General features: G+C 39.7%; 1 protein-coding gene, 1 long non-coding RNA gene and 1 pseudogene across 5 annotated transcripts; 1 reads left to right on the forward strand and 2 right to left on the reverse strand.

Moving 5' to 3' along the window:
* Positions 1 to 38,765: 38,765 nt before the first annotated feature.
* On the forward strand, positions 38,766 to 45,701 carry LOC118626725 (annotated as a pseudogene).
* A 7,919-nt stretch (positions 45,702 to 53,620) lies between these two features.
* Positions 53,621 to 57,793, reverse strand: LOC118626008. The gene is made up of 3 exons (XR_004958823.1): positions 57,669 to 57,793; positions 56,185 to 56,322; positions 53,621 to 53,744 (listed from the first exon to the last, which is right to left on the reverse strand). It is a non-coding gene; the product is annotated as an uncharacterized LOC118626008 (long non-coding RNA).
* Positions 57,794 to 64,114: 6,321 nt separating this feature from the next.
* Positions 64,115 to 104,556, reverse strand: ZNF326 (zinc finger protein 326). 4 transcript variants are annotated; one of them, XM_036256639.1, is made up of 12 exons: positions 104,409 to 104,556; positions 102,086 to 102,130; positions 93,954 to 93,989; positions 93,747 to 93,858; positions 91,225 to 91,630; positions 88,701 to 88,899; positions 81,272 to 81,383; positions 76,297 to 76,444; positions 75,079 to 75,178; positions 72,732 to 72,862; positions 70,912 to 71,007; positions 64,357 to 65,203 (listed from the first exon to the last, which is right to left on the reverse strand). In XM_036256639.1, the coding sequence occupies exons 1-12, from the start codon at positions 104,422 to 104,424 to the stop codon at positions 64,871 to 64,873; spliced, it is 1,734 nt and encodes a 577-aa protein (XP_036112532.1). In that variant the 5' UTR covers positions 104,425 to 104,556; the 3' UTR covers positions 64,357 to 64,870. The 4 variants fall into 4 exon arrangements, with proteins under 4 accessions (XP_036112534.1, XP_036112535.1, XP_036112532.1 ...); XM_036256640.1 differs by lacking the exons at positions 91,225 to 91,630; positions 93,747 to 93,858 and having other exon boundaries at positions 93,900 to 93,989; positions 104,409 to 104,555; XM_036256641.1 differs by lacking the exons at positions 93,954 to 93,989; positions 102,086 to 102,130; positions 104,409 to 104,556 and having other exon boundaries at positions 64,115 to 65,203; positions 91,225 to 91,341; positions 93,747 to 93,806.
* Positions 104,557 to 106,999: the final 2,443 nt, after the last annotated feature.

Below are 106,999 nucleotides of genomic sequence, written 5' to 3' on the forward strand. Positions count from 1 at the left end.
CTTCTACAAACCTGCTCTAATACCTATCTAAAAACAATTCATATTTATTAGTGGAATAAATCCCTAAAATTCCTTTCTAAAGGCTTATCAAACCAGATTGGGTCCCAGCCCAACAAATCGAATTAGAAATCCAAGTAAAGCTGCTAACTGAGTTATTAAAGCGATCTGCATGGATATTCCCGGTTCGCCAGGAAACCTATTTGGACACTTAGTCAAATGCTGCCCTCTAGTGAGAAAACTCTTTAAAAGGTTCCGGTGGGCCCTGCAATGAGAAAGCATCATGAAAAAAGGAGAAACATCTGTAACAAAAATAAATTAAGAAAAAAATAAAATTAAGAAAAAAAAGTATCATGAGCTTCCATGAAAGAGACCTGAATAAGATAATCAAATAGAATCCTCAATGACAAACTACAGTTATTTTGGATTAAAATATTAATTTCATGTTTACTTTGTTGCCAATGCCTAAATTTTCTTTCTAACACTATGTTATAAATAGTAAAATTACAGTGGTAGGGAACCTTTATAAACATGACATTTGGATATTTTAGACTCTAACATGTGATAATTTAATAATAGTCATTGATATTAAGGTTTGATATGTTTATTTCCTTTAGCGGGTACTACAACTAAAGAATTTCTATGAAATTAGATGGGTTATGATGTGGCATCCCACTCTGTCAAAAAAATAAAAATGGAAGTAGTGATTCCACAGCATGTTTGTGTTATAAGCATTTCTTTGCTTCTAGGTATTCATTTTGCCATAAAAGTCAAGAATTACAATGTTCTTTTTAAAAAATTATAGTATTCTTAAACAATACAGGAGTATGGCTATATGCTAGACCAGAAAGTCCAACTAGTCACTTCTAATTTAGTAGTGGTTGGGGAGGAAAATCTTTTCTTTCAAACTTCTTCACAGAATTTTAATACATTTTATTCATTTAGTAGTAACAGGCATTTAGCATTTTTTTAATTATATGCTAAACTATGTAAATCCTGACCATGCAAATTTCCTCCTATGACACAATCTTCTTACTAGAGCATGCATTGATTCACTCATTCATTCATTCACTCATTCATTCATCTTTTATGTCTGTTAGGGAACCTTTATAACTGCCTGCTCTGCACCCACACCCTCTGCCTGCTCTGCACCCACACCCTCTGCCTGATCTGCACCCACACCCTCTGCCTGCTCTGCACCCACACCCTCTGCCTGCTCTGCACCCACACCCTCTGCCTGCTCTGCACCCACACCCTCTGCCTGCTCTGCACCCACAAGCACACATGCAAGGTAATGGTGTCCTAGAGCACATGTCTCCTGCAGCCGAGATGGGGAAACAGGCATAATCGGGTCATTATGAAATGTTGTCATAAATGCTTAGGATAGGGACATACACAGGGCTCTCTGGAGCATGTAGGGGGGCCACCTGATTCAATACTGGGGAGACAGGAGCGTTTTGCTCCCCAAGGAAGTAAGACTTGAGCGTTGACAGTGTTCTACCACCACCGAAAGCCCTCTGAAGGTAGTGCCAACCACGCAGGGCTAATTTCGTTCTGAAGAAGCAACTCCCCCAAGACTGTGATGCTGTGACAGTTTTGTGCTTTTGCCAATGTATCATTCTCAATTAGATATGCAGGGACGGTTCCACGACTCAGCGCCCACCACATGTGGATATTTGAATCAAATCTCTCCATAAATGTAAGAGAAATAGTACTATTTCAGTAGATTTACTTAGACAACATCATTCTCCTTTCTTAATTTTGGACCCATCTAGAGAACATTGTCTTTTTCTAGAAAAATAAGAAAACTAAAATAAAATGATTTCATAATTATATGATCCTCATGTGCTCTGGTATAGCTGTTAGCTCTCTATGAAATTTGAACAAGTTATAACCTACGGTCTCTGATCCTTTCCATGCAAATACTCTGTAAGTCCATGAGCACTGTATACAAAGATCGCTCTTCTTTTTAAAGTGTTATGCTCATTGTGGACAGTTGTTGGCTTTCAACTCCTCATCCTCCAGTTAACCATGGTCTTGGCATGTAGGAGGAAAACCTTTTGCTTGAGAAAAATTTAATCTTATCCTTTCTCATCCAATGCTTTAGACTTTGAAAAGAAAAAAAAAACAGAAATTAAAGTTATAGGGGGAAAGTTTACTAAAGTCCTAGTCCTGGATAAAATATCAGCAGTGTATCAAGAACACATCTCTGTAAGAAGAATTAAATTCGAGCAACTTGTTATGTTAGATATTTTTAACATTTTCTCTGAACTTAAGTGTGCACGAGGAAAATTTTGCTGGGTTTTTTTTATATCTGTCTAATAAAATATCTGTTTTATGGACAGTAATTTCTTAGTGTCTTAAAACTAATTTGAGAGCAGAAAAAAATGTAAAACAGATCTGTGTATATGAGACATAAACATGTCTCAAGGAAGGAAGTATAGAGCATTCTCAACCCAAACAGTGTGGCTCACTTACAGTTTTTAAACGATACTCCATGCCTTGAAGAATGAAAAGCTGTAGAAGCTGAGGCAAGACCTTGCGAGAAGAACTAGGAACCCTGGTTTCTATCTGAGATGTAACAAGCCTCGGCAAGCCCCTTCCCCTCTCCGGGTTGCGTTTCCTCACTTGTCCTGTCTCACCTGTGTCGCTGGTCTGGGGCAGGATCCCGTGAACTAATATGAATGCATGTCATTAAAGACGACCTAAATATCCACCAATGGAAGAAACGATAAACAAAATGTAGTATACTCATATAGTGAAACATCACACAAAAAAGAAAAAGAATAACCTGGAAATATATTAGATATATTCATGTCAACATGGATAGATCTAAAAAAAAACAACAACAACTATAATGTTCAGTAAAAAATGCAAGCTATAGGCTACTCTCTCCTTAGAGGTAGTCCGGCAGGCTGATTCCCAATAAACCTGCACTTCTGGAGACCCTGCACCGCCTCGTTCCACCTCGTTCTTACAAAAATGCAAGCTATAGAATGATACAGGATATTTTTTAAAAAGCACTCAAAACAGTACTTTGTGTTGTCTGTGGATTGCATATATATGCTAACTTTTTAAAAAATGGACAGTGATTATCCCTCAATAGAGAGGGAAAGAAACAAAACTCAAGGTTAGAAGAGACTTTGGTCAATTACATAACTATTTTAAGAGACCGGAAGCAAATATGAGAAACAGTTAACCATTAGTTCTGAGTGCTGGGAACAGGGCATATTCCCCTTATTCTCTGGTACTCCCTTCTACCTTTTAGATTCCCCTTTTAAAATATTAAAGCTAAAAAAAAAAAAAATGAAATAAAGCAAAAGCAAAGCACTTTGGTTAAAGGTTCAAAATAGAGCAGGTACAATGACCCACAGATCCCTCCAGTCTTTGTTTTATGATCTTCATTGGCAGATCAGTATATAAGTCATCTGACCATAGGGTCAACCTACATTTAATAGGGATGCAGACAAATACCCGCATGAATAGACCCTGGGGTGTAAGGGAAAATATGCATTCTCCTGAAAGAAGCTTTGACTTACTACCAATTAAAGATCCTGTTCTTGATCTCTGTCTTCAAATCTTCAAATAAAATCAAGAATTTAGAATTATTTTTTTAAAGGCGGGGGTCAACCAAATCCCATCATGCTCTACGTGTTTACATCAGCTTGAGATGTTTTTCCAATACTCCATCCAAACATTTAAAAAGTTGACTGGGCTCCTTAATTTCAAATTCCAGATCCCTGACCCTATAGAATCAAGGTAGAAAATATGGGATTTGACTTGTTTAATAGAAGCAAGTTAAAATACTATAAACAGATTGTTCATGTTAAATGAATTACACATAGCCTTAAAACATCTTTTCAAATGCTTACTTCAACTTGTAATAGGAGAAATGTGATTTTAAATTATACTGAAGCATCTTCCTTTTTTACCTATTAGATTGACGAAGATCATTAAGTTTGAGAGGCCACTTAATGCGCAGTCAGCGTGTAGGGAATGAGGCACTTCCATCCAACACTGAAGGGGGTGTAAATCGGTACAAACTCTATGCATGATAGAGAATTTGGCACAATCCATTAAAATCACAAATGTACATTTCCTCTGAGTAGCAATTACATGTCTAGGAATTTGTCCTTCAGATCTTTTCTTGCATATGTGTGATATAGCATATGTACAAGTCTTGTCTTGCTGCAGTGTTTTTAACAGCAAAATATTGACAATATCTTAAATTTTCATTTGTTAAAAACTAGTTAAATCAATTTCAGTACAATTTTAATGGAATAGTGCCGCCCCCTAAAGAAGGAAGCTCTTATGATTTGATATGGAAAACCTCCACGATCAATTATTAAGAGAAAGAACCAAAGTGCAGAACATGTATGAGGAGCACTGTCATTTGTATAAAAGGGAAAGACAAGCTAATCCTAATAGTGGTTGCATCTGTGAAAGAGAACAGAAGTCGAGGGCAGTGCTGAAAGGCAGACTTTTTACTGTATTTTGAATGTCAAATCATGTGAATTGTGCTATATTTTTCTTAAAAAAATAAGTTAAGTGACTACATAATTTCAGCTAGAATAGTGAAAAGATGTCTACATTTTAACAGATGGCTCTAGTCAATGTAGAGAGTGCACCCTACACACACACACACACACACACACACACACACGAAAGGAAGAATTATATTCCAAGGAAAAGCTAAGAAGAAAAATTTCCCAAGAGCATGGGCCTATTTGGTCAGTTCTAGAAAAGTATCTCACCTGAAGCTACCATACAAAAATTAACCCAGATTTTCTTAAGACCACACCCCATTCAAGATTCTAAGCCAACCTCTGCTACATGAAGCCCAGATTCAAATTTGTAGCTTAAAAACCATCTTTTCCTAGCTGGTTTTCAATTTGATTGTGAAACTCAGCAGGTGTGACATAAAATGCAAAAGCTATTTTCTCTTTTGACAAAGCAAAAATTCATCTTCTTAGCTCAGAAATACATCAACATCTGCTATGCAGAACCACCAGCTAAATCTAAACAATGTGAGCTACACGTTTCAAGTAGATGGAATCTCACATGTACAAAGCATAAGCCATATAACTGCTCGCCGTGTAGCGGCGGGGATTGAAATTTTATCATAAGTAGCCCTGAGGGAAGTTGTTCACCTTAGCAGGTAGTTACTGCTAATTTGCATCTGATTATTGGTTTATGCTTTATTTTAGCCCATTAACTGGAAGGCTATTAGGAGGTTAAGAATTTCACAAAAAGCCACGATTATCTCTTTGAACTGGAAACCTCAAAGTGGCTATTTCTGGTTTGTAGTATTATATTTAACTACATGTTTATACAAAGGAATCAATTGTTTTTCAAATGTCTTATTATTCTGCCTTGTTGTTGTTGTTGTTGTTATTTTCAATTTCTTCAGATGCATTGCACTCAGAAATCTATCATCCAGTGCGGGGGATCCCAACACTTTGAGCACTGCCTCTGTTCCACCTGCTGCAAAGGCCGCCGGCCGCATGGGGCGCTCAGCCACGCCTTCGCTCCGGGAAGATGCTTGACCACCTCTTGCTGGATGGAGGCAGTTGAGTTTTTCTTCTGCTCTGATGAGCAGTCAGTTCCCATTTCCCTGATGAAGAAATTTTTTTTTATAAAATTCCAGGCAGAAAACCCTTCCCAGTGTTTCCCTGAGAATCTTGGTACACAATGTCCTCTCAATGAATTAATCAGCATTGAACTGACAGGATGAACAGAGGAAAAGAGAAGAATTTTACCAACTGACCTTGATGTCATAGAATTAAATATGTACACAAGGAAAGCAATCTTTTTTTCAATTTCCAATAGATGACATTTTTCTATAAATGACAAAATATCCTAGAAATACAAGGACAATCTCCCACACAGACTCTCTTTTGAAAGATATAATAAGACCTTTTTTTTAATCTGCCAAATAGACACCCCCATACCCGAGGAGTCAAGCCCAGAGCAGGCTATGCAATGAGCTTTTAGTGTTTATTTAGGATGAAAACACTGCTTCAGCTGGGCTGGTTTCCCTATCCCATAGGACTCAAAAATCAAGTTTCACAACCAGTCTCGCCACGAGCTCCGAGCCCACCTCTTCCTCACGCGTGTGCCGCGCAATGTCCCTGATTGATGCACCTGGCAGCCTGGGGCTGCCTATGATAATAACTGTGACACTCGCTTTTCCTCTTCTGAAGTTGTGGATTCATTAAAAAGCAAGCATTGCATCTTGCTGGAGAATCGAGTTGATCCTACATTGAATGTTTCTATTTCTTAGTTACGAATGACAAACAGAAATTACATACACACATCGACACCTCCTGCAAATTCTACGGATCGGCTCTCTGCCCCTGGGTGGCAACCCCAACCTACAGCCACACCTCGGCGGCTACTCGAGATGTACAGTTAAAGGGTACAATCTGCATTGAAGGAAACAAATCCCTTCATTATGTTTATCGACTGCCTCCGTAGCAGTTTTTTTTTTTTTTTTAATATAAAATTACCCCTACGGGCCAGGTATAGTTTTCTTCTCTTGGTGTTTGCGCTTTAAAACAAGCTGGAACTCTGTCTGCAACATTGTATGCCACACCTGTGCGCCTTCTTTGCCACTGGCCTGGGTTAAAAACAGCCAACCTGACTTTTAATTTGGGTAAATAAAATAAATAAATAAATAAATAAATAAGATGTCCCCAGGTTAAGACCCGGCTTTCCAAGTTTCAGCCCAGAGTGAATGTGTGCGGCCAAGTTATAAACCCCTGAAAATAGGAAACTAATGCCATGAGGATTTAAAATAATAGAAAATGTTTCACATAATATAAATCCATAAGCAGTGCATTATGTTTAAGTCTTAATATCTACATACTTGGATGATCTTCTATCTTGACAATCACACAAAGTAATCTCGCTCCCTCGCCCCCTTCCTTATGACTCTGGGTTTCATTCCTATGTATTAAACAATGCTCTGGGCCATAAAATACTGTATTAATATTAGTTTGTCACAGCAGACTAAATTTAGAACAACTCATTAATATGGGAGAGTTAAAGGCAGTCAGCCAAGAGTACCAGCAACCATAAGCTCTTAAGGCTCTGAGTTATGCAGATACGCCACTTGAACTGGAGAGGCAGCCCTTCTTTTTGTGACTAATAAGAGATTCTATTAGTTCTAAGCTGATTCTAATTCTAATTAAGAAATGTGGGAAAAGGCAATTTTGCCATTGTAGGTATAGTTGATATGCAGTTGGAAAAAAGTCTCATCCTGCTCGGCTTCTGCTGGTCTCGTCGGATTAGTGGCACATGCGTGAGATGGATACCCCACCACCACCCACATAAAAAATCCACTCTGCTGCCCTGTGTGCGAGGGTGTGATCACAACCGATGCTCCTAGAAGTGTAGTAATCAGTGCTCTTTTTTTCAAAGCAAACCTTTTGGCTCGGAAACACCTGAGTTATACAAAAAGTTTTGACTTTTTACAAATTAAAAAAAAAAACCACCTTTCACATAGATACTTTTGGATGTGTTATGCTTTTCTTTGGGCTTGTCAAATATTAATTTTTTTTAAATTTAGTCCCTTGCTAAGCTACAAATATTCATGTTTAACACCAAGTAGCAGTTCAGGGGCTGACAACTTGGTAGGTACCTTTTGAATGATGCATAGAAAGCAGCAGTTAGCACAAAGAAAAAGCCACCAGATTGGTCTCAGGGAAACCCAGTGTCTGAATTTTTCATGACTCCTCTAGCACTTAAAGAATAAAAAAACCTGGCTACTCGTAGTGGAAGACCGACGTCAGGAAGGTCAGAGCCTGGAAATATGTGAGAGATTCCAGTCTTGCCTGGGGAAAGTGAAAGGGGGTTTAAGCTGCTTAGGAGAATTGGGGGGGGGGGGGTTGCTTTGTTTTGGTATTTTATGAACACCAGAATGGCAAAACAAAAGCTATTAAAATGTACGCAGTCCGACTTCTCAGGGGTTCCTTATGTTCATGTCTCTAAGGGCACCAAAAACGTATCTCATCTTTGGGGTTATGAGGCTTATTGCTAAACTTCCCCAAATCATGCATTTCCTGACGTACTTGCTCACTCTTACGGGTTCTCTCTCCCAAGGAAACCGTGAAGAAGGCAGAGGAGAAGCAATTCACTTATTTGTTTCCTTGGATGTACTTGCAGACAACTCCATGGAAGTGAGGGGCAAGTGGGAAGATGGTGTCTTAATTATATCAATGCCCGGTGACTCGAGCGGAAAAATGTTCCCGCTTTGATGAACTTTTCCACCCTTTATGGTTTCTAGAAAATCTAAATTGAGTCCAGGAAAACAAATGAGTGGTCCCTATGAAAGGGGAGAAAAAAGTACAGTGTTTAAGCAACGGATAACTTCACCTGTCCCTGTCTCATTAAGTTCTTAATGAGTTCTTTTCTATTCTTGGTCACATCTGATTTTTTTTTTTTTTCAATATAAGTCCCTTTGAACAGCTGGGAGTAAGAATCGCCTTTGATCACTGAATTCTTCTGAATTTTTAGTCAAAATGAGGCCATTTTCATCCTGACTTGGGGTATTTTTATGAGTTTATTTCCCCCAAGTATATTCCTGGGCATAGCTTTCCAGGCTGAGAAGAGCCTGAACAATTAATGTATACATTTTTACATAAATGTTTATAAATGTAACAAAGGGAGAGAGCTTTGCCACAAGAAGCCTCAGCTCTTTTGAAGGCAGTTTCTAATGATGACCCTTGGCGTGTTGGACCACATGGGATTCCTCTGAGAAGAGTCGGATGAAAATTAGTCTATTCTCATTTCAAACAGAATTTTGCTGAAGTCCTGATCAGAGCATCAGCATGGAGTCCGGGGAGACAACACTCGCTACTTGATTCACTCCGCAGCCTCCCTCTCCTGGTAATTGTTGCAGGAACACATAGTGACAAGCTCTAGGATGTGAGCGGTCTGGATGTACTCCGGCTGTTACGCTCTGTTTAAAGATTTAAACCATCAGGGTATGATAAGGCTTTTTGATGTTCATTGAACACGGAGCTTGGGTACAGAAGAAGGGGAAAGGGCTTCTCCAGAAGGCAATCATCTTTCAGAGCCACAGTAAGACAGAGAGAGGTGGGGAAATCTCAGCCTCGGCATAGACACGGAACAAAGGGAGATGAAAGGGGCAGGGTGAGGAAGGGCCAGCTCTGGCTGGGAGGCAGAACTCGCTCTACGAGAGTTCCATGCCTTAAAATGCAGGGAAAACATTTAGTGTTCCTCTTTCATTAAAACACACTCCCGTATGGGAGGGCTGGGGGACGAGGAGGAGATTGTTCCAGCTGCAAATCTGGGTGGCTTCGGTTGACCCTGGATTTAAAAGAGCCTCCCCGTGGCTCATTTTGAAATTATTTAATGAGTATTTCTTTTGAGTCAGACGAATGTCATTTCCAGCCCTCACCCCCACAAACCTGGAAGAAGACCTTCCTTAAAGTACATTTTTAAGATCCTCACAGTGTTTTCTCCCCCAAAGGTAAAACCTGAATATTTGTCTTAAAGAATATAAAGATCAGGAATGAAAGAGGGAAAAGTGCCCCCTACAGAACCTAACCCAATTTCTTCACATTCTCTTCTTTGGCAAAATACCAGCTTTTTACCTTGTTCACTGCCGTACCATTACATGTTAACCAACCCTTGCACTTTGATTGTGTTAATTAGACAAGAACTGAGACTTGTCTATCTTTGCTTCCCCAGCCTCTAGCACAAGGCGTTTGCTCATAAATGTACAATGAATGAATGAATGAATGAATGAATGGGCCTCGGAAATAACAGGATAGATATCAATTTATTTTCTAGGTCTCCATTTAAATTTTCAGAGAATTGCTGCATAAAGTAAGCAAAAAGCGATGTTTTCCCTCTTGCATTCGGCACCAGCAAGCAGCGTGCCCAGGCACAGTATTTGAGAGCTGGGACTTGGGGGTTACACACACCTATCACTGAAGGCTGCTCGCAGTAGGACTCCAGGAACTTATTTCACTTTCCTAAGCTTTCTTTTCCTCATCTGCAGAATAGGAATATATTTGAGAGCTCCGTCGTTGGAGTGAGAAAAGCCACAGAGTGCCTAGCACAATGGTGTAATAGTAAATCTTTTCAAAAGTATAACTATAATAATTAACACGATTGTTATTACTAGTATTGCTCTCCAAATATTTCACACTTGATGGCATTAGGAGGGGATTTTAGAAATACGTAGTTAGCAACACAATTTAAAGCAAAGAAGTTATATTCACATATGCTATACAGGGGTCATTTCCACGCATGTCTCTATAATGACCAATAAAATGTGTTGGAACCTCCTTATGCCTCTGGTCTGACAACACACTCTGCTGCTACTGCACATATATGTTCTCTAATGAGAGGGAAGACCCTCTTCACTTAGATATCAGCAGTGGACTTGGAAGTGGGTTTGACCAAAAGAATACCAGGAAACCAAAATGGTCCCTGCCTGTTTGAACCTGAAAGCTGATAAACCAAAGCAACATGGACGGTGCTGCCCATTTCTGCAGGTTCCAGTCCGTGACAACAGAGAGATCACTGCTTCTGACGGGCGGGCAGAAAGAAGATGGGGTCCAACACCCAAGTCTGTCCCACCATGGCCACAGCACGCCTCAGCCAAGGGCCCATCCCCAGTGAGCCCTGTCGCAGGACAAGCTACTAGACTCCATCACCTTGCCTGTAAACCAGACCCTCCTAACAACCCTATGAGGAAGGTACCGTTTACAATGAGAAAACCAAGGTGTAGCATGATGGTATCAAGACACAGCACTGCCACTTATATTTGATTGCTTTTAACATTTTTCTTAGCAACCTAGTGGGCTGACTAGGGCACTCGTTTTCTCTGAGACTCTGTATGAACCTCAGTCTCTCTGGATCTCAACGTCCTCCTCTGCATCACTGGGGGTGTGAAGGAGAGTGGCTATGGTGGACTATACTGGCCCCATCCTCTACAATGCGTGCCAGGGCTTGAGCTCCTCTGTTGACACTGGAATCCCCATGAAAACCACAAGCCTTATATCATGATCTTTCTCTCCAGTTTCCCCAGACCTGGCCACCTCCGATGCCAGCAATGGGAGCATGTCGGCCATTGCCATTACGGAAAGAGTCCGCTTTAGCAGAGCTCACATCTAGGGAGCATTATGGCCAAAGAACCTGCTTCACGATTGAAACATAAGAGAACTACTGTTTCCTTTGCTCTGGGCCGCTAACACAGAGAAAGCCAATCCTCTAAAAGCAAACTGATTGATGATATAATTTAATATCTTCATATGATTTCTAGTGGCAGAATCAATCTGCTGTGAGCTCCACAATCCAAGGCAGAGAAAAAGAAAAATCGTACCAGTTGCTTTTCTTTCATTGCACTTCCGGGTGCTCTGAGAAAAAACTCTCTCCAGAAAATCAATAAGGCAGATTGTGCTCAGCAGTCCCCCATTACAGAATTAAATCCATATGCCAACACGAAACAATGAAGAGACCCAACTAGCAAGGGCTCCATTTGCTTTGTTTGACTTTGGCTGTCAGGGAACGAAACCACAAGACTGGCTGTAATTTAATGCAAACCTTGGCCTATCCTGGCCGTGCATATGACTGACCCTCAGGGGCACGACCATCAATTTTCTATTAAAGATCAGAGATTTGACATATCAAAGTCAACATCTAGCTGAATAACTGCAGTAACTTGATAATAATTCTTTTGTGGATTTCACAGTGGCTTTTCAGTAAAGTATCAGAAAGGTAGCCGATTTCAATCCTGACCTGGCAAGATCTGAATATGAAATAAAGGATTTCAGCTTGATCTCCCCATGATGTGAGGATGAATGTGTTGGTAAATGTTAACTTAGTGCTCTGAATAGCTCAGTAATAGATGGGTTTAGGCAGTAATAGGTTTAAAATGTCAACTTATTGAATAATAATTTCATGTTGTACAAATACTATGTGTAAGAAGGGATTTGTTTTGCAAATTTTGAAATAAATGAATGGATTTATAATGTCCTTGACTGTTTCACTGTTCCGGTCAGAATTTTACAGAAGAATCAAAATTAGTTTTTTGCTTTCTCTGGTCTTGTTGTTTTCCTGCGTTTGTCTCTACGCACTTTTCATAATTACTGGGCCTCCCTAAATTCCAGTCATTAATGGAACTCTTCCCTGTTTTGGTCCCCAAAGCCAGGCTGACAGCATTGTTTTCTAGTAAAAATAAAAACTCAATTATCCCTCCCTATAAAATGTTTCATTACACCAATAGCATAAAAACCTTTCACCAACCCAGCTGTAAAATGCTCAACTGTTCAAAACACAACAATCGAATAAAATTCTGTGTCCATAACTGAGCTCAGCCCTTCAGTCCAATTATAATCTGACAGCTCTATAAATCCTTGTGGAACACAAGTGTGGGTAAAACTGAATTGTGATTGGAACACTGAAGACCTGGGACAAATACCTCCACTACAGCCTGTGGAAAATGTCCCTAGATTCTACAATGAACCTCTTCCCCTCCCCAACAATACACACATATACAAACTTCCAATCTCTTTTATGAATTAAATATATCTGCTCAAGGGAATGGGAGATAGTCAAGAAACCATCTAGGTGAGCTCTCTGAATACTTCACGTCTGATTCTTCAGTCCCCTGGCTCACATCAGCTTCCTGGAAGACTTGGGAGCAGAAACTAAAGGAGCCTACTCTTGAAGGCCACCAGCCTGTCACTCCAAGAAGCTTTGTCTTATGGGTAAAGGATGTCTTGATCTCCACAAACCCAAACACCATTTAGTGGCTTATAGATGCTCATACTTGGGTATTGTCTGCATCAAATGATCCGGAACAGATCTGCTCAACTACTAAGTTCAGTGTTTGAACACATCCCTTTCTGTCCCACGACCACCGAGAGACCCTGTCCTAGTCCTAGGTCCCCCAGAAGCTGACCATAAGACAAGGATGTGGATACTAACAGTTCAATTGGAAGGGGAAGAAAACATTCAGAAGGGAGTACGACAGGGAAGCAAAGGCAGGCAATACAGAGTGCATTATCAAGACAGGTACCGCCTTGGATAACTGGAACACTCACTCTGAGATAGTATGGGAACTGAAGTATTATGCACCAACTGCCCTGTCAGTCATTGGTTAAGGCTTCTCCTGAAGTGCGTTCATTCCTTGGCTTTTCTAACCTACTGGGTAGGCAGAGGGTTTCAGAGGCCAGAGAAAGCACTCAGGAAAAAGATGCAGATCCTGAAAGCTTGAAGTTAGGCACTGTGCATTGAAGCAGAAAGGGAGCAGGATGTGGGGGAGGGCACTAATAACCTCTGCTACAGACCCTGGTTTCTATTAATTTTTGAAACTTTTCTAACTTGCTTTATAGCTATGAAAGTAATATGGCTGATGTAAAACAACAACATATTTAGCCCTAGCTGGTGGCTCAGTTGGTTGGAGCATTGTCCCATACACCAAAAGTTTGGGTTCAATCCCTTGTCAGGGCACATACCTAAGTTGTGGGTTGGATCCTCAGTCGGGGTACATAAGGGAGGCAACCAATTGATGCTTCTCTCTCTCTCTCTCTCTCTCTCTCTCTCTCATTCCCTTCCCCTCTCTAAAAAATTAATAAAAACATATCCTCAGGTGAGGATTTAAAAGAAATTTTAATCAGTATAGAAAAGTACAACTATTTTTTAAAGACCTTCTTTTTCCCAGCCACTCAGTCCTAGAAATAGAAATTTGGCTTAAAAATTTTTTCCCAATTGCTACCTAGTTGTCTTTATCAAATATTTCATTAGATTTGAAATATATCTTTTATCAATAATCAATTCCCATATGGATTTAATTCTCCATCAGGAATAGCCATTTTGTTTTAAATGTTATAGATTTGGAATGTAGTTTATTATCCCCCTCTAATCCCTAAAAATTTCCCATGTTTTTTTTTCTAAATAAAATATAGTGTTATTTTGTCAAGATCACAAAAAGTTGGTATTTTTATTAGAATTTCTTGACTATCTAGATTAATTTAGGGAGAATTGTCATGTTTACAATATTCAGTTTCCCTATACAATAATAAAATATATTTTTTTACTTAATAGCTTTCTATGTCCTTCAGCAAAGTTTGTTTTGCTCAGTTGTGATTTTGTACCTCTGAGGCAGAGGGTTAAGAGATAATAATTTTTTTTTTTTTTTTTTTTTTGGTACATGCCCCTAGTGGGAACCAAACCCGGGACTCTCTGGTCCACAGGCCAATGCTCCAACCACTGAGCCAAACTGGCCAGGGCAATATAATTATTTTCTATTGTAGCAGACTATGTTCATGTTCTTCCTCAAGGACACTTTCATATAATTTCTGCACCTTCCTCATTGAATTTATTTCTAAGTAATTAATCATATCCATAGCTTTGGCAAATGAGATGTTTTAGTCCATTATATTTACAAATTTTCTAATTGTTAGCTATTGATTTTTTGTATTAATTAGATACCCAGATACATACTGGATTTTCTTATTGTCTGTAAAGATTTTTTCCCACTTGATTATCTTGGATTTTCCAGCTCTATAATTATATCAAGTAGAAATAATAATTTTTAAAATCTATTTTAATATTTATACATTAATTCTTTTTCTTTTCTAATTGCATTGGCTAGTACTTTCAAAATAATGTTAAGCAATAATGATGATTGTTGGCAATTTGTCTTATTTCTGACTTGAATAGGAATTTTTCTAGGATTTTATCACTAAGAATGATGCTGGGTTTTAAACTAAAATACATATATTTTTTTTATTTATATATTTATCACATTGAGGAAAAAATTCATCTATTTCCACCATAAAAGAGTTTAATCCAAGCAAAACTGTTTAATTTTTCAAATTAAACTATCTATTGAGGAGTTTTTCTCTTTTGACCTGCTTATATGGCAAATCATATTAACAGAATTCCCAATAATAAATTATCCTTGCATTCCTGAATTGATTCAATTTAATTGTATTCTTTACCTGTTGTACTAGATTCAGTTGCTATATTTTATTAATTTAGAAGAGTGCTTCTAATTGATGAGTCAAGTTTATGGATATTTTCCCTCTTTGTGCCATCTTTAACAAATCTTAAGATCAGTGTTATGCTAGCAGAGCTCTCCTGAAAATTAGCACAAGAGATAGTTCTTATTTTAAGAGTTTATTTTAGACCAATGAAGGAGGATTTTCTGGGGGCCACAGGATTTCTCTTGCGTGATTTCGAGTATGAATATGGGCATAGTTTGTTTCAAAAATATGTATTAATGATGGATATGTAGCAAAACTATATAAGTAGATATATGGCTCTTAAAATTAGTATGCAAGGCGAAGAATCTCACATTTTACTGCAGCAAAATGTAGAAAGGGACTTTCCACTTGTCTTGGAATTTAAACTGAAGCCCAAAGGAGAAAATAATAAATATCCTTGCATTTGATACAAAAACAATATACAACCTTAAAGACTTACTACAAGATAGAAAGACTAGTGCTGAGACCCAAATCTAAGTTTACAAGAGAACTCAAGACATTCAAAATGATCATTGAGATGGCCATTGAAGTAAAAAGCTGTCAACTGAGTCGGTAGTACTGTGGAATTTCTTCTCACAGGTGGCCCCTCCTAAGTCAAGTAGGAAGGGAGCTTCAAGAGAGTCTCTTGTAGAAATGAGTATTGTCTTTCAGAAGAGAAGACTAACATGTTTGCCTCCAAAGAGCTGCTGAGCTGCTGGAACTTGCAGTGTCCCTGGATCACAGCTGAGCCTGGGGAAATTCTTGGAGGATGCTGACAATGTCCCCAGGGTGAAGATAAAAACTTCTGTAGACCATAGTGGCAGGAAAAGATAGCAACATCTATGGTTTATCCTTCCAGAATTTGGTACAGCAAGGATGTTGAGTTTTTCTCTGAATGAAGGGTTCATCTCATTAGCTACTATCTTGAAATGTCTCTCTCCACTGAAGGAGGCTACCTGCCAGGGCTAGACAACAGCAGCAGAATGAGGCTGGTCCTCCACCATCCTAAGCAGGAGTTAAGAGAAGAGTTGTAAGTGCTCAGCTAGAGAAAGGATCTCTAACACTGAGAACTAGTGTAGTGCCACAGACACCCACAGGGCTCTCCAAAGAACCCAGAAAATGTCCCAGAGTGAGTAAGCTGACTTTCACCTATCTGCCACCTGTCAAGTACAGCATTGTTGTTTTAACCCTCATCTCATCCTCTTGCCCTAGCACAGGAGGAGCTGGGAGCATTTAAAAAAGGCAAGGAGTAAACAAATAACGCAAAGTAATAATGAAAGAGCAAAACACTCATTTTCCCCTACTGGTCTACTGGTGTACAGATATCTAAGTGGGACAAAAGCCTGATGAGGAGTACAGGAAAGAAGTTTGAAATTCAACAAGAAAGTAAAGTCGTGGTTAAAGCTGGACTAGCCGTTTAGTGTCTTAAAATGAGACAACTCCAAAGCCAAAGGTGACCGAAAAGGCCATGGGATATGCCCAAGACATTGCCAAGGTGTGAGGGAGATCCAGCAGCCCATATCTGAAAGCAGAGGTGAGACACATTGCATAGTCAAAATTTGCCTTGAAAATCTCCCGGGAAGGGTTTCCATCAGAGCCCGACACCCCATCTTTCATTCATTCCAGCAGAACACGTTTTTCTCCCAGCACCGGAGCAGATTGCAACTATTTCAACTGAGCACAGATGAAGTAGTTGGCTTAGGTTAGAACCATGTTGGAGGGAAAATATGTACCTTCAAGCACAACAATCACACTTAGCACAGAATATGCTCACACTAAAGGAGTACGGGGATACTGGGTCTGTGTGAGAGAACGGAAGAGAGAAGATGATGGTCTTGCTCATTCAGGACCACAGACTAATGAAATGCAACAGGGACTGGCATGACTTAGTTGCCCTAATTAAATCTTTTTCCCTCCCTCCTTTCTCTCTCTCTCTTTCTCCCCCCTCCCCCCCGCTCTATCTGAAGATAAATGCAAAAATGTCCTCGAGTGAGGATAAAAAATAAATAAATAAATAAAGTTGGCAGGTTTGGGAACCCAGACTAGGTCTGAGGCTGAGTCTTGAGTCCATGCTTTATCCCTCAGCCTCTCTGACGTAGCTGTTTATACAATTTTTTAAACTTATTACTCTTGTAATGATATTATATTGACAGTAACGATAATCAGGTAGTGACAAAACTATAAACAGTTTTTTAATGAAATTAATAAAAATTCTTGGGTATAAGTGGATATTAATAGAAGCGTAAGTCTGAAGTCAAACACATCTGTATCTATGGGAACTTTAGGGTTTTCTTTCAGCTTTATTGCAGCATAATTGACAAACAGTATAAGGTATTTAAAGCATACATCATGATGACTTGACATACATGTACATTGTGAAAGGATTCCTTCCATCTACACATCCATCACCTCACATATTTATATGTTTTGTTTTTCACACAATACAGTGTTATCAACTCTAGTCCCCATGTTGTACATTAGCTCCTCAGACCCTATTCATGGCTGAAAGTTTGTACCCTCTTCCCAACCTCTTCCTATTGCCCCACCCACCCACTTCCCTGTCCCCCAACTGCCATAACCACTCCAGGTCTTTATTTATAGCCTGAGTCCCAGCTTCATGAACCAAGCTCAGCTATACTATGGCAATTCTTTTGCTCTCTCAGAGTTGTTCCTCCAACCACCCCAGATCCCGCTTCTGCCCTCTAACTTCCTGTATCCCACAGGGTGTGCTCGAAGAATATGATCCTGGCTTGGAAATCTGTGGCCCCTGAGGCTGTGTGGTGTGATAGCGCTCTCGCTTGGAAGGCAGGAAACTGATTCCAGTGCAGGCTCAGCCTTGAGCTAGCCAAGTGATCTGCGTAACTTCTCTGGGCCTCACTGGCACCATCTTTGAAACTGAATTAATAAGCCCAGACTAGGCTTTATCATAAGGTTTCCTGAAATGCAGCCACTCCCTTGTCCCACTGACATCTGCAGGGCCTTTACCTGCTGTGTTCAGGGAGAGAATCAGGAAGCTGACCAGGACTGTGCCAGCTGAGAGCGACATTTCATCACAGGCTCATCCAGCTGTACCATGGCCAGGGACACCCTTTTCCTCCCCGCTGGTCATTTGCAGAAAGAGCACCAGAAACCAGAACTGCTGCCCCACACCACTTGCTCTGCTCAGTGTGCCTCCAAGTTCAAACCCCACAGCAAGTACCCAACTGATTGACCTTGACTGTCTTGTCTGGCTGCCAATCTGCATGATTTTATGTTACACTGTTTTACCTCCCTACCTTGTCTCATTCTCTTTTTACTGCTCATATGCCTTTTCTACCTCACTGCATATGATAGCCTGTGAAACTACTTGTTCTCTATACCTCAACTCAAATGACAGCACCTTAATGAAACCTTTCCTGATAGTCCCGAGGATGCGCCCTCTCTCTTCTGTGGTCCCCTAGCACTTTTTTCTTCTTTTTTTTATCCTCACCCAAGGACATTTTTCCATTTTTTGTTCAGATAGAGTGGGAGGGGGAGAGAGAGAGAGAAATATCGACGTGAAAGGGACACATCGAGTGGTTGCCACCCACACGACCCAACCAGGGCCGGGGACAAACTGCAACCCAGGTACGTGCCCTTAGCAGGAACCGAACCAGGGTCTCCCTGGACCGCAGGCCGATGCTCTGACTACTGAGCCAAACCGGCCAGGCCCCTAGCACTTTTTATGTCTCTCGAAGCACTTACCACATCTTGTTTTGTGTCATAATTGAGTGCCAGTAGATTGTAATCTCTTTTACATTCTGGATCTACCCTCATATCCAGGACAAAGAGAAAAAAAAGCCTTCCACAAACAGTTTTAGTCTCAGGAACACACTGCAACAGTCAGAACAGAGTAGATTATGTGGAATGAAAAAAAAGCCTCAACATTTCAATGGTTTTACACAACACAGGTTTTTTTTGTTTTTTTTCATCCTCACCTGAGGACATTTTTCCATTTTTTGTACAGATAGAGTGGGAGGGAGAGAGAGGAAGAGAGAGAGAGAAACATCGACGTGAAAGGGACACATCGAGTGGCTGCCACCCACACGACCAACCAGGGCCGGGGACAAACTGCAACCGAGGTACATGCCCTTAGCGGGAACCGAACCCGGCTCTCTCCGGACCACAGGCCGACGCTCTAACCGCTGAGCCAAACCGGCCAGGGTGACACACAACACAGGTTTATTAGAATCTCACATTCAATGTTCATTGAAAGAGGGGTCTCTGTCATCATCTCTCAGGAACCAAGGCAGATGGAGGTTCTGTCTCAACAAGAGCTTCTACGTATGATCCCTGCAGCAGGGGACACGAACAGGGGGAGTCAGCTGAGCACTGGCTCTGAAATCTTGCACCCAGAGGTAGCATGCCGTCTCTTCTCACATTCCATTGTCCCAGACAAGTCACATGACCATGCTTGCATTTGGGTCATGATGAAGTGCGATCCCTCGGTGAGTTTTGAAGGAAGAGGAAAATCAGAATGTGGAAAAACAATCTTAATAACCCCACCACACACACCATTCTGAATCACAACCTTGACATTGACCCATCTTGTCTCCTGTGCCTGGGACATTCTGCCTACCTTGTTGTCCTTTCATCTGACTGGTTTCTTCTCTCGCCCAGATGTTTTTACTTAGAGTTCCTCTAAGGACTTTGTTACCTTAACCCTAACTTACAGCCACCAGCAGTACCAAACCTGGAGAGTGTGTCCTCCCAATGTGCCCCCCAAAGCACCCCATAATTTTAAGGGATCATGGTCAGACTGTGTTGTAGTTTGGTTTTTGACTTGACTCTTTCCCACTAGACCACGGAGCAGCAAACTGTAGCCCAAGAGTAAATTCAGCCTGTTACTGTTCTTTTTGTAAATAAAGTTTTGTTGAAACACCATCATGCCATTCATCTACATATTGGTTATGACTGCTTTTTTGTTGGTAAATAGTTTTTATTTATTTGTTTATTTATTTATTATCTTTATTGTTGACTGTATTACAGATGTTCCTCATTTTTCCCCTATTGACTCCCTCCTCTCCACTCCCGTCCCCCTCCTGCCATCATTCCCCACACTATTGTCTGTGTCCATTGGTTATGCATATATGCATATGTTCTTTGGTTTATTTCTTTCCACCCCACAAACCCCCTTCCCTTTGAGGTTTGTCAGTCTAGCAACCAATTTGTACTTCTTTTTTTTTATTTTTTATCCTCACCTGAGGACACTTTTCCATTTTTTGTTCAGACAGAACGAGAGAGAGAAAGAGGAAGAAAGAGAGAGAGAGAAACATCGATGTGAAAGGGACACACCGAGTGGCTGCCACCTGCACGACCCAACCAGGGCTGGGGACAAACTGCAAGCAAGGTACGTGCCCTTAGTGGGAACCGAACCCGGGTCTCTCTGGACCATAGGCCTACATTCCAACCACTGAGTCAAAGCAGCCATGGCCAATTTGTACTTCTTACCCTTCATCTTTTTCACCTATCCCCCAAACCCCCTCCCATCTGGCAATCAACAAAATGTTCTCTGTATCTATGAGAATGTTTCTGTTCTGCTTGTTCATTTTGTGTGTAGATTCAATTGTCGATAGATATGTATTCACTGTCATTTTGTTTGTTCATATTTTTTATTTTTCTTCAAGAAGACCCTTCAACATTTCATATAATAATGGTTTGGTGGTGACGAACTCCTTTAGCTTATTCTTGTCTGGGAAATGCTTCATATGGCCATCGATTCTAAATGATAGCTTTGCAGGATAGAGTAATCTTGGTTGCAGGTTCTTGTTTTTCATCACTGAATATTTCTTGCCACTCCCTTCTGGCCTACAAAGTTTCTTTTGAGAAATCAGCTGACAGCCTTATGGGAACTCTTTTGTAGGTAACTAACTGCTTTTAAGATTCTTTGTCTTGAACCTTTTGCATTTTGATGATGTGTCTTGGTGTGGGCCTCTTGGGGTTCATCTTGTTTGGGACTCTCTGTGCTTCCTGGATTTGTATGTCTGTTTCCTTCACCAAGTTAGGGAAGTTTTCTGCTATTATTGTTTCTAATAGGTTTTCGATTTCTTGTTCTCTCTCTTCTCCTTCTGGCACCCCCAAGATGCAAATGTTGGCACGCTTGAAGTTGTCCCAGAGGCTCCCTACACTATCCTCATTTTTTGGATTCTTTTTTTCTTTTTGCTGTTCTGATTGGGCATTTTTTGCTTCCTTATATTCCAAATCGATGGTTTGCTTCTTGGATTTACGTACTCTACTACTGAATCTGTGTAAATGATTCTTTCAGTTAGTGCCTTCTTCATTTCTGACTGGTCCAATTTTATGCTCTTGAGGCCCTCACTAAGTTCGCCGAGGTTCTCACTAAGTTCATTGAGCATCCTTATAAGCAGTGTTTTGAACTCGGCATCTGTTACGTTGCTTATCTCCATTTTGCTTAGTTCTTTTCCTGGGGTTTTGTTCTGATCTTTCTTTTGGGAACTGTTTCTTTGTCTCCTCATTTTGGCTGCCTCCCTGTGTTTGTTTCTGTGTATTACTTAATGAGAGGTATGGGGCTAGCTGAGACCAGATGCTGCTTGTTTGAAAGAATTTAGGAAAACCTGAAACAGGGTCCGAGAACAACTGGCAACAGCTTGGGTGGGCCTAAAAGTTGGGTGGGGCGGGGCCTCAGGGAATCACCAGGGCGGGGCTACCAGTGTGAGCCAGGTTGCTGGAGTCCTCGATATGGCGGCTGTCTGCCGTCCTAGGGAAGGGCTCACCAAAGGAACAAAGGCCTCTGACATCATGTCTGTCCCAAAGAAAGTCCCCTCTCCAGCCCTCGCTCCAGTGCCAAACAGCTCAGTTCTTCCCTGTATGTCTCTGGTGCCCCTCGAGCTGCCTCCCCTCCGAGCTTAGAGGGAGAGAGTCCGATAAGTCCGTGCGCGGGCCCTTTAAGGAGCTGCCTGGGGCTCCAACCGCTTCAGCGTCCCTGAGCCTCAGTTCCTGCTGGTTTTTCCAGCCAGAAGTTATGGGGACTTTTCTTCCTGGCACTGGAACCCTGAGCGGGTGTCTGGTGTGGGACGGGGACCCCTCAGTATTCAGGGAGGACCTTCCCAGCCGAGGTATCCTCCTGATTTTTATCCGCCACACGTGGGTGTGGGACCAGCCCATCCGCCTCCGCCCCTCCTACCAGTCTCGTGTGGCTGCTGCTTTAATTCCGTAGTTGTAGGACTTCCATTCAGTGTGATTGCAGGCAGTTCTGTATGACGGTTGTTCTGTAGTTTAGTTGTAACTTTGATGTGGTTGTGGGAGGACGCGATACCGCGGTTACCTACCCGCCATCCTGACCGGAAGTGGTCTGGTTATGGCTGCTTTTACCTGACAGAAGAACCTCGCATTGTAACAGAGACTATCAAGCCCCCAAAGCCTGAACTATTTACTGTCTGGCCCTTTAAAAAAAAGTTTGTCAATTCCTGCATAGACCTTAAGCCTCCTGAGAGCAAGGGTTATATTCTTAGCATCTTCTGCATCCCAGCACCTAATAGAGTAATTGGCTCATATTAGGCACTCAATCAATAGATTCTGAATAAATGAAGAGTAGGTACATGAGTATTCTCTGGATTAAAAGCATCTTTAAGAACAAAGGGGTGGGGGTGGGGGAAACATGGATTAGGGAGCATCAGAACTCTAAATTTTTGGCAAAAAAAACTCAGATTCTCTGTCCCAGCTACATATCCTATCACTTTTTTAAAGTTGAGTAAACACTGAGAACCAACATTAATTTTCTAAGCGTCAAGGCAACTGGAATTTGCCAGTCTCATTAGAACAAATTAAGCAACTGTGACACGAAATGCTTTAAAATTACAAAATTACTAAATCCACATCTATTTGCTCTGCAGAATATTTCATTCTCTTTGATTAACAAATCTGACTTAAATGAGGTGCAGACCTTTTCACACAATATTGTACAGCCTTCAAAAGTACCACAACGGGCATGAATTGCCTCCAAGCTGAGCATCTATGTGCTGCTGTCGGTGCCTCTGCTCGGAGCCTCCAGAAGTAAACACACAGTGTCTGGGCCCTGGTGATTTTACAGCCTATGAAAAAAGAAATCTTAAAATACAGGCAAATCTGGAAAGCACAGCATCCCAGCTTGTTTATAACAGCAATTTCATCCAGTACAGATCCACAATTTATTTGCAAACAGATTAATTAATGTTTCAGCAGCTGTTTGCAGCCAGTCTGTGATCTCACTGAGCACACAGATGACACGTTTTTCCTCTTCTATTCCATGGGGGCAATTTCAGCAATGCTTAGATGAGGTTTTGACTGTATCAGCCCACATGATAAAATAAGTTGCGTCCTCAAGCAGCCAAGCTGGCTTTACACGATCCCCAGGCCGCCAAGTCTCTGGTGACTCCCCCGTGCCACCTTTCCTGTGCTTCCTCCTAATTATGGTCCCAAAATGCCAGTTTGCAAACACATCTGCAAGATCAAACCCTGACATTTTAAAAAATTGTTTCTTCCTTCCACTTTTAGGTCCCTCAGGGTTGGTATTCAGCAATGTATACCACTGGGTGTAATAAAAGCAAATGCTTGAATATTTTTCAGGAAGCTGACAGAGAATACATACACAAATGGGAGAACAAATGCCGAAGAGCCTACCAGGAACGCACTGTGTACGCTCGGTAGGTCGCTACCCACAAAGCAGTGCCGCTCTTCTGATTGTATTTCTCTTCTTGAAGGAAAAAGAAATAGAGAAGACGAGACAAAAATCCCCAAAGCCCCACTCGACTAAATTTCCTTACTCTCCTTTGAGCACACTACACAGATTTTGTTGACTAATTGAGATCAATCCCAGTTGTAAATCGCCTAGCTATCTTACAGCTTTAATTAAGCTACCGGTGGGAGCTGTTTATCAATTAACACTTGTTACAAATTATTAGTAATTATATGGACTTTGTGTATATGCCATAGCCTGCAAGACCAAAATTGGTTCCCAGTTGTTAGGGAAGCAAACTGCATGGTTAATGGGCTATTTGGATGAAGGCACCAGTCATCACCATAATTACAGAGCCCCCTTTTTCAGCAGAAAGATCGAAGGTTAGTTCCAGCACAATCAGCAGTAGTTCAATACACGTCATTGTGAGTGTTTCTTTCGCCAGGGCTTTGCCAGATCGTATTAACTGGTGGCTTTCTAATGTGGACTTCAGTTCTGTATTTACTTTTTGAGGAACAAACATATGGAGAAGGGAACAGTAGGTAAAAGTTGATCATGTATTCAAGCATGAAAGCTACCTACTGCGGTATGCACTGCATTCTGTGATAATTTTAATTGGCTTAATTGAGATGCACAAGCCTGATTAATGTTTAATTCCTTTATATTAAAAAAAAGAGTCAAGTAGTTCGACATTTCTTCAATTATGTTAGATCTTTCCAGACTTCAAAGGAATGTTACATTAGACAGCTAGACACGGGGCAAATTGATTAAAGAATAAAGACTGCTCATTATAATCTAAGAGTACAAAATTGGTTTGTGTAGCCTTTGAAAGTCAAAATTATGAGCTAAAACTTGAGCTACAGTAATTAACCCAATTAATAGTCATTCTTGCTTATCTATTTGCTTATGATCAGTAATTTAAAATGATCCATGGGATTGATTTACAGATCCAAAGCCCATTCAGGGACCCCAAATGTTTTGTTCGTGATTCTTAAAAATGGTGGAGGAATGTATTTAGCAGCATTTGGAATCATGTATCAGACAGTGAGAGACACCATGTAAAAAGATTTGATAGTCAACGTTATTATTTTAGACACATAAGATACTAAAATATTTGTAAAATATAATCTGCTTGCAAAAAAATTTAGTTTAACTTGCATTTACTGTGGCTCTCAGGAAAAAAATAAAATCAATGTAAAAAGTGTGGATTCTTAGGGTGATTATATCACCTTCTCTGATAAATAAGTTTTTCACAAAGAGACTAGACATGCAGTGGCATAGTTTATGTGTTTCACTAATACTTCCATGACTGCCACCCCTTTATCTCACACACGCACTCTTCAAAGTGTTCTCAATTCATTTCAGGAGCTGGGATCACAATAGCCTTTGGTAGGGTTGGGGTGAGAACCATCAGGGAATCAGGAGATATTAGAGATGTGTCCCTCAGGAAAAAATACTCAGAGTGACTAACACACTTGCAAAATTTTAAATGCCTCCAGTTCCTCACTGATACAGGAAACAAAAACTCAAGCCTTCCATCTGATCGGGGACACCTAGAAATCTGGGGCAGGGAGAAAATGAAATGCATACATTTTGAGCTTCTTTTCTCTACAAAAAATTCAAACCACTTCATCAGGGTCTCATTCAGGAGAGCCCGAGCACTCAGTGCAAGTCCTGTTTTCTGGGATTTTTGTAATATTATGACTTATTTACTCACTGTATGTGTGAGTATGTGTTTATTTTTTTATTTTTTTTGTTCAGGTAGAGTGGGGCGGGGGAGAGGAACAGAGAGAGAGAGAAACATCGATGTGAAAGGGACACATCGAGTGGCTGCCACCCGCACAACCGACCAGGGCCGGGGACAAACTGCAACCGAGGTATGCGCCCTTAGCGGGAACCGAACCCGGGTCTCTCAGGACCGCAGGCCGACGCTCTAACCGCTGAGCCAAACCGGCCACGGCTGTGAGTATGTGTTTAACAGCAATTCCGGGGGAGGAGAATTGGGGGGCTGGATGAAAAGGGTAAAGGGACTGAGAAGTCCAAATTGGTAGTTGCAAAATAGTCAGCAGAGGGAATATAGTCAATAATCGTGTGCTAACTATGCATGGTGCCAGGTGGGTACTGGAAATATTGGGGGAACACTTTATAAAGTATATGATTGTCCAACCACTATGCTGTACACCTGAAACTAATACAAAATAATGCTAATATAAGTTGTAATTAAACTAAAATTTTAAAAATAAAATACATATAAAGAAAAAAACAGCAATTCCCAAAGTGGATGTCATGAAACACAAATTCATCTAAGTGCACCTTAAGAATAGATTCCATAGACGAGTAATTTTGGGAAATCTTACGCTATAGCCTTCTCTCGAGAAGTCACAATATCCATTAGCATACTAAATACTCTATGTATTTTACCACAAAACATTTTTTGTTAAACACCAATTAATATTAACAAACATTCTCAGACCACAGTAGTATAATAATGTGTATTTAAACAGAATACCTGTGCTTGTATTTCCCAGAGCCACGTTGATCCCATCAGCAATTGTCAACCTTTTCCATCTCATGGCACACATAAACTAATTACTAAAATCCTGTGGCACACCAAAAAAAAACACATTTTTTTTGCTGATCTGACAAAAAAAGTAAGTCTAATTTTGATTCAGTCACACCAGACAGCTATTGTTGTGTTGGCTGTTGTCATTTTTTTTATTTGACAATCTAAGGGAAAAGAGTCAGTGCCCTGACTAAATAGGTACTGCATGTTTTAGAAGTTCTTGCAGCACACCAGCATGCGTGGCACACCGGATGGAAATCGCTGGTCTACATAAATGAATCTTTCCCATCCCACCCACCTCATTGGTGAACTAGCTCACCTGCCAAGGCATAGTCTGCCCCCCTCCCCCAGTATCCTTCTGCAAACAAGCACTCTCCTGCTGTCTCTGGCCACCTACATTGACCTGTGTTTGGGATTCTATGTAGCACATGCGCTAGAGTTCACAAATTTTAAATAGATGTGTGACGTGTATCCAGGAATTGGGGAGGAGAAGGTGAATCATTTTAAAATGGGTGAAAACATGAGTCCTAGAAAAAGTTTTAAGTGCTAACAAAGCACAATATAATTCCTTTCTCATTGCCCTATGAGCTTAATAAGCCAAAACTAAAATCCTGTAGATAAATATAGAAATGATATAGATGGGTGCGTGTGTTCTCTAGCTGGGTCTGCTGAGAGAGACTAGAAGCAATGATATCCCGGGACTGATGAACACACCTCATACCCAGGTCTTGGTTTCTAAATACCATTTCTCACCAAAAAGGAATCAGGGCTTTGTGAAGACATGGCTAGCTCCAGGGCTGAAACTGTATGTGTACAAAATAAGCCTAGAATAACTTGCTTTACCAAAGAGTAGACAAATGGGAAATAATGGGGACATGGCAGAAAGACACAGAAGCCAGCTTCAAAGGGCTACCTGCTGGCTATATCTGGGTCAATTTGAGCATCAGAAGAAATAATTACAGTAACAAATTACAACTCATAAAATATAAGAGTCTCTGAGATCATGCAAATATAAACAAACAAATAAATAAACAAACAAGTTTTCCTTAAAGTGAAATGCCAACTAATAAATGCAGAAGGAATAAGAAAATTGAAAATCATCGTTTGACAGCTACCATATTAATAATTGTTTCATCGAGAATCATTAATGGATGCTAAAATTAGTGGGCTATGACTTGATGAGAAATAAGATATATGCATCATTGCAAAAAATCTTCCTATGAGATACTTGACAATTTCCAAAAGAAAAGTAGTAACTTTAGAGTGGAGAAATCTGGCCAATACCACGCTGACCAAGTGATCAAAGTTGCCATGACCGCTAATGAGACAAATTGACATTATGAACCTCTCAACAAAATGCACTGAGAAAGGCACATCACTTCTGTGATTTTCCTGCCAAAAAGTGTATAATTGGGATCTAATCATGAGGAAATTCCAAACTCAAACTGAAGAACTTTCTAAAATATGTTGAGATTATACTCTTTAAAAATATCAAGGTCATGAAGACAAAGAAAAACTGCTCCAGATAAAAAGAAAACTGAAAAGACGTGACAACTAAATAAAAGAGGAATCCTGGTCTGAACCTTGGACCAGAATTTTTTTTTCTTTCACCATAAAGGACATTAACAGGATAGTTGAAAAAATTTATGTACAGCCCTGACCGGTTTAGCTCAGCAGTTAGAGCGTCGGCCTGTGGTCCAGAGAGACCTGGGTTCGGTTCCCGCTAAGAGCATGTACCTCAGTTGCAGTTTGTCCCCGGCCCTGGTTGGGTTGTATGGGTGGCAGCCACTCGATGTGTCCCTTTCACATCGATGTTTCCCTCTCTCTCTTCCTCCCACTCTATCTGAACAAAGAATGGAAAAATGTCCTTGGGTGAGGATTAAAAAAATATATATGTACAGTTTATAAATTAGATAATAAAACTGTATCCATGTTAATTTCATGATTTTGATCATTATACTTTAGTTAAATAAGATAGTGCCATCATTTTTAGGAAATACACACTGAAATACATAGGAGCAAAGTTGAATGTGACCTACTCTCAAATGATTCAGAAAAAACTGTGTGTGTGTGTGTGTGTGTTTTGCCTGGAGAGAGAGAAGGATAAAATGTATATGGTAAAAATGTCAACATTCGGGGAATCTAGATGAGCATATATAAAATGTACTGTTTTGTAATTTTCTATAAATCTCAAATTATTTCAAAATTTAAAATAAAAGAACAAGCCCTGGCCAGTTTGGCTCAGCGGTTAGAGCGTCGGCCTGCGGTCCGGAGAGACCCGGGTTCGGTTCCCGCTAAGGGCACGTACTTCGGTTGCAGTTTGTCCCCGGCCCTGGTTGGTCGTGCGGGTGGCGGCCACTCGATGTGTCCCTTCACATAGATGTTTCTCTCTCTCTCTCTCCCTTCCTCTCTCTCCCTCCCACTCTATCTGTACAAAAAATGGAAGAATGTCCTCGGGTGAGGATAAAAAAAATAAATAAATAAATAAATAAAAATAAAAGAACAAAAAGCTATGACCTGAGGAGGGCTGTGCTGGGGAAGAAGCCCTGAGACGCGCATGCTCCAGGCATTCCAGTTAGCTCCTCCGGGGACCTGTCGCCTCCACCCAACTGCAGTCCCAGCTGCTTGCCCTCTAAAGCCACTTCTTCTCTGTCCTCTCACCTTTGCCTCTGCCAAAGCCCAGGTCCAGATGACTGTCTGCAGGACCTGAACCCTAAAAATAACCCTTCCCTTCTTCAAAGAATACTTACTTGTGGGGATGTGCACCCAGCACCACGTGGCAAACCCCTGGGAGCTGCTGCCTCTGGGAGAAGGAAAATGAGGGTGAGGATGAAACTCCAAACGCCCTCACTGTGTTCCATAATGGGCCTCATCCCAGCAGCAGCAGGCTGGGGAGGGACCTGCTACAGGGGAAACCAGATGCATGTAGCTCAGCAAGTGGGCACTAAAAAATATGAAGCAATGGAAAAGTTTTGCCACTGTGATCCCTGAGTATTCAGCAAAACAAGCTAATAATATCGAGGGATTAACGATAAAGACATCTGCTAAGAACAAATTATGGAGATAGCTCAGACTTCTGGGATTGAATGATCTTCAGCTCCTTCCCTTCCGCTTGTGTCTTTATAAACTGAGTTCATAAAAAATATATACACTCATTGAGAACACATATTTTTGAAGCATTAAGTCTTCAGATTTAAGTTTTATTATATACTTCCCTGCCAATGAAACCTCTTTCTCCAGTAAGAATGAATAAGGGGCAGGATGCTGCTTACTAAGAAAAGCAGATGTCCCAGAATTGCAAGGAGGGAATAATGGTATGATCTCTAGGACTTGTGCAAAGACCTCAAGGAAAAAATATAGCTGAAATTAGAATAACATTGCTTTGTTGAGAAACTTAAGTATGAATCAGAATCAAATTAAATTTGATCAGGGGAGGTTTGGGGCTATTGAGCAGCTAGAAGAAAATAGTTCCTTCAAAATGGCTTCTTTATTCTGGTTTTGCTCTAAAAACACCATATGGCTTTGAATATGTCACTTAAACATTCTGACCTTCAACTTCTCTGGCCACTGAATGGAGAACAGTGTAAGGAAAGGAAAGAAGAGGGAGAGGGAGACCAGTTAGGGGTCTAACGCTGTAAACCAGGTAATCCAAATGAGGATTAATAGTACCTTGAGCCAGAGTGGTGACAGTATAGTTGGCAGGTGAGGCAATTGAACCAGAGTCCACTCCCTCTCGGAGCCTATGAGTGTGTCTGTAGGATCCTCTTCCTAACTAAAGCCAAGAAGAAAAATCAAGGCTATGTCTTCAGCTCTCCAGGCTGTTAATGTCAACCTGATTCATTCACTCAACATCAGGCAATAACAGTTAGTGCATACCAGGTGCCAAGACCTGTGCTAGCTGGCAGGACTTGTGCAGTGATGAATAAGATAGATTTCACCTCTGCACCCAAGGAGCTTAGCACCTAGTTGAATAGAAAACAGAGACAAGCACCTCAGCAACTACAGTTCAGTGGAGTGAGAGCTATGGTGAGGAGGGTCAAGCGCTAAAGGATCACAAATGAGGTCCAAGCAACTCAGTTTTGACAGAATCAGAGAAGTCTTGCAAAAAAGGTTACATCTAGGCTGAGATCTAAATAATGAAAAGGAATTGCCCCCTTAGGGCAAAGTGGGTAGGGTGGGCAAAGGGAAGATACCTGGGCAGACAGAACAGCAGGTGTGAAGGCTCAGAGATGACAGAGATGACAAACAGGAGGAGCTGAAGATACAGTCCTTCAGTGTAGAGCAGTGTGTAAGGGAGGAGTGAGCAGGCTGGGAGCTTATAATCATGTTAAGAAGTTTGGTCTGGACCCTGAAGGTGATGGGGAGGGTTAGAAGGTTTTAGCAGGAGAGTAACAGCTCTTCATTCATTTAACAAACAATTACTGGGTATCTACTGTGTGCCCAAAAACTGTTCTAAATGCTGGGGAACTAGCAGGGTAACACAGTCAGATCTATGTATAGAAGAATGTCTGTCTACCGAATGGAAAACTGGATAGAAGGGAACGAAGAGAGAGGAGGCCAGATAGGAGTTTATTGCTGTTTATTAGACGAGGACGAATAGTCGCTGTCACCAGGGCAAAGCAGGTGCAGAAAACAAAACCTTCAGGAGGCATGGGCTCCCCTAGCCAAGAGTTTTTACCACGGTCCCTAACAATAGGATAAGAAAGTTGGGTGATGAATAGTATTTAGCATGCTGCACACTTCACCTTTGGGGAGAGCTGACTCTTCAAGCCTCCTAGTGAAGCATTAAATTATTGCTTTGACATTGAGCATTTCATCAAGCACTTTACTAGATTTGTCCATACTCACCCAGACAAACCATTACTGAAAGTACATGAAATCAAAAAGAAAATGAGTCTGCCAGCACACCCGGCCTCCTTCCACATACAAAAGTAAGTACAACTCAAAAAAATGTCTGCTCAACATAACCTTTTTCTAAGTCACCGGAAATATTGTTGGTAGCTGCTGGTGACAACTTATTTCATTACATTCTAATGATGCAAACTGCTCCCTCAGGATGATTTAGCTTGCTGCAGACAAAATGCTTATTGCTTCTTTACTCATGTAGAACACAAATGATGGCTGAGGAACTCAAACCCAGTATTGAGGATTTTGAACTAACATAGCCGACCAGCAGCATTCTGTGGAGGATAAAGGCAGCTTATGAGCTAACGCATTTCACAGCCCAAATGACTGCCGCGTTGCTGTCTACATGTGCGGGCTATTCAGCCAGGCTTCGCTGGGAAGTTTGGGGTTTGGGAAGGTGGGGGCCTTTCTTGGCGTGGCTCCAACCATCCCCAGCCAGAACTGGGCTAACAGTAGATTCTTTTTTTTATTTTTTTTTTTATTCTCACCCGAGGAAATTTTTTCATTTTTTTGTTCAGATAGAGTGGGAGGGAGGGAGGGAGGGAGAGGGAGAAACATTGACGTGAAAGGGACACATCAAGTGGCTGCCACCTGCACGACCAACCAGGGCCGGGGACAAACCGCAACCGAGGTACATGCCCTTAGCGGGAACCGAAACCCGGTCTCTCTGGACCGCAGGCCGATGCTCTAACCGCTGAGCAAACCGGCAGGGCTAACAGCAGATTCTTTAGCTAAGGCGGCCAGGGGAGATTCGTGGGCGTCAACACCGGCATAAGACCCACAGACTACCCCCGACTGGTAGCAGCTTCAAGGCCGCGGCTTCTAAATATCTGCCAGGGGAGCATGTGCTTCAGAATTTTCTGAGGTGATGGTTAAAATCAAGAATTTGTTGGACGTACGGAGGCCTCTTGAGTGTAACCAGCTCCCAGGGGAATGCGCGGTGCAGCCAGGCCTGCCGGCTCCTTGGAGGGAGCGCCTGAGCGGCCGTGTGCATCTAGCCGGTCAGTGTGGCCCGCGGAGACGAGCATCCCGCTCAGGGCTGCTCAGCGAGCACCTTCCAACACCCTTCCTGCTCCGCTCCGACTCCGGCCGCAGCCCCCGTGCTCTTCTGTGGGCTCCCTCTCGGGAGTCACTCAGCCCTTCTGAGACTCAGTTTCCTCAACTGTAAAAAGGGGTAAAGTCACAACCCACAGGGTTGCCATAAGAATGAAATAAGTTAACACACTCAAGTACCTGACACATTCTCAACAATCAATAACTACTCGCTATTTTAAATTTGTTCCTGGCTTTATTCAGGTCTCATTTGTCCTTTCTTGCTGGACAGCCTATCTCTGGGGCCTCCTACTCCTTCCCCAAATGCACACATCTGCAGACTGCGAGCGGGGACTTGCCAGAGGCTCCATTCCCCCGCTGCCTGCAAGCAGGATTCTTCTCCGACAGGGGGGTCTTCCTCTGGGCATCACCAAGCACCAGGCCCAGTGGCCTGGAACTCAAGACCAGACCACACAAGCCAGCTGACCGTGGAAGCTGCCGAGGCGACTCCCTCCCCTTGCCCTGAGAACAGGGATCGCTGAGTCTGCCTTGCTGCCTGCACGGCTGCGTACTGCCTGCTAACACGCCGGTGGTGCTCGTGGTAGTAATAACTACCACTACTAATTACCAAGTCTGGGCCAGGCTCCCTGGGAAGGGCCTGATTTGAAAGCACCTATGACGTAGGTATACCAGGTCCTTGAATAACATGGTTATGTTCAACAACTTTTTGTTATGACATGGATGGAAATGCCAGAGGAACTTTAATCTTGTTTACATCCATTAGCCTGTGGTTCAGTAGGTTTGGTTAAATGTCATTTTGAGTAAGTCATAGAACCTATTGACAATGCTACGTGAGGACTTAGGGTGAAGCTGTTCCCATGTTCACTGAGGGAAATGAGGCTAGGAGAGGTGATAAACTTGCCCAAGCTCCCAAGAAGTAGCAGCCAGGGTTCTAATACAGGTAGCCTGATTCCAACATTCCGTTTCTCTCCCTAAACCGTTACACTAGGAATCTCCTAGAAGGCTTGGACTAATACAGAACCAACATGATTAAAATCAGAGTATCTAGCATTCTACATGGGGTCCTCCTGGTCTCAAGCCAGTATCAGTCCAAGTTAAATCTCCTTCCCTGTGAGATAAATACTGAAAGGTGAGAGTCTTACTCTGCCATTTGTAGGTGGATGATCATGGGTGAAGGCATTTAAACTCGCTAAGCCTCGTTTTCTTCATCAGTAAAATAAAGACAATAATACCTACCTCTCATGGCTGTATATGAAAATTAAAGTAGATAGTACATATAGAAATGCCTTGATGTGGTATCCCAATATTAGCAGTTGTAACTCTTCATTCATTCTACTCATATTTATTCAACTCTCACTATGTTCCAAGCCCTAGAGATGTAACTGTGACATAGACACAGTCCCTGAATATCAACATGGACCAGCAATTTTCAACTGGTATGCTGCAAGAATTTTTAAAACACACAATCCCTGACTATTTAGTCAGGGGCACTTTTCCCTTATATTGTCAAAATTAAAAAATAATGATAGTCAAGCCAACAATAGCTATCCAATATGAATGAATCAAAATTATACCTTTTTGCCCTGGCCTGTTTGGCTCAGCGGTTAGAGCGTCGGCCTGTGGTCCAGAGAGACCCGGGTTCAGTTCCCACTAAGGGCACATATCTCAGTTGCAGTTTGTCCCCGGCCCTGGTTGGGTTGTGCGGGTGGCAGCCACTCGATATGTCCCTTTCACATCGATGTTTTTATTCCTCTCTCTCTCTCCCTCCCACTCTATCTGAACAAAAAATGGAAAAAATGTCCTCAGGTGAAGATAAAAATAAATAAATAAATAAATAATCAAAATTATACCTTTTTCTGGGTCAGATCAGCAAAACAAAATATTTCTGTGTGTTTGTGTCGCAGAATTTTAGTAATTAGTCTATGTTGCCATGAGATGAAAAAGGTTGAAAATCACTGACACAGACTTTAGAGTCTAGTAGAACAGCAGTGACGAGACAAAGTGAGAAGTGCTAAACAGAGGATGTACGCGCCACAAGGAGGACCTGCGGGAGGAACACCCACACCCTCCTGGAGAAAAAGAAATCTAAGTCAGGACCTGGAATTCGGCAGGCCAAGAAACTAGGAAGAGATGACAGGAAGGTGCAGGAGAGGCAGGTGCCTAATAGGATTTTGATCGAATAGTGGTACCTTATCTTCGTACAAATAACATTGAAAAGCAAGCATATGCCCTGGCCGGTTTGGCTCAGCGGTTAGAGCATCGGCCTGCGGTCCCGAGAGACCCGGGTTCGGTTCCCGCTAAGGGCATGTACCTCGGTTGCAGTTTGTCCCCGGCCCTGGTTGGTTGTGCGGGTGGCGACCACTCGATGTGTCCCTTTCACATCGATGTTTCTCTCCCTCTCTGTTCCTCTCTCTCCCTCCCACTCTATCTGAACAAAGAATGGAAAAATGTCCTCGGGTGAGGATGATTTAAAAAAAAAAGAAAAGCAAGCATATTTGGGAGAAATGAAAATAAATTGTTTTAGATGTGATGAGCCACAGGTGCCTGTGTATCAATAGCCAGGAGAGCTGTCCACTAGGCAGTTGCATAAAGAATCTGGAGTTTATCCCAACCTTGTGGCTCAGTGGTTGAGCATCGACCCATGCACTGAGGTCAAGGTTCAATTTCCAGTCAGGGCACATGCCTGGGTTGTGGACCCGATCCCCAGTAGGGAGTGTGCAGGAGGCAGCTGATCAATGGTTCTCTCTCACATTGATGTTTCTATCTCTTTCTCCTTCTCCCTTCCTCTCTCTCTAAAAATCAATTAAAAAAATACATTTTTTAAACAAATCCAGAGTTCCAAGGGTTGATTTTGCAGGAAGCTTTAGATTGCAGGAATCGCTGCCATGAAGATAATACCTGAAAGCGTGGAAGAGTTGCAGAGAGTGAGGAGAAATGAGATGGCCTCGTACAGGAAGAAAAGAGGAGCTTACAAAAGGCTCTGAATTGTTTTCTTTCCTGCTTTCACATGGACCTTATTCCATCAAGTGTCCTATCCTCTTTTACTTGTTTTGTTTTTTTTAAATCCTCACCCAAAGATATGTTTTATTGATTTATTAATTTATTTATTTAATTTATCCTCACCTGAGGACATTTTTACATTCATCTTCAGATAGAGCAAGAGGGAGAAAGAGAGACACATCGATGTGAGAGAGACACACTGACTGGCTACCACCCACAGAACCCCAACCGGGGCCAGGGACAAACTGAAACCAAAGTACATGCCATTTTGTTTGTTCATATTTTTTATTTTTAATCCTCACCCAAGGACATTTTTCCATTTTTTGTTCAGATAGAGTAGGAGGGAGAGAGAGAAAGAAACATCGATGTGAAAGGGACACATCAAGTTGTTGCCACCTGTACGACCAACCAGGGCCGGGGACAAACTGCAACCGAGGTTACATCCCCTTAGCAGGAACCAAACCCGGGTCTCTCTCGACCACAGGCTGACGCTCCAACCGCTGAGCCAAACCGGCCAGGGCTGTTTGTTCATATTTTTTATCTTTTTCTTCAAAAAGACCCTTCAACATTTCATATAATAATGGTTTGGTGGTGATGAACTCCTTTGGCTTTTCTTTGTCTGGAAAACTCTTCATATGGCCATCGATTCTAAATGACAGCTTTGCAGGATAGAATAATCTTGGTTGTAGGTTCTTGCTTTTCATCACTCTGAATATTTCTTGTCACTCCCTTCTGGCCTGCAAAGTTACTTTTGAGAAATCAGCTGACAGTCTTATGGGAACTCCTTTGTAGGTAACTAACTGCTTTTCTCTTGCTGCTTTTAAGATTCTTTGTCTTGAACCTTTTGCATTTTGATGATGTGTCTTGGTGTGGACCTCTTGGGGTTCATCTTGTTTGGGACTCCTGGATTTGTATGTCTGTTTCCTTCACCAAGTTAGGGAAGTTTTCTGCCATTATTGTTTCTAATAAGTTTTCAATTTCTTGTTCTCTCTCTTCTCCTTCTGGCACCCCCAAGATGCAAATGTTGGCACGCTTGAAGTTGTCCCAGAGGCTCCTTACACTATCTCATTTTTTTTGGATTCTTTTTTCTGTTTGCTGTTCGGATTGGGCATTTTTTGCTTTCTTATATTCCAAATCAATGGTTTGCTTCTTGGATTTACGTGCTCTACTATTGAATCTGTGTAAATTATTCTTTATTTCAGTTAGTGCCTCCTTCATTTCTGACTGGTCCTTTTTTATGCTCTTGAGGCCCTCACTAAGTTCACTGAGGTTCTCACTAAGTTCATTGGGCATCCTTATAAGCAGTGTTTTGAACTCAGCATCTGTTAGGTTGCTTATCTCCATTTCGCTTAGTTCTTTTCCTAGGATTTTGTTCTGATCTTTCTTTTGGGAACTGTTTCTTTGTCTCCTCATTTTGGCTGCCTCTCTGTGTTTGTTTCTGTGTATTACTTAACGAGAGGTATGGGGCTAGCTGAAATCAGATGCTGCTTGTTTGAAAGAATTTAGGGAAACCTGAAGCAGGATCCAAGACAGGCCAATCCTATGGTGAAGCAACTGACAATAGCTTGGGTTGGCCTGAAATTTGGGTGGGGCGGGGCCTCAGGGAATCACCAGGGCAGGGCTACCAGTGTGAGCCAGGTTGCTGGAGTCCCAGATATGGCGACTGTCTGCTGCCCCAGGGAAGGGCTCACCAAAGGAACAAAGGCCTCTGACAGCACGTTTGTCCCAGAGAAAGCCCCCTCTCCAGCCCTCGCTCCAGTGCCAAACAGCTCAGTTCTTCCCTGTATGTCTCTGGTGCCCCTCGAGCTGCCTCTCTTCTAAGCTGAGAAGGAGCGAGTTCGATAAGTCTGTGCAAGGGTCTTTAAGGAGCTGCCTGGGGCTCCAGCCGCCTCAGCCTCTCTGAGCCTCACTCAGTTCCCACTGGTTTTACAGCCAGAAGTGATGGGGATTCTCTTCCGGGCACTGGAACACTGAGCCAGGCGTCTGGGAGGACCTTCCCAGCCGAGGTGTCCTCCTGATTTTTATCTGCCACATGTGGGTGTGGGACCAGCCATTGGCCTCCGCCCCTCCTACCAGTCTCAATGCATCTGCTGCTTTAATTCTGTAGTTGTAGGACTTCCATTCAGCTGGATTTCAGGTGGTTTTGAATATTGGTTGTTCTGTAGTTTAGTTGTAACTTTGATGTGGTTGTGGCAGGACGCAATTCCGCGCTTATGTACGCCGCCATCTTGACCGTAAGTCGAGGGGCCCAATTAAAATGTCACTTCTATAAATTCATCATCTCCGCCCTCAGAAGTAATCTATACTCTTTCCCAAGAGCATTTTTATTATTGCACTTATTCCATTGTGTTCTACTTAGCTTGGTCTCTGTTTTTCCTCTACTTGACTGTGAGCCATTCAAGGAGAGGTGTCAGATTATATTCTTCCACCCACCATAGTACACACAGGTCAGTTAGAATACAATGCTGAATGAATGACTGCCTAGTAAAAATTGTTTTATTGTGATCTCATGCCATAGGCCTCTTTCTCTCATTTCTGGCATAGTTCACTGTTATTTATCCATTAATAAAGAGAAGTATTTGGCAACCAACCAAATGGGAGGAGATATTCGTAAATGAGATTTTTGATAAGGGGTTAATATCCAAAAATATTAAAGAGGCATATGTATTTTATTTCTTTTCTGTGCCTCTTTTCAATGATAAAATATTATCTTTTTTTCCTAAAGAAATAATTTTCTAAAGCTTAAGCTATGGAACCATGATTATCATTTTCCCTCTCAAATAATATTCCTTTATCACTTAAGGGTTTGGCTACTATGGAAATTGAATCTTCAGATAGACCCTTCCTTGATATGGAATCATTATTTCATTCCATGAATGATTTATTAGTTGCCTACCATATGTCAGGCAGTCCTGTAACAAGGCTCTAGGGATAGAATGATGAACAAGACAATTTCTTTCTAATACACAGGTGAGAAAGCAGAATGATAGCCCAGCAATGACTGTATCCATCAAGATACTTGCAGTAACCAACAACCCTAAAACTCTCAGTGGCCAAAAGGCAATAAATGTATATATCGCTCACCACAATGTCTACTGTGTGTCTTGGCAACTCTCCATAACAACCGCCCTTCTCCGTACAATGACTCACCATTGCACCTCCATTATCAGCACTTGCTTTGAGAATTGCCGTCACAGAGGAAAAGAGGAAGGGACTTGAACACAGACCAACCTATGTCAATCTGCTCACAAACCATCAGCCAATGCAAACCACATGGTCACACCAACTTCGAGAAGGTGAGAAGGTGCGATTCTCTCCCCTGCTCAGGAGTAAAGAATCAGGTATGGAGCAGCAGAAGCCTGCCACTATGATGATGTGGAACGGAGGCTGTGGGAGGGCATTAGGGTATTATTATAAGAGCACATAGGAGGAGGCTCCCAACTCTTAAGGAAATCAGGCTTCCTGGAGACATAATATTTAAGCTGAGATCTAAGAGATGAAGAGAATTTAATAACTTAAATGGATGGTGAAGGATGACAGTCCCGCCATGCCTAGTCCTACCAGTACTACAGAAGCTACAGCCAACAACAGAGAGGTAAATGGTGAGGTAAGAAGAATCAGGGCTGGAAGAATCAGTAATTAGCTACACACACTTATACACAAGCATATGTAAAAAATGGAGAGGTGGCCCGGCCATTGTGGCTCAGTGGCTGAGCATTGACTCATGCATCAAGAGGTTGCCAGTTTGATTCCCAGTCAGGGCACATGCCCAGGTTGTGGGTCCAATCCCCAGTGGGGGTATGCAGGAGGCGGCCAATCGATGTTCTCTCTCATTGGTGTTTTCTATCTCTCTCTTCCTCTCCCTTCCTCTTTCTCTATAAATCAATAAAAAAATTTTTAATGGAGGGGTGGAGATGGGTGTCACTGTGGTTTTGATGATAGTGCCTCACTACCCTCTAGGGACAAGAACACCCAAGCTCCTTGGAGTCCACTACCAGGGATAAAGCTCCTTCCCTAGCAACTGGGTCCAAAATAGGGAAGTAACAAAATGATTATGTAGTCCAACCAATTTCTTCTAATATCCCCCACCTGCAGAGCATCCTCTGTTGTAGCAAGCTCACATGAGTACTGAGAGGAGCAAGCAGCTTGAAGTGTAGAACACAGTAAGACCTCAATGTAGTCAGGTCTTACTCTGTGGCTCACACTGAATTTGGCACTTTTCTTAAGCTACGTGCTTTTCAACCCCCCCCAGTTAGTAAGACCTATCAGCCCCATTTTACAGATGAGAAAAATGTGAGCAAAGGTAAAAATCCCCAGGGATACACAACTAATAGTGATAGAAGCAGAGAATTAAAGCTAGAACTGTCTTGATGTAAACCCTGCTTAAATGTGTGTTTAAATTACTACCAGCAGAAGATCTGCCAACTTCACCTAGAATGAGTATGATACTATATTTGACTGAAGTGTTCTTCCTGCAGGTACCTGCGTGTTAAACAAGTTCAAACCATGAGCCAATCATAAAGTCTAATCAACACCGTCTGCGATGATGGTGATGCTCTGGCACAGATATCAGAGATATGGCTAAAGACTCCTGTTTAATTTTCCGGGGTCCTTCTCATACTTGCATGACCCCTCCAAATGTTCTTAGCTGGCCAGAAGCAACTTAACTCGGAGCCATGGATCTCTTTCACTCATCTGAACACACTTGTTAGTGCAGATTAGAACTTGTTAAAGATTAATTCTTAAAGCATCCTCAAGCTTTCTTTTGCAACAAAGGAAACATCAATTACAGGCTCACACATAAACTTTGCCCCTTTCTTGAATACTTGCTGCCCTTTATAAATCTTAGATTTCTTCCCCTTGGGTATTCGTTCAAAGGAGAGATTTTATTGCCTCCAGGGGTTGTTAAACTGATTGCAATACTGCCTATTTAGAGCAGTTCAGTGGGAATTACGCTGGTTCAATGCTGTCAGACCTAGAATATAGCTGTCAAACAGCATTACAAGTAAAACACCCTTGATAAGAAATAATGACCAAATGTCAATCTGTTTTTCACTAGCCTTACTCCAGACTTCTCCTGCCACACACAAAAAAGCAATGTTTTCACATTATAGTAATGGCACATTTCAGATATTTCAGTTAAAAGTCTGGCAGTGTTTCAAGGACAAAAAAAAAAAAAATAGTTCTAAATGCATTCTGACCTCAAAAATTGATTAAAGCATGTTTTTTCCCTTTTAACGAAGCATTTGGCTGCTTCAAAACTAACAGACTTTGTTAATACAAGTAAATGCAGGGTTGGCTTAAAATCATGTTTAATTTGTATTATTTGTTCATTTAACTAACTGAGCCTCTGTGAGTTGGGCATTGTGGTAGACTCTAGGGTACAGCCTGTGGTTCCAAGGAGCCACTTGGAGGAGCCCAGACATGACCTACCAGCAACCAAAGTAAACATCAGATTTGATTTGACTGCAGTGTAATTCTCATACTGCTATTCTTTTTCTTCCTAGCACTGATTACAATTCATAATTATATATAGGTGTATACCCATCTTCCTACTAAATTATAAATCCAAGTAAACCAGGGATCATGTTTACTTTGTCCATTATTGTATATCCAGAGCCCAATACAGTGCCTGGTTTAGAAGCCATTTGGTAATTACCTGCAGGATTAAAATATGAATGAACAGCCCTGGCCAGTTTGGCTCAGCAGTTAGAGTGTCAGCCCGCAGACCAAAGAGTCATGGGTTCAATTTCAGTCAAGGACACACACCTCGGTTGCAGTTCGGTCCCTGGCTTTGGTTGGGGTCATGCAGGAGGCAGCCAGTCGATGTATCTCTCTCATGCTGATGTTTCTCTCTCTCTTTCTCTCCCTCTCCCTCCATCCCCCCTCCCACTCTATCTGAAGATAAGTGGAAAAATATTCTCGAGTGAGGATTTTTTAAAAATATATGAAGAACAAATATATTACAGGGGGTTGAGACTGTATTTAAAAAATCAGTAAGACTGCCCTGGCTGGTTTTGCTCAGCAGTAGAGTGCCGGCCCTCGGACCAAAGAATCTTGGGTTCGATTCCGGTCAAGGGCACGTACCTCAGTTGTGGTTCATACCCGGCCCTGATTGGGGTTGTGCAGGAGGCAATCAGTTGATGTGTCGCTCTCACATCAATATTTCTCTCTCTCTCTCTCTCTCTCTCTCTCTCTCTCTTCCTCCCACTCTAACTGAAGATAAATAGAAAAATATCCTCAGGTGAGGATTAAAAAAAAGTCAGTAAGACTGTTGCAGTTTATAGATAGTTCATGGGAACCTAAATAAGCAATGATATTGTGGCAATATAGGCCTTGGTTACATATTTAACGTAGATGGCATAGGAAAGAAAATATCTAGAATAGCTCTTAAGTTTCTCAGCTGACCTAGTGAGTCTTTATACACTCAAATAGGAAAGGAGATATTTCAGGGTATATGACCACTCATCAGCTATACCCTGATGAAATGTTAGTTCTAAATTTTAGGCATTATAGAAGACGCAGAGGATACAAACAACATATAGTATATAACACCATAAAAAGTTGTTATTATATCATTTTGAATTTTTTAAGTACAAAGATTTAATCAGCAATTAAATCCATTCAACCTATTAAGGATCTAATAGCACACTGATAATCAACAATTAATCCTGCTCCCGTTTACCCTCCCCCACCTTCATGCTCTCCATCAAGAAAATTATTTTTAATTTGAAAGGATAGACTATCAGTTCACTAATAAATTATGGCAAAGTAGTTATTACTAAGTTTTTTTGTTTTATTAATTTTAGTCAAAAAGCAAGAGCATTTCTAAATAAAAAATAAATAAATAAAATTTAACTGCAAAATAAGTCAAAATACAGGAGATTTTTCTACATGTTAATGGTACATAATTCCCTTAAAGGAAAAGTATCGTGTGTCAGACTAGTCACATTTCCTGAGCTCTCTCAAACATTCTACATGACTGAGAATAAAAAGAGCAAATACAGAATCGAAATACGGAAAGCATCAGACATAAATAAAATCCCGAAAGTTTTTTTTTAATTAAAAGCTTTTAAACATGATGTAGAAAAAAGATGTTATCATTGATTAAAGCACATCCTTTTCATTTTCACAGGAAATAAAGTGCGTAGCTTTAAGCAAGAAAACTTCCAGGTCAGACTCTTGCTACGTGACCCTGCCTTCCACTCAGTTGCTTCAAGCGGCCTCTTTCTCACCTCGGCTGTGTTGACTTTATTACGACTACATGGTTTCTGACCACTAGATCCCCACCCCCTCCAAGACCATCTTCTCAGCCATTCCCTACCCCCAGAACCAGCCAACACTGTTGTTTTTTCTGTGGTTACCTCCTTATTGCCAACCAATCATAAGCTCTCAAGTTTGACAGAATTATCCCACTGAGGTGAAGGTCCATCACACCCCTTACCCACCCCTCACCCCACCCCCACCCCAACCCACCGAATCAACCACCTGGTCGACCTATGCGGGTCTCCTACACCTACCTCTCTCTGGGCTTCTGTTTCCACTGCAACATTCTCAAGGGCATTGGCCACTTTGTCTGTAAGTTGGTCAAGAAGCGCCAGGGCACACAGTGTCTCTTGAAAATGCAAAACCAGTGCAGCAGCTGTACCTTCTTCTAGGATGTGCAGAAGGCCTCTCAAGGTGAGTGGGGCCAAGCCCCTGGCCCCATGGAAGCTACCATGGTCCTGGAGAAGAACCTGAGCCAGGCCCTCCTTCCCCTCCATGCCCAACTTCTGCCAGCACGACCCCCATCTCCTCCTGGAGAGCCACTGCCTAGAGGAGCAGGTGAAACTTACCAAGGTGGACAACCACCTGACTGACATCTGCGGGCTGGCCTGCCCCCAGGCTGGGTGGGGCAACTCTCTCTTCCAGAGGGTCACCCTGAAGCACAACTAGGGGCCTCTTGAGCCCAGAAGTCTTCGAGGGACCTCTCTGCATGCCCCTGGTGTCAGGGCTCCTGCCTGTCTCTCCCTGCAGCCACTGGGCAGCCATCTCTCCCCGGAGCCATCTCTCCCCGGAGCCATCTCTCAAACCATGGGCCAAATGGAAACAATAAAGCTTTGGCAGCAAAAAAATAAAAGAAAGAATAAACAGCCCTGCTGGTGTGGCTCAGTGGATTGAGCCATGGGCGGAGAGGTTCCGGTTCGATTCCCAGTCAGGGCACATGCCTGGGTTGTGGTTGATCCCCTGTGTGGGGGCGTGCAGGAGGTGGCCTATCAATGTTCCTCTCTGACATTGGTGTTTCTATCTCTCTCTCCCTTCCTCTCTCTTAAAAATCAATAAAAACATATTTTTTAAAAAAGAAAAGAAGGGAGGGAGGGAGGGAGGGAAAAAGAAAGAAAGAAAGAAAGAAAGAAAGAAAGAAAGAAAGAAAGAAAGAAAGAAAGAAAGAAAGAAAGAGGAAGGAGTGGAGACAGGAAGGGAGGGAGGGAAGGAGGGAGAAACCGCCATCTTACACCGTACACAAATATTAACTCAAAATGAATTAAACACTTGAACATAAGACCTGAAATCATAAAACTCCTAGAAGAAAATATAGGTGGCAAGCTCCTTAACATCAGTATTGGTAATGATTTTTTGGATTTGACACCAAAAGCAAAAATAAATAAGTAGGTCTATATCAAACTCAAAATCTTCTGCACAGCAAAGGGAACCATCAACAAAATAAAAAGGCAACCTACTGAATAGGAGAAAATATTTGCAAATCATATATTTGAAAAGGAGTTAATGTCAAAACATGCAAAGAACTCATACAACTCAACAGAAAAAGAAATAAATCCAAATTTTAAAGATGGGCAGAGGACCTGTATAGACATTTCTCCAACAAAGACATAGAGATGGTCAACAGACACATGAAACAGTGCTCAACATCACTAACCATCAGGGAAATGCAAATCAAAACTACCGTGAGATACCACCTCACACCTGTTAGAATGGCTACTATCAAAAAGACAAGAAATAGCCCTGGCCAGTTTGGCTCAGCAGTTAGAGCGTCGGCGTGGGGACCAGAGTCCTGGGTTCGGTTCCCACTGAGGACACGTACCTCGGTTGTAGTTCATCCCCAGCCCCAGTTGGGGTCATGAGGGTTGCAACCAGTCGCTGTGTCTCTCTCACATCGATGTTTCTCTCTCTCTCTCCCTTCAGCTCTATCTGAAGATAAATGCAAAAAATATCCTCGGGTGAGGATAAAAAAAAGACATAACAAATGGTGGTGAGAATGTGGAGAAAAAGGAACTGAGTGTACTCTTGGTGGGAATGTAAATTGGTGCAGCCACAGTGGAAAACAGTATGGAAGTTCCTCAAAAAAAATAAAAATAGAGCTACCAGATGACCCAGCAATTCTACTTGTGAGTACTTACCCAAAGAAAATGAAAACACTAACTTGAAAAGATATCCGCACCCCCATGTTCACTGCATTATTCACAATAGCCAAGATATTGGAAACCACATGTGTCCACTGATGAATGAATAGAAACAGAAAATATGAACGATATATACAATGGAATAGTATCCAGCCATAAAAAGAAGAAAATCCTGCTACTTGCAACAGCCTGGGTGGGCCTCCGGCCATTATACTACGTCAGAAAAAGACGAATGCCATAGGATCTTACTTCTATGTGGGGGGAAACCAAGTCCTTAGATACAGAGAACTGATTGGTGGTTGCCAGAGTTGGGGAGAGGGGGCTGGGAAACATGGATGAAGGGGTCAAAAGGTATAAACTTCCAGCTGTAAAATAAGTAAGTCCTGGGATGTTCCACGTAGCATGGGGTCTATAGTTAACAATGCTGTGTTGTATATTTGAAAGTTGCTAAGAGAGATTTGATGAGCTCCCTCAAGACCTAGGCCTCTTCCCAGGCTGGCGCTCACCAAAGAAAAGACCATGTTCAGTTTGAGCATGAAGACTGTGAGCCCAATGGTGAGAAGCCAGACCAGTTCCAACCTGGCATCTCCCAGACTCTCCTTGAGCTAGAGATGAAATCGGACCTCAAGGCCCAGGTATGGGAGCTGAACAGAACAGCCCCCAAGGAAATTGAAGTTGGTGGTGGTCAGAAAGCTATTACATATAATCTCTGTTCTTGTTCCTCAACTGAAATCTTTCCAGAAAATCCAAGTCTGGCCTGCGTACGACTTGGAGAAAATGTTCAGTGGGAAGCACGGTGTCTGGATCGCTCCGAGATTTCTGCCTACGCCAACTCGGAAAAGCTGCGCAAAGAACAAGCAGAAGCATCCCAGGGGCCTCACTCTGGCACGCATGACGTGATCCTGGAGGGCCTGGTTTGCACAAGTGAAACTGTGGGCAAGAGAATCGCGTGAGACTGGACGGCAGCTGGCTCCTGAGGTTCACGTGGATAAAGCCCAGCAGAACAACCTGCAAAACAAGCTTGAAACTTTTCCGGTGTCTACTCGAAGCTCACCGGCAAGGATGTTAATGGTACATTCTGAGTTTCAGCTGTAAATAAAGTGACTAAATAAAACATTGCTAAGAGAGTAAATCTTTAAAGTTCTTATTATAAGAAAAAAACCTGTAATTCTGCAGTGGTGATAAATGTTAACTAGATTTATTATGGTGATCATTTCAATATTTATATATATAATTGTATTGTACATCTAAGGCTAATACAATGTTATATATTAATTATTTCTGTTTTTTTTTTAATCAAAGAAACAATCTATTCATAGAACCTTCTGCCAAATATTTCTAGTTTCAAGATCTGATACTAACTGACTTATACAAGTTACTTACCCTCTATGCCTTTGTTTCTTTTTCTGTAAACTGGGCTAGTAATTGTGCCCATTTCATAGGATTATTGTGAGAATGAAATGAGTTAATAAATGTAAAGGGCTATTAATACCATCTGGACTATAGAAGTCACTAAATAAATGTTGGGTATTATTAATACATTTCAAATATAATAACTAGAACAGCAAAAGAGCCTGAGGTTAGGAGTCAGAAGAACTGGGTTTGAAATCCAGGTCTGGACTTAACTCACTGTGTGACCTTGCAAGTCACCTCACGTCTCTTTGGCTCAATTTCTTCTTGTATAAAGTGAAATGGCTGGACTGCGATTTCCCTAAGTCCTTTCTAACTGTATGATTTCCGCTGCATCATGTTCTTAATTCTACATTAAAGGGAAGTCAAAATGATAATACATTAAGTGGGATTCAAGTCTTTTGTTCCATAAGCATTTACCAAGGCAGTATGCAAAGATAAATGAGAGACACATTTCACCCTAGGGGAATTCACAAGACAGTAGACAGACTAAGTAGCTCTGGACCTGGAGTTTGCCACAAAAGAATCAAAACTGGGAGCATATTCTGGGAGCTGGAGAAGCTATATCATAAGCTCTGCTTCCAATTTATTTATGATGTATACTGAACCACTCTCAGTGAAATAAGACAAACGTCAATTAGACAATCAGCCTACATTTACTCTAGCCTGAGGCATGAATGGGCATGTAGATACAATGTATAATTGTAACAGAGACAACACCCAATTTCTAAATATGCAGAGGAGGAATCACCGAGGACTTTTGACATGTTCTTAGGGTGAAATAGTCACCCTGCCCTTGGTACCCAACTTCCACAATTAGAGCTTTCTTCCTTTAGCTAGAGCATTAAACTCCCATTAAAATGCAACTGACCCTGAGAAGGGAAGCACTCATTTATGTCTTACTATGAATGTTTTTTGGGTTTTTTTTCCTTAAAAAAAGAAGGGAAGAAAGCATGAGGACAGGATTTCCAGTCTAATTAGATGGAAAAGCAAAGGCCAGTAACTGTAAAAGCGCTCCAATCTTTTCAGTCATACTTCATTTAAATAATAGTTTTATGACACCTGTCAAGAGGAGGAGGTGGGCACACTGGAAAGTAGCCCATGGAGGGGAGCATCCAGCAGCCGCGGGCATCAGGCAGCGTGTGCGTTGGTCAAGGACATCAACTGTACGGCACAGTTTGCTTAGGGTGGGTCCTGTCTACCATGGCCAAACTCCACCTCTGCTGGCTCAGAAATCCATCACACACCCAAGTAAGCAAATGTCATCACATGGCTGAGCCGCATGCCATGGCAGGTACGCTTACTGGGTGCTGCACACTAGGTACAGTCAGGTGCTTGATCTACGTATCATCTTCCATGGTCCTCAGTACAGCACTGTGATGGCATCATTATTCCATTCTACAGCTGAGGAAACTGAGGCACAGACAGGTTAAGCGATGTCCCCAAAGACAAAACAGCTATGAAGAGGTGGAACCAGACTTCAAACCCAGGTCCATTGACTCCAAAAGCCTCAGCTCCTTTTTTAGTGCTTTGTTGACTACTGCGTGTGTTACTGTGGAATATGCCAGCATCTACGTGCCACCGACTAACGAAAACTCCGGAGCTCCCCGGGGGCCCGTGCTGTGCGCGGCCGTGAGCGCTGCGCCCGGGACCGAGTCCGGGAGAGGCCTCCAGCCCAGCTCGCTCCTCCTGCTGTGCGCGGGCCTCGGGGAGCGCAGCCCACGTCCTTCTCCTGCGTGTAAACTCGGACAAGGTTCCTACCACACGGGGTTGTTGGGCAGAATCACGAGATCAATGTACTAACCGTTAGCAGGGCGCCCAGAAAACAGTGCACACTGAGCACCAGCTCACGGGGGGGGGGGGGGGGGGGGGGGGGTTGTCTCTGACGCTGTGAACAAGCAGGACCCCGGAGGAGTCACCCAGCCCTCTGTTCCTTTAGAGTGCAGGCAGAGGGGAAACACCACCCCCGGATCAAACCTCGGACATCACCACCTGCCTAGGTCAGGTCAAGTCTTCCACGTGGAGGGACCTGGAGAGCATTATGCTGAGTGAAATAAGCCAGTCAGAGAAAGACAAGGATCACATGATCGCACTTATCTGTGAAATATAACTTATGAGCAAAATAAGCTGATGAACAGAATAGACCCAGAGACATGAAAGTAGGGAACAGACTGACAAACCTCAGAGGGAGGGGGCGAGGGGAAGAGATAAACCAAAGACCGTATGTGCACGTTTGCGTAACAATGGACACAGACAGCAGTGGGGAAGGTGGGGGAGTGGCAATGGGGGGGAAAGAAGGGACATCTGAAATAAAAATGTGTTAATGAATCAACAATTTTTTAAAAAGAGTCTTCCAAGTACTTGAAGTCAGGAAACTATCTTGATTCAGACGTCCGAATGCCCAGTCCCGTGTGAGAAGTACAACTTCTCGTTCCTGGGAGGGTTCAGAAGGCTGACGGGTTCGGGTTCGTGGGAAGGACAGGGCTCTCCTCTCTCCCTTCCTCACGGTGCCCCCAGCCCCCAGCATTTCTTCTGTCCCCAGCTTGTCACCAGCTTCTCACCCTGCCAGAGGCAAAGAAAGTGGGATGGAAATGAGGTAGAAAGTCCCCATTCTGATTTTGACTAATTCTCTTTGGGGCTAGTTTCTTGCATTTGGGACCTTCTTTGCTTTGGGGTGTTGAAGATGACTCTTTCTAACAATTTCTTCAAAGCCTCCCCCGCCCAGCTTTTCCTAGAACCGTTTGACTACTCCTCTCCTTACAAAGGTGATGTCCTTTCCCTGGCCGACCACCTCGTTTCTCGCGGCTCTCCTGGAGGGGAGCCTCCAGGCGGAAATCTCGGGAAGGATGTCAAATGGCCCCAGTCTGCCTCGGTTTCCCACTCGGCCCACATCGGCTCTAAGAGGGACTCCCGACCTCCCCCCCACACTGTGCTGTCAGAGCTGCTGGCCAGCCAGTCTCCGTCTTTTATAATTTCTAGGCAAGACTCAAAAAGCAGTGTCGTGTGTGTCCCCAACTGCTAGGGACACATATCTCCGTGTAGTCCTATTGGGGCTCCTCTCCAGAGCACACTCCCTGCTCCTCCTGGGGGGTGAGGACTCCCCGCCTGCTCTTTCCAAAGCAATCCTCCCCATCAACCCTCCCACCTCCTCTCTGATCCTTCAACATCCACTGTGGGTGGGTGTTTTCCGAAGAGTAAGGAAACTTCTGTTTTTGGATGGTACTTAACTTTGAAATTTCATGCTTATTGCATCTCGGTGCCTCAATCAAAACTTCCTATTTAATCTTCTGCTACATTATTTTACCATCTTTTATACTGAAATGTAAAGCAACTGTCCCATGGTGCAGGGGGGTGCTGTAATACAAATATAAACAAATGCTATGGTAACATGGAGGACAGATAAACACACTTTATCCAGGATGGAGAGTAGATGTCAGTCATGGGAGGCTTCACGGAGGCGGTGACATGACATTTGAATTGAATCTTCAAGGATCCATGTGTTCATATAACAAATATTTATTGAATAGCTACTGTTCTAAGCAGTACTCTGGGTGGTTGGGACCTGAGTGAACAAACAGAGATCGCTGCTCGCATGGAGCTGACATTCTACCAGGAGACAAGGGACCAGGCCACAGACATAACAGATAAACTGCATCACTTGATGGAAAGTGATAAATGCTATGCAGGAACAAGTAGGGCAGGAAAGAAGAAGTTCATGAACCAGAAAGGAGGAAGGACATCCAAAGGGAGAAAACAGTGTGAGCAAAGGCCTGGAGGCTTAAGGAGACAGCACACTCGAAGGATGGCAACACAGTGTGTGGGACGGGGGCCCAGGGCAGTATCAAAGACACCGTGCCAGTCCCCGCCACAGGCCCATCCTGACTCAGCCACTGGCACCGAGCACCCAGTTATTTACACACTGCCCCCCACCTTCTTCCTGGAACCCACGAGAGATTGCCTTTTGTACTTATCCCCATGGACACATATCTAATAATGAGAAAGAGAAAAAGTTCAAGTAAAAGGACAAAAAAAAATTTTGTTTTTTTTAATATTTAGTCAGAATCCCGTAAGACATCGAGTTGAAAGGCTTTGGTGCCTCTTCAATAATAATCCCCTCAAAACACGATCACGCACCTATTTCATAGCAGGTGCTAGGGACACACTCATGTGCACGGTGGATCAGGCCCCGGTCCGTGGACCAAAGCCTAGAGACGCCAGCCCACGGCTCTGCACGGAGGGCAGTGCCCGGGCCGGGCCCAGCGGCGACCTCCGGGTGGAAGACCGCGCGTCCAGGCACGAGGCCCAGGCGTGGGGAGCCTCTGGTCTGTGCCGCCTGCTTACGGGCAGTCCGGGCGGTAGATGGAGGCCGAGGCGTCAAATGACAGATTGGGAAAGACTAGAGGTGCTGCAGCAGGTTATATGGTGAGTGCGGCCTCGGTGCTCAGCCTTCTCCCAGGTCAACCGGACTTGGGGAAACCCAGCCAATAGCAGCAGAACGACTGTAGCTGTGCTTACCACGGCTAAGCTGTAATACCAAATGTATCTTAAAAGATGGGCCTAATTGCTTCTTTAAATAAAATACATCGTCTTCAGGATGGACTTAATGCTCTGGCTAAAAATCCCCCATTGCAAGTCTAACCCACACCTTCCGTCACCGGTAAACGAGTTCGTAACTCCTCCGGGCGAGAGGTTGACATAATCCGCTTGGAGATGGGTTCCCCCACAGTAAAGCTTCAGATCCTCATGCTGTACCCAAAGATAGAAACTTAGGAAACAAATCGTGTTCTCCAACTTTAAAAGGGGGATACTATTTCATTAACAAAAAAGATGCAGGGAGAGAAACAAAAAACAAAGAAAAAACCTTTCTTTTGAAGTTGCGGCCGGAATCGCCTGTGAAATGTGGGACTCTGCTGCCCTCTTCCGTCCACTGTGAAAACTACTTAGGAGACTTGGAAAGCACTCAATCATTGGAGTCTCTCTCACACACACATGCACACCAAAACTTAGGGGTTCCAAACACAGCCTCTATCATATGAACCCCAATATTGTCTAACCACTAAACCCTGGTTACCGAGATGCAGTGACAAGCACCGTGAGGCCAGGCATCGCGGCAGCATGGATCTGGCTCCGAACTGCCCTTCTGTGCTCTCCCTGGGGTAATCCTCTGGCTGCAGCCATCACTTCCATGCTGATGGAGAATCCCCAACCCTCACCTCCCATGCTTTGCTCATACCTGGACGTCCAGCTCAGAATGACCAAAACCATACAGTAGTCTCCCCGCCAAAATCAGTCAATTTTCACTCAGCTTGATTTCTTTTATTGACACTACTATTCTCTCGCCACTCAAGTTAGAAAACCTTATACCATCTTTGATTTCTTTCTCTCTCATTGGTCCCCTGCATCAGATGAATCACAGGCACTGTCTTCTTCTGGGAACATGTTTCAGATCTGTTGCTTCCTCTCCGCGGTCACGTTGGGTTAGGCCCTTGCTACTTCTATCTGGAATGTCACACTACCTTCTAACTACAGTCTCCACCTCCTACCAGCGTTTCTTTACTCCAATACATATTAAAATTGCTGACAGATTTACCTTCCCTAAGTACAGCCCTGCTCATGTGAGCCTAGTCTCCCTCTCGCCTCGGAATAAAATCCAAATCCCTTACTCTGGCGTTCAGGCCTTGCTTGATCTGCCAAAAGGCGATTCCATAACTTTGTCCAAGCTCCCTGCTAGACAGTCCCTGCTTTTCCTCTGTGCCTGGCTCCTGCTGATGCTTCTTCCCTGAATGCTTTTTCTCCACCCCCTTCACTCTCCTCAGTTCATGTCCAAACCACCTGCCTCTCTCAAGTCCTAGGTCGAATGCCACTGCTTCTCCCACACAACCTTTTCTACACGCTTCAGCGGGAACGCATCTTTCTTCTTCTGAGTTACTGCTGTGTACAGGACTATTACAGCTCTGGGCACACTGGGGCAAACCAAAGCAAACCTGATCTTTATCCTTGCTTATCTGACAGGCTAATATGTATCACTTTCTAGCTTGTATTCTCTTTCTATGCATATTTACTTTTCCGTCTAGACTGAACGTTTCATAAGTCTAGTATCAGTGTTTCAATGTTTCACTCACTGTTTATGCCTCTCTCACACATAGTACCTAGCCGAGTACCTTGTACGTTATTCAATAAGTATTTGAATAATTTAATAAAAGTGGGAAATGTTGTTAGATAGCTGAATTTCAGATTGCTCACTTCCCAAGCTCAAGTAGCTGATTAAGTTAGAAAGTCTAAGAAATTCTATGAGCTCCATGATTTTAAAACTCTTCTTCACTTAAAGTCTACCCATAACAGTTAAGTGCACAAGCTTTGGAATCAGATAGAACTAGGCTGAAGCTTAGCTCTGCTATTTACCAGCTGTGTGAACCAGGGTGTGAGGAGTCTGGGGAAAAGCTAGAAGGACCCATTAAGAAAACCTTCATTTGCCTGGCTGGTGGGGCTCAGTGGTTGAGCACTGACCTATGCACCAAGGGGTCACTGGTTTGATTCCCAGTCAGGGCACATGCCCAGGTTGTGGGCCTAGTCCCTAGTGGGGGGCATGCAGGAGGCAGCCAGTTGATGTTCTCTCTCATTGATGTTTTTGTCTCTCCCTCTCCCTTCCTCTCTCTCTAAAATCAATAAACTAAAAATATAAAAAAAGAAAATCTTAATTGTCAAGGAAGATTTCAGAGTGATTCTCACTCAGATATGTCTCCTGCTCTACCCTCTATTGGTTTTATGTCTAAAAAGAGAACTGAGATTTAAAACTGAAAGATCTGTGTAATTGTTTGGATTACCATTCAGCAAATAAATATGTAATCCCTTCCACCTTCCACTGTAGGTGGTGTATCTCCCTGCCCTTTGACTTTCATCGTGGCCATGTGTCTTGCTTTAGTCATGATACATTTGAGAATATAACAAAAGCAGAAGCTTGAAATAGGCCAGAATGACTGTATTGCCTTTTTGCACATTTTTTTTTCACCATGAACGTGACTCGGATAGCCACTGACCCAAGGAGAAGGCAAGATATTTGAAACAGACCTGGATCCAATCTGCAGCTTGAAGCCAAAAGTAGCTGAGCCCACCAAGATCAACCCAGCCCAGCCAAACTACAGGCACCAGAGAGAGAAAAACAAACATACATATGTATACAGTCGTGTGCCTGAGTTTAGGGTAGATCATGCAGCATTATTATAAAAACAACTGAAACGAACTATATCTCCAAAAAGTTTCTATAAGACACAGATGCACAAGTTTCCCTGCTTTGGATCTTCTGATAGTTTATCAACCAGGGGAGATTTTGCTCCCAGGCAAACATTTGGCAACGTCTGGACTCACTTTTGGTTCTTAAATTGGGGAGGCACGTTACTGACACCTGGTGGACAGAGAACAGGAATGCTGCCCGACATCCTCCAAAGCCCAGGATGCCCCCACCACAAACAATGTATCCGGTCCAAAATGTCATTGGTGCCAAAGTTGAGAAACCTTATTCCAATACAAATCCTAATACAAATGAGGATGAGATATTCTTTCCCATTTGCCCCATCTCTCCGCTCACCCACGAAGATGGCTGCGTTTGTGGTAACATAGTTGTGGCAACACGCGCTGAGTGCCTGCCACCATTCCCAGTGCCAAGGATCCAGTGCTGAATTAAAAGAAAAACTTCCAGTTCTTGGGGGGCTTCCGTCCTGGTGAAGGGGACAGGTGATAAGCAAATAAAAATGATTTTAGATGTAGTGAGTGGAGACAGGGTTAGGGGATAGAGTCCTCTCTAAGGAAGGTTGAACCTCGCTGAGTGACGAAAAGGACCCGTCGTGCAATGGTTCGGGACAAGGGTGTTGCTGCAGAGAAAGCGGCAGCGTGAGAAGCAGGTGGGTGTGTCAGCAGAGCAGGAAGGAGGCAGGTGTACCTGGGGCAGGAGTAAGTCAGGTAGGAGATGAGATCAGAATGTCCTTTGCAGGATCGCAATGGTATTGCTGGCGTGGTACCCAACGTAGATTCAAACGAAGTTTGAGAGATGTCACATACAGAGGGACCTCAGTACCTGGCAATGACTGCGTGTAGTATGAGCAAATATTCATGAACACATGTGGGACACTCCCTGGTGTATGTGGAAAGTCGGAGTGGGGGGGGGGGCGCTTTTCAGGGGGAACTTAGGGAGAAGGTACAGGAATCAGCTATTTTTGTTACCATATCCAGTCAGTACCCACAAACAAGTGATTAATCCTAACGAAACTTGGGGATACATTTGCAACTACAGAAAGGATGCTGTCAGCATCGTTTTTCTCACTCAAAATCTTGAGCTTTCTGAGAATGCCTCCTCCGGGTTCCTGGCAGGCGCTTCGGAGACCAGCTGAGGAGGGAGCGTGGCCTCCTCCTCACTGCCCGGCAGAATCCCACCACTGATCGCATTTCCTCCTTGCTGTTTCGGAGGGTGGGGAAAGCTGGGAGAAAGCAGCAGGCTCTCGGAAAGCAGAGGTTGCCCTGACGTCCACAGGACACGGTGGTAGGTGCCGTGCATCCAGAGGTGGCTCCTTGGCCCTGTGTGACTTTGGTTTGTTTGGAAACCGGCACTGTCACACAGGCCTAAGTAACTGGGTCATTCCTGAGCTGGAACTGCTTGTAAATCATCTGTAAGACTCCTAGGGCTCTGTCCATTTTGTTCATAACTGCATTTTCGGCTCCTAGCATGAGTGTCTGGCCCATAGTAAGCACTCAAGTTATATTAGGTGGATAAATAATGCATCATGAAAATAAAGTCTCACAGGCTTACAAAAATTAAAGAGATAACACAAAGCAAAATAAAATAGCTGGACACATCTGTTTGTTTTTTTTTAAGGTCTGTATTTATAGCCTGGCTGGTGTGGCTCAGTGGTTGAGCATCGACCCATGCACCAGGAGGTCACCAGTTCGATTCCTGGATAGGGCACATGCCCAGGTTGTGGGCTAAATCACCAGTGGCGGACATGCAGGAGGCGGCCAATCAATGTTCTCTCTCATCGATGTTTCTCTCTCTCTCCCTCTCCCTTTCTCTCTCTCTAAAATCAGTAAAGAAATTAAATAAATAAATAAATAAATAAATAAAGGTCTGTATTTATAGACATATGTATTCAAGAGAAAAATAACTGGTAACACTCATTCTTCCAACCAGTTCATATTTTGAGCATCTCCTGCCATGCCCAGTGCTAGCTAGAGGTCGGAGAAAACGGGAAAAAATTCCTTCTGGAAAGCAGAGGCCTACAGCCCAGAGTGAAGAAAGAGAATCTATAGCATGGTTTGTTTATATGTAGAGGAAGAAAGGATCAAGGATACCCAGAAAGACTTTCTAGAAGAGCTGAATCTAAGGTGGCTTTTTTTAAAATCCCAGTACCATCAAGCAGATCATTTAGAGTTCAAATTCCACACCCAACTACTTTTAATGTATGTAGACCAGTGATACTCAACTGGGGCAGCATTTTGCCTCCCAGGGGACATCCGTCGATGATTGTCATGACTGGGGTATGCTACTGGGACATATTAAGCAGAGAACAGAGATGTTGCTAAACATCCTGTAATGCACAGGACAGGCTCCACAACAACTGATCCAGTCCAAAATATAAACAGTGCCAAGACTGAGAATCCCTGATCTAGGCCAAGAGAAGCATTTGGAAGGACCATGCAAATGAAAACACAAATACATCATTTAGTCAGTTTCTCTAATACAATTAATGTGGTAAAAAAAATCATTCAATTAGCTGCCTCAACTGTTAATCAATAAAGTACAAATAATAAATCAATTTGTGATAAATATGAGTAGAGTACTTAAATCTCATGATATATACAGTTCAAATATTTATATTAATCTGTCATAGCACTATCATTGCCTAGCAAACCCAGGGTCTCAGGAAAACATGGCCTGATTAGAATTTCAAATTTGAGAATGTTATACTTAAAAAGAAATCTTGGGTTCTATTATAGCTTTCGGCTTCTAGGATGGAAAAGGCTTAGACGATTCCTTCTGAGTTTAAAATTACATTGCAGTCATATGTTCAGCATCTTTTAGCTGGATACGTTTGTTCCCTATAGGAAGTTTATAACTTGTAAAAGGAGTTTTATGCAGAATACAAATTGGGGGTATTACAGGAATACCTCTTGAGGACACTGAGCTGTGCAAACACCACCACTTTATCTGACGTGGTCGCTTTGGATTGGTCTATCCGTTCACCCTGGAGCTGTCTGGAATTATAGATCAGGGACGTCGCTGTCATACCCCAGCTGCTGCTGAAGCTATGGGAAGAAGAGGAGATTTATGAGTATTTTGGTTATACTGAACCAAGTATACAGGAGCAATACAACAGGGAGCCTAGGGGCTCTCAACTGTAGGCATTATGCAAAAAGAAAATGCATACAGGGGTGTCGAGGGAGTCCTCCAGGAGCAATAGGACATCTTTGTAAACTCTCTAAAGAATAAATTTCACAGTTATTAAAGAACACCACCCTGTTGTTGCCAGCACCGAACTTCCTATCACAGGAAGAGATACAAGGGATTTTCAGAAAAACATCTGTCATTTAACAGTGACAGTGACCTCGGTGCTGACAAGCAATTCAAATCCCATTTGAGGAGAGCTATTTAACTCTTTGTGGGGACTGAGGCTGGAGCTCAAACATTATTGATACCCTTGTCAGTTGAGCGTCTCCAATACCAAAGAGAAAAGTTATTGGGAATAGCTATAATGGTTCTATTAGATGAGACATTTGTAAATTATTTTCTTTCCATTATCAGGTTGTGATGTTCATTTTGACCAAGTCCTGCGCAAACCTTACAGAGAAATGAGTAGCTGTAATGTAATCTACAGAACAAGTTACGAAAGATCAAAAATAGGTTAAAATGAATTTGGAATAAAACCTTAATTTCTGTATTAATTTTACATAATGATTTATCAAGCCAATACTTTCTTTTCTCTTTTATTGCTAATTAAAAATAAATAAATTAGCTCTAGTATTTAGGTGACAGTAGGAAAACTGGAAAATTTTGAGAGTACTCACTTCAGACTGAGCTAGGTGTTCACTTACACTCAATTTTCATAACATAACATGCAAGGAAGATAACATGATCTTCATTGTATAGATGAGAAAACAGGCTTTTCTTTTTTATAAAAAAAAAATGTTTTTATTAGTGTTTTAGAGAGAGAGGAAGGGAAAGATAGAAACAATGATGTGAAAGAGAAACATGGATCGGTGCCACCTGCACGCCCACTACTGGGGATGGACCTGAATCCCAGGCATGTGCCCTGACCGGGAATCGACCGGGACCTCTCAGTCCATGGGACTGATGCTCAATCCACTAGCCACACTGGCCAGGCAAAATAAGCTTTTCTTAAATGTTTTTCCCAAGCTGGAGAAACCTAGAAAGTCCTACAGCTGGGATAGGTGGTTGGGAACAGCAGGGAAACAAGATCTGTTGAATTCCAAGGCTAAAAATCCACACTACACTGAGCTGCCACAAGGAATTACATTTCTATTTGTGTCAGACACATGAATATTCAAATCCACCACTTGAAAGAGAAAGCATTAATACAGTAAGTCAATCACGAGTGCCCCTAAGCCCCTTACCCCCATATCCCATTGCTTACTTGGTGTCACCATCTTCCTGTCCCACAGGCAATACCAACTTAGGGTGGATGCCCCCAGAGGGATGCCCCCATCTTCCCCAAAACTGGCTCCCCTGCTGCTTCTCCTAGCTCAAGGAACAGTATCAACATCTACCTAGTGGCAGAGAAATATGGTCGGGAAGGAAATACACAAAAACTGTTAGTAATGTTAATATCTGGGTGGCTGGATTCTAGGTGTTTGTATTTTATTCTTTGTATTTTCTAGATTCTTTTTAAATATTTACATTATAAACATGGTTATATCTTTGTTTGAAAATTAAAAAACAGAAAGTTTAAGTTTAAAAAGTCATCACTTTCCCAATGCAACTTCCCTCATCACAGGTAAACACTATTCCTTTCACTTATTTTGTATAAATATATGGGTGGGCAAAAGTAGGTTTACAGTTGTATGTGAAACAGCATATTCCTATATTAATTATTGTATTATTTATTTGTATTACAACTGGAAACCTACTTTTGCCCATCCCTGTATTATTTTAACTTATGCATTTCTATACAAATAGTTTGGAATTTATACATTTAAATATATAATTTCCCTAAGTAAAACTCGAATGTGTACATTATACTGCAAGTAGGTTTTCTTCCTCTTCAGGGTAGCTGAGCTATCTCCACGTCAAAGCACACAGACCTCCCTCAATCTTTCTAATGGCTCGAATGTTCAATTGTTATGACTGTACATTATTTAGTTACTCTCCGTATGACTGAATATTTAGGCTGTTTCCAATTTCTCATTATTACACATCATGCTGCAAAGACCACACTTGCAGATGCACCATTTTGGCAATTCTTAGACACGCTTTCCCCACACCTCCAATGTTTTATTATCTCTGGGTTGGAGTGCATCTTAGACTCAATGGCATTTTACCATCATGTCAGCCAGGTGGTATTTGTGATGTACAAATCTTTGACACCTTCTGGTAATAGTGAAAAAGCATTAGCCTCCATACATTTTAGATTAGGTGAAATGTTATCTTTGCATTCATGTGTATGTACTTCAGGGATTTGTGACTTCAGGTAACTGAATAGCTATTTATAGGTGGGATCAAATAGTATGTGCATTTTAAATTTTGCTAGTTACTTCCAAATTGCCTTCCAAATAAGATAAAACCATTTATTCAGCTATTAACCATCTGGTAGAGGGCCTATTTTTCTCACCCAAAGTGGCTATTATAAATCTTTGAATATTTATCAATGTAATCATTGGTATGCGGAAGCTCTTTATTGATGTGATCTTTGGTCTCATGTATACGTACTACAACGTCTTCTCCCTTCTGGTACTCCATTCCCAACTGTGTTCAGGCTCTCTCCCTACCGTCCTTTCATGTACCAAGCTTGTCCATATTTTTCCTTATGTCTGATTCTGTGGTTTATTTCTTGCTTAGAAAAACCTGCACCCCTAAATTATAATTTTTCTACATATTAGCACTTATGTAGTTTGGTGGGTTTTTTTTTTTTAACTGTTGTCTTTATTTTTTAAAGAAATACTGCCCTTTATTTTACTCATTCATTCATTCTTGAATCCTCACCCAAGGACATGATTAGAGAGGGACAGAAAAGAGGGAGGAACATCAATCAGTTGCCTCTGGCCGGGAACTGAATCCACAACCCAGGTATGTGCCCCGACCAGGAATCAAAACCACATTTCGGTGCACAGGACGATGCTCAACCATCTGAGCCACTCTGGCCAGGCTAAACCTTTCTCTTCAATCCACTTGAAATTTATTTTTGTGTACAGTGTGACATAGGCATGTACCCCAGTGTGGCTATTCTGTCTCCAAATCCTTCACAGGCTACCCATGATTAAAACTATCTTTTATCAAGTGCTATATACCTACATATTATGAGTCTGTACCTTCAATATTTCATTGATCTATTTATTTCTTGATACATTGTTGTACTTTTGTTTCTAATAAGAAATGTAGCCAAATTTTCTTCATTGTTTATCATTTTTCTTGGTTACTTTGCGTATGAATTCTGAACCAGCTTGAATGGCATATATGGCTAATAGTACCCTAATGTCCATTTTCCCCTTATCTTTAATAGAACCCTTGCTTTTTAGCTGGAAATACAGGCATATAGAATAAATACAATTCCCAGCCTTGTTGGCAAATGTCTTCGTGTGGCTGTTTTAATTTAAGCAATGGGATTAACATAGATAGTAACATAGATGCAGTTTCTGGGACCTGTTCTTAAAGTGAAGGTGTGTGACTCCATTATCCTCATCCTGGCTTTAGTTTGGAGTACTGTGGACCAACAATCCGAGCCAGGGACTGATTCTGTGATTTAAAATGCAGTTACCACACTCGTCACCCACTCTCATGGCTGCCTCTAAAAATGGAATTCCTTAATTTTCATCAGTTTGGGCCTATGTTCTCTTCATTTGACTAAGATCTGGTTCCTTGTTTTACATCTAGAAATGCCTCACAACACCCGTGTCTTTCCACTGTGGTCACATAACAAATTTACCCCATTGCTGTACTTTGCATCGTGTGTCTTCTGACTGCACAGCGCTTGGGAACCCAGTATGCCAGTTCGACCCCGGGCTTGCCCCAGATTACAACCGAGCTGCTGCCACTCCGGTCCCCACTCCGGTCAGCAGGGAGCTCATCTCCCGTACCATCACCACCACCTCTCCTGCACCAATAATACACAACTTCTTAAAAATTTTAAATAAAAACAAGAAAAATCAGAAGAAAAGGAAATGAAATTGGAAGGAGGCTAGGAAGGGAGTTTCCAAAGAGGCCTCACATGGCAGTGGCTCTGAGAATGTCCTACTGCCAAGAATCTGCCCCCAGCCATGCAGGCCCCCTGATCCCGTTGGCACAGACAGACCCAGGTACCACAGCAGGGCCATAACTCTCCAATAAAGTCAAGTTGTTAGTTTATGACATGAACTGTAACCATCACATGGGCTAAAGCACTTCTGTCAGTTTGACTGCTCCAGTTTCTATCCACCAGCAGAACTACGATGGATGTCAAACTGGAAAATTTTGTCATTAAGGCCTCTGAATGTAGAGCGGTAAATTTCACATACACATAAGTTTGTATTCAAAATAAAATTTGGTAGGCAAAGCAAGTGCTAAATGGAAGTCTGATAATAATAGGATAACCTCATACTATCTACCTCTAGAATAACAATAATCTTGTCAATAAAAACAGAATTCTCAGATATGTTTTAACATGCACTACACCAACATTTACCTTTAGTTTTCTATGTCCATGGCTTTTGGTATATAAATTTCTGCATATATTTTCAGTTATTTCACCTCATTATTAAAAAATATTAGAGGTTTTTTAGATGCTATTGTAAATTACAATACATATTATAAAATATAAATAATATAGTGTGACATTATAAAATATAATATCTAGATGTTATAATATAGTCAGGTTATAGTCAAACCTTGGCAATTCTAGGAACCACTGTCTCCTGAAGCAAGATCTAAATTCCAATGTTCAGGGGACAGGCAGTTAATACAGTAAGACTTATGTCAGGCTGGAGAAGGATCTGGATGTTACACTGGCTGGTACGGAAGGTCAGTGAAGGATTTCAAGTAGGGGTGACACAAGCCAGAGCTTGTTCTATGGTTAAAGTACTATTCCTATTATTCTGACTTCACAATATGGTTGTAAGAATTAAATAAGCTAATGGGGAACAGAATAAAAACAAGAACAAGGCCCAGTTTCTGACTCCCAGAGACCTGTTTACAGGTCATTCCGATGCTTTCGTAAAATACTGTCAAGGACTCTCCTCCGCCTGACCACTAGAGGGCAGGAGCTCCGGCTCTGACGTGGGCGAGTGGCTGGCAGAGAATCTGTGTAAGAGCCCTATACCTGTTCTCAAAAAGCAACCACCGTCTACGGCCATACCACCCTGAGCGCGCCCGATCTCGTCTGATCAAAAAGCAACCACTGACCACTACCATCGGAATCACCTAGGAGGCTTATTAAAAATATACTGTTTCCAAAGAATATGATCTAGTTAATGAGATACAGATGGCCCCAAATTCTCACTTTTACAAAATTTAGTAAGTATTGTGCTTACGTTTCCTCAGAAAAGCTTCTTCTACTATTTAAGGTGACCCGAAGGATCAAGAGTCCACCAAGGAGAGCTGACAAGTATAGGTTAGAGAGTGCAAAGACCTGGAGATGAGGAAGAGCTTCATTAAAAAAAGAACAAGGCCACTATGGCTGGTGAGAAAAACAGTGCAGTATGATATAAAACTGGAAAGCTAGGCCAGGCCTGATTGCCATGATAAGGAGTCTGGCTTGTACAGGTACAAAGAGAAGGTTAGCATAATCGGAATTCCAATTTTAAAAGATTATATACTTCTGTGGGCAAAACTGATTCTATCAGTGTCCGAGTGGAAGTGATATTAGCTAATTAGCTATTTCAATAGTCCAGGAAAGAGGTGACTTGAACTGGGTTGGTAGCAGCAGAGATGAAAGACTGAGCAGATAAATTCTAGAAGTAGAAAACATAGACTTTCTAATAGACCAGGGATAGGAGAGAACAAAAAGGGAAGAATATAGGACAGTTGTAGACATCTGACTTAAACAATTGTGTAGGTTGTAAATAAATGTCTTGTTATTAGAACTAATGTTTAGCTTTTAATAAAGAAAACAAATAACAAACAGAAGTTAAAAAACAAATAACAAACAGAAGTTAAAAATTATTGAAGATGGCCCGGCCGGTGTGGCTCACTGGTATAGCATCGACCCATGCACCAAGAGGTCACCGGTTCATTCTCGGTCAGGGCGTGTGCCCAGGTTATGGACCAAATCCCCAGGGGGAGCATGCAGGAGGTGGCCAATGTTCTCTCTCATCAATGTTTCTCTCTAAAACCAATAAAGAAAAATCTTTTTTATTAAAGATATTATATAAATCCTTATCACAAAAATAATGAAAGCATAAACATGAAGGATCACAAAAATTAATCTGCCTACAAACTAAACTGCCTAAAGCGACTAGATTGCATTCTTATGTAGGCCTCTTGGCTAAGGTGACTACATAACTCCATTTTTATCATCAAAGAACCTTAATATTTTTCCAATAGGTTAATTATCCCTAGAAGTAAAGGAATTTTGCCTCAGATTATAGTTGCCCCATGTGTTGAGAGGGATTTGCAGGTATTCGTGAGCCAGGTGAATAATGCTACTTTTGACATCTGCAATCGCTGTCACACCCACTATTGTACTGGTGGGGGTGGGGGGGCTTGTGTCCTTAAAATTGGACAAGCAAGGAGAATCATGGCTGTTCATCTAAGGGGAGACAATGCCCTCCGCAGTCGGCAAGAATAAAGCTCTCCTTTACAATTTGGCTGTGCACCTCTGGTTATCTCGCTGTCACATTATAACACCTATCTATAAATCATCAAATAGGATTAACTTCTGAATTAAACATAGTAACAAAATGCACTTTATCAATACTATGTAAATAAGCTAGTCTGAATAAAGGATTTTACATGTGTCCCACAAAAATTACTTAGATGTTCTTTCCTATCTCTCATTCTAAAACATTTACTTGGAAGCTGTTAGGCAGGGTTCTTTCTAAAAGTTTCTTTCAAACAAAACAATTAACAAAAAAAAAAACCCTACTTAGAGCCATAAGAACCTACTAATTCTAACCCAAAGTGATCTATTCTGCTTTTACCTTAGTCCTTCCACAAATATTCCTTTAAAAAGGAGAAACAAAATGGTTGGTCAAGTGCTCATAGCCTTAAAATATAATCTTCTGAGCAAAAGACTTTTTCCTGAAGCCTTTTAAGACTCTGAGAAGGCTCCTCCACATTTCCCCAGCCTTCAACCAGCCATACTTGGCTCCAGGCTCCTGCAAGTGAATAAGCACCCACTGTATTTTCCCAGCTGAAAGATAAGCAAATCTAGCCCACAACAACAAACCCATATCGGCCTGAATTTAAAAAAATAAAACAAAAATCTCATTAAAAGCCCTACTGTATGCAAAGACAGAAATTATCTGTGCAATTCTACAAATGCCCATATGGTCATCTATTTAATGTTTTAAAATTACTTAATATACCCATATATTGATCCATTTGGTGCCCCAAATTTTTGAGAAGCTAATTTCACTGAAAGAGAGCCCCTCTCAGGGCCGAAGTAAGGATTCCAAGGGAGAGCGCTGCTCTGCAGTAACACACATGGTTATTTGAAAACAATCATCTATCAATTTCATCTTCTCTGTCACGAGGTATAGCATATGGGGCTTACAAAAGTAAAAGAGGAGAAATATTCAAGAGAGAAATAATTTTTTTGTTTAAGTGATGGCTTGTTTCTTGGTTCTTCAGCTAAAAATTGACATGACAAAATAACTAACACGACTATGAAAAATTATTTGTATTTAAATGTATTTTCAAAAAGATTTCAAGATTTGACACAGGCACCGAGAAATAAAATGAATTAAAACAAGTATAAACAGGTCAGTTATAGCCCGACCTCTATTTGAAATATGTTAAAAATATTTAGTAATACATTTTAAAATATGATTGAGGTAAATTTTTTCTATAATTCAAGTCTTCTCAATCATCTTAAAATACCTGTGAGCTGAACTCATGCATTAAGGCAAATCCTGATTTTAAATACTCTAGTTGCTTAACTATTTCATGTAAAATTGCTAATCCAGGTAGTTTTTGTAAAAAACATTTTATTGCTACAAAGGGAAACATGGTCACAAAAAGCCTTGAAGCGTATCTTAACGCAAATTACTATTCAATGTCCAATGCAGTAAAAAAATACACAGAGCACAAAATACTTGCCCAATTTATCTCTTCCAGGGTAAGTATTCAAAACATTAATGCACACTAGAATATATACTCCCACGAGCAGCATTTAAGTTCAAATGATTAGAATAGATATACTAACAATACATATCTGTTATCCTAATACCAATAAAGTAATAAAAATTAAGCTTAAAAATTATACAAACAATTTATCGAATCTAAGTTTGGTAGCTATAAAAATTAACTAATACCTTCATTTTATTTAAACAAATGCCAAACATTTAGAAATTATATAAAACAAAATTTTAATGTATGGAATGCATGCAACATGGGTAATAACTCTCATATTTTAAACTATTAAAATTCTTACCCTTTTCCACATTAGGACAGAAATTTAAAGCTTCTTTTAAATCTAATACCTTAAGTTTAATTTTCTTCAGGTTGGTCAACAGGGAAGCTGACATGCTCTTCTTTTGCTTCTTCTCCTCCTCCTTCCCCCACTCTCTCTCCCTCCCCCTCCCCCACCCCCTCCATGCCCCCCACTCCCTCTCCTTCACCTTGTCCCCCTTCCTCAGCTTCCTCTGCTTCCTCTACTCCCTCCACTTCCTCTACTCCTTCCACTTCCTCCACTTCCCCCACATCCTCTTCTTCTTCCTCTTCCTCCTCTTCTTCAATAGGTTCATCAATCTTTTCCTCCTCCTCTTCATCTCCTATTTGTTGATCTTGAGAATGATCTTGAATTTCAAAAGGATTCTCACCCTAAAAACATGAGAGATAGCTTTTAAAAATCAGCAGTCACTTTTGTATCAGTGAAATTTTTATATGCTATATCAATATATTTTTTAAAGCTTTTTATTTTAACATATGAAAAATCCACTAAGTATTTGTTGAATACCTATTCATACCAATGTGAGTATATACATTACTGAGGGTGTTACTTTATACTCCATAAAGGGGAGGACTTAAAGGCTCTATTTTCTTAACTGAATTCATTTTTCTTTTTTCTTTACTGCTGAAAGTATTATGTCCCTCCTTTTTCCCCCCATTGGCACCCTCCTCCCTGTTCCTACCCCACCTCCACTTCCACTGCACTGTTTACAGGGTCTGTGTCCATTGGTTATGTGTACATGCATGTAAGTTCTTTAACTTATGGGTTTTTATATAAACTAAGTAGATGAAGCAAAAGATTTATGTTCTATTTAATTATACTAGTCCATATACCACTGTTAAAAACTCAAATTGAAATAACATACCATTTTCTTTAAAAAAGTAGACACCTCTTTAATTCACTAAACATTCATAGACACAATTGTATTTTAATATTTTTATTTAAATATTTGAATTATGTATCCGAATTAAGTCTCAAAAATTGGACTATATCAGAAGGCTATATGAATGTAGCAGGGAATGAAGAGGCAATAAAGGTTATTATGCAGGAAAGTATAAGACTGGTGATACATTTTAAGATAAACCAGGTAGAAATGAGCAGGATAAGCTGGAGCAGCAAGAGAAGAAATACTAGTGCAGAGGCTACTATAACAGCCCAAGAAAGGAGAGTGTAAAAGATGTGGTGATAGCCCTGGCCGGTTTGGCTCAGCAGTTGGAGCATCGGGCCTGTGGACCACAGAGTCCTGGGTTCAGTTCCTGCTAGGGGTATGTACCAAAAAAAAAAAAAAAAAAAGATGTGGTGATGTCATTAACAAAGCAGGTAAAATAGGATGGGGAAGAAGCAGGCATATGCTATATAATTAGTTTCAGGTTTCTAAATGACTAACAGGCAGCTATAAATTTGCAACTAGGAAGAGAGTTCCAAGTAAGACATTTAGATTTGTGAATTGCTTGCATAGAGTGAGTGTTGAAAACAAGATCTTAAATGGGACAACCCAGGGGAGGGGCCTGGAGGCAAAGTAGGGAAAAAGGGCGGAGAATAAAACCCTATGAAAATGCCTACCGACAGGATAGAAAAGGGACACTCAGTGTAGAAGGAAACCCAGGATAGCAAAATATTATCTGTCAAAACAAAGTTTCAAAAATAAGTGATAGCCCTGGCCGGTTTGGCTCAGCAGTAGAGCGTGGGCCCATGGGTTCAGTTCTGGCCAAGGGCTCGTACCCTGGTTGCAGTTTGTCCCCAGCCCTGGTCAGGGTCATGCAGGAAGGCAACCTCTCACATCGATGTTTCTCTCTCCCCCTTTCTCTCCCTCTCTCTCCCTCCCACTCTATCTGAGCATAAATAAAAAAAATATTTCCTCAGGTGAGGATAAAAACAAAAATAAGTGATAGATCATCAGTGTCAAATAGTACCAACAAGTAACAGTAGAACAGAATGGAAAAAGGTCAGTAGAGTTGATAACTATTAAAGCTGCATGAGGATGCTTGAGGAATTCATTGTACTATCCCCTTTATTTCATAAATTTAAATAATAAAGAATAAAACACCAAAATTTTTTATTTGAAAATTAGGTTACTGGTAATCTTAGAACAATTTCAAAGGGATGATATAAGTGAAAGTTAAACAGCAAGAAATAACTATCACAATTTACTGTGAAGTCTCAAAAGACAAAGGCCCAAGTCCCATTCTCTGAGATTTTAATTTAGTCAAGTAGTGGAGTTCTTGCTGATCACAAATTCCTGATTCAATATCAGACCTCCTGAATCAAAATATCCAGGGAAGAAATCTGGTAACTTATATATTTCAGAGATATTCAGAAAACCCTAATTTTCAAGGTCTTAAAAAGGGACTAGGCAGATTTTTATTTGATTTTAGCCTAACAGGTGATTCTAATTACATATTTCCAACTGAGAACTACTAGGTTAAAGAATGAATAATATAAAGGAAACACAGAGCACAATGCAGGGTAAACTACCTTTCCAAGTATAACCAGAGACTAAGAAAAATTAAGTCATTTTTAGTTTAGGGAACTCATAAGCACGTCTGTTTGGGGAAGATAGTAAAATAAAGAGGGAAAAAGTCAGATGCAAGTAAGGAAAGAGATCATCGATAAAACAAGAACACAGATGAAGAGTAAAAAAGGTGACTTTCCCTCACAGATAACAATAAAGGTGAGGGAGAGATACACAAATCTGCTCTAAGGCAGAAAGGAGAGAACTAAAGAGTTCACATCTAATGGTCTCGATCTCCCCAAGAGAAGAAAGAAGTCAGAACATGGGAAGGGAAGGAGGGAGGGAGGCTGACCACTGGATATGTGAAGAGTGGAAAAACTTTGAAACAGTCACTATAGGTATCATATTACATTGACTGGTAACAAGTAAAATTATTGTGAACTGCAGTGAAAATGTGGCAAACACAGTACTGGCACAATTCCATGACATTTTTAGTAAGATACAGTTAATAAAGCTAACAGAGATAGCACAGTGCTGGGAACAGTATGTGGCAGAAGAACAGATAAGTAAGGAATTTTAGAATGTCCAGGCCAGGGAGTGAAGGGAACAAGATGATACAGTTGGAGAATTGAGAAAAACTGATGAACTGATATCTTCACGGGACAAAGATTAAAAAGGGTGTTTTGTCAGACTGAGAACACTTGCAAGTGAGAGTTTTAAGTCATGACCAAAGCTGACCAGGAACAGAGGATATTTGGGGGAATGACAGCAGGGAACAGAGTAGACAGAAATGCTGAACAAAGGGAAATCACTGAGCAATGTGACACCAGTGCTTCTTGAACTGTAATGCAAATTAATCAAATGAAATCTTATTAAAATAAAGATTTTTCTTCAATAGGCATGGACATGTACTAAAAATGAAACTCTGCGTTTCTAATGAGCTCCCAGGTAATGCCAATGCTACTGGTCCATGGATCACATTCAGAGTAACAAGGTTCATGAGTTCTCCTCAGTTTAGGAACTTTCTCCAAAATTGATCCATGAGAAAAACACTCCCACCAGTGATGTCTTTTCTCATGAAGTGATTCTAAAGTATAGTTTGAAAAGCTTATATAGAAATTCTAATTTGTATTCTTCTCCTTAAAAATTATTTCCATACATTAATAGAAACCATTAACTTCTCAAAAGTTTGTGATATAGCAAGGATAAAAATCTACTTTTTCCTACTTTAGCTATCTTTTTGATGCCATATGTCCCCCAAAATTAAATTTAAGTAGTGCTGCACTTGCTTTTTCAAAGTGGTGTCAAGAATGCAGTAAAGCCCTGGCCAGGTAGCTCAGTTGGTTAGAGCACCATCCCCACATGCCAAGGTTGTGGGTTCGATCCCTGGAAAGGGCCATTTTAAAGGAGTTCCTGGGCCCTGGCCAGTTTGGCTCAGCGGTTAGAGCGTCGGCCTGCGGTACAGAGAGACCCAGGTTCGGTTGCCGCTAAGGGCATGTACTTCGGTTGCAGTTTGTCCCCGGCTCTGGTTGGTCGTGCGGGTGGCAGCCACTCGATGTGTCCCTTCACGTCGATGTTTCTCTCTCTCTCTCTCTCTCTCTCTCTCTCTCTCTCTCTTCTCTCTCTCCCTCCCACTCTATCTGTACAAAAGATGGAAAAATATCCTCGGGTGAGGATAAAAAAACAAAAACAAAAAACAAAATACAGGAGTTCCTGGAATCATTTCAACGAATAGGACTGAGGCATTCCCTATCTAAGCAAAGCTGCGCAGCTCAATTCTGACCAATCAGGACAATGCCTTTTGAACCTGTGAGGATTTGGAGTCCTCATTTGCATGAGGACAGATAAATCAGGGACCAAGGACAGGAACTTCTGTCCAAATAAGCTAACTCACCTCTGGCTTTGAAAGCACACTTTCCCGTTCCACCAAAGACTGAATACTTTGTCTCCCTGGCTGAGCTGAGACACAGAAGTTGTCTCATTAGAGCGAAGCAGACCAGTGCAGGTCAGAGCAGAATGACATAGAACAAAGCAGACCAGCAAAGCACAAACAAGAGTAGAGCAGAGCTGTCTAGGTAGAGAAGGGCCTGGCCCAAGAGCCAGCTGGCCCCAGGGCTACCTCACAGCCATGCTCTTTTCACAGCAGTGCTACATCACAGTTCAGCTGTTTTGCACTGAACAGTTTCCTTCCTCACCACACTCCAATTTGGAGATTCCTGTTGGCACTGAAGAGACGTAGTTAACATTTCATATCAGGATTCTACACAGAGCATGAGGTTACTCACCACAACAGATAAAATAAATAAAACTTCTCTAATTTACAAAATAAAGATTTAGTTACTAATGTAAATAAGAGACATTTAAAAAAAAAATCCAAAAAAATGAGCACAGTGTAAGGAACTTCAATGTAGCAACATCTGCTTCATAGGGGTGCCAGAAGGAGAAGAGAGAGAGTGCAAGAAATTGAAAACTTATTTGAAAAAATAATGACAGAAAAATTCCCTAACTTGGTGAAGGAAACAGACATACAAATCCAAGAAGCACAGAGAGTCCCAAACAAGATGAACCCAAAGAGGTCCACACCAAGACACATCATCATCATCAAAATGCAAAAGGTTAAAGACAAGGAAAGAATCTTAAAAGCAGCAAAAGAAAAGCAGTTAGTTACCTACAAAGGAACTCCCGTAAGACTGTCAGCCGATTTCTCAAAAAGAAACTTTGCAGACCAGAAAGGAGCGGCAAGAGATAGTCAAAGTGATGAAAAGTAATGACCTACAACCAAGATTACTCTATCCTGCAAAGCTATCATTTAGAATTGATGGACATGTAAAGAGTTTCCCAGACAAGAAAAAGCTAAAGGGGTTAATCACCACCAAACCTGTATTATATGAAATGTTTAAGGGTCTTCTTGAATGAGAAGAACAAAAATATGAATAAAATGGCAATTAATACATACCTATCAACAACTGAATCTACAAACAAAATGAGCAAGCAAAACAGAAACAGACTCATAGATACAGAGAACTTTTTGTTGCTTGCCATATGGGATGGGGTTGGGGGAATAGGTGAAAACGATGAAGGAATTAAGAAGTACAAACTGGTTGCTAGACTGATGAACCTCAAAGGGAAGGGGGAAGGGAAGGCGGGAAGAGATAAACCAAAGAACTTCTATGCATATATGCATAACCAGTGGACACAAACAATAGTGTGGGGAAGGCAGGAGGTGGGCGGGATTGGGGAGGATAGGGTCAGTGGGGGAAGAAAGGGAGGACATCTGTAATACAGTCAACAATAAAGGTAAGTTAAAAAATAAATAAATAAAACATATTCTTCAAATCTTCCTTTTTCTACAAATCAAGAATAAAGCTAACATTTGGATCTTCTACTAGACTCCTGTACATCTCTCAAATGATTCAGAGCTAGAAAAGGGTTGAGTAAGAAACGGCATTCTGCTCTCCCGCCAACAAATCCCAACAATTAGGAAAAACAGATGTTTTACTTATATGCAAGATATTAAGAAAAATTCTTCCTAATGTTGTACTATATTTAAATACTGCAAAGAGTTACTATGTCACTAATTATTACAATACTACAATATAACCTGGAGTTGATACTCTAACATCTTACCTTAACAAAACGTTCATATCTCGCCTTCACTATTGGATTATTTAAAATGCTTGTAGCAGTCAAGACACTCTCTCTTTTTATTTGTTCCTTATAAGCCTATGAAAAATAAAACACACATAAGTATTTGAAAACCATGTCATAAAAAATATTTCCATAATTAAAATAACATTGTATGCTCAAATCCTTAGATTTAAATTATTTTCTTTCTGGCAAATTAAACTATAAAGCAACAATAGCTACTGTGACCACAATATAAGTCTTCTATGGATTAAAAGAATGAAGCATCGATGAGCAGATGAGCTTCAACAACATATACCCAGTCACCAGACACCCTAAATCTAGGTCTTTTAGACAGCTGCTCTCTCTCTTTTCTATTCTACCTCCACCTAACCCAGGCCCAACTACTCCAACTATTAATTTTCATGCTACCAAAACAGAAAGAATCATTTTTCATACAGTTAGAGTAATTAGCCTACCCCTGGGCTGTAACTATCACAAGACTGTTTTATACAGGGGAGGAAAGGTAATAACATGCAATGTCTAGAAACCAAAAAAGTGCCAAAGGAATATCAAGAGAGAAAGACAAAGATTTTTTTGAGCACGTAAATATTATACGTGCTCAAAGTAACTAAAAAAGTCTATGTTTATTGAAGTTTCCTTCCATACAAAATATGAATTTAAGACGCAGGTATGTTCTATTTAAAATATATCTTTAGCCCTAGCTGGATAGAGCATCATACAATAAACAAGGTTGTAGGTTTGATCCCCAGTCAGAGCACATACAAGAATAAGTCAATAAATACATAAATAAGTGGAACAACAATTAGATGCTGCTCCCTCTCTCCCCCTTCCTTTCTCTCTCTAAAATCAATTTTAAAACATGTAAGTCTTTAATATTTAAAATTTTAATTTTAATTTTGCTTTTCAAACAAAGTTTGTACAATATAAACATTTTAAAAATAAATTTAACTTAACTAAAATCAACCAATAAGAAAGCAGAAATAGCCCAGCTGGTGTGGCTCAGTGGTTGAGCATTGATCCATGCCACCAAGAGATCCCCGGTTCAATTCCCAGTCAGGGCACCTACCCAGGTTGTGGGCCTAATCCCCAGAGGAGGGTATGCAAGAGGCAACCAATCAATGTTCTCTCTCATCGATGTTTCTCTCTCTCTCTCTCAATAAAGAGAAACTATAATAAAAATAAATAAATAAAATATAAGCAGAAATATGCTCACAGAAAGAAAAGAGTAAATTTTGGCAGAATATTTTAGCAAATTCTACTAAAAAATGTTAAGAATAAGGATAGTGATATTCTTATTCTTTTAATTTATTTTTCCTAACCACAGAAAAATGTTATAATCAAATCTTTCTTTTTTGTTCTAAAATGCACACACGCGTGTGACAGACACACACGCAATCATTTTGGACCAATTTTTAAAAATTGTTAATAAAAAGGACAGCTATAGTTTCTTTCCTGAATGCCTACTATGTGCCAGGCACAATTTTAAGTGCCTTTTATATTTTAATCTTTAAATAGTCACATAAAAGTAGAATGATTGTCCATACCCACTTAACAAATAAGAAAACTTAAACTATATTTACATGTTAAGTACTGAACCACAATTCAAATCGAGAAAGTCTTGCTCCAGAGCCCACAATCTAACCACCATGTACATTGCCTCTCTAGCTATCTTTACAGTTATTCCCATGTGAGAATAAAGAATTGTGCACAAGTAGGCAGGTATGAAACAAGGGCCTTTAAAGGACAATAAGGAATTGCTGAATCATTTAAGGACTTCATTAGGATAGATGCAAACTTACCTGCTTCCCTTTGATGTGATCAGGAGACTTTAAGTGTTGCTGAACTGAACTATGTAAAGCAGGGATATACACACTACATGCACTGCAGTGAACGGTCTCTACTTTCATCATGTGATCATCTGCAGTGACACCTACAAAAGAAATCCAATTATTAATGAGAAATAATTCAAATATTTTTATTTCAGACAAATCAAGTATTACTATTTCGTTTCCATAAATATTTATACACCTTTTTCCCAAAAAAGGATTGGAGTATATAGGCTTATGTTGAGCTTTTCTACTATATTTCATAAATATGCATATATAGATGAAAAATATATGGGTAAATGATTAAAATGATACAGTATAACTACATTATATTTCTTAATCATGTTATATAATCATGGTCTGAAGCCTGTAAGTCCAAACTGAAAAGGAAATGAAAGAAAAAAATGTAATTCTATAGTAAAATAAGAATGTGATTATGAATGTGAGTGGCTAGGAATAGGGGAAAAGATATTAAAACTGGATTCGTAAGGAGCAAAATATGTTGGATATTGAAAATGGTAACTGAGGTTTATTACAGGTAAAAGTATAAATATACGCAAGGGATAGGTGTAAGAGAAAATGGCTCTTTTTGGGAAATGAAAGAAATGCAATATGGCTGGGGCACAAAGTACAAAGAAAGAGCAAAAGATGAGAACAGAGAAAAAGAGAAAGGCCTAGACCATGGAGAGCTTCTTGTGCCATGCCTAGGAATCTGAATTTTATCCTGCAGAGAATGGAGGAAGCGTTGAAAATACTTAAAGTAATAATGTAATATAGTAGAATTAGAGGTAAGAAGGACTGGCAGTAAGGACACTAGTTAGTGAAATACAGTAATTATCAAAAGAACATACAAATATTTGATCAGATGCTTTAATTAGAGAGGAGATAAACAGACTCAGTAGATATTTAAAAGATAGAACCTAAAGGACACAATGTTAAAAATATAGTCAAGTAAAAGTAAGTACTTAGGATTAACTTCATACTTCAGGCTTTGATGGTAAGGCCACTTTCCAACATAAATGAAGGAGTATTTGTTGAGTTGTGTGTGTTTGTTTGTTTTCTTTTCTTTTTGTTTTTTTTAAGGGAGGGAGGGAGGGAAGGAGAGAGAGAAAGAAAGGGATGGGGGAGGGGAGAAACATCGATGTGAGAGTGAAACATCAATTGGCTGCATCCTGTATGCCCTCTACCAGGGATCAAGCTGATCAGGAATCAAACTCAGCAATCTTTCGGTGTACAGGACAATGCCGAACGAACTGAGCTACACTGGCCAGGGTTGTTCTGTTTTCTTCAGGGCTGAAGGATGTTCAAAGAAAGGATAAAGTTTTTGGACATGTTGATTTTGTGAAACTGCTGAAGAGAGATGTGAATAGGCAGTTGTATGTATGAGGTAGGAATTTAAAAAGAGATCTGTGCTATAGATGTCTAGTAATTAACAAAAGTATTCATTTAAACTCTGTAAGTAAATGAATTCATCAGGAAGAAATATAAAAAGAGATGGTAATGGGACTAATGACAGAATACTGGGAAAAAATCTTTTAAAAGCCTGATACAGAAAGAAAAGCACACAAAGTAAAAAATGACAAGGGAATACGGAAAATACCAGGGCAGTGAGATACCAGAGAAACCAAGGGATGAAATGGATTCAGAGAGAATAAAGTTATCAGTGAAAAACATTACAGAAATAAGACAATGACTCAAAAGAACCTATAGAGGTTGGCATTGGTAACTTTTGTCAGAGCACTTTCAGTAAACTAATGGTAGCAGAAAAAATGTCTACTCTGGGTAAACTAATAAATGGGAAATGAAGAAACAGAGACCAGTGTGGATTATGCATAAAGAAGCATGGTTGTTTAAAGATAAAGGTGGGTTTTAGGTGAACTAATACCTGTTTTTATTTTCCTTTGTTCCTTTGGGGTTTTTTGTTTGTTATTAAGATAAGAACATAGGCTTGAGGGAGGGAATTAAAAGAGAAGGAAAGACTGAAAAACAGAAAAGCAAAAGTCCCTAAGGAGGTAAGAACTATGAGCAAAAGTCCTTAAGGAAATGAGAAGGGATAAGAAAGACAGGACAGATGGTGGAAGTCATTCCATACAGAGGTAAATTGACTTTTCCTATAAAACTGAAGTGAAAGCTGTAAGAGTAGGAAGTGATAAATTTGTAAGCATGAGAACAGGAAGTCCAAGTTCATTTCTGTAATCCACTCAGGACTACCACATATAACTTTGTACTGTATCACTGTAGTGAGCATCATTTTCATTTAAATCAGTTATGTTATAAAATACACATGTAAATTTCTAAAACAATTTGTTTAAATACTTACCTTCCATAACATCTTTTTCAATTATTTTTACTACTTCTGTTTGATTATTTGTCTGTTGCTTACGAATAGATGTTTTCTTGAATTTATTCACCATACATTCCTAGAAAAAAATATAGGAAGAATACGAAGTTATCAGTGAACACTTAGCATATGCTCAGCATCATGCTCGGCCTATGAAAAATAACAGTATGTGTTATGTAAGAACTAATATCTGTTCCCAAAAAGCTTACAATTTGGTTATCATGAAGTACCAGAAAACTACAAAAAGTATTCACTTTTCATAATGTAGTTTAGGCATATAGAGTAAGAGAATCAAAGAGAACTGGACTAGTCAAGAGGTTTTCTCTGGGCAGGTGAGTACTTAAGTCCTAAATGACAGAAACAGTTAAGAAATGAACTGCATAAAATTGTAATTAAGGGACATAATTCTGCAAGGATATGGAGGAGTGAATGATGATTCTATTTCTAACCTTCAAACAATTCCATCTCTTCTACCCAAATTAACTGTATGCACAATCAGCAGTCCAGGTCTAACACCTTCCTGAAGCATCCGTGACCCCAACTATCCTCCCTTACTCCAAAGCCCTTCTGCTTATACTATCATTCTTGGCCCTTCCACTTAACTGTGTCATCTGTGTGTGCGAGTGTGTTCTAGTTCCACCTGTGGTCTGTTCATTGAGGGTAGTGTCTGGCCTTCAGTGCCTGCACAACACATTTCATAAATATTGAAGAAAAACCGTTGAACTGATGTCACACACTCATAATACGAAGGACACTAAACACACCTTGCTCTGAATTCAGACTCCGCTACGTACTGAGTCACTAAACTGTTCTGAGCACGGTCTTTCATGATAAAAAAGAGTTGTTATTAGGCTCAAATAAAATATCAAAGTACCCAGCACAACACCACATACACAGACTCCCTTCAATGGATGACAGCTAATTCTGCATCAATAAACAGCTGTTAAAGGAATTATTTTCCTGACATCTCTACCAGAAATTACTGTGGTAAATGTAAACTGTTCTCTCAAATAACAAATCTAAATTCTATTATAGAAGAGGAATTCACATCTAATTGTGGGATAATTTTAAAATAACCATTTAAGTAAAGAGTAGATTAAAATTTTAGAAACATAAAATGGGAGACGGAGAACTATAAAAAAATAGGAAATTGAAATGTTAGATAAAGTGCTTTTTATTTCAAAAACAGCTACTTACATGTAAAAACTCCATAACTACTTTATCAAATTTAGTTTGTTTCTGAATATGATCTAATGTTTCCTGGTGAGAAGAACTTTCCAGATGCAGTTCAATATCTTTTTCTTCAAACGTTCGAAATTTACAAAATGAACATGTGAAAGCCATTCTATAAGGGAAAAAAAGTTTTTCTTTAAATATTACCTTACTTATTTACAGAGTTCATATAAAGATAACAATTAAACTAATTTTACTAGCGTAAATGATTTCCTTTCTTCCACTTTATGGTTGATATAAATTTAGCTTAAGTAAAACAAAAACAGTATTTCTTTAAGTAACTATTTGGACAACATTGTCATTATACTACTTCACATTTCTGGCCCACCCTGGAGCTGCTGGCTATGAAAGATGGAGTCAGTGTATCTACCTCATCTAATCCTAAACTCCCCACTTCTAGCCTAGACCAGTTAGAAAGCCAAAGCAAACCTCTAGAAGTATCAATTTCCAAAGTTCCACTACTTGTTTTACACTCTGTTCCATACTTGTTTCCAAACCACTAAAGTAGTATCAACACTTTTCAGCCAGGTGTGACATCAGACAACCATAATTCACTCCCTTGGAGCTCTTGGGTGATCAAGTCTTGTTCCCTGAAGACCGATTCAGGATGACTAACAGTTCTGGTCTGGACAAATGCTGTATTTAGAAGGTTGGAAGCCATTCCAGAACAAATTCCCTCTTTTTCTCCCATATAATTGTTCCTATCTTACATATTCTTATTTCCGTTTCCTAGAATTAGGACAAACCTTCCTAACTGGTTTCTCTGCCTCCAATCCCCATTTCCAACTAATTCCTTAAACTACTATTAGATTTATTTCTCTGGTTAAGAGCATTGGATCTGGAGCCAACCACTGGGTTTAGACGCTAGCCCCCTTCTGTGACTGAGTCTTAGTTTTCTTTTCTTAATGAGATGAGAACTTTAAAAATTAATACATAATAAAGCCCTTAGAACAGCTCCTTGTATATAGTGATTATTCAATTAATTATTGTTACTTCCTAAAGGAGGCAACAGCACATTATTGTTCAAAAGGCTTCACTGGCTCCTTAAGGCTCAAAAAAAAAAAAAAAAGTTAAAATGCTTTCAGCTGCCATTTAGAAAAGCTCTTAATATCTACTACCTCTCTATTTAGCTTCACCCACAAATACCTTTAACAGTATCTGGCATATGGTATGTCTTCATTAAAAGTTTTAATTAGATTATACCTTTCAACCCACTACAGTCATTTTCAAATGAAACATTTCTATTTCTTTGCTTTTTCCCCCCTCAAACCATGACCTCTATTCTAAGCTGCCTAACAACTCCTACTGCCCCTTCATTCTTAAATCTGTTCAAATCCACTGATCCATTTCCATGCACTCCTATGTAGAAGTCTTCGCCTAAACGACTTCGTACTTTCTGTCTACACCTCTCAAAAACCCATCCCTTTCCTTCCATGTTCCCTACCTTTCCGTCCTCTTTATCATATTAAAAAAAATCAAGTATTCAAAAATATGTATCACAGGAATATTTACTGTCACTCTTTTAACCTAACTCAAAGTAAAACTGCTTTGATAAACTAAAATAATTTTAGACTATTTAAAAATATTCTTATCCGCCCTGGCCGATTTGGCTCAGCGGTTAGAGCGTCGGCCTGCGGTCCTGAGAGACCCGGGTTCGGTTCCCGCTAAGGGCGCGTACCTCGGTTGCAGTTTGTCCCCGGCCCTGGTCGGTCGTGCGGGTGGCAGCCACTCGATGTGTTCCTTTCGCATCGATGTTTCTCTCTCTCTCTCTGTTCCTCTCTCTCCCTCCCACTCTACCTGAACAAAAAATGGAAAAATGTCCTCGGGTGAGAATAAAAAATAAAAAAAAATAAAAAAATAATATTCTTATCCTAAAATGACAATTTAATTTAACTGATACTCTTTGGACCATGCCATAGGGTTTATATTAGGAATTATGGGGAAAAGGCTAGGTGAAAGTCCGCTTCTTTTCTTTTCTCCAAATCACAATATATATTACCAAGGATAGGATATATCATATCCAAATCTATAAGTTTTAATGGATAAAGTATTCATAGAGTAAATAAATAGAAAAATTACTCCTATAAAATCACCTTTGAATTCTTACACATTTGATACAAAGCATTCATTTCAATTTATTTCTGCACCCAAAGGAACTACGCCATTACCCTTTAAAAGAAGAAATGATATAAGAGTGGGAGGTACTCCCAAGGACAAGATCACTGCCCCTTAAAATGTCTTTTTATGAGTTAATTCTTAATAAGCTTAATCTTATTGTTTCTCAGGTTCCAACAAATTATAAGTAAAAAACCAGAAAGAACATAGTTAAAGATTATTAAAGCAGAACACAAAGATTACACAAGTAATACCTAGCAGATTAATATCAACTCTAATCAAACAAAAAAATCTGAGAATCGAATGCAACTGAATTTTCTTTTACATTTTACATAAGGAAAACCAATGTATATATTAAAACCAAGAAATAACAGAGTATCATGTTTAATATGGAAGAAAATTCATACATTTTAAAATACTCCTTAAAAAGGTTTGCAGATTCTTAAAATGTTATCTTTTGAACTAAGAAAAAGTTTTAGATATCTAGAAAATTCACTTAAGTGAAACATTTAATTCTCTTCATGCTGCATAAGTCTTTCATAGAGCAAAACTATATTTAAATGGGGAAAACATTGAATTTACTTTTTAAATTTTATATTCTTTGTTTCTCTGGCATAATTAGTACCTGGGCAGATTTCAGAGGAAAAAAGATAAATATCAATATTGTCTTTTTTAAAAACTTTCCTAGTAGTCTCTCTTTTTTTCTATGCATAACTTTAGATCTTGCATATATACAGGGTACAGCAAAAGTAGGTTTACAGTTGTGAGTATGTGAAACAACTTATTCTCGTTTTTTTTTTTTTACTTTAGAGAGGAAGGGAGAGGGAGGGATAGAAACATCAGTGAGAGAGAACACTGATTGGCCGCCTCCTGCATGCCTCCCACTGGGGATTTGGCCCACAACCTGAGCATGTGCACTGACTAGAAATTGAACTGGTGACCTCCTAGTGCATGGGTCAATGCTCAACCACTGAGCCATGTCGGCCAGGCCTCATATGATTTATTGTATTATTTTCCATTCATACAACTGTAAACCTACTTTTGCCCCACCCTGTATTCTTCTGTTTTGCCAGCATTTTCTGTATGTTTCAGGCTTTATAACCAATAGCCTAAGAACCATGAAGAAATGTGTCTAATCCCACATATACTTGGTCACACCCTAATGCTGGTATTTGGAGCTGTTATAAATAATGCTGTAATGAGCACCTTTTTAGATTAAACTCTTCTCCATTTTTAGTTTATTTTCTTGGAGAGATTAAAAGTATAAAAAATTTTAAGACATTTTTAAAAAACTGCTAAGTTGCTTCCCAGTAGTTTTAACTACATTACATCGTCACCAGAAAATTATAAGTGTCTTTTGACTGTATCCCAATTAGAAAATTAGTATTTCTTTCCTCTTTGCTAATAAAATGCTGTAATATTTAAAATTTCAGATTATTGAAGTGACAGTGAATTGCAACATTTTTCTCTAAAATTATTAGCTAGCTGTTGTTCTTTCACCAAATTATTAGCCATCTTGTTTTCTTTTTAAAAAATTCTGCTTCAGTGACATTTATTTAACTTAGACATCAATCATTTCTCATGTTTACATTTTCCACATCTGTTTGCTTTCCTTCTAAGTTTTAAAATTTTATCTAAACAAATCTGGTCATCATTTCCTTTGTGATTTACTATAGAACTTTTAAACCTAGACAATAAAGTCTTCTTGCAGAGATTAAAATATTCCATTTTGTTTTTTAAGGTTTTTTTAATTAACCTTAATTCTTCCTCGTTGGTGTAAGAAGAGGACCTAAACTATTTTTCTTATTATTGTTCAGTTGTTCAAGCAATTCCCCTATCGTTTGCATTTATCTTTTTTTTAATCCTCACCCGAGGATATTTTTCCATTTATTTTCAGACAGACTAGGAGGGAGAGGAGGAGAGAGAAACATCAATGTGAGAGAGAGAGAGACACTGACTGGTTGCCTCCCGCACAACGCTGACCAGGGCCAGGGACCAAACCGCAACCGAGGTATGTGCCCTTGACCAGAATCAAGATTCCTTGGTCTGCAGGCTGACACTCTAACCACTGAGAAAACTGGCCAGGGCTGCAGTATCTTCTTTATTATACATTATATTCTTACATATTCTTATTATCTGTTTTCATGTTAATTACATCTGTTTAAATTCAGTTACACTGATTACCTTTTCCTAGTACCACATACTTTAACTATCTGGAAGAGCTAGTATCTATGCATTTACTCTTCTTTTTCAAAATTTATTTGGAATCAGGATTGGAAAGACCTGATATATTTGTAAAATTTCATTTTCCTATCCAATGTCACTATGGTTCTGGCCAAGTGGCTCAGATGGTTGGAGCATCCTCCCGTACACCAAAAGGTTTTGGGATTGATTCCTGGTCAGGTACACGTGAGAGGCAGCCAATCAATGCTTCTCTCTCACATTAATGTTTCTCACTCTCTTCCTTCCCCCTCTCTAAAATCAATAAACATATCCTTGGGTGAGGATTAAAAAAAAAAATATCACTGTCTCCGTATAGTCAAATCTCAAAGACTCTGTGGTTTTCTTCATGTTATGACATATATTTCTTTTTTAAGAGTATGTCTGAATATTTTATTTTTGAATTATCATTATTGAATGGGACTTCTTTTTTTAGATTTTCTAAGTGGTAACTGTATATAAATATCAAAAATCAAAAGCATTCTTATATATCTTTGGTCAAAACTTTTCATTTTATGCTCAGGTATTTTCACATTCCAAATGATTACCTTTTCTTGAAAATGGCTTCATAATGAGCTCAATTATGTAACTACTAAGCACAAACCTGTATCCATCTCCATATTTCTCACTGTTTTTTTCCCTTCTGCGCCTTTGTTTCTCTCGACGAGCCTCAATTCGCCGCTTTTCTTCTTCTTCATTTTTCGGATCAATTTTTGCTAGAATATTAGACAAAAATGTTAAGACTGCAGACCATTTTTCCTTTCTCCCCTTCTAGCCCCTCGTTTATAAAGTTACAGACATATAAGGTTTACTTGGTGATAACAGACTAAATTAAACTCACACAAAAAAAATCAGAGTTCAAGACTACCCAGTACATCTGAAACTTAATTTGAATACAATCATCATGAACATTGTCATATTTACTTTTTTCGTCTATGTGATTATTTGCTATATATTTTTCTTTAAATGTATTTATTGTTTCTTACCCTTATCACCTAAAAGAGTGATTTTTAACCAGTGTGCCGCAATAATTTTTAAAACATGCAATACATGACTATTTATCAGGGGCACTGACATATTTTCCTTTAGATTGTCAAATTTAAAAAATGACAACAGCCAACACAACAAAAGCCATCTGGTGTAAATGGATCAAAATTATACCTATTTTTTTTGTCAGATCAGAAAAAAATTTATTTTGTGCCACAGTATTTTAGTAATTAGTTCACGTGTAGCATGAGATGAAAAAGGCTGAAAGTCACTGACCTAAAAATCATCTTGAATACCACTTCAGGAAAAACTGAAGTAATCTGACCCTTCATTAAAATGGAAACTAAATGAAAACTGGAGAGCAATGAAAACTGGAGAGCCTTAGATACAAAAATCTATATATATTATAGCAGCTTCATCAAAATTTCTTAAAATGTATGAACTCTAAAATAAAAGCAGGTTCTTCCTTTTTAAAAAAAAAAAAACTCTTAATTCAAATGAACTAATAAATACTTATAAAATTTACTATTTTAACCATTTCCAAGTAAACAATTCAATGACATTACATCACAATGTTGTGCGATCATCACTACCTAGTTTCAGAATTCATCACCACCCCAAATGGAAACCCCATATCCTTTAGGTGGTCACTCCCCACTTACCCTTTTCCTAACCCTTTGGTAACTGCTAATCTGCTTTCTGTCTCTATAGATTTCCCTGTTCTGGATATTTCACATAAATAGAATCATGCAATATATATAGCCTTTTTTGTCTGGCTTCTTTTATTTACCATAGTGTTTTCAAAGTTCATTCACACCTTGTTCCATGTATCAGTACCTCCTTCCTTTTAATGGCTAAATAACATTCCATTGTGTGGATACATCACATTTTCTTATATCCATTTGTTAACAAACAATTGCATTGTTTCTACCTTTGGCTATTGTAAATAATGCTGCTATGGCCCTGGCTGGTTTGGCTCAGCAGTTAGAGCATTAGCCCGCAGACCAATGAGTCACGGATTCGATTCCGGTCAAGAACATGTACCTTACAGGGTCGGTGGGAGGCAGCCAGTTGATGTGTCTGTCTCTCTCACATCAATGTTGCTCTCTCTCCCCATTACCTCTCGCTCCCTCCCACTCTATCCAATGAACAGAAAAATGTCCTCGGGTGAGGAATAAATAAATAATGCTGCTTTGAACATTTGTGTACAAGCTTTTGTTTGAATACTTCTCTTCAATTCTTTAAGGTATATACCCAGAAGTGCAACTGCTGGGTCATATGATCAGTCTATATTTAATCATTCGAGGAACCATCAAACTTTTTCTCACAGCAACTGCACCATTTTACATTCCCAAAAGTAATGTGATTGTTCCAATTTTTCCACATCCAACAACACTTGTGGGTTTTTTAAAATTATGTCCACCTACTTCACATGGTGTGAAGTGGCATCTCACTGTGAGCAGCTTCTTACAATACATTTAACTTTACACTTAAAAAAAAAAACTTATCTGCCCTTCAACTTTTCCTTTTATGCATTGGCTTCCTTTTGGGTTGTGTTTGTAAAAATACATAATACAAAATAATGAAAAACTAGAAATTCATAAACTTAACAGTAAATATTAAAGCAGCACTTGCTATATATACAGTGGAATGATTTAAAATTATGTAAAATGAATACCTTAAAATTTGATATCTAGATTTTTCATCATTTTATAAGAGCTTAAAGATACCTTTTTTTTCATCCTCACCCGAGGACATTTTTCCATTTTTTGTTCAGATAGAGTGGGAGAGAAAGAGAGGAAGACAGAGAGAGAGAGAAACATCGACGTGAAGGGGACACATTGAGTGGCTGCTTCCCGCACGACCCAACCAGGGCCAAGGACAAACTGCAACCGAGGTACATGCCCCTTACGGAAACCGAACCCAGGTCTCTCTGGACCGCAGGCCGATGCTCTAACCGCTGAGCCAAACTGGCCAGGGCAAGATACATTCTTGTTAATTAACCATTTTCAATATCTTCATTCAATTTCCCTAAAACCCTCACTCTACGGAATATCTACAGGTATATGACCTCAAACTAGAAGTAACTGCATTTCTTTTTCATATGCTAAAGCTATGATATATGTTGTACCTTCAGCTAAATAATAGAATATGGTTTCTTTCCTACTGCTTTCCAACATATCATATAGTCCATACTGCAAGACCTCTTATTCCTGATTATTTAGCAAATACCTTTCAAAATGCCCATCTTACACCCGACAGTGAAAGGCTGAACTGAGTACAAAATTTTGGCTTCAGCCCTGGCCGGTTTGGCTCAGCAGTTGGAGCATCAGCCTGCGGACCAGAGTCCCGGGTTCAGTTCCCACTAGGGGCATGTACCAAAAAATAAAATAAAATTGGCATTATTCCTAGTACACTACACTATTTTTTTTTTTCACTCTTCTTATTGTTAAGGGGGGGGAGGGGTTGGATTACATATATCTGCTTTAATGGCAAATCAGTTTCTGTTTCAAACTTTGCAATATTTACTTAACTATACCTATAAAATATATCTTTGGACCCAGCCCCAAGAGGTTCAACTGAATTGCCTATTCTAGTAATACCCAGAGTACACAATTTGTAAATAACAATCTATCAATTAACACAGTATAGATATCCCCACAACACACATTCAACTAACTTAGTATCAGGTTTCCAGAATCCCAAATTATTTTTTTATTAAACAATATAGATATCGATTTGCAAAGCATGGTAGGAAAGTAAATTTAAGAACAGTATTTAAATCTTTCCTGAGTTTCATATTCTAGTTCATACATTTTGAGAAAAGAATCAAACATTTGTAATTTTAATTCTTTTTTTCCAAATATGATACTCTAAGATGGTTCTAATGTTATACTTAGAAAAATACTGTTTTAAGAGAGGACAAAATAATACAAAGCAATTTTCTGCTAAAATCATGTGGAGGTTTAAGTGAAGGGTTTCTAGGCAGAGCAAGATTGTGCTGGAATAAATCCTGGCTTTGCCACTTACTGGTTGTTTGACCTGGGCAGCAAGTTATTTATCTACCCTGTGCCTGTTTTCTCAGATTTGGAAGGTTTGATATACATACCTATACCTGAGCAGGTTGATGTGAGAATTACACAAATAATGCATATTATATTCTTTTAATACAGAGCCTAGTGTGCAGTAAGCATTTAAGTACAGTGATACCTCGGTTCTCGAACATAATTCGTTCCAGGAGGACGGTCGAGAACCAAATTGTTCGAGAACCGAAGCAATGAAACCCAATAGGAAATAATGGAAACTGGATTAATTCGTTCCAAGCCCCAGAAAATGCCTATTTACTGGCCTAATTTGTATATAATATGTAGAAAAACATAAGTCTCAACAAGAAATAAAAGTGTACAGTATGTCTAAGGGTTAAATTCAGTGTAAAGCGTGACTCTCTCCACAAAGCGTGACTCTCTCCACAAAGCGTGACTCTCTCTCTGCACTCACACTGATGACGCAAGCAAGGCGCGCTGGGCCGAATGAACACCATTCGGCTCAACTCGGCTCATCTCGGAAGTTCGAGTTCCAAATATTTGTTCAGATTCCAAGACAAAAGTTTCTCGAATCTCCTGGTCGAATACCGATTTGGTCGAAATCTGAGGCATTCGAGAACCGAGGTATCACTGTACTGGCTTACTATTATTAACAATAACTACAATCACACTTTTATAAAAATAGATACAAATATAAAATATTAATCCTTAAGCAATTTAAATGAAGATAAAATTTTTAAAAATATTGTCAGTATACAAAAATACATAATGAAAATGTGATTTTGAATGAGAACTTATGTAGGTCTCCTTGTTTCCTTCCCTTCTCCCTTCTGTTGTTAATAATTATGTGAAGGCTAGCACCACTTGTTTAGCACTTCCAACATCAAAGTAATACAGTAATACATTCATTGTAATGCTCAAAAGGTCTTATTTTTAAAAGTAGATGTAAAAATTTTGAAAAAGTTGACCAGAAAACTTTGGAATATTCATTCATTATAATTATCTAAACTTAATTCTAAAGAAGAGAATACTTTATGAATACTTCCAATATCACCTAAGTTGGGAAGACAAAACACTTTTTCAGTCATCAAGGCAAAAATAAGATAAATAGAAACAACAACAAAAAATTCATTGTACAGGCAAATACAAGCAAAACATGTGTTGAAGATTATTTTGCTATTGCATGTTTTCATTAAATATGTTGAAAAAGACATTTCCTTAGCTTTTACTTATGTAGATCCTTGATAATCTAATTTGGTCAAATGTACTTGATTTCATTCAGAGATACAATACAAAGTTAAAAATTAAAAGTAACAGTAATTTTGCTCTGAACTTTTTTTAAACAAAAGCCTGATTGAGATATATTTCATGTATCATACATACATTTCATCCATTTACATTGCACAAGCCAATGGTTTTTAGTGTATTTACAGATATGTGCAAACATCACCATAATCAATTTTAGATTATTTTCAATACCTCTCAAAGAGACCTGGTACCCTTCCCTTTAGGTATTACTCCCTATACAACCCACAGCCCAAAGCAACCACTAATCTACTTCTGTCTCTATAACTTTCCATATTCTAGATTTCCATATGAAAGAATCACACAGTATATGGACTTTTGTGACTGGCTTTCTTCACTTAGCATAACCTTTTCAATGTTCACTCTAGTTGTAGCATGTACCAATACTTCATCCCAATTATGACCGAGAAATACTCCATTGTATGGGCATAACCCATTTGTTTCTTCATTGATGGACATTTGGGTTGCTTCTACCTTTTGGCTACAAGAAATAATGCTGGTATAAACATTTGTACACACATTTTTCTGTGGACATGTTTTTATTTTTCTTGGATATATACCTAGGAGTAAAACTGCTACATCATATGGTAACTGTTTAATCATTTGAGGAACTACCTGTTTTCCAATGCAACCACACCACTTTACATTTCCACCAGCAGTATATGAGGGTTTCAGTTTTCCCCACATCCTCACAGAGGCTTGTTATGTCTTTTTTTATTCTAGCCATTCAGGTGGGTGGGAAATGGTATCTCATCATAGTTTTGATTTATATTTCAGTGATAACTAAAGAGTGAGCATTTATTTTTGGAAAAATGTCTGCTCACACGCTTTGCTCACTTTTCAATTGGGCTAAAAATTCCTATATCTTCTAGATATTAGTCCTTAATCAGATGTATTATTTGCAAACATTTTTTCCCCACTCTGTGGACTGTCTTTTCACTCTTTTGATGGTATCCTTTGTAGCATAAAATTTTTAATTTTCATAAAGGCCAATTTATGTATTTTTTTCTTTTGTTGCTCATGCTTTTGGTGTCACAGCTAAGATTTCCTTGTGAAATTCAAAGTAATCAAGATCTACTCCTATGTTTTCCTCTAAGAGTTTTATAGTTTTAGTTTTTATATTTAGGTCTTGGATTTTAGCTTTTGCATTTGGCTATCCGAGAAACATTTGTTGAAGACTATTCTCTCCTCATTGCATAATTTTGGCATCCTTGTTAAAAACCAGTGATCAGCCCTGGCCAGTTTTGCTCAGTGGTTAGAGCGTCGGCCTGCAGTCTGGAGAGACCTGGGTTCGGTTCCCGCTAAGGGCACGTATTTCGGTTGCAGTTTGTCCCCGGCCCTGGTTGGTCGTGCGGGTGGCAGCCACTCGATGTGTCTCTTCACGTCGATGTTTCTCTCTCTCTCTCCCTTCCTCTCTCTCCCTCCCACTCTATCTGTACAAAAAATGGAAAAATATCCTCGGGTGAGGATTAAAAAAAACAAAAAACCAGTGATCATAGACTTACGAGTTTATTTCTCAACTCCTGATTCTATTTTCCTGATCTACAGTGGCTGTTCTTGTGCAAGTATCAAAGTCTTAATTACCACTGGTTTGCATAAAGTTTTACAATCATGAAGTGCAAGTCTTTCTAGTTTGTTCTTTTTCAAGGTAGGTTTTAGGTCCCTTGTAATTCCCTATGAATTATAGAATCAACTTGTCAATTTTTGCAAAGAAGTAAGAAAGAACTCTGAGTGACACTGTGCCTAATGTGTAGATGTTTGGGGAATGTGACCATCTCAACAATGTTGTCTTCTAATCTATAAACATTGGTTTAGTTTTTCCATTTATTTAGGTCCTCTTTAATTTACTCCAACAATATTTTGTAGTTTTCAGTGTATAAGTCTTTTTGTGTTCCTTTTTAAATTTATTACAGAGTATCTTATTCTTGAGACTAACATGAATGAAATTATTTTCTTAATTTCACTGTCAGATTGGCTGTCCATTCTTTAACAATGTAAAAATGGAAATATGATTATCTCTAAGAGTCATCATGTCCAGAAGTTTAAAAGCAAATTAATTTTCTAGAAGAAACAGATTTTCCTGGTACCAAGAACCATGAAATATTTCTTCCCTTTGTTCTCATAAAGAGAATTCCATGGAATATGACATAATACTTCCTCAACAATACTTCCAACAATAAATACACTGTAACACCCAAAAAAAGAGTTGGACTCAAATTCATATGTGAGGCCATTTAAAAAATATAGATGTTCTGACTCCACCCTAAGCCAGGATTTAGGAAAGAGTAGACCAGGGCATGGCCAGTGTGGCTCAGTTGGTTGAGTGTTGCCCTGTGCACTGAAAGGTAGTTGGCTCAATTTCCTGGTCAGGGCACATATCCAGGTTGTAGGGTTGATCCTCAGTTGGGGTGCATGTGGGAGGCAATCGATCAATGCTTCTCTCTCATATAGATGTTTCTCTCTCTATCTCCCTTCCACTCTCTCTAAAGTCAATAAAAACATTAAAATAAAAGTACCTTGGTAATTTTGATGTTCATGACTAATAACTTTACTAGGGGTTTCACGAACCTAATTGCTATAATTATAATTATTATGCAGTTTTTCTATATAAACATGAAAAAATTATCTAAAAGCACTGAATTTTAAAGAAAAGGTAAAAAGTATCCTGAACCATGGCAATTATGTTTTCTTACTTACTAGGTGATTTGCTGAGGCTCATCTTCTCCACAGGTTTTGCTAGCTTGGGTTTCTTGATAAAGGTTCCACTGGGCTTATTAAATGGTTGCATCATTTTTCTCTTTATTCCTCTTGTAGCAGCAACTGTCACATTGGCGGATTTATTTTGATAGTCAACAACAATTCCGGGTCTATGAATGCTTCCAAAATCACTCATATGCTGTAAATTTTTGAAATCAAGAAATATTAGCATAATATCCAAAGGTAAAGAATGAATTCATACAAAATTTACATGTTATCTATCTAATCATTTTTACCTGATAATTCTCCAGAATGTAACTAAATTTTACATGCCCACTCTGAATAAACACATTGGAAAACTTTGTAAATTATTACATGAACTCGAATCCAGTGAATTAGTATTTTTATTTTCGATAGAACAAATATGGATATTTCCTACCTATTTTTTATGTTTACAGTTCAGAATTACTTGAGAACATAAACAACATATGTGCCTGTCAAAATATTACCACTTGTACAACTCTCTGACAACTCCTCTTCAGAGTTCCTAATTGATATTTTCCCATGAAAAGACCTTAAAAGAAATATTTATTTTACTAAAGCCTGGCTTAAAACTAAGAAACACAAGGAAGACCATATTTGAAGTTTGAAGTAAAAAAGATCCAGAAATCATTTAGGATTTCTCCCTGTTGAAAAAGGGAATGAGAAGGCGAGATGGAACATTAGTATGAAATAGGAGAGTTAAAGCATTACCATGCATCAACTTCCAAGACACACTTCAGATAAAGAATTGCATCTGACGTTCCATTCACATTCTTACCTAGAGAAACATATTCTGACCCAGAAGCCTGAGAAGCAAAAGTTTACAGACGAAGAGTCATGCAACCAAACGACTCTGTCCCTTCCTCTTCTCATCATTAACAAAATCCACTACACCAAGAGGCCACATGTCCATAGGAATTTGTTCTGCTACCCTTACTTTTAGAAGATAAAGACTGAGGAGTAATCTGAAGAGAAGGATCCAATGGGAATTGTACAAGTGAAGATTAAAAAAGAAAATCCTATTGGTTCATCTACTTCATTAACAGGAGGAAAGAAAGAAAAGTCCATTCAGACTAGAATGGTAAATACAAAATACAGGAATACCTGTTTTTCTATTATAAAAACAAAATTGATATTTGAAGTCTCATTAAGAAAAAAATCATTTGCCTATAAAGTAAAATACAGCATGGAAAATGTTAAGTGTTCTCAAATTTTATCCCAACTATTTTCAATTAACCTACAATCATAAAGTATGCTGGAATAGCAACATATTCAGTTGCTTACATCTGTATATTATGCTTGGAATACCTAGCTAAACTAGGAGACTTAAATAAATTAGTGTTTCCGGATAATGTATACAGTCACATCAGAAAAATCTTCATTAATTATCCATTAAAGGTGCAATGCATTTTACTAAGAGTTAACTGTTATAAATGCAAAATATCTAAACAAATATGACACACTACACTGATGTACCAAAAGCTAACAGTCAAAAACGTGTGCATTTTTATCAGAAGTACTTCCCTCTGCAAAGAGAATATTAAGAGCAACTGACTCAAAAAAGAAAAAAGAAAAAAAGAACTTTTACATTATAGCAAAAATACAGTATTCTTTATATGATCAAACTACATAATAATTCCATAATCTACATACACTTACTAGGTAAAATGTGATGTTATTCAAGTTACCTAAGAACATAGGCATAATCTTAACACTGTATATCCTGAAATTAAACACTTAAAGACTACTATATCTGCTCATTTAAGCAAGAATTTACAAAATATAACTTCCTAGGAAGGAGCCATAAACATATACAGGTAGGAAATTATTTCTCAATAGTAAAACTAGTGACACAGAGAAAATATTACACCCAGCAATAAGACATATTGTAAGAGAGTGAGTTAGCAAAATTATACTGACCACAAATCATTCTACAACCTAGTTATACATATGAACTTCTTCACCATGTAAACAAGGCTAAACTACCCTCAACTAGCACCAACTTTTAGTCTCTTGTGTTTAATGTGAAATATGGAGCTTTGAAGAAATTCTACATGCTAGAGTTCAGTAGCGAAGTATAAACATTTTATCATACATTGCACCTTTAACCTACTCAAAAACTCCAAAAGGGTTCAGTTACCTTTTACAATAATCCAAGAACTGTCCCACTAGCAAAACTGCTAGTGTTTACAAGAAAAAAATGTAACTCCTTTTAACCCCTTTTAGACCAAACCTAACATCCTCACCTTTTTAATAAAGGGAGATTTGGCAAAACTTTATGAACAATCATTTCACACTGCACTTATTTTCTGAGGTGCTGGAGAAAGTTTTACAGGCAACCTAAAAATTATGCTTATGACTCAGCTTTTGCTTCAAAATACACTGGGATGAACAGTGTTTGTTCTAGTTGAAAACCATGGTCTTGAAAGGGTTTAAAAGAGTGACTAGTGAAAAGAATCTGAAAAGATTCTGTTGTACTTACTCCTCGGCCTCGGCCTCTGCCTGTTGATGGTCCTCCAAAAGCATCATAGTTTCTGCTTCCAAACGTACTTTCAGGATAAGCAGGCGTTCCTCTCCCCCGAGAGCCTACAGGTGCAGGCTTCATATGGGGTGAAGAAAAACTGCTGTAGGAAGAGTAATTCTCTCTTCCTCTGTCCTCCATAAACCCAGGCCTCAATTTTGAACGGGAGTAAGGTGCTTCCCAGCTAGACCCGCCCTGGTTTCTACCTCCGAAAGAGTCAAGGCTATTCCGGTAGGAGCTCTCAAATCGACCACCATAACTACCTCCGAAGCGGCTTTGTTCGGGTTCATTAAAACCATAGCCAGATCTGTATAGATCTCGCCCACCCAGAGAAGACCTGGAGTCGTAAGACTCATAAGGTCCAAACCTGAAAAAGTTGCACAGTGAGGGAAAAAACAAAAGTAAGCTTACTAATGTTAGACAATTCAAAAGACAAATTATCAGATGACATTTATCAACTAAAATTCATTTATACCATACTGGTTTGCACAGTTCTATTTTTGTTCACACTTGATTAGGGCTGGGCAATTCAACATGAGACCAGATAGAAAGCTACCTGAGTCAGTTTTTAAATAAGAATTGAGTTAAATAAAGTATAGGTTAAAAATCTCTTTTTAGCAGCTTTTCTATTTTATTAAAAAGAAAAGATTTGTCTGTAATTATTTAAGCCCAGCCCTAGTCTTAGAAAAAGTCATTTGCTAAAATTCACAAACTACGCAAACTTTCTTTGAATCCATCCCCAATATTGGAAAAAAACAAAATATTTACAGTATTTTGGCTTTCAATAGGGACACAAATTGAAGACTACACAGATGTAGGCTATTATGACACAGAAGAGACCATTTTGCACCCTCAATAATCTATATCACAAAACTGCTTCATTGTGTTTGTAGTAGTCAAAATTTGGAGAAATATCTCTGGTTATAAAATTTGACAATCTGCCAAACTTTGGCTAAGGTCAATAATCAATCCTCAGTCACTTTTCACTTATAGACTAGGAAATCTAACAAATCTAGAAGGATAAGCACATAAAATAGACATAAAAGTAAAGGACCACCAGCATATACCCTCTGCATATGAACTTTCAAGGCAAATGAGAAGGAATATTTTATAATGTCTTCAATTATTTGAAAAATTATTTCCTGGCAGGAAATTATCACATAAAACTACTCTAAAAAAGGAGCACACAGTCTCCTCAAGGTTTTAATAGAATCAACAAAAGAAACGAATCATCTTACTTCTCACAGATCCAAAGTATGTTTGACACCTTACAACAGTTTTATAAAGGCCCACAATTACACATGAGATAAACAATAACATCTACATAATTTATACACATTACATTTACAATGTAACAAGGCAATAACTGATATATTAAAACATTTAAATGTGTTACATTACTTCATTTACACATAGATCACTAAATAGAAGGTATTATTTACTTTCGAATCCTAGTAACCATATAAAAATTATTCCTCGTTCCAACTACATTTTCAAACCATCTATCATATAAGCAAAACTGTCATAACTGTTCATTTTCTTGATATTCTCTACTATAAACCCTAGTGGCACACTTGAAGCAGAAAGAAGAAAAGTAAGCATGATTCAGTCCATCCTTAAGGAATCCAGATCCTTCAATTTATAAAGAAGGACGATAGTTTCAAATGTTTTCTAACTAGTTTTACGGCTATTTAGTAGGAATCTTTGTGTCTCAAAAAAAGTAAACCCCCTTTGCCTGAAATATGGTCAACCCTAAAGCTTGTAGTAGTTCAAGTGGGTTTAAGCTTTCCACAGTATCAATAGCAAAATATAAATACATTCTATACTCAAGTGCATTAAAATAAGCAAAAGGTATAGTATTCCTGGCTTTAATGCAATGTTCCTAGCCTAGAGCACAAGTGGTTTTGGTGTCAGTAGTACTTGCCAATAAATAGCCTAGACATGATATAAAGAATATTTTTATTAACATGCTTTTACAACTCACTTTAAAATTAATATTAAAAGAAGAACTATCTTCAATGTTTCTTAGGAACTGAATATGGCTAGGCTACTTCAGTTAAACCCATTCTAGTCAAAGACTGCTTTGCTGCTTTAAATAGCACCCCACATTAGGAAAGATTTTTTTAAATCACTAAGAAAAAGCTTCATATATAATATTTCCAGTAACATTTTATATCATTTGTTCAGGACATTCTGGTTGATAAGAAGTTTTAAAAAAGTAAAACAAATAGTCACTGCTAAAACAGAAAATCCTAACGCTATTATATCGAATAATAGTTATCTGAGGTTCCTAAAATAATGTCTGCCAGTGATTCATAGGCAATTTGTATAACCATCAGTTAACACCGTTAAACATTTAAGGTGATTATTCAATACCAAATAATGAAGTTCAAGTATCATAACATGCCTAAGGAATTCTTAAATTAAAATATCCAGAATCTTATAGTCTTCTAATTATTTGGCTAAGTGATTAAGCAATTTACCTGCTACCCCCACCACCACCACTGTGATTGTCCATGCCATATGACTGGTTTAGGTAGGAGTCCATGGATCTCTGACCCCCATAGGATCCATGGCCATAGTCACGATCCATCCCTATAAAGAGTTTAAAAAGAAAAAAATTAAATGATGCTCACCTTTACTGGCATTCAATAGAAGAATTTTTAGATAAATATCCTTGAATGCCAGACCTCCATAAGATCCAGGGCCATAATCACGATCCATTCCTAAAAAAGTCAATAACAAAAAGTTGGTAAAATATACCATTCTATTCAGGAATCTTTGCATAAAACACAAGATATTCTTATTAATCATCTGAGAAAATAATTCATCAGTAATATTTAAGCTAAAATCACACTAGACATGACAAAAAAACATGATAATCTACTGAAAATTCAGATTTGCTACAGAAACCTAATGTTAAAAAAAAAAGCAGCAATTAAAAAGTTATACATTCAAGTTCTTTTCAATATAAACAATATTTATTTGACTAGGGTACTACTATAAGGTCCAGTATTAGATTCTACAGAGTACATAATAATAAAAAACTACAATTCTCAAGAAAAATCAGTATTTAATAATGTCAGGAGGGAAATTTTTTGTTATAAGTATATTTTTCTGCATCAATCTGTTCTCTACATTTCTAAAAACCCAGAAGCAACCATATTTTCAATTAGCCAAATTTTAATTACTTCATATAGTAATTGAAATAATTATTTTTTAAAAAATAAAAATTACAGTGGGGCCAAGTTATGGTACTGTGCCTGTAAATAATGACTCAACAAATATTTAAATCCTCAAATACTTTGAAAAAGGGAATTACTGTGAATTCTAGCAATGCACACACTACAAAATATCTAATAGAGTAAGAGTACTAAGTAGATGTTATTACACTGCAATTCTACTTATATTTCAACCTGACATAAAAAATACAAGAGGTAATAAAATAAATTTACTATGATTATAAAAATGAAAATACTTAAAAACCATTTAGAATGTTTCCTATAAATTTTATGCACTAATGCAATAGTATATACAAATACCTTAACTTATATTTTTAAAACATTAAATACACTTTAATTACAATCATTTAAATATATCTGTTCCTAACAACTATAACAGTAATAATGCTGACAGCAAAACTTTACAGAAATACTTGCAATCTTGCAACTTTATACCTGGAAGTGGCCTAAATGATCATATTCGGTCTCCTTGTTTTATAGATTAGGGAACTCAAGTTCAGAGATCAAATGATTTTCCCAAAATCCAGTAATTATCTATGCCTCCAGCTTCATGCTGTTGCTTCTACATGAAAGAAACACTCTTCTACTACCCCAAATATCTGTCTATTGAAATCTTTGAATCTTCTGAAGTCCATTTCAAAAATCAATCCCATTGATATTGCCTCAGCTGATTATTATCTTTCTTCTGAATATCTACAAAAGTCTGTAGTTCTTATCTGGTGCTTATTATACTCTGCCCTATATTCTAATTGTGACCTCATCTTAAATGTACACTAGTCTTGTGTTCGGAGTCTGACTTTTAGTAATTTTTTATATACCCGTGAGCAGTAGTTCTCAAGAAATAGTCTGTTGACCACTGGAAGTTGCCAAGACCCTTTCAGAGGGTCCACAAGGTTAAACTATTTTTATAAGGGATGCTAAGACATTATTTGCCTTCTGCACAGTGCAAAAGCACTGATGGGTAAAACTGCTGGGGTTGTAGCATAAATCAAGGCAGTGGCACCAGACTATACTAACAGTCGTCGTATTCAACACTGCACACTTGCAGTAAAAATAATAAAATAAAATGCCACCCTCACTTGAGAATGTCCCTGGTGATGCAATAAGAATGATGAACTTTATTAAATCATGACCTTTGAGTATGCTTACTTTCTGATATTCTGTGTAGTAAAATGGGAAGTATACATAACACATAAAGCAGTTTTAGTATGTATCCAAGTATCACAGTTCTCTCTAGGAATAGCCATTTTGTAAGGGTTTGTTCTGTGAACTCAATTAGCTACTTTTTACAAGGAATATTATTTTTTACTAGAAAGAAAGACTGACATTCAAGAACTATGGTTTTCAAATTAGGTCATTTCACAGATATTTTCTCAAAAATGAACAAAGTAAAACTGTCACTCCAAGAAAAATAAGTGAAAATATTTGTTGCCAATGATAAAATTCAAATGAAAAATTAAAATTTTACAAAACTTGTCTCTACCACAACTTGAGCTTGACAGCTTCTCGATACTTAAAGGTTTTTCTGATAAAACTAGGAGCAGTATTGACTTTTTATATTGTACAATAAAATTTGTCAAGCCCTGGCCGGTTTGGCTCAGCGGTTAGAGCGACGGCCTGCGGTCCAGAGAGACCCGGGTTCAGTTTCCGCTAAGGGCGCGTACCTCGGTTGTGGTTTGTCCCCGGCCCTGGACGGTCGTGCGGGTGGCAGCCACTCGATGTGTTCCTTTCACATCGATGTTTCTCTCTCTCTCTGTTCCTCTCTCTCCCTCCCACTCTACCTGAACAAAAGATGGAGGAGTGTCCTCGAGTGAGGATAAAAAAATAAACAAATAAAATAAAATCTGTCAATAAATATTGGAAAATCTGAATAACTTAGTAAACCAGTATTTTCCAAATAAGTAATGCCTGATATAATGGGATCATACATGGTAAAAATATCCATTAAAAATGTAAGACATACCAATAAATTTCAGTGTAACAGAGTACAAAAAGTTTATCAATATGCAAATTATCAATATACAAGATATTAATGACATTTTACATTGGTTTTGAAACTAAGACTTCAAATTCACACTATTGACATTTCAAGTGCTCAACAGTCACATATGGCCAGTGGCTACCCTATTAGACAACATAATACTAGCCTAATAAAATAGTCAATTATTTGTCTTTAGAGTTGGTGAGTATGCAGTATAATCTATGTTCATTTATCTCATATAGAGGACAATTTTAAGATTAAAATTTCAAAATAATAGGCTTTTCTCTATGGTCTCATATTAAAAATAATCTTAGAGTTAGGTTCAGTCAGATACACAAAGCAAAATCTTTTATTTTATTTGTGCTCCTTTGTTTTGAGTTGGCAGAGGTTGTCTTTAGTTTTTTGATTCTGTGTTTTTATTTCATAAGGAGTCATAACTTATTAATATTTACTGAACACTCACCTTGAGCCAGGTACAGTAAAGTACTCAAATTTAACAGAGCTTCTTATATATAGCAATGACTTTGGTTTATTGTTCACAGTACCGTTACTATTCCATTAATCAAAAGGAAAAGAGGCAATATCTTTATGTTGTATATAGTCAGTGTGATTACAGGAATATAGTATCTATGATGGTTTATATATAAACAATATTCTTCCAGGTAACTCAAATGAACTTAAAAATAACTTTAAAAATAAAACTAAGAAAATTATGTCTTTACAATTAATATTTGTCCTGACTAGTTTGGCTCAGCGATTAGAACATCAGCCCAAGGCCCAAAAGGTCCCAGGTTTGATTTCAGGTCAAGAGCACATACTTCGGTTGCAAGTTTGATCCCCAGCCCCAGTCAGGTTGTACAGGAGGCAACCAATTGGGGGGTGTGTGTGTGTGTGTGTGTGTGTGTCTCCCCCCCCCTCCCTTCCATTCTATCTAAAAAAAAAAAAAAGGAAAAATATCCTCAGGTGAGGATTAACAAAAAAAGAGGGAGAAAAACAAATAAGAAAGTAATTGACAATTGACTCAAAAATAAGTGACCTAATATTTTAAATCAAATCTGTTTTATCACTTTGATCATTCTATCTTACAAATGATAAGCTCAAAAAATGCTAAAACTCATTTCAAATTAAATCACAAAGAAGGAGCTGTGGAATAGTAGGGAAAAAAATCAACTGACTTATGATCAAAATAATTAACGAGTTGTGCGATACTAAGTCTTGAATGGGACCACTTTTCACCATCGCCATACAACTAGTATCCTGGTGCAAGCCACCAGCATCTCTCACCTACATTATTGCAAAAGCCTAACTGGTTTTCCTGCTTCCATTTTTTTCCCCTTTCTGTTTATTCTAAAGAAAATAGACAGAATAATTCTGTTAAAATATGTTCAGTGCTCAGGACTTTCTAATATTTTACCATCTTACTCCAAGTAAAGCCAAAGCCTTGAAATAATCTATAAGGCTCTATACCAATTCTTAACCAGGAACAATTTTTCCCCTGAGGAGACATTTGGTAATATCTGAGAACATTCTTGGTTGTTACAACTGAAGGATGCTACTATATTATATAGAATAAATATATTCTAAATTGCACAAGATATAACAAAAAATTATCTACTCCAACATATCAACAGACCAACATGAGAAATCCTGCCATATATGATCTACCCCATCAACTTGTTAACCTCATCTACTATTCCCCCTATTCACTCCACTTCCTCCAGCTATACTAGCCCCTTGCTGTTCTTGGAATACAGTAGGCATACACCCATATTTGCACCTGCTGCTCCTTCTGCCTGGAATGCTCTTCCCCTGTATCTGGACTGTACATTCCCTCAACTCTTTTATGTCTTCCCTTTCTCTTGCTTTTCAGATACAGTGGAACCTGTTCTTAATTTAATTTGTTCCGGAAGTCTGTTCGAGAAGGGATCTGTCTGAAAACCGAATCATTTTTTCCCATTAGAAATAATGTAAATTAAATTAATTCATTCCAAACCCCAAATTATTCCGTTTTAACCTTTCTTATATACAGTACATGTCTAATGTACTGTTTAATCTATAAACAAGCACTTCTTTTCTTAAATTTACCAAACCACCCTCTACTAGCCTTAAACAAATCACTGACAGCATTTGTTCTAGGGTGTCTTGCAGGTCAGCATTCAGCATCTTTATTTTTTCACATATTACTACCTCCAAAATGTCACAGGCTAACTGCTTTTTATTTACCCAAATCAACCAGTTTTTCTACTTCTTCCATTACCTGTGACCATTGTTTCTTTCACACCCTTAGCAACATTAGCACTCTTGATGGCCTCTTTATGTGTTAAAATTGTGCTAATCATCCATTTCACCAGCAGCAAAAGCAAAAAAAAAAAAAAAAAAACCACAAAAAGTATTCACAGCATGATTTCCTGAGATGTTAACAACTCAAGGTTTAGCAGGAAACTGACTGGCATTCCTCCTGTTTGTGGCCTGAAAGATACTTTTTGTCATGCTGATGTATCAGCAAGACTGAACAACATGGTCAGGAACTCAATTGTTCCAGATGGGAGAAGGTTGGGGTTTTACTGTACACTATAAGCAAATTACCTTTGGTTTTCAATGCCTTCAGGCTACACCTACCACTCTAACTTTGTCTTAAGGCTGCTAAGCAAAAATCATCTGCTCTAGTCAAGCCAGTCTTATATCTTTCTGAAACAATTCACTGGGCCCTAAATTTATTCCTGCTTTCCCTCTTTCTGGAATGCCCCCCCCCTTTTTTTCTTGGTTTGCTGACATAAGAAGATATTATCAAGCAAGAAGGAAACATGGAGACACTGGAAATAAAACTTTCTTCCAAGAAATGGTGTGGAAGAAATTTTTATCTTGACATGTTTTCCAGTATCTTCTACTTTATTTCAGTAGCTGGAAAATAAAATGTTAACAACGAAGTGCAATGTTAGCTTTACTTGGTAACTATTTCCTAAAGCCTACCACATTCTTCCTCTAGATAGCCTCATGACTTGCATCTTCACCGCCCTTTAATATATGATCAAATGTCACCTCTGAGTGAGTCTTTCACCAGCTACTCCAAAACCCCTCTCCTCCCCTCTCCCTCTCCCATGTCTGTTTCTGTCTCCCTCTCTCTCTCCCTCTCTCTCTCTCTCTCTCTCTCTCACACACACACACACACACACACACACACACACGTCACCCTTCCCTGCATTATTTTTCTCCCTAGCAATTACCATCTTACATATGTTACTTATTTACCATTTTTATTGTCCATTTCATCCTACCAGACAGTAAACTCCACAAGGGCAGGAATATCTGTTTTGTTCACTGCTACAATGCCAACTCCTAAAACAATATCTGATATAGAGCAGTCACTCCAAAAATATTTGTTGAATGAAATCAAATTATATCCCTGAAATTAAGTTCCTCATTTATAAAATGTAGATATCCCAAACCTCGAAGTGTTGTCAAGCAGTGGTCTTTAATCAGAGATGCATTCCAAAATCATCCAGAGTACTTTTTAAAATATGTTTTTATTGATTTCAGAGAAAGGAAGGCAGAGGGAGAGACAGAAACATCTGATGAGAGAGAAACACTTATCAGATTCTTCCCACATCCCTCCGCCCCACCACACACCCACTGGGGACTGAACCCTCCTAAACCCGCAACCCAGACATGTGCCCTGACCAAGAATCAAACCGGTGACCTCTGGTGCAATGGGGAGGATGCTCAACCAACTGAGCCACAATGGTATGTTATTTTTTAATAATATACACAGCCAGGGACCACTTGCCCTGTAATTAAGATTCAAGAGGACTAGAAGATGACCTGAACAGATATACTTTGAAAGCTCCCCAGGAAAGTCTAACAATCACCCTCAGATGAGAACTACTGTTGGAGCTAAAATTTAAAAAAATAAAAGTACTAACAATAGTGATAGAAATTCCTGAAACTCTTTTTGCAACAATGTACATCAAGAAAATAAATGCCTGGCCCTGTATTTCGAAGTCCTGTATTTAGACAGTAAATCCAACTCTCCAATATATCCTACTGGAGATCATGGCCTTCTAAGCTTCCAAATTACTTTCTTCAGCAAAAGCACTAATCCTACTCACTCCAATTTAAAATTGTGAAGGTTTTTTTTGTGTTGTTTTTTTTTTTAGTTCATCCCTCTCAATTTTCTACTCTCAAGTGGTCAGCCTACAAGCTCTGCTAATTTTCTCTAGAACTCTCAATATTTTTTAAATTACTATTTTTACCTCTCAAGTTCAGTGTCTTAAAATTCTTATACCTAAATTTATAAAGTGGTTTTCTAGATAACTTTCCAATTTTCAATCTAACTTACATGTGGATGCAAATTAAATAATAATTAATAAATAATAACATAATAAACTGCTTTGTGTATTCACAACTGTAAACCTACTTTTGCCAACCCTGTATATTGACTACTTCCTATATATTAGGCCTTTTTAGCCTACATCAAACCCACAGTTTCTCTAAATTCTTAGAGACGATAACAAATAGAAATTAACTGCACTGTAATTACCCCCATAAAATGGTACAGTCTTCTTTATTTAGAAGTACATTTGCTTCAGTTTTATTTTGTGAACATATTAGTCTGTACAACAACTAATTTTGCACTTCTCTGGCAATCAGAATTTTAATTCATGTAATGCTCTTTAAGGTCTCTTTGATTAGTTCTATGTTCTCTTTTTGTGTTATCATCCTGTCTGGAAGAGCCTTAACTTTAATAACTACCAAAATGCCATCCAATTGTATTCTGCATACCTCTCATAATTTTATCTAACTCTGTAGTTACAATGCCAACATCATACTTATATTAACAAATAATCAGGCTTCTACACATGCTCCTCTAGACAGCTCTTTAAATATAACACATTAAAGCAAATGACCTCACCCGGGCCAGTTTGGCTCAGCGGTTACAGCGCCAGCCTGCAGTCCAGAGAGACCTGGGTTCGGTTCCCACTAAGGGCACGTACCTAGGTTAGTTTGTCCTCAGCCCTGGTTGGGTTGTGCAACCACTCAATGTGCCCTTTCATGTTGATGTTTCTCTCTCTCTCTCTCTCTCTCCCTCCCACTCTATCTGAACAAAAAATGGAAAAATGTTGTCAGGTGAGGATTAAAAAAATAAATAAATAAATAAAGCTAATGACCTCAAAAACAAGGTCAAAATACATTACAACAGAAGCAATATAGAACCAAGCCAATAATCCATTTAATCTACATTACTCAATACCAAAGCCTCTAATTCAACAAAAATATCTCAGCCAGTTTCTTGTAACTTGTCACTCAGAATGCAGTCAGGGCTTTTTGAAATAAATTAAAGGAATTATTAGTCAAATAAAACAAAGAGTCAAGCTAATATGAATACCCTTACCTTTTTCTGATCCCAAATTCCCTAATTCAAATACTAAATATAGTATGACAATATTAATCCTAAGAAGTGATACACCAAGAGGCAGAAAACACTATGAAACAAGGTAGAGCTGGCTTTTTACATTAGTATTTTATCGTTATGTATATGAAGAGAAAAACTGAAATTTTCCCCCTAACATATATTTAAGAGCAAATGAAAAAGGATACTCACCATTAAAACCCTGATAAGTATTCCTGCAAGCAGAGTGAGTGTAATCTATGAAGACACATTAACAGAAAGGAATTAGTATGATACAAGCAAAAATCTGAAATTATTAACCCATCTATTTAAAAGAAATGCTACTTTTTTAAAATGTCATTAACTCAGTTATCTGAAAAATTGGGGTATAAATAATTATGAATATTTCATATAGGAAAACATGTACCTCTTTCTCCTCATTATCTCCCCAAATGGTAGGTTTATCATCCAAATTATGCTAATGTAAAAATTAGTTTATAACATCTAATATATAAAAACAGCCAAGGACAGGATCTAGTACTGGATCTAGTACTGAGTAACAAAAGGGAAGGCAGAAAGATTAAATTATGTATCAAAAATGCAAATACAAAGACATCTGATCATTGATTCTAATGCAATGTATAATTTCCTCAATCAGTATTTCTTTTATCACTTAACTTTCTCTCTAAAGATTTCCAAATCTTATTTGAAAAATGCATATGGATGTGTGTGTGTGTGTGTGTGTGTGTTCTATCTATCCAGGATGTAAAATAACCCAAAATCATATTGGCACTTTCCCTGTCAAAACTAACTTAGCAATTAGTTAAATCCTTTAGTTAATTTCACTAATAAATATGAAAGAAAGGAATTTAATATAATACAATGGTCATTTGGATACAACAGAATCCAGCCACACTACACAGGATTAGATTCAGTTATACTGTTAGTCAAATACCATCCCCCAAATATAATGATGGGGTGATTAGGGGGCCTGAGAGAGGGAGTATTTTATCACTGACATTATTTAGAACTCTAGGCACACAGTGATAATAAAAAGCAAATATACTAAGTTTCATTATTGTTTTTAAATTCTCTACAGAAAATGGATTCCCTTGCAGGGGGTGGGGACCACTCTCTTTGCTCCCCAACCCCCCCACCCCCTTTAGCAGCTTCTGCTGTATCTTGGGCGTTGGTAGTCATCAAACTCTGATGTAAAAAAAACACAATACATTTTAAAATTTAATTCCCAAATCTGGCACTTCAACTACTTATACATTGTCTAAAAGTATCTATATCAAAATGAGTCAAAGTCCAACTAAAAAACACCAGCGTATGCTACTGTTAATAGGTGACCTTTCTATTACAAAGTAACTTAAAAGTATCCACAAAAGGGTTATAATAGTCCACTCTTAATACTTAAATTTGGTAGATCTCTGTGTGGCAGAAAATCAAAGATTAAAATATCATTTTTTAAGACAATGTGAAAGATACTCTTGTTGTTGTTGTTGAGTTGGAGGCTTAACTAATTGTTAGTGAACTGGTTGTATTTAGAAATGCCTGTTTACTCAGGATGAAATCCAGTTTAATCATTCAAGCCCTCTTTCACGATTCCCTCATGCTGTCATTACACACTCATTTTATCTCGACACCAATTCCTATCAAAGTTGGGCAAGATTCAAAGACAAGGTGAAGACCAAATTATTTTACTTTGTGAGCATGTGAAAAACGGTTCGAAGAACTGGTGTGAGAAACGACTGAAAAGTATTGCTAAGAGACAGTTCATTTAAGCAGTAAGTCCAACCCAGGCAGCTGTGGACAGGTCTGAATTAGAAGGGCATGTGATGCTGTACCAGAAATGTAACTTTCGTCCCCTCCATACACAACCCGGAGAAAAATGCTTCGGTTCAGAGCTATTTCAGATTAGGGATGAACGACCAGGTCGCTGTCGTGAGTACCTACCTCCGTTTGCCAACCAGAAATATCTCCCTTTCCATTCTGTGTAGATATCTATCTACCTACACTTATCGCTTGGAGACGCCCTTTAAACTCATCTTAAACTAAGACAAGAACTATCACTGTGAACAAGCCTCTGGAAATTACCCCTGGGGCAAAGGATTTATGAAACGGGTCCCTGCCCTCTGGGCGAACATCAGCCGCGGAGGGGGAGCCCCCCTGGCGCCCGTGCCCGAGACCGGGAAGTTGGAGGCGTCGGGCAGTTTCCACGCACCGGGGCCGCGGCGAGTCCGGCGCCCGAGTCCGGAGGCCGTCGCGCTCCGGGCGCGTCCTTCCCGGCACAGGCCGGCGCAGAACGCCCAGGTCCCCGGGGACAGCGGGCGCCAGGGGGGCGGGCGGGATCTGGGCGCGCGGGCCACAGGGGCCGAGTCCGGGCGCCGGGCCCGCGGGGGGCGGGGGGGCGGGCGGCCTCCGGGCCCGCAGAACAAAGCCCACACGGCCATCTTGAGACGGTAAACAGACCCCCAGCGCAGGCCACCCCGTCTCCCACCCACCGCGGCCACCAGCCAGGGGCGGCGCTTACCGTCCTCGAAGTCCATGGCGGGGCTCCGGGCCGACGGCTCGGCGGCGCTGCGCTGACTGTGGCCGGCAGCGAGCGTCGGGGACCCGCGTTTCCACACTACCAGTCCGCGCGACCGAGAGCGACGCTACCGGCCCGGGAGCCGCAGGCCACAGCGAGGTTGGGGGGTGGGGCCAGCCAGCGCTGCCAGTCGCCGTAGTGCGGCCTACGATTGGTTGGCGCGGGAGAGTGGGCGGGACCTCGAGTGGGGGCGGGAAGCAGGTCCGCTGTCAAGCTCCCAGGTGCTGACCCTCTTAGTGCCGCGAGGGGGAGGGTAGGTGGAAAACTGGAGCGCCAAAGCCTGATTGGGGTCGCGGGAAAGCGAGCTAGGTGTTCGGGAAGGTTAGGCTACGCCCGCCATGTTTGATCCTGGCAATAACGAAAGGATCTGGTTGGAATACTGTCCTCCTGCCCAAACTAATAAACCACGTGCCGACCTTTTGCTTTTTATTGGCTGATCAGAAAATGTTAAAGTACTTGGAGTTTCTGCCGTGAAGACACAGAAGTCCAAGACATTTTTTAGAGAACTCTGCATGCAGAGAACAGGTTGCTAAATAGAAAACGATTATGGAAATGATTCAAGACAGGCTATTATCAAGTTGTGAATTTTAAGGTGGAAAATAAAAGTGTAATAAAAGTTCAATTTGTAGCAGTAGTTGTCCAAAACTTGAAGGACAGCCATACTTGAAGGACAGTAAGTACACACAAGTATTGGCATTGTATTATTGCCACTTTGGGAATAGTGTTAGAAGCAGTGGGCAGTTACTCATTCACAGGGACACATCTGTTTGAGCATTCTGACCATGAGCAGCTTGAACTCCAAGCTAAAAACAATTTTTTTTTTTTATTTATTTATTTATTTATTTATTTATTTATTTATTTATTTTCATGGAGCAAATGGTGTCAACATTGAAATGATCACAGGATAGGAAACCATGAATTAGACCATTTGCTCTAATTCGGTATCTGACCAGTCCCAGGTTCCAAGAAGGCAGCCTCTAGAAATAGGACTGGAGGAAAAACTCACAGATAACTAAACTGCTGTAGGCCCAAATATGGGGCTGGCTGGCTGGCTGGCTTTCTTTCTTTCTTTCTCTCTTTTTCTTTCTCTCTCTCTCTCTCTCTCTCTCTCTCTCAGGGCATTGTTTCTTTTTTTTTTTTAATCCTCGCCTGAGGATATTTTTCTACTTATCTTCAGGTATAGTGGGAGGGAGGCAGAGAGAGAGACACATGGACTGGTTGCCTCTTGCAGGACCCTAACCAGGGCCAGGTCGAATAGCAAGCAAGGTATGTGCCCTTGACCAGAATCGAACTGAGGCTCATTAGTGGGCAGGCCGACGCCCTATGCACTGAGCCAAACCGACCAGGGCCACAGCACTATTTCTTTATCACTTTCCTTCTGCACCCTGATTGATTCACTGAGTTACCCACCCTTTCCTTGTTTTCTTCTATACCTGTTTGCTATTCACCTACGCTGAACATGTTGAAAACTGAACTCCTAATTTCCCTTCTCAAACCTGCTCATCTTCCTTTGCTCTTTCATCTGTCAGTGGAGTCATGAGCAACCACCCATTAATCCCAGCCAGAAGCCTGCAACTCATTCAGTCAAGACTCAGTCCTCCCACACCCTCCCATTCCCAATCCATACTGAAGTCTTTCATCTGCTTGTTACCTCAGCACATTTCTTAGGCTTGCTCCTTCCTCTCCATCCCCACTGCCACTACCTGAGTTAGACTCTCATTTCTTTCCAGAACTATTGCCATAGCTGCCTAATTAATTTCTCGGTCCTTTGACCTTAACGTTCTCAGGCTCCTCAGAGCTGCAGTGATCTAAACGCAAATCTGAGCATGTCATTGTCTCTGTCATGGAATAGGTGGAGGCAAAGCTGGATAGCCTACAGCATACCCAGCAGGATCTGGCCACTGCCTGACCCGCCATCTTTCTGCTTTTCTCCCGCCTCCTCTCTCCCATACTTTCCTGTCTGATCAGCAAGGTAAACTACTTGCAGCTCCGAAAACACCCATTTGCTTTTTCACACCACTGAACTTTTCTTATGTTGTTCCCTCTGCTTGGAACACTGCCTGGTTAACCATACTCATCTTCAAAACACAACTCAAGATTTACTTCCTCTAAGAAATATTTCCAAATCTTATCCCCACCTTCTAGGCCAGTTACTTCTCAAATGTTAATGTGCACATGATTCAGCTAGGGATCTTGTTAAATCTGAGATTCACATTCAGTCTCTCTGGGTTGGAGCCAGAGAGTCTGCATTTCTCACAAGTTTCCAGGAGATGCTACTGCTGGTGGTAAACCACACCTACAGCAGCCAGGCCCTGGGCTCTATCTAAAGCCCCTCCTCTGAGTTCCCAGGGCCAACCTCTGTTATAACACTATCTCCCCTGCTTTAAACACTCTGCTTGGTTTTATGTGTCTCCATACTAAAAGCTCTTTGAGATTAGAACCAAGTCTTCTTTTTATCGTAAGTGCCAAGTGCAGATGTAAAACTGAGCTTTTCCTGACATTTTTTACTTTTATCTTCTTGTTATCTCCCCACC

This window comes from Molossus molossus, unplaced genomic scaffold (assembly GCF_014108415.1).
Source record: "Molossus molossus isolate mMolMol1 unplaced genomic scaffold, mMolMol1.p scaffold_m16_p_12, whole genome shotgun sequence".
Taxonomy (NCBI): domain Eukaryota; kingdom Metazoa; phylum Chordata; class Mammalia; order Chiroptera; family Molossidae; genus Molossus; species Molossus molossus.

What these genes read in the sequence shown, in the direction of transcription:
- ZNF326 (XM_036256639.1), bottom strand. An exon ending in GCAGAGGCCGAGGCCGAGGA is followed by an intron (nt 88,900 to 91,224) that starts GTAAGTACAACA and finishes AAAAATTTACAG; the next exon opens with CATATGAGTGATTTTGGAAG. An exon ending in TAGTTATGGAGTTTTTACAT is followed by an intron (nt 75,179 to 76,296) that starts GTAAGTAGCTGT and finishes ATTTTTTTCTAG; the next exon opens with GAATGTATGGTGAATAAATT.